The sequence below is a fragment of the Python bivittatus genome, unplaced genomic scaffold (assembly GCF_059951505.1).
Source record: "Python bivittatus isolate LINGU-HERP-01145 unplaced genomic scaffold, Pbiv_v1 ctg000220_np1212, whole genome shotgun sequence".
In the NCBI taxonomy this organism is placed as follows: domain Eukaryota; kingdom Metazoa; phylum Chordata; class Lepidosauria; order Squamata; family Pythonidae; genus Python; species Python bivittatus.
The window spans coordinates 16,952,843-17,074,738 of NW_028277048.1; the positions used below are offsets into that span (position 1 = coordinate 16,952,843).

The window sequence follows — 121,896 nt, forward strand, 5'->3', positions numbered from 1 at the left end:
CTCCCAGAGGCTTCCACCCTAAGTGAGTGTCTCTCCTGTCTTGGAAAATGTCACACTGATTTATATTTCTGTTGCAGAATTTATGCTGCAGGAGTGTTCTGCTGTTGCATATCTTTCTGGAGGCAGGCTCTGAAAGCAGCACCCACAGTTGCAAGTCACTCTGTTTTGGGCAAGGGTTAAACATCAATTTTGACCCTTGCACAACATATTCTAAATGGAAACCTGCAGTGTCAAAATTCCCACAATCTAAGATGGTTTAGAGACCAAAATGTGTTAGCCCAGAACACTTGTGCCATTAATCATGTTGGCAGATCATTTTCACCTCCTGCTTTAGTACCAAGAAAGCTGATGTAATCCAGTTAGGTGCAGCCAGCTTTCTGCACCTCACTTCAAGGAGCCCTCTACTGCCAGTTTCAGGGTTGGATGTTTATGACAATTTGGTTCCACCAAGACTACCTCTTTCCGGTACTGACCGTCACAGAGCTGGAACACCATGGGTCAAATTCAGTCAACATCTGCAGTACTTCCCACCACTTTTCACAGGCATGATTCTTGGTATTTGCTCATCACCAAATTCAGAAGCTTCCAAAGGTTCTGCCTTCATGGTTTCAAAGTGTACTAAAATAGGGACATTCTGTGACACTGACAACCTCAGTCCCTTCTGGATCAGAGTCATTCCAGGCACTATTAGCCACTATATGCCACTATACTTATTATAGTATACTTATAGTATACTTATTTAAGTCCTTAAACTTGTAGTTAAAACTTCTTTCACTAAGGATTGAAGGAAACTCACCCAGTGTTTTCAGATTTGTTGATCCAAAGGTTCCTAATAGCTGAAAAGCAGTTACCAAGCAGTTTCCAAAAGTGATTAGAAAAGAAAGTATGCAAATCCATACTTGCAAAAAGTGTCCTTAAAAGTGTCCTTTTAAAGGCATCAACCGTTGTTTGAGCAAGATGGCTATTCCCTCATCTCCCAGAGCTATAAACTCGCCGGAGACTGCTGTGTTGTGGTCTCCTTGTGAGGAGCAACTGTCTGGAGCACTTGTGGGTGATCTCAAGTCTTCTCCTTGTCCAGAGAGGAATTACAAAGAGCTGGTCTACTGGCCGGCTCTTCATTCCACCATGGTTGTCAGCTCCACTTTTAGCGGAGCCATCTTCAGTTTGCTATTTCTTCCCCAGAAGTCAATTCCAGGGAAGTCAGTTTGCCATTTCTCCCCTGGACATTATCAATGCTTCTTGATATGGAGGGACTTAATTTGAATTCATCTGGGAGATGTTGATATTCTACCTCAGAGTTAGAATTCCATATACCAAAGGATAAGGTGCACATGGCTGCTGTCAATGTTTCTTGTGGCATGAAGTAGCTTTGCTTTGCTTTTTTAGCATTTTTCTGAAAATAGAACATTTAGCCACTGTCTTCCCCACTAAGTTGTGCCATCTTTCAAGCAATAGATCAATGTGTTGATGTGCTTCAGAGAATATTGTTGGGGTGGTCATGCCATGATAGGTTTGGCTGTGCTTTTTGGGCTTTTTAATGGTGCCTGGTCCTATATAGAAGACTATTTTTCAATCTTAAAGACACAATCAGTTGTATGATGATGATGATGATGATGATGATGATGATGATGATGATGATGATGATGATGCATTTTGATAAAGTCCAGAAGCTATAGGAGATGGCCAAGCAAAGGGGAATTACACAGCAGTTTTCTCAGTCATTCACCTAACAATCTTAGAGAGGGATCTGGTTTTAGCCTTATTGTCAGCACTTCCTAGCACATTTTCAGCACAAACCACAGGCTCTTCTCAGTCATACTCTGAAGAAGAATGGTAAACATCTTCAATCTGAGGGTTGTGAATGACTGCATCACTCCTTGAAAATTTTGATTTTGACAAACATCATACTGCTCTTTCAGTATAGTCATGCCTAGACATCATGGATGCTTTCTTTAACACTGTCATCCAGAAGAATATTGCCATTCCCGATTTACTGTTGAGTGTATCCCATATCAGTAGTATACCAGATCCTCTCCTTTGGTATCACAGATAGCACATCTCTGGAGCAGAGAGATCCAATAATAATAATAATAATAATAATAATAATAACCACAACAACAACAATAATAAGTCATCTTTCTGTATTTGGACAACTGACTCATAGTGACATCTTCCCCCTCCTATCTTCTTTCCATCCTGTCGATTTGGGTCTCTGTGTCAATCTTCATTCTACCCAATACAAATAATTAAGTATGTAGGATTCATCACAGGTTCCATTGTTGGGACTCCATTTTTTCAGGGGAAATCTAGTGAATCTTGATGAGGTCCTGGGTCATGTGGGCTGGCAAAATCCAGTGTCATCTTGGTCTCATTGTGGGACATTCCACTGTCCCAGTCCTTTCTTCCTCTCATGTCTCAAGTATCTATTTCTCACACAAAGTGTCTCCAAACATTATTCAGAAGGAGGTTTTCAATTGATTGCAATTATAATGAGTGATTACAAGTGCACTGTAAATCCTAAAAGCTTTGTTAAAAAGGAACAACATCTGTATGTCACTGCATTAGATACATCTGTATGTCACTGCATTAGATACATCTGTATGTCACTGCATTAGATCTCCTGGCATACGGTATACAGAGTTGTTCAGCCCTTGCTGACCTTGCAGAAAGGAGGAGACCTTGATCATCTCACTATTGTCTTGTATATCCACAAGCAAAGTGAGACCTGCTCTGATACCTTGCTTTGTCCAGTACTTGCCATGTGGTATTGATGTATTCTACATAGATTTTTCTAGTCACTGTCCATCTTTCTGGGATGTGCAACATATTGGCAAATTCTCTCAATAGACCTACGTTATTAACTACAATGAAAATGCTCACTGTTTGCCTATAGAAGCCTAGATCTGTTTGCAAACCAGGGCAATACCCGGTGCAACCAATATTACTTTGGTTGCACCAAAGAGACAATCTGTCTCCTCTCTTGATTCAGGACATACTGAGCATCCCCAGTGATCTAATCTTATAGGGCTAAATGGGCATTTTCTTTTTTGTGGTTGCTAGGTATTAAGATCCCATCCCTTTCTGGATTATGGAAGGAGTCCTGCCAACTTTTGCTTATTCTTAAACTATTCCAGCTCATCTTCAAAGGCTTGTTTGAATGCTAATTCAGTGTTTCATATTTTTGTTCCTGATTTGTTCATTTTTTCAGTCAGCGGTTAAGACGTTCACGTCAAGACTTTAGACTGCATTTCCAGCAATTCATGTGGCATTTTCCTGGAATCTTTCAGTGCTGCTAGTCCACTTGCCATCAAACTCCTTGAACCAGTGGCTCCTTGCTCCTTGTATCTTCCCACAATGTAGCCAGTATTTCTAGTTATATTCACCTCCAGCCACCTTCCTTAATCTGGCACAAAGATAAGGGTGACCTACATATCTTTTATACCCAAAGTTGTGTCTACATTCCATATATCCCCAGACATCATTTTACCTGTTTTCTTTTCTAGTTCTACCAGCCAACTGGATTCTACGCTACATTGCCTAGATGTCAGACACAGTCTGGCATTCTAAGTTATGAGAACTACATTTTTTCAATAGGCTGCTTGTTTGTTATTCTGAATGATGAGGTGGCCTTCTTCCCTCCTCCCAATATTTTGTGCAGCGGGCAAGTCATTCGTCTGGTTTACCAGCTCATTGGCTTACAGTATTGGTCCTGGATGATATTAAAGACACCTCTGTTAAAACCATGGCTACTCCCGTGCGTCTCTTGAGGAGTTCCACTTCAGAATATCTGCAGAGTCACAGCATGGACTATCCCACCTACTCAATGTCAGGTCCACAGCAGGTGACTCTTTTAATAAGAGTGTTCTCTTTTCTGTTGTTGTATCAGACTCCCAACCCTTCACCTTATGGTAAGTTTGCTATTTTCCTAAGAGCATTATGCCCAGAGACCATGAAGAATAACAGGAGATTACATATCTATAACTAGATTATTTCAGTGATCGTATTTGCATTCACATGATTCTCCCTCCTTCCCCATTCTGGTATGTCTCATTATTTTATTTCCCAGGCAGCTATATGGCAGAAAGGAACTGAGGGATTTTTGGTTGGCTGGTGCTGAATAGGCAGTTGGAGAAGTGGCTATTGCCAATTTAGCTCACCTAAAAATATTCTGGAATGTAGGTCTGCACAGGCCCAAATTTATCAGCCTGAATGTCCAGATAACCACTGAACAGTCCAAGTTACAATTAAGCAAACTGTTGTATAAATAGCTGGGTTCATACATTGCCCTAAACTATACTTTCGCTTATTTTGTTTCAGCTTAATATGTCCTGTGAATCCAGCCATTACATTTTGTCAACCATGATTTGTTTAAAGTGTGAATGCAGATAATTATGACTTATTCTACAATGAAAGCAAATTCTGGATGAATGAAGCCAGCCAGCATGGAGGTGATGGTTCCATAACATACTAGGATTCATCTCGCTATAAGCCCAAGGGTACTTTGAAACTGATTTAACGATAATGGATTTGTGTCCCAAATACTGTGGGGGCACTGTAGTTCATTAAAGGTGCTGCAATGTCTTTTTGAGAAATTTCAGCTGACTCCACAAATTGCACTAAGTCATAATGTGCTCTGTTCATTTTTGCCTTAATGTGTTCTGTAGACTTGGCCAATTGTGGCTTATTGAACAAACCATAGAGCACAGCATAAACTGCATCCCCTTGTACCTTTTTGGAATTACAGCTACTGCAGTTCTTCATCTGGAAACAAAAAGAATGAAAGTGATTGAAATTTGAGGAGCAGACCTATTGTTTTATATAGCTAGTCACCCATAAAAGCACTGTAGCTATTAGAAAAAGCTAAAGTGGGAAAGGATGACATTTCTGTTCTGATTTCCTATCATGGAATGTCTTCATATTCATAGGCGTTGCTTAGAAATAGGATAATGGACAGAATTCTGTCCACGACTTTAGACTTCTGAGAAGAATAAGCTCACAAATGTGAAGTGTGCTGGGTTATTGTTTCTGTGTATATTTTCCCCTTAACTCTCGCAATTAACTTTGCTCACAGAAACATTGCCATTTATTCCTTTAGCAACAGCAACCGCTATAATACAGCTTTCCCAAACTTGATATCCTTCTGATGCATCGAACTGCAACTCCCACAATTGCCCAACTGGCATGGCTAATGGGATAATGGGAGTTGAAACGGAATACATAGCCAAAGAATACCAAATTGGGGAAGGCTATTGTATAATGCCTATTGTATAATGCCTATTGTAGAAATACATCAGAATATTTAGGGGATAAAACTGTCACTTATTGTAGCAAACTAAGTCTGGGCCAATGTGGGGGAGTATAGAACTTGAGTATTGCTCAGAGATAAAAGTAGATAAAGGTATGCCCTGAGATACGGTTCTGCTATATGTATGTGTATATGTATATGTGTATATAGCATGCTGAATTATCCCCTCCCTGTCCTGGGGCATTTTGATACCTCCCCCCCCCCATTATTTAATGCAGGCGAGGCAGTCCTAGAATCCAAGTAGAGCCCCACCTCTGTCCCCTTGCCGCCCACATCTATATAACATTGCTTGGTTCCCACACCAACACTCACCTCTCCTTGGTGTCCCAGCCCTGCCTCACCTCTCCCCACAACACCTGCAGGCCTGTAAGCACACTACCTCTTGATAGGGCGATGTGAATGCTGCATTGTCACTCCCCCCAAAAAAGGGTGTTGGCTTTGACATTTCTGAATTGGATCCAACAGAACTCCTGATGGATGGTATGAGGAATGTTGTGTGGTTCCAAGCGCTGGCAGCTGAGAGATTCCAGAATGGAGCAAGATCTTATGCAGGTCTCTTGACTAGGATAGCATTTCAGGAAAGGGCAAGTATATGGCAGGGGAGGGGGCGGAAGGGGAGAGGGAGGGGGAGGAGAAAAGCCAGCCAGGTTGGTGAACTGGGCCACGGAAACTGACTTTGGAATCATTGGCAAAACAGTCCCACCTCTCTTGACGTGCCAGGCACCACCCTTCTGGCACTTACAGTCACTGGACTGGCACCTCCTGTTTCTGTACCTTCTTTTGGATACATGCCCAAGGGAAAGGGGATGGTGCTCACCCACATACACTGGGTGAGCCTGCCCCTCTTCATGCTGGGCCAACCCACTCTGTGAAAACCCTCATTTGACCTGATAGAAGTTAGGAACTTACCATACCGGTCTTTTTGGTCTGTGTTCTGGCCTCCTGCCTAATGTGAAGAAAATGCTGATGGAAGTATAGTCTGGGCTTCCATGGAAGTATAGTCTGGGCTTCCATGTTTGCATGACTTTTGCCCTTGTGATGCTTCACCTGGGACAAATGGTGCATCTGTTCCATCTATAGCAAAAGCTGACTTCAAGCTGCGCTGAGTGACCTTCCTTGGCATAATTTATAGCAAAATGCCATGCAAGAGAGGGAGAGAAGATTTCAACTTGATGTTCAACTCAAAGGGCCAAATTCACAAGGTAGATATTTATTAACAGTGGGAGCATCTTTCACATGTGGTAAAAATGAAGATAGATATCCAGAGAGTGGAAAGAATGGGTAGGTGGGTAGGCTGAGGCAAATCTGTACATTTTCCTAATTAGGCAGAAACAATATTGGTAGATGATTTTCATTATGGAAGTCTGTGTGATACAGAAGAGTTTAAAAACCCCTTGTTTTCTCCCTAACATTGCTTTTTTCAAATCTACATTTAATGAGATATGAGATCCAAACATTGTCTATTCCTCAATTATTTTCATGTTTCCAAGCTGTTTCTCCTCCCCCCTCCCTACCCCAGCTACAAATCTATATGTTGCATGGCATGGGGCAAATTATATCAGATTCTGTCTTAGGAAACGAGGAGCAAAAACAAGAGGAGCCAGAAGTTCAGTCGTTTTCATTCACATAGTTAATTTCCTTAACAGGAAACCATTTGGGGATAGGGGTACCTAAAATATGAAAATGTTGTGCGCAGACAAAAGAAGTAGAGTTCTTCACAAGCTACAGTTTCTGTTCTTTTTCTTTCTTGTTGTGATTGAGGTCTCAGAATTGTCCTTTTGAATATCCCACATTGATTCCTGATGATGGATAGTTGATCAAGGTTGTCCAGTTGGTACTTTCTAATGAGGGCAATGGGTTTTCCCCCCCATATATTCCAGGAAACTTTGGAGTAGGAGGCCGATTGCTCAACCTAAAGTGTTCACATCTGTATTAGTCCTGACCACTGACATTCTTGGATGCGGGTGGACCAGATTTCCCACTGTGATATTATATGGGAAGCAACATGACTTCCCATAGGGGCTGGAGAGCAATTTATATTGCGAGAATAATGGAGAGGGCAGTGCTGCATCAATTCCAGTAGGTGTTGCCCCTCCCCCAGGACTTCTACTGAATTTTAGGAAATGAGGGAGATTTTTTTTTTTTAATTTGATCCTTATAATTCTAGTCTTCAGTGCTAATACTTTGAATGTAGCTGTGGAAAGGAATGATCTTCCCATCATCACTGGGCTAGCTCTGAAGATCTGAGAAAAGACCAGTGTGATAAGTAGAGAAGGCAGCAAGATGGAAGAATGAGTGGAGGGTTTAATGGGAACTATGTTTCAGCCTTTGAGCTTGCTTTCAGTACTAGAACTTAGTCCTTGACCACATGACATAAAAATGTCTCTGAACATATATGGAGTGTTAAGACAGGTTAAGACAGCTTGAGCATAGCATAGCACAGCATTTTGTTTTGTTTATCTTATTGGCCTTTTATGCTACTCAGTTGCTGATGACTCTGAGTGGTATAGATACCTGACCTCTCTAAATCAGGTTAAAAAAAAAGATAACAGATTAGTAAAAAACTTGAAAGCACACACATATATATACCCTGGGGACATTAATTATATTAAAAAGTATTCCAGTGCAAGAGGGAACAACTTTAAGACATCTCAACCCCAACCCAAGGCTGGTTGGAACAGCTATGTTTTAATGGTCTTTCTAAAAACCATCAAGTAGGAACCATTCAGATTTCCAGAGGAATTTTACCGCACGAAGAAGAGCAGCAGTTGAGAAAGTTTGCTTCTATGATCCCTGTTGCTGATATCATGGAGAGAAGGTGTAGAGAGGGAGATCTTGTTGTTCCAGAGTTTATTGGACAGGGAGATACAGTTGGGAATAGGCAGTCCTGAAGTTGGGAGTAGGCATTTGGGAGTAGACAGTTCCTTCAAGTCCAGAGCTATGTGATGCTTGAAAGATGACGACCAGCACCTTGGATTGCATCGGAAGTCAGTTGACAACAGGGCAGCTCAAGTAGTGGTGCTATATGAACAAATTGAGATATGCCCATGATTACTCCAGCCACTGCATTCTGGACCAGCTGTTGCTTCTGAATGCTCTTCAAAGGCAGCCTCAGGTAGAGCTTGTAACAATACTCTAAGCCAGTGTTTCTTAAATGTTTTTCTCTCAGGACACCTTCCCACTTTTAAAAATTATGGAGGACCCCCAAAGAACTTTTTGTTTGTATGGGTTATATTTATTGATCTTTATTATATTAAGAATTTAAATTGGCACATTCGCTGCCACTACCACTTCTCACAATTGTGTGATGGGATTTTAATGTATTATTTTTCAACATAGGCTGGCAAATAATTTTGATTTCGTGGACTCCTGAGAGGGTCTTGGGGGACCCCCGGGGTCCTAGGACCAAACTTTAAGAAACACTGGTCTAAGCAAGAGGTGACCAAAGCATGAGTGACCATGAGAAGAACTTCTAGCTGTAGAAGGAGTTTTAATTGGTGTGCAAAGTGGAACTGTGAGATGGGATGAGATGGGATTTTCAGATAAGTTTGAGCTCTAGAACCAAGCATTAATCCTGTGGGCAGGAATGGGGATCCCAGGTCTGAGCAGAAGGGGAACCAGGGTTTTGAAAAGGAAGGTGGAACTGTTGATTTAAATAGGGGTTGGTTGTGATGCAGAAAAAAATGCAGGCTACGGAACTCAAGAATCTTTGTTTTCCAAATGCACCAACAAACCTCTCTCCAAAAGAACTGGCCCCACTATTCATTCATGTGCTCGTCCTGAGTCTCTGGGTGCAATTCCAATTGTGCTCCTGTTTTCCATGTACCTTCAGCTTCCTCTCTTGGCTTGACATTCATTACACCTCACTCTGCTCCAGAGCAGCTGGGGGCTTTTGCTGGTCTCCTGGCACAGCCTTGGCTAGAAGAGGAGAGGAGGAGGTGATTTGGTAAGCTCAGATGCCTGTGCTGAAATTTGCCCTCCCTTCCTAATACGAGGAGTGTGAGGAGGGGAGGACAAGGCTTGCTCAGACTTTCCTGCCTGGCTGTCTGTGAGACAGGCCTCAGCTTGCTAGCCATAAAAAAAAAAGTGAGCTAATTCAGTCATGGAAAAAGGTTTGGGATTCCCCCCCCCCCTGCCTTCTTTCTGGTGCAAATACCTTAAACATAAGTGTGATATTCAGGCAGTAAATGGGGGCTTTGTTTGCAAGTTTGAGCCGGGAGGCCAAGGAGAAGGAGTGCTTAAGCTAAATTCCCCCACCCACCCTACTCCTCGTACTTATTTTTTCCCCCTTCTCAAATAAAATCTCTCAAATGTGAAAGCTCTATAAAAATGTGGCCTGAAAGATGGCAGCTGGGGGGGGTGGGAGGTGGAGAGGCTGTGAAAATAGCACAGTAGGATCCAAATGGCCTTCTTTAGTCCTAACTCCAAGCAGCATTCACAAGTTCCTAGGACTCAGCAAGGTTTGGTTCTGGAACCCAGGGCAAGGTCATGAATCATCAGAGCAAGAAAAGTTCAGAGGGAGTTCCATGTGCTAATTAAAAACCACAATCACCCAGCAGGACGGGAAAGTGGTGAGCTGTTGCCCTGCCTTCATCTTGGACTATTCCCTATAGCAGTGTTTCTCAGCCTTGGCAACTTTAAGAGGTGTGGACTTCAACTCCAAGAATTCCCCAGCCAGCTTCAGTTCTGGGAGTTGAAGTCCACACCTCTTAAAGTTACCAAGGTTGAGAAACACTGTCCTATAGAATAGAACACATGATCTCACTAGTGACAGGCCCATAACTTATGTGGGACTGGGATTTTCAGGAATTCCTGTTTCTTTATGTTGACACTGATGGCGGGTTCGTAATTTACTGTTGAAGCATTTCACAATTAGCCATATTTATCTGTTAATGCTTGCAGATGAGGGAACAAGGTGGCTTGTATTATGTAGAGCAGGAATGATGCAGTGTGGAGGTGCCATTTTAAAACTTCTGTAGATCCAGGATAGGAGCACAGGGTAGATCCCATTCATAGGCAGCTGGTAATATGTTGATAGCTTCTGAAGAGGACTAGGTATACAGAATGCTTGATGCGTATTAGCTGCGAGTGTTAAGCTACTTAAAGGTGGGATAAAGAGAAGATGTGAAGGAATGGATACCTCTGACCCATTTGGCCCTGACCAGTGTTGTGTGTGACCCTTTGCAGAAGATAAGAACTAGAGGGAAAAAAGGACACATCTGTAACAACACAGGTGGAGAAAACTAAGTGCGTACCGCACAAGGAAGAAAACTGTTCCTTCTGTAGTTCTGCAAAGTGCTGAGACTTCTTCAGGCTCAAATGCCTAAGCTTGGCATTTTGATGGGGCATTTCAGGTGCCAAATGCGCCTCAAACCCCTGTTGCCTAGAGCCTTACAGAGCTTTCAGCATGCCTTTTCTCAAGGCTGGCTGAAACTATTTTTATGGCTTAAAACAATAATAAAAAATTCATTTTCTTGACCCCTCTCATCTTGTTGAGTAAAAAGTGGTGGATGATGATAATGAGATGTGGAAATGTATGCTCCTCTCAGTGTTTTTTCTTGCTCGAGATGAGAGAGGAAGAAGACCTCAGTTGGGCGATCTGTAGCGTTGACCAGTACCAATTTTCTCAAGGGTGTGAATTCTGCCCTCTTGAATGGATTTCCTTATTACCCAAATAAGGCAATACATTCAGACACTCCAGACAGTAGGCTATATTGCCTAATGGCTATGGCTTCCCTTCTTAACAGTAAATTAATTGGATAGATGAAACATACAGTGATATGTGCAGATACAAAATCTATTCATAACTACCCATATAGCACTGGAAATTCCATTAGATGCTCCTTATCTTTTTGGCAGGGGACATCTAAGTCTATCCATATTTTCTTTTAAAAAAAAGAGCTTAAAAGGCATAGAAATTAAGTTTTCCTCTGCATCTGGCCACTTGAACTAAGAATCTGATCCTTTTTCAGATTATTGGAGGCAGAACTGAGATGATCCCTGGTGTCTTGTAGTCTAGGCATTCATAACAGTTGAAGTGTACTTCTTGGACTTTAATTTCTTTCTAAATTCAGCTATAATTTGGAAGGAACTCTGGCTCTATGTAGATGATGTAGTACTGATACTATCATTAATCAGAAACTGATGGAACGAAGGGCATTTTGAGCCACATCCATGCTATTTGAATCAATTTTAACAACATTAACAGCTTTCTCCCAAAGGTTATTGAGAATAGTAATTGAGTGGCATTTCTGAGATCTCCCAACTCTCTTCTCACAGACTTACAGTTGCAGAATTTCCTGGAAAAAAAGCAAGGATTGCACTAACATCCATGTTTGAATAATGTTTTCATTAGACCATCGAAAATGTCATAGTGAGCAAAAGTTGATTTCTCTAGAGTTCTTCACTAAATCAGATAAATCACTGCCAGACTGATACCCTCCAAATGCGTTACACTAAAACTCCCAGAATTGCCAACCAGCATGGCCAGTAACCAATTCCTAGCTAGAAAATTTCAGGATTAGTCTAAAAGTTGAAATCTAATTAGTCTAAAAATTGAAATCTAAAAATGTTGAAATCTACATGCCTGGAAGTTGCCAACACCAGGCTATCTGAAGAGTACCAGCTTCGGGAGGGTTAGGCTAGATGTTGAACAAAGCAGTAGCCCACCTTCCCCCAAACTGACTAGTATAATTGTCAGTGTGGCTGTTCCTCCACCCCATTTGCTGTGATGGTTTGGACAAAAGCAGTCATAAGTGAGAACATTTTTGCGCAGCCAAGTAAAACAACTAGCCATACAGCTAGGGATAGCAACAATTCCTCCAATGCTTGCTTATACTAGAAATGACAGGGCTTATGTTCAGATGCAAGCCTTGTGTTGCATTGTGTTGTTGCTTTCCCACTTTTTCCCTGCTTGCAGTATAGGATCCCCACAATTAAAGTATTTTATTGCAAAGAAAATCTCACATCAGGTCCACCCAGTGGGTGGATCATAATAGGATGGATCCAGACTTTTAGGAAAATCTTGCCCAGTTCAGTCTCTGTTCTCTCCTTTGTTCTCTTTCCTCTTCACTATTCAGTCCTCTGAGCAGGCTGGTAATGGTGAACATGCATGCAAGGGGTTAATAACTTGTCTGTGCACTTGTACAAAATAGATAAATGAATGTCAGGATAATCTGAATACGATTCATGAGTTCAACTAAGACAGATTAATGTGTAAGCATATTTTTTATTCAGAGCAATTGGGTTTTCTCTGAAAGATACATAGTCTAATGTACTTCCAGTCCATCTTCAGAAGCTCTTCATGCCCCCAGCTCTCTCAGATGGTCAATATACAGTAGGTGGCTCACGGAAGCTCATGTTTTGGCAAGAGACTCATGTTGATAGATAGGCCCATACCATCAATCATTCAATAGGCTATGATTACATGTCATTTTCCCTAAATATACATGTAGGATATCATCAGTAACAGTAAATGGATGCTCATGTGTAGTACTTATTCATCTCTCTAAGCCTAATTTTTATCTTTTCTACCAAGATGAGCTAGGCGAATTGACATCCAATAGGAACTTTCATTGACATTCTCAAATCCTTCAAATTCCATGCCCCGTGCCCTTTCTTCTGTTCTCCATCATTCTTTCATTACAGTTCGTATTCTATTTGAATTTATACTTTATTGGTATTTGTATTTATTCCTATTTAACCATAAATGAAAAGTTGGATCAACTATGCATTTTCTTTCACATAAATGACGCAGACTTTGACTTCGACATCCTAAGTTTTTATTTTTCTCTCCCTCCCTTTTGTTTTTAGGCACCTTGCCAAATGAAAAGATTTGGAGACCTCTAAACTGGCCAATAGTTTGGTCATATTTCATTGGTCCTAACAAAGGCATTGCTCGATGGTGTATTTTGAAATATCCAGGAGGTAGCTTTGACATTTATACAACTGCATTTTGCCCAGCAATCATACCAGGTAGAGAGGTCTTACGTTTTTCCAAGTATAAACTATTAAGCTTGTCAGTATTTAGAAAGTGAGACCTCCCAACAACTGAAGCATCACTGTGAGAGGAGACAAGCAAGATTAACACAGAAGGAAACCAATACAAAAAAATTCTCAGGTGTGGAAATAACTTATACCTGAATCCAGTTTATACACTGCAAGGTTTCAATCTGTATTGTTCACTGTGTGATTCTCTCCTTCCTTTCTGTGTGCCTGTATTGTTGAGGATTGCCTGCGTCTCCTGCCTGATAGATGCCAGAACAATTGAGCTGTCTCCACTGGATAAATGAAGTGGTGTTTTTTTTTTTAATCATTTCCACTTTCTGTCTTTCTGAAATGGTGCGATCATGCAGCATTTTATTTTATTTAGAGATTAGGACTGGTTAAACTACAATCTTATCTCATGTTGCCTCTAGAATAATCCTGGGTGTAGGTTAATTAAGCTTGGTAGTGAATTTGCCTGGGGCATTTAGTGAACTGAGTGGTGATTTATATATGGCATTGTTGCATACTTACCCAACAGTACATAAGGCACTGCCTCACACCCCAAAAGCAAGAGGTGGGGGGAACTGTGAAGAAATTGCAGTCAGGCTAAAGGGACAGGGTGAACCAAAAAAAAAGTATCAAATGACTTTATTTTTTTTTCCTGAGGGCCGGAGTAGCTGTGAGGTGAATCGTCTACTGATGTTTGTTTAATTTTTCAGCACAGAAAGAGTGCTTAACCCTTCCACTGTGGGCTGCGTCCACTCCACTCCACTCCACTCCACTCCACTCCACTCCACTCCACTCCACTCCACTCCTTTTCTCCTTGCAAGAAAACAAGAGGTAGTTCTGGTATCTTTTTCTTGGTGAACGGGAAAGTAGCTTTGCCAAGCGTCACTGATGGGAAATAGAGTATCAGGCAATGAAGGGTTAACACCCCCCCCCCATGGTCCTCTGGTGGCTGCTCCTGCTGCAGTCCTTTTTGGAGCCTTTGATTGAAATTAAGAAAACAGCAACAGGAGAGGTACACTCTACAGTATCTCCATTTAGGCCCACTGGGTGCTTCTCCACTGGAAAAACCAAACAAACAAACAAACAAACAAACCGTACTATTTAAACGCCATCAACCATTTTTTTGCATGTGTGAATGCTATTAAGTTCTCTCACTCCCCTCCTTTTTTAACACTATGTCTGTCTGACTGTCCATCCATCCATCCATCCCTCCATCCATCCATCCATCCATCCATCCATCCATCCATCCATCCATCCTTACATCTATACTATTATATTTATATTCTATTTAGATTTATGTTCAGAAACACTGTCTTAGTTTGAGGATGTGTAAAGGTAGATAGGTCTTAATGAACAAACACTGTTTGTTTGTTAAGTTTTTCCCTGGTGTTTACTGTTTACTTCATTCATGGGTAGGGAAGCAAGTATAGGATGTGACAAAGCAGGCATTGGCTCAGTGCCCCTGGAGTTGGCCTTAGATGCCAAGATGTCGATCTCATTCCCAGCGCCATGGATAGGCAAGATACAGCCATCCAAATGTTGCTGAACTTCTACATCTATCAGCCAGAGTGGCCAAATGTATGGAGTGTTGGCCAATATTTGGAGACCTGCTGAACATTTATATTGCCTACCTCTGCTGAACAAATAATTCATTGTGTGATCTGTAGCAAATCACTTTCCTTTAGCCTCAGTTTTCTATTTTTATGAGACTTGAGGCTCAACCTCATGCCCTGCTAATCATGGCACAAATGAGCTCCATTTGTATTTTCCCTCTTCTGACATAATTTTGGCTGTAGACCCAGTCTAGCACGTTTCATCAACAATGTGGCTAATGATGCAATTGGAGGCTGGGATCTTCCCAACTCCTATTGATAGGTTGAGGCTGCTGTGGTCGTGCCCCTCCCCTTAAGTTGTGGGACTCTGCCCTCCGTGGTCATTTTGGCTTGAGCTACAGGAGAGACTGAACACCTGGATTCCACAGAAGCATCTGTATGCTTCATTCATAACTGGTGCTTTCCATAATGAATGTCAGGTCTTACCGAGGCTCCTTATAAACACAGGCACAACATTTTTTTAAAAGAGCACTAGATCTGTGTTTAAAAAAACAGAACTCTTTCTTCTGTTTATATATTTATTGCACATTACTTATACTCAATATCCTTTGACAAATTAGGCAGCCTTAAACCAGTGCTAATACTGTGCTAGCAATGTTGATTTAAAGTGGGAAAGAGACTTGGTTCTACCAGTTGTCTGTTGTTGGTCCTAACCCATTAGGTGCATTATAGGTTTTCTGATGCTTCTCCTGAGAATGGATTTCATGGGGCTGAACATTTTATGGCTTTTATTTTTTGAGGGGGCACCATTTTGACTATCCCTACATCATTTTGCCTACTCTGCATGCTACTTCCAGGTGCTGCTGGCCATGAGGTCAGAATTAGACTCCTCAGTCACTCACTCACTGCCAACAGTGCCATTCCATTACGGCACAAGTTAAGGACTGATTGATTGATTGATTGATTGAGTGCCATCAAGTCATTGTCGACTCTTAGCAAGTTGACATAGATAGATTTTCTCCATGAGGATCTGTCCCTAACCTGGTCCTTTAGTTCTTCAACGGCGCCCCCATCGTCATTGTAACTGAGTCCATCCACCTTGCTGCTGGTCATCCTCTTCTCTTTCCTTCCACCTTTCCCTACATTGATGTCCCTGAAGTAGGATAATTTGAGCCTGATCATTTGTGCCTCGAGTGAGAACTCTGGGTTCATTTGCTCAATGATCCATTTGTTTCTTTTCTTGGCTGCCCACAGTATTTTCAGGAATCTTCTCCAACATCAAAGTTCAAAAGTGTCAATACTCTTCCTATCTTGCTTCTTCAAAGTCTACATGTTAAGGATGGGCCTCACATATCATTGATTGCTTCCTCCCACTTTATCTCACACCACTCCTCCATGTCTGTAAACTGTTAGGTGGACAGTTTGACCAGTTCCTAAACCAGCTGTTCTAAGCACCCTCCTACACTTGCTCACCCCTGTCCTACTGCATGTTAAGAAGAGTAGTTGGTGGTTGGTTTTCCCACTAGTATGTGATGCTTGATGGAGGGGAAAATAAGCTAGGGGAATCTACCAGTCCTTAATTTGTCCTACATTAAAACTGCTAGGCTGTATTAAAATGCTGGCTTGATTACTCAGGCAGAACAAGGATTAGCAACGAGTGCAGTGCAATTTATGCCAACATACTTTTCTGCCGGCTCATGGATTAGTGGAAAGCACTTTAATGTGGCCTTCTGGCTGTGTCCTGTGTCTAATGTTGACTTACATCTCAGGGGATGTTTGGAAGGCAAACATGATAATAACTAGAGATCATATTCATGTAGGTCATCACTGTGTGTGGTGCAGGAGGTAACTGGATATTTTCTGGCAATGTCTTCTTGTAACGTTCCATTGTAATTCTTGAGATCAAATTGGAAACAAAGGTCTGATTTCTGCTGTCTATGGACTTAAGATACTTGCTCCCCTATGGATTCATACAAATACAATTAGACATGCTTTCTTAGTGATGCTTTCAAGAAGTGTTGGAGCATGTCTGTAGCAACACACACACACACACATAAAACTATGTGTGCCTAGACACACATACACGCACAAACATTTTCCTGTTTATTTTACAAAGCATTTTTAAGATGGGAATGACGGAGGAATCTAAGGATGAGTTCAAGTGCTGGGAGAGTTTCTGAATTTGGAGGATTGAATTTTCAGCAGCAGCCTGATTGCCTGGAGTAGATGATAAACAAAATGTTGAGTTGTGGCTTTTCCATACACACCCATTTTTTTGTGGCATAAGGGTGTATTTGTTAGCTTGGTTCTTTTCCCAGGATATATCCCTGGAAATGTTGGGTACACCAAATCTTAGCAGGATGAGTAACTGATTAAAAAGAATTCTTGGCTATCTAAGCTATTTTGGACAGTATCTGTAACATGGGAACTTTAGATACATCTGTAGACTAGGGAAATCTGGACAAACACACTTCTGAGTTATATGAGACATTTTCAATATTTTACTGTGCAATTTTAAAAACATAATATAACTGAATGTTGATAGCTGATGCCAAGAGATCATCTTCTTATCTCTGTATGATTTACGGGAATGCAGTTAATAAGGCAAGCAGCATTTAAAAATATGAAGTTTTTAAATATTCAAAATGCTAACATGACTAATTCTAAGTATTAATCTCCAACTCCTCTTTAGATAGGCTTGGCCTTGAATTTGTGCAGTACTGATTGCTGACTGTAATTTTTGCCAAAGGTAACATCCATAAGGGTTTTATTCCTGGGAGATTGACAACTCCTGGGTAGAAAACTGTGGGAGTCTAAGACTGCTAGAGATTGATCAAGATGTGGATCACTGAGGACTTTGCATATCTGTCTGCATGAAAAACTCATCTAAGGGCTTATATCCTCTGCTTGATTGCTCCATTGTTAGAATGGGCTGGCGACCATTCCTGGTGGATGGAAACAGAGGACATTCTTTGCTGTTCTTCTTAGTCTGGAGGTTGAGTCACGGCAACTGGACTTCTTTTCTTTTGGTCTGATACGTTTCGCTGCTTCTCCAAGCAGCGAAACGTATCAGACCAAAAGAAAAGAAGTCCAGTTGCCGTGACTCAACCCCCAGATAATTCCACCTGGATGACTGAGAATCTTCATCAACATGTTCTTCTTAGTGTTTGTCCCACTTGGTTTCAGGGTCTGCTTGTTTTACATTATGCCTCACCTAATTCACACAGTAAAGTTTTCAATGCATGATATGATCAGAGGCTTTTTTTTTCAGCTGGCATGTGGCAGAGTTTGATGCCAATAAGAGGGAGTGACTGGCCCAAAAGCACACAGCTGGCTTCTGGGCCTAAAGGAGGACTCGAATCTGGATCTCCATGCTCCTAATCCAGCACTTTAACCACTATATCATGCTGGCTCTTGTAGAAGCAGAGGATGTCACCCTCTATTAATCTCCCACTCATTGTCAAAGTGACTTCATGGTGCTCTTTTCTGTTCCACTTCCACTTTTCCATGTTATGTCATCTTAGGTACTCCTGTCTGTTTTGGATGGCGTGCTTCAATTTGTTGTAGACTAACATTAGCAGTTTATTCACTACTTTGCAAAGCCAGGAATGTCCCTTCAAGTTAGTCAGTATTTACCATTGATTCTAATACCTTTTAGAGTTAGTTTTATGATGAATGCTGAAATAGCACTATGGTTATAATACTCGCCTTGTAAATAGAAGGTTGATTTTTTTTAATTACTATTTTTCTTTTCCTGAGCTTCCTATTTTTGGTCTAACATTGCATTGTTTCATCATTTTTTCCAGTCACCTAGTTTATTTGGGCTATATGTGAGCAGAAAGAAAAATACTTCCACCTTGAGTAACTGGAAAAATTATGAAATTATGTGCTGCTAGACTCATTTTAAAAAAAAGCACAGAGAAAAGTAGAAAGCTTAAAGAAAGAAATATGGTAATTAAGAAATATTCTGCTAGGTTTCATCCTAGCAATATTGCATTATAACCATTGTGCTACTTAGTGTTTGTGATAAAGGTAACTCTAAAAGAAATTAGAAACCAACAAGGCAGGAATAAAGGATTTTTAAAAGCTGCTTGTTCTTCCCATATAGGTGTGTATTTTGATGCTTTAACTTTTTATATAAATTCAATTTAGCTATGTGTAGGTGTATGTGTGTGTGACTGTGTATATACCTCATATGTATATGTGAGTGTGTGTGTGTGAGAGAGAGACACACACGCAAACTTACATATAAAAATGAATTTTCTGGGAGACCCACTTATAGGAAGAATAATGACTGGCAATTGCTTTCACGGAACAGAAAGTTGGGAGGGCAGAGCAGTGTGGAAATTATCCAGTGAGAGGACATGGTAGCTTGTTGTCTGAACTGAATGCCTTGCAAAAGGTTGCTGAAATATCTCAGTCTGGAGAGGATTTTCTTAAGCCAGTTTAAGCCAGCACAATCACAGGACAGGAGTAGCTTAAATGCTAAGTGCAGATATGCCCTAAATGGTGCTCTAGGCAAAATGTGAAGTACAAGGAGGAAATGGCAGTGGAGTCTAGTGGGTATGTAAAAGATGGGTTAGGCCTGTAAGCCCAGACCTGAAGTTTTTTTTTTCTAGATCTGAGAAGAGAATCAAATTTAGTAGTAGTAATAGTCCAAATTTAGTAGTAGTAGTAGTCGTCAAAATGTATAGCATTCCATTTGACAGAGTTCTAAACTAGGAAAACTTGTTACAGCTTTTGTGTCCATGTACTTACATGTACAGATATAAAACATAGACATTTAAGGGTAAGCTACCCTAGGTATGTCACCAAACAAGACAATGTCCTACAATTTCTATGGAACAGCAAAGCCCAGCAAGGCAAAAGAACATAAGTAACGTGTCCTTTATGCTGTGAGAGAATCCTGTTGCAGTAGTTCCACAATATCCTTGGATCTAAATCAAAAGGTTACAGATTGCCTAAAAACTTAAATCAAAGTTGTATTTTCAGATACGTTAATAATCACTCTGAAATCGTCCTTAGTAATTTGGGGTATGTACTCAGAAAAACAGCACGGTGGAAGGGTTTACCCCATCTTTTACTACTGAATCTGAAAGTCTTCTGTGCCTTTTTCTAGGGTACTGTGGTTAGAGTTGTGGGTGTTCTGGAAAACTTCTAATCAGAAAGTTTTTGGAAGATTTCCTATGTAAATGAGTATGATTTGAATTAGTGTATTAATCTCGACACTATACCCTGCACATGTATTTGGGCTACATTATTTGATGTGACAAAAAGTAAATCTAGCCTGTTTTATGAGGTTTGGGCATTATATTCAAAGAAACAATAAGCTTTAATATTTTTTTTGAATGTTTGAAGTAATATTGGGCAACAGACAATAAATAAAATGCAATTGTAATGTTCTTTTAGCTTTTTGATTTTTTTAGACAATCACCTGAAAAGCAAAGATCATATAACTCTGAAGCTATAAAACTTGCCTGAAGTACAAAATTTTGATTGTAGAAATTTTTTCCAGTCCTATTCCTGACTGAAATCAGCCGTGCTTTTCCTAGGGGACTCAGTTCTCCTACCTTTTTTCCGAATATCCCTTTCCTTCAATAGACGTTCTAATCTGTGATTACTAGGGATTCACAGACTTCAATGTTATTTTAGGCTTTCCTCTCTTTCTCTCTCTTTTTACTACTGCAATGATTTTGTTGAAAATACAGCATTTTCCTACCTTTTCAGAGATATTAAAAATTACTTTAAAATCTTCTTAGACTCAACTGGAGTTGCCACCCATTTGGTATGAAATGTGGGGAGGCTTAGCCTTGTCCCCTTTCTGTTCCCATTTCAAATTCTACCCCCCTCCCTGGCCACGGTATGTATATATAAAAAGTGAAAACCACACTGACAGGTTCCTAGAGCACCCTATTTTCTGGAGCTGTTCTAGGCACCTGTTTTTATGTCCTAAGACCAGAACCAACAGTTAACTTCTTTTGGGTGTGCATTATATGGTCTGACTCTGTTGGAGTAAGAAACCAACAGTTATCCTGGGTACTTTGAGATTATTTAGAGCTGTATCCTGACCTGGAAATGTCTGGGTTTCTGAGTTGATATGACATACAGCACTTTAAATGACCCAGTTAAGCTGTTGAATGAACATAGCCATTGTATGATTAACTCTGGATGCAAACTAGAGATATGCTTATTTTTTTTCAATTGCATTGTCCTTTTTTTCAGAAAAAAATATCTAAGCAGTTCACTTTCTCTTATTTCTTTCTCAGTATCACTTACCTACTTTTGCAGAAATTTTGGAAGGGATATGCTGGCCACTGGGACCAGCTGTTATGTTCCATTCAAATATAACTTTCTTCTACTCCAAAGGTCCTCTAAGTAGAAAGGACTCTTCTGCTGAAAAAGGCAACAGTGGTCAAATGTTCACACTAATCTCCAAGTAGGCCTTGACTGGTCCAGAAGTCTCCTTCTGCCATATATATTGAGAAGTGTCTGTGTTCAATTCTCATTGTGTTAAATTGTCAACTTGAGAGAACTGGGAAAACTTGTCCTTGATTAGGATCCCATCTAATGGCCACATGACCCAGGTACTTCCTTAGAATGATCATTTAAATTTAATAAGAAAAGAGGACAAAAGAGACATAGATGTGCGTGTACATGCATGTTGAGAAGTAATAATATTAATTTATATAGAAATGCAGAATATCCCACCATAAGGGAAAATAGCGACCAAATAATCTATGTGCTTCCTGTATCTGCTATTTAGATTTTATTTATTTATTTGAATTTATTAGCTGCCCAACTCCAATGGACTCTAGACACTATGTGTATCAATGGACCTCTTCAAGGTCTTTGCTGTCTTTTTTAATGGTTCTTGACAGGTATCTTCAAACGTTGGCCTGCCCTCTATAAAGTAAGACATATATCCTCCTGACATCTCTCTTCTCTTTCATTTGGGTAGCTCTGTCAGCTCTGGGGAAGAGATTAAATCCTATTAAGACCCAAAGTCATTTGGCCTTTGCAGCTAGCAAATTTTAGGATAGGAAGGTGTTCATTTGGGTTTTAAAAGTCTGTTCAAAAAAGGGATGCCCCAAAGGGATGAGTATAACGATCTGGAATTTCTTTTTTTTTTTTGTAATAATATTTTATTGAAATTTTAAAATTACAAAGTTAAAAGTTAGAAATGGAAAATAAAATGAGAAATACAAATTATAAGGAAAAGGAAAAGAAAACGTGAGATAAAGTAAAGGAAAAGAAGAAAGGCATGAAAAATAGATAGCTTCCAATCTATCTCTGGTCTTGAGAATAGTAAGAATGTCATAGGTGCTAGTTTTTAATGCATTAAATAGGAATAATTCTTTGTCAAAACATATCCCATTACATTTATAATCTAATCTTCAAATCCCCATGTAAGCTTCGCCCCGCCTGCATTTTGCAAATAGTCCATCAATGGTTTCCATTCCTTAAGGTAATAATTATTTGATTTTTCTTTTAATAAACAAGTCAGTTTATCATTTTCTGCCATTTCCATCAGTTTTAGCAACCATTCTTGTATTGTTGGTAGTATCTGGGTTTTCCAAAATTGTCCATACAGAAGTCTTGCTGTGGTAATCATGTATTGAGACGATCTGGAATTTCAAAACATACTTTGATATGTTAAATGGGTTGGAGAGATAGCTTAGGCAAAGAACTTTGAAGATCCTCCATTGCCACCACGGCGACATATGGGAAAACTCATGGGCCTGTGGTAGAGTGCTTATTTTCCATAATGCAGAAAATTCTGGATTGTTTTGGTATCATCCAGTTCAAAAAGCAACAGGTAATGTGGGTGCTGATGCTGGTCTATGGACATAATAACTTTAACTGGCATGGTAATTTGGGGAGAAAAAGGCACCATCAGTGAGAGAAAACCATATTGGGCCAGAGGGAGTAATAGTTTTAACTTGGTAGAAGGCAACTTAATATGTAGATTATTTTATTCACTAATGTTTTGGGAAAGGATGCATCCTGTGTACATGCATGTGGGTGTGGAGTGAGAGTGCACCTCTTTGATTTTCTGACTCAATTGCCAAAATGTCTTGGGTGGCCTTGAATGCCATCTGTTGGGATGATGCGCATGAAAAATGTCTTAAAACCTTTTACAGCTTTTCCCCCCTAACAAGTCTTTGAGATAGGTCATGGAAACTGAATAAAATATGGAAATATTTTATTGTTTGGGAATCGGGACTGAGAGAAAATGACACAAGATCAACACTTGTGGCTCTCAGATTCTGAAAAATATAGCTCTTAGTCCTCCATTGGGGAAAAGAATGATTTCATCCCTGCATTTTATTTCTTACTGACATCATTATCTTCTGACACAAAGAGCAGGAGAGGGAAAAATAAGCACTATCCCTTTTTTAGCACCACTAGTAAAAACTATACTTAATAATAAATTTGGACACATTGGAAACAGCTTTTGAAGTGAGAGTAGAGTTTCCAAGGAGAAGCATAAAGTATTTTCTGATATTTATTTTTCAGCATTAAAAATGTAATTTGGATCTATTGATGGCTGCAGTGGGACTAATAAAAAAGCAAAGAAATAATTCATACTAATTAGTGGGCAATTTTGGAATACGCTGCATAAAAGGACTTTATTTAAAATCTGGTAATTCCAATAACTAATACATTTTATTTGGTTATTTATTTACTTACAAACAATATTTTTAGCCCAAATTTCACCAGAAGTGGGTTCCTATGGTATTTTTTTTATACAATCAATGAAAAAAAATCACAGGTGTAGAATTTAAAAGATGTAACACAAAAGAAAAAGAAAAAAGAAACAAAAGGGATGAATAAGGAAGATAAAACAACAAGTTCAGGTACCAGTTTCTAAACTTCAGTAGTAATTCTTATGGCTTGATAAAGTTCCATTCCCTTTGGTGTAGTGCTGACGAAGCCCAGCTTATGATCTCACTTGCCTCTGTTGTGTCTGTACGTGCACCTGTGTGCGTGTTTTGAGGAGAAAATGTATAGTACAAGAACTATATCAAGTGTCTGAGGAATGCACATTTTAATCCCTACTTAAAATTACTCAGTTGGCTTACCTTGATGGATGTTGTTGTCCTCCTCCTCTTTTCTTCCATGCTCCTGCTTGCTGATTCTCCTAGGCCATTTCCCATCTAGTGGCTTATTGTGTTATCCAGTCATTGCTGAAGTAATATAAAGGCTATCCTCATTACTCTTACATTAGCACAAAATTGGCTGGATGACTCTAAAGCAGAGTTTCTTAAACTTTTTTCTCTCAGGACCCCTCCCCACTTTTAAAAATTTATGGAGGACCCAAAGAGCTTTTGTTTGTATGGGTTATATTTATTGATATTTACTGTATTAAAAATTAAAATGGATGCATTTGTAGAATATGAGTCATGTGAAAATAGCAATATTAAACCCATTAAATATTAACATAAAATATTTTTCATTAAAAAACCCTATTTTTTTTAACCAATAAAAATAATAATGAGAAGGGCAACACTTAAAGGTTTTAAGTTTTTGCAAATATCTTCAATATCTGGCAAATCATTTTGATTTCACAAACCCCTGAGAAGGTCTTGGGGGATCCCCAGGGGTCCTTGGACCACACTCTAAGAAACACTCCTCTAGAAGATGCTAGAAGTCACTAGTGTGGAAATGACCACTGGGATAACTATTTTCCCTAGTGCTGGGCGCACACATATAAGTTGCATGCTTGATATTGGATTGGATGGTCTTGTGGTCTCTTTTCTTTCTTTTCTTTTATCTTTCATCTTTCTTTGCCAGTCTGGAGGACTTTTCTTTGGGGTTTGATTCTCAAAAATCAGTGTGGTGCCTAATGGCAAAAAAAAACTTGTTCTCACTGATTTCGACCCACATGAAGAGTGTTGTGAGAAGATCCCAGGAGGTAGAGTGTTTGGGCTTTTCTGAAAATCTGTCTAGCCACAATGAAGCTGGTTCATGGTAGCATGCCTGAACTCATCTCCACATGCACTAACAGCATGTAAAAACACTGTTACTACATTTCCCCCTTGAAGTGATCAAATGCAACAGAAACACTTGAATATGTGAGACATTTTTCATATAGATTTTACCTATGTTTACCTTAATATATTTCTAACACAGGTGACAGGCTTAACAGGCTTAACATTATTTAAATATTTCAGCTATCAGTGATTGGTCAGTCATAAATATACATGTATTTAGGTTTGTGTGCATAATGGAAGGATAGATAAATAGATATGTATAATTATAAATGGCATTTGTAATTTGGAACCCCCTTTGATTTCAGTGGTTAGTGATGAAAATAAGTGCAATTGGTACCTACTCAGGAACACTTTCATTTGTTCGTGCTTTCAGTATCTTTCATCTGGGAGTAGTAGTGAGTGCAGCACAAATTATGCTCATCCAGTAATGAAGAGACACTAATTAGGTGACCAGATCTGGTCTGCAAAAATCCAGGTAGCTGCTAGAGGACAGCAAAGAGTTAGAGCTTTCTGTGTTTCTTTGCTGCCATTTAGTGGTCTTCTTGAGTTCTGCAACTGGGTCTGGCAGCAGTAAACTTTACTTCAGATAGGAAAGTCTGGTTCAAGCCCTATTGTTTATTTAGTTTAAAAGATTTAAACCCCACAAAAATGGTTCCTGAGGAACTGCTGCTACTTGGGAGTACTAAATGCTACTTGGTCTGGTGGGCTATAACAAGGCAGCTTGTATGTTCATAATCTGGCTTCAGGCCTGAATGTGTCTCTCTCCATTTGGGCACTCAGGTCAGTGCAAACTGGGCTTCCCATTGCAGAGGGTTCCCTTGCACACAGATAGATGGGTATGTAGACCCCAGAGACCTTCATACTATTATGTATGGGTCAGACTTGATACCCAGATGGGGATTCAGTCTTTCTTACCTGCTTTCCACCACATTTTGCCCCCATTGCATGTTGCATCGTTGACGGGAGAGAGTGATTTTTGGTATGGGAAAGGTTAATAACTGGTGCTGCTGGGCTCAGGAATGTGGCATTGCCAGTCAGGGGTGGTGCCTTTTTCCCAAGAACCTCTTTGGGCATTGTTTTGTTTCTGTTGCTCAAGCTTGTAGGCCTGGTCCCATTTTGGGATAGGTTGGAGAGCCAGTTCCTGCATTTTATTCTCTATGGGCTATAAACTAGCCATACCTATAGTAAGTTACTTCCAGCATTCACCTGTGAGCTTGGAGCTTAAAAACAAAAGGCCAGCACACGTGCAGATGACTCTGGGTGTGCATGCGTGCGCTGATTTCAATCTCCCATTTCACAGCAGGATGCTGGAAGTAGTTCACAAGTACGTATACTGTAATACAGCCTTCTCAACCTGCTGCCCTCCAGACGTGTTGGTCTAGAGCTCCCAAAATTTCCTGCCACACAAAATGTCTCATATCTGCGCCCATGGTCAACATCTATATACCACTGTTCTTGGAGAGGAGCTCATTTAGCATATACAGTGCTTGCCATGTTCATAAGGAGTTGTTTCCCATTCAGTAACTAAATTCCCAGGAATAGAGATATTCTATTTTCTCTTGTTCAGGAGTCCTGTGCCTAGTTTTGTTCTTTTAGCTACTATAGGAACAAAAAAAATTACTTTGGGGTAGGATGTTCAAGGGAACAGTGGTAGTAATAATACACACACATACAAATTGCTGTAATAGTAAATAAAGTGACATTTTTGGTGAGAGGTCACCATTAGTTTTTCAATTACCCTGGCTTTTTCGTCCTAGATAATATTAATAGTGATCTCCTTCACAGCATTATTATGCAGATAACAGGATAAAGTATGAAGTATCCTTCTAAGTCTTTATTGCTTAGTGAAAGTAGCTTATGAATAGGCGTCAACTTTTCTTTTTCAGATCCACCTAAATAGTCTGTTATTTGGACAAAAGAAAAGGTCTTCAATGCTAATAAAATAAAAGCTTTCATATGGACATTTGGGAAATGGGCAGAGTGGATTTTCATCCCTCTCCCCCCACCATTTAAAGGTTATTTAGGGTTCTTAGATGGGAGGGAGGGAGACAGGGCTTTTCCATCTTCTGAAATTGTGAAAACAAAATTAAGTAGTTTCATCAGGTATAGTTAGTTACACACCCGGCAAAACAACCTCTTGTACACAATAAAAAGGCTTTGAAGTCCTGCATTGTTTTATTTTATTTTGCTTTACTGTATTAAAATGAACCTAGTCATTGTGCTTAATTGACCATGGTTTATTTCTTTATATGAGGTATGAATCCATCAGTGGCTTACTTTCTGAAGCTATCTTGATTATGATATCTTACTGTACAAGGGAATTGGAAAGAACTATTTAAAATGATCTCTTATGGTTGCATTTAACTTTAATAACAAAACCCTGTTTGCCGTTAAGCTTATCACATCCCCTCCTTCCTTTTCCTCACCCTTCACAGGAAGAGATGAGAAACTAACTTTCCCTCTTTTTTAATATATAATTTTTATTAAAGATTTTCACAGAAGTAAAAGATAAACATGAAATGATATAAAGTAAAATTAAAGAAAAAAGAAAAGTGTGGAAAGTGTGAAAAGTAGTAGAAATAATAATAAAAAAGATATATAAAGAAGTGATTTCCAATCTTCTTTTCAGCAGTTACAAAAACGTATTATGTCTCCTCCCTCTTTTAATGTTACATCATAATTCCCTTCTTCCCATATTCAACCCTTTTTAATCAGCAAATCCTTAAATCACCAGTTCATTTTTTTTTCCATTTTCAGCAAAAAGTCCATAAGAGGTTTTCAATCTTTAATAAAAGTGAGAAACTAACTTTTCCAAATGCTACAAATGATGGTGTAAACCATGGCTTGCTCCTGGCTTAAGTTTCTGCCTTGCTGTAGTTGGATGAAATGGCCAACTGTGACTTTCATCTTTACTTTGTAACATTCATTGAGCAGCCCATTCTATGTGTAGCTGGAATGAAATAAAGGGAACCAATATTTATTTAAGTATTATACTTAAATTTATTTGTCAAATTTGTACCCCACTGCCACAACTAATGTTAAAATATTAGATCCCTCCTCTCATACACTATGAGTAACATTTGGACTCTGAACTGCATTAGGAGTCAATGCAGTATAGTCTATGCTTATAGAAGTCAGGATCTCGAAATTATTATATTAGTTTTTATGTAGTATAGGGGACTTAAAATTCTAAGGTTTTGAGCAGGAAAAGCTACATTTGAACTTCTGTTGATCAGGGCAGGAATCTTTTCCCCCTGCATCACTGTTCTGTATAACTGAAGTAACTGAGATGAAGTTTATAGGAAGTAGAATGAAAAACAAGAATTGCAGAACATTGCAACTGCAGTTCAGATAGCTATGCTGAATAGCTGATCTTCCATTACAAACAATGCAGCCAGGATAACTTCTTACCGCAAAGTTAGAAAAATAATGCTCCCAGTCATGACCTCTTTATAACCTGATGGCCCAGAAATTATAGTAAAAAAAAAATTCTGTTGTCCTAATATTATGATTTGGGGGACCTGGCTCAGCTTTTGTGGTTGGCAATATATTGTGGCTCATTCTTAAATGGAAGCTAACATATGTTTCTAGGGGGTAGGCCAAAATCTTTTTAAAAATAATTTCTCTTCTTTTAGCATCCAATTTTGAACAAGAAAGAGAGGCTTTTGAGAAGCAAACTGTTACATTTCCTCTTGAAAGCCTTTTGAAAGACCTGTGTTTACAAAGAGGTGGAGTGTTATTTATTTTTTATTTGTTTTGGAGGACAAAATGAAATTTAAAAAAGACACAGAGAACTCATCCCATTATGGGCATTGAAGTCTATGGAACATTCAAACCACGGCAGCTTAGTGCCAAAGGATTTCAGTGCCCTGACCATGAGTAGTCACTGCTTGGTAATATTTGTATATTTCTTATAAACACCTTTTACCGTAACCATTGCCCACTACATGCCAACTCAGTCTTTCGCACATTCCTGTCATTGTGTTATTCCTTTCTCCTCTGGACTACTCTCTCCATCTCTTTTTAAGTAAAATGGAAGAGAGAGAGAGAGAGCGCTTTTCCCCTTTCCCTTGTTGGAATGTTTTTAAAGCCATCACAGCTAATGGGGTGGCTTCTGTCCAAATTCAGATCCAATCTCTCACCTCCATTTCTCCCCTCACTTCTTTACACAACTTATTTTTTCCTCACCTCTCAGACTCTGACCACTCCAGAGACACTACAGACAGCAAAGGAAAGTTTAGGGGCTATTTTTTAAATGGAGGTTAGGAATGTAATGGGCTCAGTGTTCCCTTAGTAGTTGTGACTGCCAGAATGTTTTGGAGAGGAGATCAAATTTTAGTTAGGGATTATTGTTATTATAACTAAAGAAGGACTCATTTTTGCATGAAAGAGTCTCACATTCTTGAATCTGTAATATAGAAATGCAGCAATTAAAAAATTATGAGCCACCAGGTTGAATGTGCATAAGTGAATTATTTTTCTAATGTGTTCAGTTATCCAATCTGGTGTAGTAATGTAATACTTTTATTAGGACCAACTGCAGTATTTGGAGAGTGGAGAGCAGAGTTGTCATGTTTTTGGCAATGATTTGGATTGTGGAAAAGAAGGTGGACATGTTGCTAGACATGATAAACAAACAAGGAATAAGAGAGGCAAACTCCAGCGCTTGGTTTTAATTTGGAACACGGGCCTTTCCCCTACTGAGTTGAATGGCTCTCCACTCCTCCTTAAGTCTGCAGAAAACTATATGGGCATGAAATTTGCTGTCTCCATTGCCAATCCCTATTATGCATCTAATACCTTTGTTTCCAGTCCCTGTGGTCATATGACATCCCTCCAAGGTAATAGGTGACACCTCAAGGCTGCCCTTGGATTGAGTTGGAATAAGGGGAAAAACTATGTTAACAGTGGTACAGATATAGGGATGAGATGAAGGCAACATCAAGGGCAGAAAAAAAGACATTGCAAGTGGGGCCCAGAGTGTCAGTTCAAAAGAGTTTTCTGGTCTGCTAGGGTAGAACTTGTAATAGAAAGTCCAAGCCATGCTGGGTGGAAATGATGGTGCTATGTTCTGCACATCTGGAAGGCACAGATTGATGAAGCCACTTTATACTATTAATTATCAAAAGAAAATTGTGAGCCCAGCATATCTGGAGAAGGCTGGTACAAGATACTGCAATTTTGTTTGAACATATTAAATAGATTCACGTGTAGCAGTCTGCTATATTTGGTAGGATTAGAGACACCATGTTTAAAGTATATTGTGCCGCTCTGCCTCTAAGCTCCTCAGAAACAAGGACTGGACCACCTAAAAATGCTTGCATTTTCTAAAGTCGACTTGACATCTCACAGGAGAGCTGTGGAGCTGTCAAGGAGGGTTTCTTGGAACTCCCCCCCTCCCAAATTCTACTTCCTATTCATCAATTCATGCCAATTAGGAAAATAAATTATCTATGTTTTTGCCTCTGCTCATTTGGGTCTATTGACATTTGAAGCATGTATCAGTTCAGTAGCCTGGAAATTTAAATTTCTGATGATGCTGAAAAACTGTACTACAGATTGTTAGCCAACCCCTTCTTCCTATACCCTTCTCAGAAATAGTGGTACTATCAGGAAAACATCTTAAACTAGTTAAGGTTTGCAGAGTAGCGCTTGAGCCATATTGCAACTTCCTGGGGACTCAAGCCACCCTCAGTGGAGAGCGAAACTGGGTCATTTTCCCTCCAGGAAGATCTTATCTGAAACAGTTTGAAAGCCACTTTTGAGAGCTTGCTGGAAGACAGGTCATGGCAAGCAACCTCTGGGAAGTTAGGCAGTCAAAGATCACAAACACTGCACAAACAGACATATCAATTCTGGTTGGGAAGCAGAGGTGTCTATAAAATTGATTCTCAGGGATCTATGTATGACCAAGTTTTTGCCGTATGCAGTAGTGTTCATTCCCGTTCCCCAACGTGATTGTCTTTTCAGCTGTACTGGCTGGAAATAATGGAAGTAGTAGCTCAAGACATCTTGAGGACACCAGCTTGGGGAAAGTTATATTAGCAGAAGGCATAAATCATGCTGATTTATGATAGAAAAATATGAACTTCACCTCTTAAATTGCCATGGAAGAGATTTTCAAGAAGCAAAAAGATTGCCATGAATCTTGAATATTTTTCTTTGATCCCTTCCCCTTGCATTATAGCTTCTAAGAACCATTCTTTTAGTTTAGACATCCCTAAATTCATTGCGGGGCTTCTTCATGCCCAGAACATGGGATTCTGTGTTGGAATCACCTTTATCTTCTGCCTAACCTGGCTGACCTTGCAAAAAGATGTCCCTTTTAAGTCTTCTGGTCGTACAAATGTCATAATAGGTGCTCCTTTGTATAAAAACTATCTCCAGATCCTTCTTTTGGCTTTTCTCCTCGCAGCCTCGGCCTTCTTCCACCCCAGCAGAAAAGCCAGGTGTCCAATTTGTTTTTGTGTTTGTTTCCATTCTCTGCCTTCTCCTGCTCGGATGTGGTTGATTATTTGGGTTTTCTGCAGAAAGTGTGTGTTGGGAGAATGTGAAGAAAATGGAAATTTGGTTCAGATGAAAGAAAGACCAGAAAGGGGCTGGGAGGGGGACGAGGGGAAGAATTGGTATTTTACCAAAAATAAAGGCTACTAGACAAATGTGCTGGTGCAAGGTGTTATTTTGAGGTTAGCGTGAAATGAATGCCAGAGTTCATGCTGCTGTCCTGCTTAGACTGAACCTGACCTCTGCTTTTTCTCTTCTGCTGAAATAACTGTAAGCTCTTCACAGACAGAGACTGGCTGTCTCCGTGTGCGAGTATGAGACTCTGCCACGGAGAACACAAAAAGACTTTGAAGTGTGATGGCTCCAGGCTGCTCTAAGCTATTATATCAGCTGCTCCCTATGTATTATTAATGTTATGTTTTAATCTTTTAAACAGAACTGATTTCTTAGAAATGTGCTCCCTCTCCACACCACAGAAATACAGAGACATATGCTTCTTGGCCCGTAAGGGCGAGGAAGAACTCGGGAACCCGAAGAACATATGGGTTTCAGCGCCTCCATGCGGGATCTTTTCCAAAGAAGAAGGAACCCCATTAGAGTGACCGCCTGGTGACCCCCACATTCCCACCCACGGATGGGGCAATCAAAGGGCCGAGCTCCCGCTAACGGCAAGGGAGTCCAACGCATGCCTGGAATTAAGCTGGAGTCCGAGATCTGAGGGAGGCAAGAGCCTCGCCTTGGTTTTCTTGATGTTGCTGCCCTTGGAAAACATGCCCTTCCGTAGCCCCCCTCCCCCCGCCGCCCCCACTTCCACTGCGCCCGGAGGCAACTGTGCCCCAAGCTTGCTGGCAGGAGCTCGCGCTGTTTTCTTTCAGTGGGTTTCTTTCCCGGTTTCCGCGCGCTTGGACACCTCAGCCTGACGGCGCGTTTATTTTTGGAACACGAGCTTCAAGAGAGGCCCTCACATATGGAAAAGTTTACGGAAATGAAGCCTTTAAGTTAGCTGCTCGCTTGAAATCTCGTGGCTTTAGCTGCTCGGGGCACTTGGCAGAACCCGCGGCAGCGGGGACGGGGGGCGGCGCGGAGTCAGCCGGAGCCTTTGCAGTTTTAAAGGGGCCGAGCGCAAAGCGGTGCCCCCCATTCCCGTGGGCAGATTTGGCTGGGGTAGCGAAAGGGCTGGAGCCAGGAATGGGTCGGAGCGGCTGGCGGGAGGCTGGCTCTTGGCTAGATGACAGAGCGAGGGACGCTGCTGTGAGGAAACCCCACGGCACCGAAGTCCCACGGCGGCGGAGTCTCTCTCCCCCCGCCCCGCGACAATAGAGAGGAGAGGAGAGGAGATGATCGAGGCAGCGTATGCCTCGCCTCTGGTACCGCGCTGCATAAGCCCCCTCAGCTTGGCCTCACTCTGGGTGGAACTGCATCCGTGTGGGAGAAGAAAAATGAAAGACGGGGGGGAGGGGGAGGATGCGAAGACGGAGCAGGGGCACAAGGCGCGGAGCGGAGGCGAAGGGAGGCAGGCAGGCGCGCGCGCGCACGTGTGTGCTCTGCGCGTGCAAGCGCGTTCCGAGGCAGAGGGTATAGGAGGGGGAGAAGGTGAAGAGTGAGTAATGGGCGGGGGGTGGGGGTGGTAGGGGGTAGCTGGGAAAACCAGCGCCTCCTCGAAGTCGGCAGGAAAAGGCGCTGCCTGGGCTGTTGTAAATTAGGCCTGTGGTGTTGGGTTCCATGTGGAAGATGTGAGCTCACATTCTACCCCCGGGGTGGTACAGCCCCAGCCAAGGGCTGGCAGCAAGAACATAAGCTTCATTTATCTGGGAACCTGAAATGACTCTTGATTTAAATCATATGGTAAAAAGCACCCAAAGAAGAAGAAAGAACAACAACAACAACAAAAAAACTCCTTGCCTGCTTTTGGAAGTGGTTCAAAAGGGAACACACACACACACACACATCTCTCTACCCCTCACTTAAAGGGCCAGCATCCCTGCTTTCTGCTCCAAAAGCTGCTGGAGTCAGGCAGCAAACAGGCCCAGCACTTCAATTCCACATTGTCCTCAATTGCATCTGTGGATTGGGGCTTAATCTGAGAATGTGTCTGGCTCCGAATTTATGAGAAGAGACATTAAGTGGTCTTGGGAAGGAGGGCTTTTAAAGCAAAGAACTAATATTGGCACTATATAAATCTGGTCACTGAGAGGACCTCTATTTGGTGGGTTGGTATTATAGCCAAGAAAACAACCAGGATTTGTCTACGTCGATCTCTGTTTGAGGGAGAGTTTTTTATTAGCATGGTGGGTATTTTGATTCTTTTTCTGGAGGAAAAATCTTGAGATTTGACTTGCTTTTTACCAAAAGGATTATGCTTGCTTGCTTCCTGGTTGCCAAAGTCGTCCTAGGCATTCTCTCCTGGGTGACCTTTGCCTGTTCCTTTTCTAGCAGGCAATCCTGGACTTGAAAAACAGGAAGCAGCGAGTGCCCTTGCTCATGTACTGAGTGCTTTTGCCTTATCGCAGAACAATCCTAACCCGTTTCACAAACATCTTGGGTTTGGGACCGTATTTCCAAAACAGGAATGGGAGGCAAGCTTCAGCACCAGCAATTCTTATTTTGGAAATTAATCACAGCATTGGTGTGTCTAGCTTCTTTCCCTAATACTTTTTAAAAACTGTTTACTGTACTTTTTTTACTGGCCCTTTGCCTATGCCCTTAAGAGCATCTTCCCCATGCAAAGATTAAGCCAGTGAAACTTCAGCTGGTGTGGGAATAAGTGGCATAAAGAGTTTACTCTGCTAAAATTCATTGTGTCTCACGCTGCTGATTACAAATAAGTAGCAAGGCAGATACTCCCCCCTCCCAAATTACTGGCCCTTTGTCTATGCCCTTAAGAGCATCTTCCCCATGCAAAAGATTAAGCCAATGAAACTTCAGCTGGTGTGGGAATAAGTGGCATAAAGAGTTTACTCTGCTAAAATTCATTGTGTCTCACGCTGCTGATTACAAAGAAGTAGCAAGGCAGATATTCCCCCCCCCAAAAAAACTAGAGTGAGCTACCAAAGGCCAGGGTGTTATATATACATATTCTACTAGAGCCTCTTTATGTATACCTACCAAAAATTAGTAGCAATTTCTTGCTAGAAAATGTGTAGCTTAAGTCCTAAAAAAAGGCTTAGCATAATATAAAAAATCTAAACTGCTTCCCAAGAGCAAATCTTGGCCTTGCCTGTGTGTGGTTCATGTCAGTGTGCATCATTGTTTCACTCATTAAAGTCCTTGATTCACTCTCCACATTTGAAGTGTGTCCCTCAGCCACAAAATAGGGGTCCCTCCCTACTGTAAACCTATCTAGTTTTTCTAGACATATAATGCCTGTTGCTTTCTTTTGCCTTGGTAGGCCCTCGCCTAACTGATGTGTTCTCAAAATTTCTTGGGAAGGGAATTTCAAAATTCCAAAATCTCTGGAGCTACTCATCTCTTTAGTGAGGAAAGGGCCCCCAGTTTCACATCAAAAGCATTGGATTCTACTTAAAAGTTCAGGGTCAGATACAGTGATCTGCATCCTGCAACTTTATTCAGCGTGTATAGAAAAAATGCTTTAAACAGAACACACTTGCTCAGGAGAGCTATGTAAAGTGAAAAGACCCTTAGTGGGATAGTTGGTCTAATTTGCCTTCCTGTGTGTCTGTCAATCCATTTTAAAAAATGAAGCATATTCACGGTGGGTTTTCTTTGTCTTACAAAGGCACACAACTTTGGCAGATAGACTCAAAAGCATTTTAAGTGGCATGCCTGATAATCAGTATAAAGAAGGTAACAGTGTCAATGCTTTTCATTATTAAGAACATCTGCATAGTAGGCAGGCAGGGGAAATCAGGAGTGTGTAGGCAACAGCCAGTTCAGATGTTACCCCCTTCCCCCCCATCTTCCTAATATCTTCCTGCTGCTGCCACCAGTTTACCTGCCTCTCTGAAATTCTCAGAATATTCCCACCACCTTCCCACTTTTCTCAAGAGTGGTCAGGCCATCTCTCATCACAACTAGAACTGCTAATCTTCCTGCCAAACCACTCTCCATCTTAAAGAAAGAAACAAACCAGTTCCTGGGAACTGAACTGAACTGGCAAGATAACACCTCTGGAAGAGAGGGAAGATCACAGTATAGCAGCAGTGACTATCTAAGGGAGGATCGTGTGAGTGTCCATGAGTTCTGGATTCTCTAAAACAGTGTTTCTCAATCTTGGCAACTTTAAGATGAGTGGATTCCAACTCCCAGAATTCCCTGGCCAGCATGGCTGGCCAGGGGATTCTGGGAGTTGGAATCCACTCATCTTAAAGTTGCTAAGATTAAGAAACATGCTCTAAAAGATGGCCCATTCACTTTCGGTAACAAGGGACAAGTTTTGCCTCCACCATTACAGAATACTATGAAGTATAGTATTCATTTTTGTATATCAGTATGTGTGGAGAAAAGTTTGATGGAGGAGTATTCTCTACACGTCTGTAGTAGATCTGTGGTTTTCGTACACAAAGTTCAAGAGTCAGTCCTATCCATCTCCATTCCTAGTGAGATGGGCAGTGACCAAATTTGAAATTTAAATAAATAAATAAATAAGTGTGTGTGTGTGTGTGTATATATATGTATATGTGTATGTATGTGTGTGTGTGTGTGTGTATATATATATATATTTGCTGCTAGAAAAGCTTCTATATGAAAGTCTGCAGAGTTTTTCCAAAATAGGTCAGCTTTCTGCAACCTGGTTTCCTTCAAATGTGTTAATTACAACTCCTATCATCCCCAACCAGCATGGCTAATAGCTTGGGGAAATGGAAGCTACAGTACAGCCCATTTGGAAAACACTGTGATCGGGAAGGCTGGGGTAGACAGTATTTAGAAATATTGATTTCTTGAGGGAGGGGAGCTGGTGGAGGGTTTTTTTTTTTTTCTTTTCCATCAATAGTTTTGCTGGCTGCATTCTGTTTCTTTTATCCTGTAGGTCAGTAGGTGCTCCTGGGAAGTGTGTTTTCTCCTTTTGACTAATTTCGCCTTGCTCTGTGAAGCCCTACCCTGAACTGCAGCAGGTGTCAAACATTGTCACCTTTCTCTGCCCATTTCTTTCACTTCCACAATGAAGCATTTTTCTCTGTTCCTGCTTCTTCTCTGTCTCCTGCTTTCTAGCTGCTAAGGACAAGATGTCGTCATCTCTCTGATACGTATTTATTTATTTATTAAATTTGTACGTCTCCCAACCATTCTGGGTGGCTCACAAGTAAAACTATTTAAAAAAAACTACAATAAAAAACAAAAAATAAAAATAAAAGATGGTGACAATGGCAAAAATGATAAAACCCAAATAGGAATGGAGAAAAAAAAGTTCTTTCTCTTCCTCATCTTTTTTTGCAACTCTTTCCCAACTTCCATCTCTTCCTTGTGACCATCCTGGATGGCAATAGAGAAAGTTCCTAGTGAGATGGGCGGTGACCAAATTTGAAATATAAATAAATAAACAGACAAACAGAATGCTGGGAATGGACTGTTTTCTCTACAGCTGAATGATACTAATGTCAATTCTTTCCCTTGCAGGACTGCATCAAAAGGAGACAGAAAAGACATGGACCTTTCCCTCTGAACTGGATATTTGTGAAGGCCACAGTCATGGGACCATCTGCCTGGAGCACTGTCAGCACCAACCAGCTCTTTTAAGAGGAATTTTTGTTTTCTCACACATTGACTTTCCTATTTTCAGTCATGGCTGTAAACAAGGAGAGAGGGTGCTCTGGTGGAACTCCTCTGGCCCACGTGAATGGCTTCCCTCCTGCTGTATACCCCTTCCCTTTCCCTAACCCACATTTTGAGGTGCTGACCAATGGAGGTTACTTCCGGAGCTATCCTACTGACCTGCCCAAGGAAATGGCATCACTGTGTAAGTTACCTGAAAAGAAGAGTTGGCAGGGGCAAGTTTGCCCAGGGCCGGGTAGAATTTGGGTCTTGTACCAGACTCTAAGGACCAGCAGGACTCAAAACCTTGTCCAGCACTGGGGGCAAATTTGGTTTGAGTGCTGTACAAGTGGTGTATAATGCAGTGAGAGAGATGTTGTTGGGTATGGATTAATTTCTGCTTTTGACTCTTGAGTTGTTTCTCTCCACAATGCCAGTTGTAGCAAACAATCAAGCATTAGGTTGCATAGGCTAAATGTTCATGAGCAGCAGTAGGCTGGCTTAATCACTGTAATGAATGAATGCCTTTGGCATCTCCTTCTAGCCTAGCACCTTCCAGCTATTTTGGATTACAACACTGATCATCCACAGCCAGCACATCTCACTGAATTACAATTCAGTGCATCTGTAGCTCATAAAGATAGGGAAGATTGCTGTAAATCAATATTTTGAGCCAGAAACTTGGTTCAGCCTACTCACTTTCTCAAGCTCTTTCTCATGTGTGACATTTTAGTTATGGCAGTACTATATTAGGTGTCATTTATATTTCACCTTCTTCTTGTTTAGAAGATCTGCACTCTGTGCTTCAGAATCTAAAGGAGTGATTCCCACAAGAATAGCAAAATCACTGTACTGTAAACTGATTTGGGGGAGATTTCCACAGGACAGTGTGATCTTTAGGAATAATATGATCCAATACCAGGATGGTAGCTCATCTTATCCTGGAAAATCTTTAGTTAAGCAAAGGAAGATGGTAAGCCTGAGGTTTGAATATGTTAGCTGTATTACTGACTGGGGTTTCATATTTTGTCTGAACAGGCATTCATTGCAGTTCACAAAATCTAGTTACAAGCTGATGGCTTTCTATTCCACTCATTGTCATACACTCTGAACAATCTTCAAGTTCCACTGCAAAAATCAGTGTGTTGCCAAGTCCTGGAAAGCAATCAGGGAGCAGAATTTAAACATGGAGGGGTCTTTCAGTTGAATCACTCTAGAGTTGTGTGTAGTTTTGGCACTGTGTTATACAACAGTGGCTTCAAATTGTAGGATATCATATCGTGGGATCCTATATTCTGTATGTTGTTCATGAACATACCACTTGATGCTTGCAAGGGCTGTTCAAGTAAACAGTCTAAAAAAGGAGAGAAAATAACCTTCCGGCACCCTCTCTATTTCTAAAATGCCTCTGAGTCCCATATACATAGATTTCATGGGCACTCTTAAAAAGCAAAAATGGTGGTGGTGAAAGCATAGTATTTTGTACAGAAGCATGCCTGCCTCCCCAGAAAAAGTTAAATGTAGCTGTGAATAGTATGAAACATCTTGGAGGGCTAGAGGGGATCATTTTCAAAACATGGAAGCTTTCACAGTCCCTGTGAATAGGCCAGACCCATGACAGCATGCTCTCAAAGTGCTATATACGCCCACCAGCCTCCAAAGTTTGTCTGGCTACAGAAATATTCCTGCCCCAAGTCTGCTTTTTGACAGTTAATTAAAAAACCAAATCCTACTCTGTTCCTGGATACACTTTGGCTGTGATTTGACATACCTGTAATGCCAGCCTTGGGTACATAGATTTAAACTGGAATCTGGGCACCAGATGCCTGTGAAGACAAACTGTAGCTACTGAACACTGGACTTTTATCTCAGAACATTTCACGCACCATTTTTAGGTGAACTATTACTACACGTGGCAACGTTCGCAGGGCCCTTTGGTTAACTTAAAAATAAGGGGGAAGTGTCTCCCTACTATCAAATGTATATATGGGTATAGAAAAGAATTCCATTATATGGATATTTAAGAGGAAATTAATTGTGGGTAGACTGAATAAGCTCATGCAGTACCTTTGACTTGAAAGAAGCTCTTTGTGAAAAGACCCTTTGAAAAACATACCTAGCCTTTATTTTGGGATGAATCACTCTTTGGGAATTGCACCACTTTGGGAATTGCTCCATTCTGATTTCCCTGAGAGGGCTACAAGAGAAAACTGTCATTGTGGAAGTGCCCTTCATTTTGTGTATGTGTGTGTTTACTGTGCCTTGTTTGTGCCATAGCACTCTTGACCTGGGATGCAAAGAAATTGTGCCCAGCGCTTGCTGGTTGTGAGTTTAACTGGCTCCTCCTGGTTATTGTACTGCGTCCTCCACGCTTTGGGGCATGTCCTGACTTCTCTGCCCCTATCCACCCCAAGGTGTGCCCAGGCACTGTGCCAGACCTCCAGGCTCTGCTTAGCTCCACGCCTCCCATCTGCCAATGCAGCAACGGGAACCCTTTGTGCTTTCTCGTGTGCGGGTTTCAACACGCCAGAGCAGCGTCCCCACGCTGAAGGGCTGTCAGTCATCCATGCCTCCAGTTCACTGCAGGCCTGTGCGCTTTGTAGTTGTGAGCCTGTCATCCTTCTGTGTGCCTAGGGCTTTCCTGAGTGGGGCTCCCTAGAAAGAAGGAGTGCCCAGTGAACTTTTATAATAGGCCCCCTTCCTTTCCTTTGGAGTCCGCCGCACCATTTTCGTTGGGTCCATTCATGGAATTTTGAAGTTTTGATCTCCTCTATTTCTCTCCCAGCAGCGCTTCTGTCTTTGTTAAACTGGAATCTTTATTGTGTCGGCTCTGCCAACTGCAGCCCATTCTGCTGCCCCCACATTCCTACTGCCAGATTCTCTATGTGTACCTATGCCTGGTTTATCCACCAGGGGGCACCCTCTGAGTTCACGTGACTTGAGCTGGATTCAGATTTCAGCTTGGTTTAGTTATTCAGTACTTAACCGAGGAAGAAAGTACTTCCTCAAATGAGCTTTTCCCAGCATGGCGCATATGGACCATTTTACACAAATAGGCTTGGCTTTCAAATCTGCTCGTTGGCATATGTAGAGCGTAAAGTTTGGTGGAGTGCTACTCCAAAGTTTCTCTTCTAATATCCCCGGTATTCATCTGTGCCCCCACCCCTAGATCTATCTCAAACATACTTTCATAATGCTTTTATTCAATTACTTCCTGCTCCTTTTTTTACATCAGATGGATTCTGAAATAAACACCATTTTATTTTTCAAAATGTTTAAAACCATTTTAAAACCATTGTAAAATTGGACATTAGTATTTCAGCAAGTCCTAAAAGAGGACTTGTTCCCAAGCCCCAAAGAGACTGATTTAGTAGCATCCTACATGGAGAGAGTTCTGTAACAGCAGCACCAACAGGAAAAAAATCCTGAACATTTGGCTTGTAGCTCAAACAGAAGGAGATGCCACAAACCAGCAGGACTTGCTATACCAATCTAAAAGTAGGGAAGGTGTTTCTTTAATCAGATAGAGCATTTTAGGTTTTGAAAAACCCATTATTACTGTTGTGGATATTTTTACTATACTTCAAAATCCATTTTGCACCCCGTACTAATCAGAGCTCCAAAACTTTACAAGAGAATCCCCAGGGAGAGAACGAACGTGCATCTTTCGTAAGCAGCAGTGCAAACCACAAGTTTTCAGTGCATGGATGAAAGGCAGTAGCTTATCATTTAGGAGTGCTAAGCCACAAAAATCTCTGTCGTAGCTGGTAAAATTTAGTCCTGGCCAGCTGTAAATACAAAACACTTGGAAAATACTACTGCCCTTTTTTTCAAGGAAGTATGATCTTATTCTAGTGTGGTAAAATTTAAGTTCTGGGACACAGAAATCAATGGCTTTTCAGTTTTGTCCCTTCTGGGCTTAGTTTCAGTCTTTTACTTTGCATCTGTTCCATAATGCCGTCTAGGCATTTCTTCTGACCTGTTGCCATTGCTTTTAGGTCTGAAGAGAATGATAAACTCAACAGAATGCATGCATGACCATGCATTCCGGACCATCTCATCTGGAAGAGGGAGCAGAGTGTAATGAGATGCCACATAATAATTTCCAAGAGGCAGAGACACTGTACAGTAGTCTTAATATCACTCCTGTGAGGCAGACAAAAATGAGGGTACCAGTAAAATAAAGATAGGCAAAAAGTAGTTTGGGATGTTCTACAGTACATAATTTCTGGATAACCTACAGTAGAATTCCAAGGGCTACCAATTTCAAACAGTTTGACAACTCCAAGGAGAGTTGCAGTTAAAAAACAAATTCTGCCATAGTTAAACTTCTACTAATTGCTAATCTAATTTAGCTTTACAATTCTCACCTGTAAAACATCAGTATCATTAGTGGTTGATTTTGATCAAGTCTTTACTAGCCAGTTTTGGAATTTTGTATCAGGATTCCTGATCTGGAACAGATCAGATCTACATTTATACTTGAATGTATGTATCAAGAAGTGTAGACAACAAATGGGTTTTCACCCAAGCCACTGTTTTACTGAACTGTACATACAGCTTCATCATCGACTCGTTGCTGTTTTCTACCAGACTCCTACATGCCTGAAATTTGTCTACCTCTGCTGAAGAATAAGCTTAAGAGGATGAAAGTATGTAGTGCTGATGGTTTTGTTCCACAGTACATTCATTGATTTGATACTACTTTGCAAAGAACTCAGACTCAGTGATGGTTTCTCACATAGTAGGAATATTGCTCAAAAACAACTTTTAGTAAATTCTGTTTTTACAAAATGAATGAAATGTTCATCTTTACAAATTAGAAGAAAGAAAGGAGAATGTTTGTATATCACAAGGGGCCTCAGAGAGGATATATATATTTATTTTACACACACATGCACACACATACATACACACATGCATATATATGCATATACACACACACACACACATACATTTTATGTGTGTGTTTCTGCCTGAAGAGGCAAAAAAAGTGGGTGTGTGTGACTGTGTGTTTGTGTTTCTGTTTTCTTGCATGTGACTGAGCAGGAGTTAGGAGCGTACAGTAGTTGGGAGTGTGAAAACACGTCCATCTCTCTCCTGTCTCTGTGGATGTGTAGTTAAATAATGCATTTGTTTGGAAACAATTCAGAGTAGTGTTATGAAGATAAATGAGCCTTTAAGAGAGGCTGTTATCGCAAAAGATAAAAATGTTGGCCATTGGCAAATGGATTACAAGAATGCTAGAAACAGAGCAAAACATTTAGAGCTTCTTGTCCATTAGATCAGTGAAGCTCACGCACATACCTCTGTGGCTCACTGCGTTAACAGGTAGTGGACAAAAAGAAGGGTTTTAGAATCCCTAGCTCAGTGTTGTCCAAACTTGGCCACTTTAAGATGAGTGGACTTCAACTCCCAGAATTCCCCAGCCAGCATGGCTGGCTGGGGAATTCTGGGAGTTGAAGTCCACTCAAAGTGGCCAAGTTTGGACAACACTGCCCTAGCTAAACACTCAAGTAGTTTTGTTCAGATGAAAAAAGCAGGTGAGAAGATTTTCCCTCAACATAGTTTTTAAGGTTTCCAGCAGGCGTTTTAGGTCAAGGATCTTTTGTCTTAAGGCAGAGGTAACCATCCTTAGGAAGTGTGCTTAAAGGACACCCTGGTTTCAGGGGCTGGTAGTTGTGGCCTAGCCTATCTGAAGGGCAGCAGGTTGGAGAAAGCTGGCTTGGATGACTCCCTGCATTACTCTCAGACCTACAGTGCTACATTGCATAGATGTGCAATGTTTGGTGCCTATCTGGATGGCACCCAGAATTATAGCAGTGCTCCCTCTAGTGGATGTTAATGGAACAGCCTGTACTGTACAGTATACGCATGTATCATCTGAAGGCTGGTGAGCATCAAGGAGATAGCTGCCGTGTTAAAACAAATAAGCTGCCTGTAACGAAGGCAGCTATAGATTTTCTCATTATGTAAGCCTAGCACATAGGTCTAAACAGTTTTTTTCTGTATACTTGAATAGTTCTTCTGAAAAATTCAGTTCTCTCTTTGCACTGGTGTAAGTACATGAATATTTGCTGCAGTCTTCTCAAAAGTGCTTCTCTAGTTAGCTCCTTCCTCCTGCTTTTTAAACATTTTTTATTCAGGATGCTTTCTCCTGCTCTCATAGGGTTACTCATAGCCTTGCCTGATTATAGCCTAGACTTCAAAGCCAATTAACTCAGCCTGCAAACTGGTCCTGCACTTTTTTCCTGGCTGCCTTGAGAGCTACAGAGAGCTGGTTGCCAGGTTGCATCTCCGCAATCTGTAGTATAGCTTTAGATGAACTCGTCTAGCAGGAATCAGGGAAGCTGTAACTTCTTCTAGTTCTGATCCAGATTTTGTAGCCAGCCCTCTTTTTGTTGTTGTTGGAGCCCAGCTTGTATGGCAGGCAGGGTGAGGGGAGAATATATAAGAAAAGCCTGGTACCTTGTTTCCCAATGCACAAGGGAATAGAAAAGTTAAAGTGAGATCTCTGGGTTGCAATCTGGCATCATCTCTCTCTCTCTTTCAGTCTCTCTGGCACTCTTTTGAGTTTGCCATGAGTCAGAGGACAGGTGTGGGCAGAGTTCTTATTCTTCTCTATTATCCATGCACGCTCCATATGCCGCAGAACAAGACCTTCTTTATGTTTAAGGCCCTGTTGCTGGTGGTATCCAGGAGGTGGCGAAGAAGGAAGTGCATCTTGCCGTTGTGAGTGGCAATGCAAGACAGGAAACAAAAACCATTTTGTAGCTAGCAGTTTGATCAGGACAGCAGCACCAGGAGTAGATGGGCCAAATATTCTCTTACAGCCTCCCCCACCCTGGTATCTCCCAGATTTGCTTAATTATAGCTGCCATCCATTCTAGGTTGCTAAGAATGATGGGAATTGTAAATTAGGAAGTGCCAACTTGGGACAAGCTGATTCAGGGGATGGACTTTGATAAGGTGAGGCTGAGAAAATCTCCCTCCTACCCAGTGTGTATGATTTGATTTGGATTGTAGGTCTCCTTTATCATCAGTGCTCCTTCCGAAAATAAGTGTGCTGACGGTAAAGGAGGTACTTCTGAGCGTGTCCAAAGTGTACATCTGAAGCTGGGGCAACAGCTTTTGGAAACACAGCACTCCCTTCCCACTTCTGAAGTGTCAAAGCCCATTTTGTGGCAGCTCCCCCACCAAATTACAAGCATTGAAGCCTGCTTTGGCCTGCAGTGTTGAAATGAATTGGGACTCCCTCTTGGCCAGCTGAATGAGCTGGCAGGGCAGCTGGAAATAATTATTCCATCTAGAGGGAGAAAGCAGAGCTCAGGCAGAAAAGAGCGGTGCTGGCACTTCCTCCCTCTCTCTCTCTGCTCAGTTCCCTCCCGTCTTTTACTCCTTTTACACCTCTTGCTCTTGGGCCAGACTCCTTGGTCTCTGGAAGGTTTCCAATGGAAGCTGGGCTAAGGTCTGGGGATTCTGCTAATTTTTCTCTCTCTCCCATGCTCTAGCCAGAAGTAGCTCCCGATCCTGAGAACAAAAAACTTGGGGGATGCAGATGTGGAAGGAGGGAAGATTCCATTTCTCTCCTAAATACCTAAATTTGACTTCTGCAGGAATCTATTCCATCTGCTCACTAGATCACATTCCTTTCACATCACAGAAATTAAAACCTTCAAGCCATAGGTTCCAACCCATCGATTCTTAAAAGAGTTAGTACAGATTATCAGTTTTCCTGGAGCAGTGGGGAAAAGTGTGAGTAGGGCTAGACTGCATGCAACTTTAGACTGACAAACGCCTTTCCATGACAAAACACTCGAGGTAATAGTGAGAAGAAACAGATGCTCCACACTTCCCCCCAAAGTGCTGCCCTGATATAGCACCCAGAGCTGGGTTTGCAAGATAAACATGACTCTAGAACTTGGGTGAACTTCTTGGTGGCCAAAGACCATACATGGTCCCTGGGGGGCCTCAAGGACCTCAGGAGATTGAGAATTACACAGAAAAGATGAGGCTGGATTTTCCCCATTTTTCCCCTGTGGGGTATGAATAGATTGGAGTGGTTTTCTTTGCTTTGTAAACTGTTAAACCTGTTTTAAGGATAGCATTATAGTTTTCATGTGTGGCCTACTTCACAATGAAGGGCAACTATGGAGCAGACCCACACTTCCACCTTATTTCAGTGTGAGCATGCACCACTCACCATTTCTAGGGGGCAGAAACATATGACATCAATTGTTCAATTCACCCCCAGACAGCACCTAGCACAATGTCCACCCATGTTTTCTGGCTCTGGGTCAAAAGGAGTGTTTTCTGCCTTGTGCCAGCTCAAGCCGTGCTGTCTGGTTTGCATTCTGTGTTTCAATTCCTTGTAAGCACACCCCACTTGGCTACTGCAGCCTCTCCAGTTCTTGGTCTCTGCTCTCCATAGCCATTTATTTTTATAAGTTCAGCTGGGCCTTTTTCTTCTGTTGGAAGTTCATTGGTGGCCAGCCATGGACATTTCTCTCTCACTTCTCTTTTCTAGCTAGCGAAAATTGACAAGAATTCTGCCACTTGCCCCTACTAGCCCAAGTGACAGGAAAAATGGTAAAACTGAATTCTTGTCTTGCCTTGTCTTCCTGTGCAGAATGGGTAAAGAAGCAGGAGAATCCACCTGTGTCTGTGGCAAACATGCTGGGCAGAAGATCAGGCCATCACTGTGGCCAAAGCGAAGGAAGGGGTTGAAATCTAGAAAAGGATTCCTTAGGCTGGTTTCATTTCCAGCTGGTTTATGCATGGAAGATGAGCAGCTGAAGGCTGTAGGGCAGAAAAACTCTATGGCAGATTTCAGCCATTGTGCTGAATGGCACTTTGGGAGCTGCAGAAAAGAATGAGGTGAAATGAGGATTGTATGGAATTTTGTGGAATGTGTTGGCAACTTCATAGGGAGCTGCAAGGAGGAAATGACAGTGAACAAAGTAGTAAGTTCGAAATAAAAACCACATTTTTCTTAAACTCCCTCCACCTTTTCTCCCCTTATTTCTTCTTCTGCCTATCCTCTCACACTTCATCCAGTCTGAAAACCAGTAAGTTTAATTCTAATTTATTTGAAAAGCAGCACCCAGGTGAAGGGTGCTGCACATGTTTGAAAAGGAATGGGAGTAAGACACTTTTGGCAGAAGAGTTTGAATTAAAAGGTTGAATGGAAGAAGATTAAGTATCTGTATCTTCTGCACAGCATTTTCTTCCTCTTGGAAATTTTGTGATGGGGAGGGGCTCCAAAGTAATGGGTCCTTTAAGTACTGCTAGTTTATTAGTATCACATCTCATGTTGCTGCAAGAGTCAGGAATCTGTACAGATCAGTGTTTCTCAACCTTGAATTCTGGGAGTTGAAGTCCACACGTCTGAAAGTTGCCAAGGTTGAGAAACACTGGTATAGATGGAGCAGAAATGAAAACTATGTCAGTTCACTTTCCTAAAAATAGGAGGGCAAAAATATGCCTGCTTTCATCCTAGAGAGTTAGAGAGTATTTCAACAATAAACCTAAGAAAGACTTGTTCTGAAAAGGGTAAAATATTATGGAGGAGAAGGGATAGACTGTCTTAAAATTACTGAGATTAACATGAGCTCATTTGGTAATATGGGAAAGTGCTCTCTTTGGAAAGAGCTAACCAAAATAAGCATTAAAAGAAAGATAAACTTTAACAAGATGTCATGGGGTGAAAACATGTGTGCCTTAAGCTTAGTGATTGCATAGACACTAGCCAATAAGTATTTGTATCGGTCACAGTAATTTGACACAGAGAAATGTCACTGGCAAAAGTATTGTATTTAATCTGCAGCACCAGATTGCCATCTAAAATACTGGAAAAATGAAACCTCGCCACAATAGAAGCATGATCGAGCGGGAAGGCTTCCTTATCTCCTACAGCAAAACAATTCCAAATGTGACATCCTTTCTTAAAAAGAACAGTTTTCACAAATCCCTTGCACTGTTTGCCCTGGCTCCTTAAATACTGCGTGAAGCCAAATGTGGTCTGCATTGGACCAAGGTTCAGGTTCCAAGAAGGCAATTGAAATATCCACCCAATATAATCTGATATTGCTCACTGAGTGAGCCTTTACTGTGCACGCAGAAGAACCCTGTTCCAACCCTTCGCATCTTTGTTTCCAAGGAGGAGATCAGGAAGTAAGTGAAGAGCAAGATTTTTTCGGTTTGAGATTCTGGAAAATTACTGGAGGCAATGTTAGGTTAGATGGTCAAACAATCTGGTCTGGCTTGGCAAGATCTTAGATTGCAGATGGCTTTTAGCAGTGGGCTGGGGACTATATTTTTAAAAGTAATATATGGGGCTAGGATAAAGATTGCATTTGACTTTAAATGTACTGTAGTTAATGAAATTGCTCTCTAGGCATGTGTTAAGTATTTCTCCCCTTCTCTCACAATAAAATGAATAACAACTTTTGGAAGTCTCTGGAGCTGCACCCAAGGCATTTAGGGGTTGCAGATATTATTTATATTTATATTTCAAATGTGGTCACCACCCATCTCACGAGGAAGTTGCCTTTCTACTATATTTCATATTTTGCTTCAGACAGATTCCAAGCAGACCACAGTGTAAAAATGTGGCAGAGAATTGTGAGTTTGAGAGAAACTAACTTCTGCCTTCTCTATTTACGTATCTGGCATCATGACCTCCAGCTGCCAAGCTGAGCTAGGCTGCAGGTTTTAAACGTTTTCCCCCTGAAGCACAGGAAAGAGTGACCCTTGGATACAGATGGAGGGAAGAAGGGCAGGAGGCAGCAGAAAGAAAGAGTGCAGACAAATTAGTGAATGCAAGCATTCATCCAAAGGGATAGAAAGAAACATGGAATAGGTTGGGGGGTGGGGGCAGGGAGTGCAGAGAAAGAAAAACAAAGCCAATTCAGAAGTGTATTGTACTTAGACCTGCAACTTACCTCTTCAAATTGTGATCCTTTCCCCATTTGCACCTAGCTATGGCATAGCTTGCCAGTTTGGTGTCATGGTTAAGGTACCAGGCTAGAAAATGGGAGACCAGGAGTTCTAGTCCTGCCTAAGGCATGAAGCCAGCTGGGGGACCTTGGGCCAGTCCCTCCCTCTCAGCCCCAGGAAGCAGGCAAGGGCAAACCACTTCCGAAATCTTGCCAAGAAAATTGCAGGGACTGGTCCAGGCAGTCACCAGGAGTCAACACTGACTTGAAGGCACATAAAGGGATAAACATGCTTTCCCCACTTAAACCTAACCATGGTATAAACATGCCCAGAATATTTTCTTCCTTTTGATCCCCTGCCCATGAGAGACAAAGGTTTCAGTCATCCTTAGCTGTGTCGGTGTTAAAGAAATCTTTCCCCCTTATTACCACACTGTTCAGGGGCAAATCTCAAGTCACCAGTTACCTTGGATGGAACTCAGGGGCCTGTGGGGAATGGGATCGGAGGCAGTAGAGCCAGGACAGGGTCTTGTAATGGAGACAGAAAATTTCACGCCAGTATAATTTTCTGCCAGCTTAAGGATGGGTGGATAGCATTTCATCTCAGCAGTGGGGGGAAACCCTGTGACCATTGTTCCATATACTTTCTCACATATTTAGTGGAACATCTGGGCCAATATGTATTCTGATCAGAAGCTGGGCAGAGCACGGTGTGGCATTTTGGCTCAATTGAACCTGGCTGCATGTGTTCCAAGATATCTGTTATCAAATTGCATCTGTTGATAGGTGCCTGGGTTTTCTTTCTGATGTAGGTCACAGTTTTTCCAGCTAGATTTGCCATTGACAGGTTCCGTGTGAGTACAAAATTCTGCAAATAAGCCCTGGGCAAAGTTTTTCTGTACTGTAGACAATCCCCAACTTTGGGATGCATGATTTCCATCTGCCAAACTTCCTTGCATTCCCTTCTCAGCCCACTGTCCCTAGAAGCAAGGAGACCTTTTTCACAGCCGTCCTCTGGAGCTGCTCTTGGTTTCCTTGGCTGGAATACAATTGTGGGGGAGGCCAAGAATCCAACCGCTTCTCAGAGTGCAGCAGGCCTCTTATCTCCATCCCTGTTTAACACGGTTCCTCCACATCAGGCAGCTACTGGTGTTAAAGAGATGAGGGAGCCAGCTGGCTACTCCTCCACAGGATTGCATCCTGCAGCAGATGAGCAGGAAATGAGAAAGGAAGAATTCTCCAAGCCGGGAGTTCTGAAGAGCCTGACTGTACACTTGTAATTTTATGTGACTTCTTATTACCTTTGTAAAAGAAACATGTTTTCTTATTATTCTGGTTTACAGTCCAGAATAAGTCTGCAGTCATATCCAACAGCTGTCAAAAAATGAGAGAAACCAAACTAAGAACCTTTTTCAGCAGACCATGCCAGATCCAGCCCAGTATATTTTGCTCCATGATGAGAATAGCAGTTCCCTCTCTGTACTCAAGCCTGGTCTTGCAAATCAAGATGCCTGGTACCCTAGTATTTATTTTGGCATCGGAGAAATAAATATAAAATATAGTTTTAAAAAATCCCAGAGATATTTCCCATCATTATCAGTGAACTGTAGTATGATTTTCAAAGCAATCCTAGTGTCTGTTTATGTGGAAATACATTTCACTCTCTTTAGTTACTTCCCTGGAAGCAATACTTGCATACATACTTGGAAGTAAGCATCAGTTGTTTAAATCAGTCCTTCCTCACTATTGCACGTTGCTACTCTTAGGAAAATGTGGCATATAAGAACAGAAGATTGTTCCCAAACTGTGGGCTGCTTGCTGAAGACTGCCTTGAAAATGAAGCCATTGTTTGGCAAACCCCACCCTCTCTATACCATGGGGAGGGTCCATAGAACATCTTGCACCCTCCATTCCTTGCCAGTAACATCCTAATGGAGGAAAGCAGCCCAGGGACTCCCTAGTGCAGTCTGTGTTGCAGTCAATAGGCTTGGAGGAATCTCCAAAGCATTGTTCTTAGGCAAAAGCTCAGTGCCACCATAATTAAGGCCAAAGGAAACAACTGTATGAAGATTACACAGCTTGAAGACTGTCTAAGACCTTTTTAAAGAGGAAAAGTTGCTTCCCAAAGGGAGGAATAGAATAGGAGGGAGGAAACCCTCTCCCCCTGCCCCCCCCCACCAAAAGCTCCGTAAAATGAGCTGTAGGGCATATGTTCCTGTCTTCAGAAAGTGGGGAGAAGACCAGGATTACTACACACTGGCAGTTTCATGGCAATACTGGACAAGATTATTAAGCAGTCAATTTATGAGCATTTAGAAAAGAAAGCTTTGACTGGAAGGAGCCAGCATGGACTTATTAAAAATAAATCATGACACATCAACCAGATCTCTTTTTGGGATAGGGTGACCAGTTTAGTTGACTGTGAAAATGCAGTAGACAAAGCATTTGACGAAGTCTTCTATGAGATTCTACAAAAGAAGATGGGCTGGACTATGCTATCCTTGGATGGATACAGAGCTGGTTAACTATCATACCCATCAAATATAACAATGGCTCAACATCACAATGGAAATGCTGAGCAATGTTCTGCAGAGCTCTGTTCTAGGACTTGTGTTGTTCAACATACTTCAAAATGACTTGGACAAGAGGTTAGATAATATGGCTATCAGATTTGTAAGACAACACAGAGGTAAGGGGGAGCAGCAATCCACTGAGAAGACAGTATCAAGATTCAGGAGGATCTTGACAAACTGGACAACGGACAGAAACTGACAAGATGAATTTCAACAGGAACAAATAGAAAGTCCTTCATTTGGATAAGAAAAATCAAAGTCATGAATCTAGGATTGAGGGAGACCATACTGGACAGCAGCATCTGCAGGAAGGACCTGGGTGTCTTGATGGATAATAGTGAACATGAATCAACAGTGTGAGTCAGCTGCAACAAACAACAATGACAACAAATGCGTCAATATATCTGTAGTGTCAACACAAAATAAGTCAGTGTTCCCCACTATTCTATGTTTATCAGACTACATATAGAATATAGCATCCAGTTCTGGGCACCTGCATTTTAGGGAGAGCATTGACATTCTGAAGCAACCTAGATAATAAGGAGACTGGAAAGAAAAACTTGTGAGAAGCAGTTGGCGGCCTTCAGTATGTTTAGCATTTCAGAATTTACTACTCTACCCTTGGCCGTAGAGAGTAAGGAAGCAGCAGATGACAAGTGGGTGCTTAATCCTTTCCCCAACTGCTCCTTCCCTTTTCCGAATGGAGAACACACTGCAGTTACATTTTTAAGCTGGACCATAAGGGATACACTTGTATTTGTTTGCATGAAACAATTTGGCCCTGATTCTCTGCAATGGGAAAAAGAGACATATTAGCTGCATTCATGATCATTGTAAAGGAAGGCTTGAACCTGTTTTTGAAGCTGATTAAGGAGAAGTGTGCCCTTAGTTTTAAGCCAGCAGGGAAGTTGAACAGCCTCTGTCTGCGTCAATTATGGCAGACACGTAGCCATCTTTTTAAAATCTAACTTGATGCCCTCCAGATGTCTTGGCCTATAACTCTCACTACTCAACCCTGAGTGGTGGCTGGGATGATGGCTTGTAGTCCAACACATCTGAAAGGCACCAAGTTCAAGCAGGAGGCCCCCAAGGCTTAGTGTCATGAGTCTAGTTGCATTTATTACCATGAATGTAAATACATTTCCTCTGGATAAATTTCTAGAGTAGAGGAGAAGTGTTTTTGGTCAATTCCTGTTGCAACCAATGGATCAACATTCGGTTGATCTGAAAAAAATGGACCCTGCACCTGCAAGAAAAACTCTAGGAAGAAAAAAAAGAAGGGAAGTCTTACCTGGGAGGGACATGAAGCTGGCTTTCTATGATGCTTGGCAGAAAACAGGACCAGGGAATAAGCAAAAGAACCTTCAGGACCTGTTGTGCTCCTCCCCGTTATATTCTCATTCTTGGATTTCAAATATGTCAGTGTGTTTATGGGATCAATTTAGCTGGAATGCAGGAAAGCGCCTGAGGCTGTGGCTGACTCCTCTGCTGGCTCTAGAAAGAATCAAGCAATACACTTTCCCCTTCCTGCTCTCCTCCCCATATCTCTTTTTTTGACACCCTCAGATTGTATTGAGAGAAGAATTGGGAGCCAGCTGGATATCCCAGAAAGACCTTTGCTCTCTTTTACAGCTTTCCCCCTGTATTGTTTCCTGTTTCTTCTCTAGCACCCATTGGATGATGTTGAAGCCAGCCCGGAAGTCCCCTATGCCCTTGCTGTGTTTTTCAGGCAAACTACACAGCATTAGGGATAACTGTTAACAGTCAGTTGTTATGCCCATGTTCAAGGAGCCTTCATGCCATCTATAGAAGAAGAGAAAGGTTCCCAACTAATATCTGATGAGGCTTATTTATTTTATTTTTTATTTTATTTAATAAATTTATATGGCCACCCATCTCACTGAATGTGACTCTGGGTGGTGTACAAACCAACAATTAAAATAATATCACAACGGTTAAAAAACTTATAAATAAAAGCAAGATTGCAGGAGAATAATATCCATCTAAACACAATACATGTAGAACCATTGCACAGGCTTCCCATGAGATTCCCAAGGCTGCTGGAAAAGCCATGTTTTCAGGGCCTTCTGAAAGGCTAACAGGTATGGGGCTAACCTCAGCCGGGGGGATGATGGTCCAGAGGACAGGGGCCAAAGCAGAAAAGGCACACCGTCTGGGCCCCATCAGATGGAACTCTTTAGCAGACAGGACCTGCAACATACCCCTCCTGCTGGACCTGATGGGACGGGTAGATGTGATGGGGAAGAGGCTGTCCCTCAAGTAGCCAATAACTTACTTTTTCAAGAGATTTGGGGGCAGAAGGGTAGCATTTGCTTCTATCTGATAGGAGAAGGTTGAACCTAAAGCAGAATTTCTTAATTCAGGGTCCTTCAGATGAGTTAGCATACATTTTCCGTTATCCCTAGTAAGTATGGACAGTGCACATTGTGGATGATGTGAGCTACAATCCAATATATTTGGAGAGTGCTACTTTGAGGAATGCTGGCCTAAGGGATCTCATTGTTCATGCCAATTTTTTAATTGGTTGATAATATTTAAAGATGCATCTTCTGTTGTGGCCATAGTTCAAGAAATAATTAGGAAGAGTAATTTTCTATTACCACTGAGTAAACACAATTGCTCCCTCCCTCTTTCCTGGTCTAGTGGGCAGAGTTTCCAAGTCTACCAGGCAAGCAGTCTTGAGCTCAACCCAGGAACACTGACTATGTAATCCTAATTTGGTATGGTCAGGCTTTTCTGCATGGGGACCAATCTGAAGATAAGTGCTAGTCCTGCTATGTATGTTTCATATAGCATAGGAATAGCTTTGCTTGGGAAAAACTGTTAATTACTGATATTTGCCATGTTTCTTCTGGTTTCCTCTACCCCCAATGAAAAATGCTTGCTGAGATTTCATCTCTTTATATTTCTAATATAGATTCCAGCCAATTATAATAAAAAATGAAGGGCTGATGGCCATTTTTGCTTAAATGTTTTTTTTTTTTTGTGAGATGGCCAACTATATAAATGAGATAGATAGATAGATAGATAGATAGATAGATAGATAGATAGATAGATAGATAGATAGATAGATAGACAGACAGACAGACAGACAGACAGACAGACAGACAGCCAGCCATGGATGGATGGATGGATGGATGGATGGATGGATGGATGGCTGGCTGGCTGGCTGGCTGGCTGGCTGGCAGGCAGGCAGGCAGGCAGGCAGGCAGGCAGGCAGGCAGGGCTTCATGTTATGCCATTCATGGTATGAATGAAGCTTATTCAAATAATATATAAGTCTTCACTAAAGCCAGATCAGCCTTAGCTCCAGATTTACACACTCCTGTATTCTAAACAGCAAACAGCAATCCAAGCGGGAAAAGCTGTGTTTAAGGCTTGAAAGAACTCTTCTCCAACCTGGTGCTCTCCAGATATATTAGATTACAAGCCCTATCATCCCCAGCAGTGGCCCTGCTCACTGGGAGGTGTAATGAGAATTGAAATCCAAAGTATTTGAATGGTAGCAGATTGGGGGAGTCTACTTTAAATAGTTTGGGTACAACTGAAGTTTTTAAAAGATTCTCTCCCTCCTGCCTACCTGGCCTTGTTTTGCGATCCAGCTACTGCATTATGCACCAAGGGAGCAATCTTCAGAGGCATCTTGTCAAGGAGAAGTGTTCCCATGTCAATTAATAACTTGCTTGGGAGGAGAAGGGGATGGAGTATCATTTGAGCACACTGCCTAAAAAACACTAACACATTTTGGGCTAGCCCAGGATGGAGAGCCTTTAGCAAAAAAGGGAAAAAATACCTCACAGAATACTTCATAGTCTCTGTTCCTAAGCTTGGGAAAATAACTCTTAGAACTTTTTCCTGCTATTCAGTTGAAGTGCTACCCATCCTTCCATCCTTGAGTTAGCACAAAAATGCAGTGGCATGAAATTTTCTGCCCCCATTGCCCATCCCTACTCTACCTCTATTATATATGTTTCAGTCGGTGCTGTCCTGAGTATGTGTGTGCAGAGTGTGATAGGCAAAGCGATTGGTTATGTTAATCTGGTTTTGCTGTCCTCCCTCTTTAGCGCATCGCCAGCCCCTGAAAAAATAGCAACCGATCACAGCACTGTGGCAGGAACAATTGAATCTCACTCCAAAACTCTATCTTTTGGCTACTTTGTGCGTCCATAATCCACATTTGATGAAACATTTTTTTTTCTTCTAAAGGAATCACTAAGGAAACAGAATTTTGCAATATTTCCTGAGAAATGTTTCCGTCATTTTACTTACGCTTTTGCAATCTTGCGCAAAGCAGGCAAGAGAAAGTGCCTGATTTTGGTTTTGTATCTGTATTTCTTATGATACTATTTTTATTCTGTTTTATTTTATTATATCTGTTCTTAATTATTTTTAGATCCTATTATTGTTTTTCTGTTTTATATATATATATAGAGAGAGAGAAGTATGTAACAGTTTTACTATTAGACATTTTATTGTATCTGGCCTTAGGGGTGTAATAAACTGATTTATTGATTGATATTTCTTATAATGTTTTAACTGTACACCATCTGAGTTTTTTGGTTCTGGTGGCCTTATAAATCCAATAAATACTAATTACAATACTGGCTGGATAGTCCAGCGCTATAGTGCAAATCCACACAATAGTGGCCCCCATGGCTGCCCCAAGTATACACTCAGAAGTAATGTATGCATTAGCCTGAAACAGGTGCCTCCCTAATCATTCTGATTCCTGGTCTCCTGACTGACTCCAGTGCCAGGGACGTCAAAAGATCACAGATTTTAAGCACCTTGAGGCTGCTGCTGCTGGGCAGTGTTAGAATAAGGGGGAAGATACTATAACACTGGTACAGTTAAAGACAATTAAGCCTCTCTTACTGGTAGATTGTGGACAAATTGAAAAGTGTTGTCAAAGAAAGAGGGTGACATGCTGAAAGGCAAGAGGGAACATGGTCCCAAGCAAATATTTCATATTAGGTAGCCATCCTTTTACATTAGAGAATATCAATCCCAGAAAAGGGCCTGTTTCCCCAGCAGTTAATACAAATCTATATTTTTTTCATCCTCTTTTCTTTATCAGTCCTGCAGGAATCAATAGGGCTAGCATACTGTAGAGGTGTTAAATGGATATAGTGTGGCCCACCCATAACTGCTTGCGCACTGCAATCTAGACCATCTGGAGTGGTCTTCAAGAGCAGGCCCATGCAGAGTGCATTACAGTAGTCCACACACGTGGTGACTATGAGAAAGGCCTCCCAATCCAGGAACAGGCACAACTGGCAAATGAGACAAATCTGTGTGAATGCCTTCCTTCTGGATCAGGGTCTGTATTAGTTATATTTAATGTATCTTGCATGCAGCGGCATGGTACTTTGGCCCTATCCATTCTAACCACATTGCCTTGAGAGTGGCCAATTCTTTTCCAGCTCCCTGAACAGGGAGTGACTGAATGCTCTATTCGCCTCCATGTAAAGATGCAGAAATTTGTCCTCAGTGGATTGCGACCCAAAGGAATCAAATATCAGAGCACCAAATCACAGAGATGCAGCAGGCAAACTCATCAGTGGGTAGGTACTTGAGCAAACTTTAATTGTTTAACTTATTTACCTCTTGTAGTACCCTGGCAATTCTCTTGGGGCACCCAGCTTGAGACTTGCTATTCTAGTAGTTGTAAGTCTTTGGCTTCCCTGGGGTGAGAGGCCCAAGGGCATATCTTACAGGTACAAATACTCCTTGGTGCTTCCTTTTCCCTCCGTCTTCTAAGCTGCTTGGCCCCAGTGGAGGGTGAGCGCTGCCATAGAGTTATTTGACTCCCTCACATCACAGTAGTGCTTGTGCTTTGGGGGCTTGTCCAAGGTGAGCTTCCCATCCAACTAATTTGAATGGGAAGCTCACATTGGTTTGTATCATAAACCTAAGTAGGTTCTGCACAATGTGCTACCACCCCTTCCCACTGCTCTGGGTGCAGTTTCCTTTATTAGCCATGCACCCTCTTGGGTTGGATACATCTCAATTTGTGGGAATTGAAGCTAACAATCAGTATCTTTTTTAAGATGCAAGAAAAGCCTGTTCATTAGCTGAAAATTCATTTAAACGTTCTCTCTTGCATCTCTTGCTGTGACCATTTTTTCTTCTATTTGTGAGGCCTGGGGGCAATCCCCCCTCCCTCAAACTTCACAAGGGACTTCCAGTGTATCCCATCGAAACACCTCTTAAGACATTTGTTATAGTGACTGGCTGTTATAAAAAGGAAGAATCACTGAGCTGTTTGTCTCTTTTGCATTTCATTTTCCCCCCAACAAATTCAGGGCAGGGTGCAGTCATGAAGTATTATCACCACCATCCTGTGTAGTGGGCTGAGCAAAAGTTTTATGATTTCCCCAGGATTTCATAGCTTGTTAGAATAATTGTGACTGGTGAAAAAGTACCCAATTGTCCTGCACTTTTTGTGTATCAATTTGCCCATAAACATGGGTGGATCAATGTATGCAAACATCAACAAAAGCTCAGGATGAGGCAATCTGTGGTCAGGAAAACTTGTGCTATTAGGCTGTTCAAGTGTGATCCTTGGCAGGGATCCCTTCCTGTTTGTCTCTTCTCAAGGGATCTAGGAAGCTTGGGAGCAGGAAATGTGGTTGGTAGAGCTCTAAAGGAAGCTACTAAGGACTATGTACTTGCTTGGAGGACCAAAGGAACAAATGTGGAAGATCTGGAGACTGATACCAAGATGGTATGTTTTGAGAGAAACATTGGGGACAAGCAGCAGCTTGAGTGTGGCTGCCGGTGTGATATATTTTGAGGGTGGTTGACTGCCCTTAGCAAAACTTTGGTCTATGCAGTTTCTTTCGGTAAAGAGAAAGGAAAACATTAATAGCTCCGCAAGTGCGTCAGCTGCCACCAGAAGTATGAAACCATGGACTGTACAGTGCCCAGATGCAGTACCCCACTACCCGAACCTGCAGAGGAAATTGTCAACATTGCTGTAACAGGAAACAGTTATCAGCTTCTCCTCTGACGAAAACTGAAGAAGGTTTGTGCCTAGGATCAGTTCCCACAATGGGAACTTCCTGACTTCTCTTAGCAGGGCTCACGCAATCTTTTAGTTAGAAAACTGTGGCAGATTTGGAGGTGGGGCTGCAAGATCAGAACTCTTTCTCCTATCCGCTCCAGGAAACCCAGGGCATAATGAGCTTCTAAGTAAAGTAGAGTCATTTAAATAGCTAAGTGAGATTGCTCAAGTATGAATGACTCTGCTTCACAAGATGTGCTACAGTCTGTAAAGAGTGAGAGGACAGGATACAAATAGGGAGACACAGAAGCAATGGATCGGGAAGATAAAATAAAACAAGCTGCAGAAAAGGTGCTTTGTGAGAGGTTTTCAATACTACTTATATTAGTAAAAATGGCTTGGAACCCAGTTTCTTGAAGCAGTACTCCAAAACAACCTTTGAAATGTCCCTTTACCCCATGTCCTGAATTCTTGGTAAATAGGCATGTTGATTTATAGTATCACCCTGAATCTAAGCCAGATGAAATGCACTTAGTTTATTTAATTCAATGGGATAAAGTGCACCTAATTGTGCGTGGTCCTGGGCCACAAAAGAGCAAAGGGTTTGTGATATGATAAGGAGGCATCTACTTCCATGTAGCCAAATGGGATGAATCATCAAAGAAATGTTGAAATACTGTACCAGCTTCAAAAGAAATACACATTTATTTTCAACCCAAAAGTACACACTTCTGTTGGTTATGCTTTTGCCTCATCGTATTAATGTTTGTGGAATATCGAAATTCATACCAAGGAAGTTTCAAGGTATCCAGAAAGAGTGATGCTACTACTGGTCAGTAGTTAGACATAAATTTAGAACACATCATGCCGCAAAGGATATTGCAGGATATGAGAAGGAGTTTGCTACAGATAGGTAAAAGTTACTCATACAGACAGTAAAACTACCAGCTAAAGAAAGGGAGAATGACCTCTAAAGAAAGCTAGTAATCCCAAGGCTGCCAGTTTTTCCTACAATTGCCAGAGTTGAACTGGTAAAGGCTGACTCCATGGAAAGAAGCTGTTTTCATGAAAAGCCATGCTTTTGTCTGCCACATAGCACTCTGTTGTGGTTTCTTGACAGCCCTTCTAACGTCCAACACTGTAACCATGATGGAACTTTTGCAAAGAGGTAGGAATATTCTGAAGTGGGTCAAACTGCTAGCTTCTGGAGTTTTATATTCAGCAGTGTTGGTTTGTGAATTCCACAGACTGAGCTGTCAGTTTTCCAGGACTTCTGAGACTGCATTTCTCAGCTGAGTATATGTTGAATACTGAGGGGCCTGTGTAATAATACTGCCTCTGATGGTTTTGACTAGGTGGGTGGGGTCCTGACACAGCCATACACACTCTCCAGTTCACAGTTGTGCTAAACAACCATTTACTTAATCATGGTGTGTTGAATAAGCAACAAATCATGGCTTACAAACTACTGTGACTGGGTTCATACATCATGCTAAATCCTCATTTTTAGCTATAGTTTGTTGGATAAGTCACAAGTGGCTGGGTTCACATTAAGCCATAAGCACTTCTTTACAGATCATAGTGGCTGGATTTAGGTGACTTGCTAAGCAACTAACAACATACATTATGTGTAAACCCATTAAAAACACAGTTACTATATCAAGTGGATAAATATGCAGTGTTGGGAAGTATGCATTGTCTTGAGACAATTCAAAGATCAGCTTTTCTGAACTGTTAAAGAGTTGGTTCTTCAGGGCATTGCTACAGATGACAGGCATAAATTGGAATAAAGAAAAAACCTAGTAAGGGGTTTTGTGCACTAGAGTTGGAAATGATTGTATAACAACTTAATTGTGAAAGTATTTATTTCTTATTTAGTTTTTCCTATTTCTATGTCAACCCAATCATATGACACTGGGTGGCTTACGATCATTAAACACCACTAAAGCCATAAAACAATTACAATAAAAGAATAAGATTAAATTAATACATCCAACTGGTAAAATATAATAGCAGCTCCAATAAATTAAGATCCAAAAGTCTGGCAAAAGAGAATAATTTTAAGCTCCCTCCTAAATGTCAATGAAGGAAGACTCATAGTTACCTGGGGGGTAGCAGGAGAGAGAGTATTCAACAATATTCTACATATTTCCTTGTACCCTTCTACCTTCTTAAAGAACATCTTTCTGACTCAGACATGTAAGACAGGCAAATGCTACCAGGAGCAGACAGTCCCTAAGCTAACACGGACCTGAGCTATGATTGGCTTTATAGGGGATAACCAGCACTTTGAATTGCACTCAGAACTGTATAGATCATCAGTGCAGTGACCAGACTAGGAGTGTTGCCCTGCTGAACTAGTTTTTACCAGTCAGCACACTGACTACTGCATCCTGCACCAACTGAAGTTTCTGAATTTCAAAGGCAACTCCAAGTAGAGCACATCACAGTAGTCAAGGCCTGAGGTGATGAATGCATATATGTCTGTAAGCTAGGATATCTTGCTTCAAAAATGTCCTATTTGGGATACTAGCTGGAGCCAGAGAAATGTTCTCCTGGCCTCAGCTTTGACCTGCTGTTCCAGTAGAAAGTGTGAGAACCTCCAGACTGGACCTGCTGATTTGGGAAGAGCATAGCCCCAGCTAGAGCCAAGGATAGAAAATTGCAAGGAGCCAGCAGCCCCTCTACCTTGCAGAGATTCAGCCTGAGACAATGTTGACATTAGTATTGTTAAACAGAATTCCTATTTTAACTTGAAACGCTAGCCTCAGCAAATCCCGGTTCTCTGGATATAGTAAAGTTCTTATATTTTTATCCCCTTTTGTCCAGGTTGTCTCACAAATTTCTGGTTCACAAATTATAGAAATTGTGCAATTTTTTAAAGTCACATTATTCTTTCTCTATCCCACTTCCATGGCTTCATGGAAGAAAGTAGATGTTTTCCATCCCCGCTTTCCTTCCTCCTCAGCCAAATCATAGACATGCTTTGTATCTACTGCAAGAATTCCTGCTCCAGTTCCACTCTGGTCCCAAAAGTAAGGAGAGGGCTCAGCCTCTCTCTGCAGTAGATTGCTAGGTAGCCAACAATCTCAGAAAAATTCACAGAATCATTGGACATGCAACTGTTACATCAGAAATATCTGGCTTCCAGCCCAGGGTCACTCAGTTGTGTTCATACACAGCATGCATTCAACTTCAAGCATTCGTTGCATCTGCTATTTTTTTGCTATTTATGATGGTAACCAAAAACCGTATTCTGCTTGTGGCAGCATAGTCACCCGGTCAGCTGACCCATGAACTAGCGGACCATATTAAGATCTCCTTATTGTACCAAGTGGCTAAGTAGTTGTATGAATATTTCTCCAGAGGTCTCACTTTTAAAACTATGGTTTTCGTTATTGTTTTTGTTATTGTTGTTTTGGGGAAAAGATTGCTGATTATTTTTGCATTTCTGTCTTGGTTTAGTCTCTCCTTTATTTCAGTGCATGTATGCCCACCGTCATCATTAGAGATAGTTAGGGGAGAGCCAGCTACAGTATAATGTTCACGTATGAGCTGTAAATGCATATAGAGCTTGGTTTGATCTGAGATATCTCTACGGAGTGTCCCTCTTTCTCAACCTGGCACCCTTCACATTTATTAGACAACAGCCCCAAGAATTCCTAGACAGGACACAAGGAAAGTCTGGCTGGGGATACAGGATCTGCAATCCAACACATCTGGAAGGTGTCAGATTGGGGAAGCTGTGTTAAAAGATGTCAGCAGGGCCAAGAAGCATTCTTGCCTAAGAATGTGGACATCTATAACTAGTCACAGTAGGCTGCACTGAATTAGATGGAAGTTGGATTGCCTCAGGATAAGTCAGCTTTATAAGTCATTAGATCAGTTTGCAGATCTAATGAAGTGGACTGCTGACACATTCACTAACACACACTGTATTCAATGCTCATTTATCTGAAGATTGGTCCCCTCGAATCATCACTTTGGAAAAAACAAATCTGGACCTCAGAGGTTGCTGAACTATAATTCTCAATGTCTTTTACCCCTGGTCAAGCTGGCTGGAGCTTTTTGGAGTTGTACTACAGCAACATACGAAGAATCCCAAGTTCCTTACTCCTGGTGTATTGAATAATGGTGGTCTTCTAAATACCTTAACACTTTTTGCTCTAAAAAGCATTTTTTTCCTGGACCTTTTGATTCTGGGTCACTGCAACTTTACAATAACGTCTCCTGGTTCATCCAATTTCTGAATGTTTCAAGATGAGTTGCTGTCTTCCAATGGAATTAAGTCACGTTTAATTTTTTCTTCTGACCATTTTTCTCTTTTATTATTTGCCATGGCTGTGTGTTCACATCCATATACTTCTTATCAGGATGGTATTCCATGCATCTGATGGATTGTAGTCTACAATAAGACTTCAAAATAAAAAGACTTGTATTTATTATCTCTTTTGATATAACTCTGCTTCCTTTCTCTATCAGATAACAATAATATCCTTTTATGCATGTTTGATTTTGGCCTAGTGAGTGGTTCTTATGTAATCAGAAGCCATGGTTATGCTTCCCATACTTGAAAAGATACTACTTTATCTATTATTCTATTTATTTATTTATATTTCAAATTTGGATACCGCCTATCTCACGAGGAAGTGACTCTGGGCAACAAGGAAGTGACTCTATTTTGTGGTTCAGGGTTGGATGTATAATTCCATTCCCTTTATTAATTTACGTAGATGGGGGGGAGGGGAAATAATGTACGGGACTGACCCAAAAGATAAGCCTAACCTGGGAAGATTTGGTTTTTTTGATTGAGCTGAAAATTGTAGGTGAATGCAAAAAAACACAGGAGTTCTTAAAACCAAGAAAAAAGAAAGCATTGTAAAGTTAAGGAGGACATTTCAAAGTAGACACTGGAGAGAGATACTTTCACCGCGCCCTCCTTTTCCCTTCCCCTCTGGAGATAGTCATACAACTGTTTGGATATGGGGGCAATGGGGAGGGGAGAGGGAGCAAGTGAGGGAATGCCTTTATGGAGGGGACTCCAGCACAGCCCAGCTCAGCCACAGAGCAGAGCCCATGCAAAGCAACTTCTGGTTTGAATTAGCGGGCAGGCGGGTCAGGCTAATTGGAGCCTTTCTGATCTCTCCAGTGCAGGCTAGAGGGACGCAAGGAAGAAACTCTTGCTGGCTGGAGTCTCTACTCAGCTAGGAAAAGCCACAAGGCAGAGAAAGGGGGAGCAGCTGCAGGGCAGAGTCTTGTGTCAGTACAGGCTGGAGACATTTTTAGGGAGGGTGGAGGGAGGACAAGATGCTCCTGCGTGTTCAGGAAAAGTTCCCCGGGTTCGTATTTACTAAGTCAGTCGAACCGACTAATAGCCTTTAAATCTAAAGTCCCCTTTTATCTAGACTTCCACACCTTGGTTATTAAGGGTCAGTGTTGATTCTTACATGGAGGGAGCTGTCTTTTTTACGCCCCTTTAAATATTGGGAGGAGATGATTGAATCTGCAGTTTAAAACTATCTGTTATGAATGCTGGCATGCAGTACTGTATTCGTTTTGGGGGAAAGCCTAAATGGGGTGCAGACCAGGGCTTCATTGTATGCGAAAGGGGATCGCAATTCAGTGGGACGCGTTCCTCACAATTGGGAAAGATAGTCACGGGAGTCTTATGGGGCAAAGCACATGGAGCAGGGTTTCCTTCCCACCGCCCTTGCAAAGAGACCTCCAATTGATCTTATTCATAGATAGAAAGAATCTCAAACTGTCTTGTGGCAGATCCAGAGGATTCTCTGTCTGGCCACTGTGCAGTCTGCAAATTAAATCTGTGTTTGTGTCTTACTGATACCTTTAGATTTGTGCTGTTCAAGTCTTCATAGCGCTTTAACTCCTCTTTCCCCACTAGCCCCCCCCCCGCCACCTTCACGGACTGCGGTACACTCCGTGTACAGAGCTTAGGTGGAATGAGAGCGGCGGGAGAGGAGAGATACTTGAGGCTATGTCCTGCTGTGTCTGTGAATACCTGGCATGCAAATCTGAAGCCTTTTGCTAAGAAGGCTAAGTGCAACGTCGGCTGCTTTTAAGTTAAGTTTAGAAAGAAGGGCTCATACTGGTCGAAAACTGACTTGTTGCCAAAGTGATGGCGAGTGGATGAGTGGCAAAAGATGGGCATCAATGGGAGCACTGTGAACCCGGTTCTGAAGGCTACAGGACAGAAGGAGGCTGTGGAAAAACTGAGCCAAAGGAAAAAGCAAGGGCCTGCAGAGAAGAGAAGGAAAGGGAAGGGCTGCCATGGAGCTGGGTCATGTAGAGGTTACTGCACCCAAAGGGGGTTCTTGCAGAGTTCATACCGCTGGCTCGGCTGACGCTCATTCGGCCTTTGAGCTGGAAGGAAAGGGAGAGGCTGCGGGAGAGGGAGGTGGAACAGCCGAGCCTGGTCTGGCCAGCCACTGGCACGGAGCCTAGCCCAACCAACGGAGGGAGAGTCAAGCTTACCTAGAGGGGGGAAGCCCAGTTTAGCCAGTGGGGAAAGCTGATGTTGGTTTGCCCACACTCAGCAAGGGATAAAGGAATGAAGTTTGGCATAGGGGCTGGGGGAGGCGGGGAGCAGGGCCAGCTCAGCCAAGACGGAGGGAGGTACAGTTGTAGGCCTTCTCCAGCACAACTAGCAAGTGTGTATATATTGGCCCATTTAGTGGAAACAAGACAGAAACAGAGAGGAGGGTGAAAAAGGCCTAGCAGCCTTGAGTGTGCGTGTGCATGTGTGCGTGTCTGTGCACATGTGAGGCAACTTATTCTAGCCTCTGGGGAGGGGGCAGGCTCCACCATGATGGGGCTGTTCAGCCATTCAAGAGGAGAAATCAACCTTGGCACATTTTTCTGAACAACCTCAGAGAGTTACCCCGTTGAAAAGCAGATAGCCAACTAACTGGATGGGGTCAGAGCCTATTGTGAGACATAGTCTGTGAATGCCATCCCAATTGGGAGTTCTGAGAGCAAGTGCCACATTGGCCATGGCAATTAACTAAAGTGGCTGAAGACATATATCTCAAAGAAGGGGAACATTTAAGTGCCTGGAGCTGCACCAGATTGAGAGTTGAACTGCCTTGCTGTGCTCAGACTTAATGGTTGGATCGGTTCACTGCACAACTGGTAAATTCCAGAGAAGGAGGTGTGATTGACTGACTGCTGACTGACTGATTGATTATGTGCCATTAAGTCAGTGTCGACTCCTAGCGACCACATAGATAGAATTTCTCCAGGAAGATCTGTCCCTAACCTGATCTTTCAGGTCTTCCAGTGCACCCATCGCCACTGTAACTGACTCCATCCACTTTGCTACTGGTCATCTTCTTCTCTTTTCTTCCACCTTTTTAGCATCAGAGCCTTCTCCAGAGAGCTAGGTCTTTGCATAATGTGTCCAAAGAAGAATAACTGAGGGAGATGTATTAATGAATAACCTAGCAAAGAGGTTCATTGCAGCTTAAAGACAAAACAGAGTCATTATTCAGAAGCTTCTGTGGTCAAGAATCAACTGTTGTAACTTGTCTCTCTCTCTCTCTCTCTTTTTTCCTTCACTGTTCTTATTCTGCTCTTGGGGCTCTGGGAACAGAGTCAACTTTTTGATCCAATAATAGATGACAAGTGACTCAGGTTGGCCTTATGGACAATTTGACCTAGCCCCATTTCTTACTCACAGTTTGCAACAGCATTAGAACACCTTGGTAATCCCAGTGTTCCCCTGATCTTACAACATGGGATTGATCTCATCAAGATTTAAACAACCTTACATCAATCTTTCACATTCCAGAAAAATCTCCAGTTTTTCTGTTTAAATGGCCACAAAGCCATGGTGTGTAAACTTTACTGTATTGTGCTTTCCCCTCTCCCTTTTTGGGGAGGTGTGTTCATGTGACCAGATCAGTCTTGATCAGATTCTAGGGGACGTGCCAGTGTTTTATAAGGGAGAATGGGAAATATGTGCCCATGGTTATTTATCAGCAAATCAATACCCTCAGAATATTTCCCACTCTGTTCCCAGTAAAGATAATCTAGCTACCATGACAGCAAAGAAGTTAGGGCTGCATATTTCTATCTTTATAAGCTTTTATTTTGATACAGTGAGATTGAGTTTTGTTCAGGATTTTTGATGAGGAAAGTTCCCAGATCCATTGAGAGCTCATGCATCTTATTTAGCTGCTCAGATGAACTTTCTAAGTTCTTATTCTAAATGGTTCTGTTGTCACATCACTTACTTGATTGAGACTGGCTTGGGGTTTGGAGTGAGATTTGCAGAAAAAGCAAGAGTCAAAGTGTTTGTCTATTGAGGGTCGTAATTGTGGACTCAGGGCTGAAAAAGGCTTGGGAAGAAACAAGGAAGGAAGGAAGGAAGGAAGGAAGGAAGGAAGGAAGGAAGGAAGGAAGGAAGGAAGGAAGGAAGGAAGGAAGGAAGGAGGGTACATATGTGTGAGAACGGAGGTACTCTGCACATCACGGTTTAGCTACTTGTGCTAATTTATATGAAAATGTTTCGATGTATTTGTGAAACAGATGAGTATGTCTATATGTGTGTTTGTATATGTATTTTTGTTAGTTTTGTTGGATTATTTATTATTCCATTTTACTTCAGAAAGGCCACAATTTTGACTAATATATGTGATTAATATAAAGTAACCTTGGATTAATTTGCTCCCTTTTATCTGATGAAAGTCCTTTCAAGAGTATGCATGCCAAATATAATAATATTTAGCTCAACAGTATTTAGTACCTACTTTTGCAGGTGTTGGAGAGAAAGAGACAGAGATTATGCACTAAGCCATAATGTGGGTTTTTGGTTTTGGCTTTTGTGTAAACCAGCTATTGTAGTTTGTAAAGCATGGTTTATGGCTTAATATGTTATATGAACCTAGCCAATTGTGTCATGGCTAACCAAACCATTTGTTTGTTTATTGTTAGGACATAAGCCAACCAACTGTACAAGGAAGCCTGCTAGTTTCCCAGCAGATGGCTTTCAGAGGTTGTCACGCCGCCATCAAGGCTAACAGCCGTCGATCCCCTAAAAATTAGTCCAACACTTTTTTGAAGCCAGCCAAGCTGGTAGTCAGTACCACATCTCATGGTAGCAAATTCCGAAGTCTGAATACACACTGTGTAAAAAAATACTTCCTTTTGTCTGTCCTGATTCTTCCTGGATTCGGTTTCATTGGGTAACCTCTGGTCCTATATTTTGGGAAGGGGAAAACAGCTTGTTGTCCACTTTATCTGCACCATACATAATTTTATATACCTCAGTCATATCCCCTCTTGTTCACCCCCTTTCTAGGCTAAAAAGCCCCAAATGTGGCAAGCTTTCCTCATAGCGAAGCTGCTCCAGCCCCTTGATCATCTTAGTTGCCCTCCTCTGAACTATATCCCTTTTGAGGAACAGTGACCAGAAGTGCACACAGTATTCCAGATGTGGTTGCATCACTGATTCATATAAGGGCATTATAATATTGGCATTCCTATTTTCAATACTGGTTCTTATTATCCCTAATAGGCTGTTGGCCTTTTCTGCGGTTGGACGTACATGTTGTCGGCACCTTCACTCAATTGTTTACCCTTATTCCAACGTCTCTTTCCTCATCAGTCACTGCTAGCAATGATCCCATTGCTTTGTATGAGTAGTTAGGATTTTGGGCACCAATGTGCATCACTTTACCCTTGCTCACGTTGAATGACATCTGCCATTTTGACATCCATTCCCCTAGTCACACCCAATTCCAGATCATTTATAAATGTGTTGAAAAGTGCTGGTCCTAGGAGGACCCCACTCGTTCCACCTCTCCTCTGTGAGAAATGTCCAGGCACTCCTACTCGTGTTCTGTTCTTTAGCCAGTAGCTTGTCCACAAGAGGACCTGCCCTTTTTTCCATGGCTGTTAGGCTTACTGAGAAATCTTGGATGGGGGACTTTATCAAAGGTTTTTTGAAAGGCTTTTCATACCTCATTACCTCACCTCTCTTCCAGCAGCCGGAAGCAGCGTACATAGCGTTCAGTTTTTCTCATAAGAGTCCTGTATGGTGCATTGGGCTGAGAGATTAATTGGCTTGATGGACTGCTGAGGATGGACTTAAATCTGAGCCTCCTTAGTCCTAGTCCAACATCTTATCCATTGCACCACTCTGTCTATAACCATGTTGTGTGTAATGTATGAACCAGGTCTGAAAGAGCTGAATGGTTTTATTGAGGATAACATTGTTACCTGTGACAAGGCAGGAATGATCTATCTATAGGTAGCCGCTAGAGTCACCAACTTTTGAATCCCTATATTTTAGACTAATGGATTAAATAGGTTTAATTTGCTATTGCCACACTGAAAAGTTTCATTCCTTGATTTCTGCATATCAAGCTCTGGCCCCATTCACAGGGCCAAATCAGATCCAGAAGGGATTTTGCATGTGAAAAAGTGATTGCTCCAGTTGGTTCACTTGCCACATGGCCAACTTATAGTTCTATGAATATATATTGCTCCATTACAAAATTGCTTGAAGTGACATGAGAGACTGGCTGGGAGAGAAAATGAGAGACTGTACATCTGAATGTGGTAAATAATGAATTTGCTTTGTGCTATGACATGGGAATGTAGTATTCACATAAATCAGTATCACACTGTTTTAGTTCCATTAATTAAATTCAGATTCCACTGCTGTGCCCAGATACTGTACTTGCCATGTTTTTTTAAGGGAATAAAACATGCATTTACAATATGGAATTATTTATCTCTTTAACTACCCTGATTATATGCACAAAAGCAGCAAGATATGTTTTGAGTTCAGGGTTGGTTTATTTTTTTATAGGCACAAAAGAATAATTATTTGGGTAGCTTTCCAAAATCCCATCCCTTGATTTTGGATTAAGTGCTGGATTTCAGAAATAAATTCCTGTTCCACATAACTACGTGGACATGGGAAGAGGAGAATCTGCTTTCTATGCTGTGAATTGGCCATGAGGAATTTATCTGCTGGGGATCTCTCTGACGATCATTAAGAATATACATCCATTTCAAGTACTCTGCTGAATGCTTTGTATCACTTGCAATACTCCTACTTAAAGTCGATTCCAGCCATGCATGGCATGGATCCAAAGCCCCTTCCTACACTAAAGACGCTCCAGGATGATTACTACCCATCCCCAACCTTGAGTTGCTGATGTGTTACTGTACTTTGTGAGTATTTATTCTATGTGGGTTCCAGTCCACGTCCCTGCATTAGCTCTCTGCTCACAACTTTTGCCAAGCTTCTTACAGGATTATAAAGGAAAGGTACCTATTTTCCCTCCCACCTTTCAGGGTAAGCTTAGGTCTTCTCTTCAGTCATTTCTCCCACTGTGAAAACAGAAGGGTGAGCCCTATTTTCAGTTAATTCATTTTGCTGGCAGAGGCAGGCGTACAAGAACCGGCTATGTACTTGTAGCAGGGTGAAAACTTCCCTGGGATCAACTTTCATAGTTATTCAGCCTCCATCACGGGACAGCACCTTCCAGCACAACTGAAACAGGGAGCTAACTTGCCAGGCCAGGCTGTGTCATGCCACCCTTAATCCCTGCTCCCTGCCTTACCCCCACATCGGTTTCTTTTATAGGCTTACTGAACTCAAGCCTAATGACAGGGCCGGCTTCTCTTGGATTATAAAGGGGCGTTCCCTAGGTGGGCATTCTGTCAGCCTTGCCTCCCGGTCGCACGCGTCTTTACTGAGCTCTCAATTCCGTGGAACTCTCTTCCGAGTAAACATGCCTATCAGCTGGTACGCTTGCTAAACTTCGCCGTCTTCTGCTTGCTATATTCGGAGTGCCATCGTGGGTGCGGCTTGGGAAAGAGAAGCAGCCACAGAAAGGGGGGGGGGAAACAAACCAAACTCACACACACAGCAGCCAACACAGCCCTGCCTACGTGTGCGCGCGCGTGTTTGCCTATTGTTTCCTCGTTGCGCGCTTGCCAAATCAGTGTTTGGGCGCGTTTCCTAGGTCCTCCTCGGCGTGTTATGCCCCCGTCCGCGACTGCTGCGCGTAGTCAGATTTTGTGTATCCGTCCCATCTGGGCCGGCCCCTTTCGCTCCCAAGCCACTCCCACAAATTGGGGAGTCCTTAGCCGCTTTCGCGGTAAGGTAATAGCTTCTTCAGCGGGCAGGCTGCAGCGATCGAAAAGCCGGGACTTCACAGCTCCCAACTTCACGCGGGACGTGTGTGACACGCGGGAAGCAGAGAGGGCGGCCTGTGCGCGCGAGGGGACCCGAGTTATTCCTCCTCTCCCCCCCTCCCGCTGCCTCTCCGGGAGGGCGGCGAACATTTCCTTTTCTTCCTGGATCACCACCACAAGCTCGCTAGTAGCATCACCAGCATCGCCATCCTTATTTTAGCCACCGTATCCTCCTCCTTCGCCTATTTCCACTGAAAGCGGATTCCGGAGGGGAAGATGTACGACTGCATGGAGGCGTTCGCCGTCACGCCGCGACAGCTCTACGATGTTACTAACCGGAGCGCTTGCATGCTGCGGAAGTCGAGCATCAGTCCGTTTTCCTTGGGTTTGGATCCCTTCGGATGGCCCCAGCCGGCCAGCCTACAATGTAGGTGGACTGTCGCCGATCGGCGCTTGTGCCGGTCGATACGGGGGGCGGGGAGCACTAATGGAGGTAATGGGTTCGGTTTCCTAAGAGAGTTGACGTGGGTGGGGTTGTGGGTGTATAGCAACGCACAGAATAAATCGCGCGTGGGCCTTGAGCACGAGTGGGTCTGAGGGGCATCGTGCTAGAGGGCGCTGTTTGCTGCGTAGGCGGACCGCTTGGTGGATTCGAATCTGATTTTCCAACTTTTGGTTTCCTGCTTCGGAACTCCAGAGTTGCAAAAGAGGGGATTCGGCACAGGGGAAGAGGGATGCGACCAACTAAGCGATTCCCTCGCTGCTCCCACCCCGCTGTCTTTTGATGGGAGGAGGACATGCGTGATTGTATCTCGGGAACATTTGCGGCCGCCTCCCTCGCTTCTGATCTCGGGAGGGAGTTCACTTTCTCGGGAACTGGGGAATACCTCCAGTTTGTGGCTCTTTGTCTTGGCTTGGAAGCTCATTATGAGCACCAGATGAGGGGGAAACTTTGAAGTTCCTTCTCGTTCTTTTTTTTAAGGATCAGAATATATAGAGGAGCGAACCAGAAACTATAGAAGGATATCTGGGGGGATTGTGCTGAATTTGGAAGTGGGAGAGGAGGAGGAGATGGCGTTCATCCCTCAAAAGCCAGACAGCTGAGGACTGATTTTAACCTTCATTCCCGTTTTTTGGGAGGGGGGGCTGCTATAAAATACGCGCGCCAGCGAAGTTTGCCGTCCACCAATAGATGCAAGTAGATCCAGAAGCGGGGCAGACCAGTCAGGCTGGCGCGGGGGGAAGGACGAGGCGATGTCTTTATTTTCAGACGCCCTGGAGTATGTGGAAGTGGAGGCGGCGGTGGCGGAGAGATCTGTCAAACACCTAAGGGTGTCCCCAGCGGATCCTCCTGCGTTCTCCTTTCTCATTCAGGAGCTGCCAAATCGCTTCCCTCCTTCCCCGTTTTTTTCTCTTTTTTTTTTCTTGGCACCCATCGCGGGTGTTTACAACTTGGAAAAGAAGTCTTGGATGTATATTTATCCACCCGCGCCCGGCGGGCGGGGGCTCACGTTCGCATCGCCGGGGAATACCTGGGCACGGAGTCTCGAGCCCCTTCTTCCTTCTCTCCCTCCCCCGCGCCCGGTGGGAGCTCGCGCTCAAAGCGGCTTCTTTTGGAGCGGCCCCACCCCGCCCGGGCTGCTCAAGCGCTCGCTGGTAATGTGGCGCTTTAACTCTTTCTCTGGCTGCTGGAAATCAAAACGCTTCCTGGATCATCTCGCCTCTTCCCGGGGCGTTTGTATAAGCTGCGGAGGAGCAAGAACACGCATCCCCGTAGGAGGACAGGGAAATAGTAATAATAAGTCCAACCGACCTTGCAAGGGAGCAGCAGTTTCATTAGAAGGGCTTGAATGGGAGGAAGGCCTGTCTGGGATCATGCAAAAACACTAGGACTGTTTCTTCTCCTTCTCCTCCTCCTCTTCCGACTGACCAGAAATTAGTAGTAGGGAGTACCTTTGGGTGGGTGCATTTTTATAGGAAAGGAATTTAAGCTTCCTGGGCCTAGTTTTGAGGTAAACTTTATTGGAGTACCTCCTTATGTTATAAATGAGAGCCAGACATGCTGCTTTACTTTCCAGTCATGCTACAGGTGGCCTGTATGAGCTGTATTTAAATTCCACCTTTTCAAGCTGTGCCCTCCAAGTAAATGGGGACTACAGCTCCCCTAATCCTTAGCCTTTAGCCATGGATTCTGTGCTTTGTCCCAATGCATCAAGAGAATGGTGGGCTGAGGAAAGTTGATTTATGTACTTGGCACCCGCCTGCACTTCACACCACTTTTCAGAATATAGAGCTGAGTGGGGGTTTTCCCCCGAAAGACTCATAATTCCTCTATAGGGTGAAAGAGTGCACATGATCAGAAGAACTAACAATAGCGATAACATGGTGATGGAAATGCAATATAGAAAAAGGGCTTCCTGATGATTTTATGTCAGCTGAAACTGTATGACACAATGCTGTTCCTATGACATGTACACATACATATACATCAGTGCATTTGATGTCACCATCAGTGTCTTTGTTAACCAGTACTGTAACTTAGACTTTTTTTTTTTTTTTTTTTGCAAAAGTGCACCTCTGCCTTAAGTCTTATGTTTTTGTGAAAACATTTCTAGTATGATGTTCTATCTATCTGTCATTTATTTATTTTCATTTATTTATCAGATTTATATAGTGTTGGCATTTGTGATACCCCTATTTTGCAATGAAGTGGGAATTCAGGGAGCAATCAGGAGAAAGGTGTAGCTGCTTTAGTGAATGTCAGCAATTACAAATGAACCCATCATACATGCATTACGTACACTTGCAAATAAGAATTGCCTCTGGGCAGAAAATCTTTAACATACCGAAGAGAGTTGATTCTGTATATCCCTTCTGGGTTGATGACACGGTCTGATTTAAATATGAATGGTAAAGCAAATGAATAAAATCAAATGTGTAATGAGGGCTAGTAGCTTCACTGAACTTAACTTTATAGGATCATTTTATATGAGCGCCTACAGTGAAGCATGGTGTTTTACAGTGTTGCTTGAAACATTAGAACTTGATTGCAGAAAATAAGGTCAAATGAGTTTATGTATTCACAGCTTGGCTTCCTCTGATCACATAAACTGCTACACAAAGTAACAGTGCCTGTTCTGATAGGTCATTTTAGTTTTGCCTAACTTTGTCTAATCAAGATACACAGATTTGACCAGTTATATCTGTCGTTGGAACACTAGTCTGGCCTTTATGATATGGCCCTTAGCGATAGCGGGAAACTGTATGATTGGTTAGATGATGGTGCTTTACTAAAATTTCTTAGTAAATCTCCTTTTTTTCAACAGTCTTGAGAGGTAGATTAGCTTTAAAAAGTATTATGTACCAAAATTACTCTTCAGCTGAAATAAGAAATAACTGTCTTATTTATATTGTTGTAAGAAAAAATGAGGATAGCAGCAATGAAGCTTCGTTCACCAATCTGTTCTGTTCCTATGCAGGAAGATGTTACAAGTTTTAGACACAGTGGAACCTAAAGTAGACTAGGATATGTATTTTTCATTTAGGTACCATGAAGTTGTAGAAAACATTGATTGACCATGTCAATGGGCCATGCAATTTTTTTCTGACAGCACCGATGGCTAAAATAGTAAAAGGAGGTTTTTAAATATCGCATGATTATGTTTTCCACTGCACCAGCCCCAACATTTCTAATAGACGAGAAACTTCATAACTTGAGAATCTCATTTGTTTATTTTCATCTATATGTACGGTGCAATATGTATGTAAGAATATAATATGCCCACGCCCTGGGTGCAAAATATTGGAATGTATATTGCTGTCTCTTGCGGCTGTACGTGTGTAAATATAAGGAGCATGTCGTGTATCTGTGACATGCGGGATGGTGGCTAATCTGTGAGGAGAGTATATAAGTACTGTGGGATGTGATTGTGTATAGAATTGGATGGGTGGTCACTTGGAAATCGCAGAATTGTCGACTAAAAACAAAAAATCCCGTAAGGTGGCAGTGGCAAATCGTTTCCATACTGTCACCAAGAAAACCATATAGATGTTCTCCATAATCACCAAGGGTTAGTTTGACCCCAGGGAAGCTAAGGCTAAGGAGGGGAGAGCCCTAGCCAACCCTGGCTGATCCCAAAAAGCTATGCAGAGTTGGATCTGGATAGTAGTTGGATGGGAGACCACCAGGAAATTCCTGGCCTGTAGACTAGAGTGAAAAATCAAAAAACATTTCTGAAGAAAGCCATAGCAAACAAATTCATACTGATTTTAAGAAAACTGCAGGGATGTGCCCATGTTGCCTGCCTGAGGGAATCTTTACTAGAATCAACCCTTGTAACTGAGTCCCCCTCACTTCTGTGAGTGATAGCTTGCTCTGGAGGCATAAAGGGGGCTTCTTTATCCAATTCAGGAGGAGTGCCCCCTTGTTTTCTCCCTTTACCTAACAGGGGAGTCAGTCCTCTGTGTGGGTGTGGCTATTTCTGGGGGAACATATATTTCCACGTGTGGGACATACTCCGTAGCGTCAGGAATGCCGTTGCCGAGACAAATGGCTTATATAGCATCCCAGCTGCAAACATTTTACGGCTGGTTATAAATGGCTTGTTTGAAGCTCCAGCGAAGCAGGGGTAGGAATTTCCTCAATTTCAGTAATTTATTCTTTTAAAGCTCTCCAACGACCCTCTTCCTCAAACTGAGCAAGACGGCGTTTGTGGAGGGACAGGAGCCGGGGCCCTGAGTTGGAGAGAGCAGATGGCCCCTGGCTGGGGCGGTGCTGGGCAAAGTCTGGGGCTGAAAGCGCTGAGCAGCTGCCGCTGATGCCCGCGAGAGACTACTTTGTGGAGGCGTCTGACCTTTTCATTGGCCTGTCTCCTTATTGGTGGGTCAGGGGCAAGAGGGGCATCACCAGATAAAAACCCAAAGCTGCATGTTCAGGATTGCAAAGATACTGTGTGAATGGAGGGCCCTGCTCTGGCGTTGGCCACTCTTAACCTTTGGCTTGTTTTAGCCCAAAACAGAGTGTATGTGTTTACCCCTCTGAAATGCATGTTCTCCAAGACCATCCATTTAAGAGTTTGCATGCCTATACAGATGTCTTTTGAGGGAGATCCTATCCAGATTAGGTAGGCCTATGCTCTGCCCTGCAGACTGGAGCCCAGTAAGAGATGAAGCGGAGTAAACATTTCTTAATCCAATATCATTTCTTAATTCAGAATCAAGCACACGTGGGTAGATATATTGCTGTTCTTCTCAGTGTATAGGCCTCACATATATAAGCAGCGCTCTGAAAATGGCACCAGTTACATTTTTAACATTGGCTATGTATGTGAAGATATTTTTCAGAACAATAGCTTGGAGGGTTTTAAAATCGTATTTAATAATGTCTTGCCTGTAATATGGTATAAACTCATAGGTACACATCATATGAAACACATGAGTTGGGGGAAAAAACCTATCAGCTTAAAAATACAAGCGTAGAGATTTAAAATCTTAACTCTAGCAACTGAAATCAGCTCAGGTTTCAAGATTTCTTAAGTAGGAATATTATAGCAGAACTAGGGACACACAGAACCTGTAAGGAACCTAGCAAACATTATATAAGATTAGATCACTTTGAAGGAGCAAGACAAATGGAGGAGAATCATGATTTCTTTTGTTATCATACAAGAGGGCCTTGTTGCAACATCCCAGAGTTGTTTGTATATTTTATTCTCTATATTCAGAGGAGTTTTGCATCCTATAAATTTCTTCTTCTTTAATTAAAGAGTATTTTTAGCAAGAGAACCGATCCTTAACAACCTAGTTTTCACAACTGATTTGAAAAATTTGAATATTTCAAAGCCACAATGAAAATCCAGGATACTAAAGGAAATTCAGCTGAAAGCTGGGAGTTGTTGGGAGTCAAGTGGCATACAAGTTTAATAAATGATGATGATGATGACGATGATGATGGTTGGTTGCACAGTCAGCCAGATGTTTAGGCTGGATGTGGCATTTTTATGCACCTATCGAGTCCTCCCCCCCTCCTCCTTATTATTATTATTATTTGATTTTGTCATAAATCTCAGAGTTGCAGCCTCCAGTGCCTCTTCATCTGAGACAAAAATACTGATAAAATATAGACTGCTTTGAGTCCGACTGGTAGCTGTGTAAGTCTAATAAATAAATAAATTGACAATTTATTTCATAGAAACTTGTGCTTGAAGTCTATATGTCCCATCAGTCACTGTTCTGCATAGACCCCATTTATGGTGTAACTTTCCATGTTCTCCAGTCCTGGTTAGAAAGCATCAACATTGTTATGCAGTGCAAGTTCATTAGAAAAGTATTGTGTGTGCTACTTCAAATGCATCATGACCTAAAAACTTAAATTAATTCACCTACTCATCAGTATTAAAAGTATAAGAATTGCTTTGCAGTGCAAATCCATCTCATCAAGCATCCAGTTATCCTGCAGATAAACCTTTCTGTCTTCATCCATTTTACAAATCAGGCCTTTAAAAGTATGCTGCCATTTACCTATCCTGACTAAAAATGGTTGTCAGAATCTGTCCAGACCATTTTTTGCCAGCTATGTGTACAGCACCTAGCTGACTTTCTCAAAAAACTAACCAAGAACTCCCAGAGCTATAGGCTAGGCAACTAAGTTAAAAAAAAACAACTTTCTGGAATAAGATAGTGGTGAAATGCATCTCCGTTGTTTGAAAAAACACCTACATGGACATATTGCCTGGACACCAGAGTTGAGTTTACTCGGAGCGTAAACTCTTTAGTCCAGGGATTCTCAAACTTTGTGGTACCATGATACATGAATTTATGTGACATCTCCCCTATGAATAAAATGAGTGATTTCATTGGGGTTAGGGTGGGGCAGGAAATAAACATATCACTTACTTTAAAAAAATACATTTTAATCTGTGGATCATTTATCTCAGACTTTGTAGCGCTGCAACTGCATACTAAGATTTGTGCAGGCAAAGTAAGGAGCAAAGGTGAGAGCAGGTTTTGACAGTGCTCCTCCTCTGCCTATGCAAGGCTGATCAGGTTTCTTAGACAAATCACTAAGTTGCTTATGACCTCTGGGGCATCCAGTCCCTCACTTTGAGAACCCTTGACTTAATCCTTTGGGGAAAAAAAGGTTTGTAGACCTTCCTGCAATTATTATATTATTATTATTCCTTTTTATAGCATTGGGGAACTGAATGGAGAAATAAGAATCATGTCTTTTTTTACATGTGGAGTTGTACAGTTTGGATAATGTATTTTAAGAACTTATCCTGGAACGTCCTTTGTGTAGAGATGGGAAGATTTGGCCTCCATGGGTGGTACAATCCAGAAGGTTTCTCCCCCTTGTTTCTTCTGGGAATTGCTGAACATCTCCTGCCTCTCCTTCTGGGTGATACTTTTATTTTGAGGACACCAAATAGCTGTGCATGATTGGCTTCCATACTGTTTGTTCCTCTGTTATTGGTTGTTATAGGATGGGAGGGGTGAAACACCATACTAAGGAAGGTTGTGTTTTTAAAAATAAATCCCAACATATTTACTGACAATATTGTCCTATTACCCATCTGCAAAGTTATTTTTACAGACATACAAATCAATATTCACATAATTCTAGTAATATCAGAACAGATATTCAAAAACTATGACTAGAGAAAACAAAAAACCAGCAGTGGAAGATCAGAACAAAATGAGTCTAAATTGGTTTGAGTACTACAGCCTGCAATCAGCTATCCAGACCATTCAAGATCATACCAAAATTTTGGCCATATCAAAAACACATAAGTAGAGATCCTGGGGAAATTCTAATTAGCATAGCTAAATGCTATGAGCCAGAGAGTTTCAACCCTCAGTTTGAATGCTCTATTTATCTTTTCGTTGATCTGAAGTAGAGTCTCTCCAGAGGGGTTGTCTATGGACCTTAGGAGAAGAGACCAATAACGAATGGTTTGAGAGCTCAAAGTCACAGGTGAAATTGTTATAGTTTTTACTGAAATGATGCTGCCTCTGGAAAGGCAAAATCTTCCAGGGGCCCACATTCTCTGGACCCTGCTGGTTGGTATCATTCTCCAGATGTATTTTCTTCCTACACCATCAAGGCATTTGTTGCTCCCTATGTCCCATGGGGGATTCTGGATAGCTTATAAACAAAGAGGGACAGATAGATTGGGCACAGAGTTCTCTCTCTCTCTCTCTCTGTTTCTCTCTATCTCTTTTTCTGCTGTCCCTGCCTGGTTCCTCCAGGCCGTTACAATGGGTGTGTACAGAAGCTATTTAGAGAGGATTAAGTTAGGGCTAAAATGTGGTGCTGTCCAGGAAATAACAGGCCTGATAAGAGCTTGGCCTGACAACAGCTTGAGGGAGCCTCATATAAGCTTGAATGTGGTTTCTGATACTTCGATAAACAAGGCCTTCTCTCTTCTTCCCGATTCCTCTGGGCGGATGGCAGAGAATTGGGAGTTTGAGTGACACTGTTATAGATGAGGAATCCTGGTCAGGCATGAATGATGGCTGAGCGAAAGGGATTCATGGTGCAATCTAGTGGTTGGGGGGCTCTGAAATCTCAGAGAGAAATTAAAGGGGCTAAGTATGCAGCGGGGGGGGGGGGGGAGAGAACAATAAGCCGCTGGCAGGGAAGATACTTAGCATGCAAATGCTCCAGCTGAAGACCCATCCTGTGTCTATGAGAGTCAGCTAAAACTCTTGGGTCCCATTTCCCACTGAAGGATTGTAGTAAGATTCAGAGATGAGGTTCTTTAACTGGGCTTTCGTCAAGAAATACATCTAGTGGGAGAGGCCTACATTCCCACTATTTCAGTTGTTTTACTGGGTCGGGTTACTAAGGCTGAGCGAGCTGTACAGTCCCCCGACTGTTCCCATTGTAGTGGAGGGAGGATTTTTTCCTGATTTTTCTGTATGTATTTTCAACATGTATTCCTCTTTCTTCCTTTGCTTATGGACCCCAAAGCATACTGCCAGCATGTGGGCTTGTAGAGCTGTCGTTGATTTTGGAGTCTGCAATTGTCCAAGGCCTTGGGTGAGAATACAGCTCAGTAGCCTAAGACAGTTTTTATAATCCTTGGGGAGAGAGGTTCAAGCAGGGGGCTTGAGAAGGAGTCAAAGTTGTTTAGCCTTTGTCCTAGCTCTGCTATCATTTTCTGTGGCAGCCATGGGCAGCTAATTTTGTGGGCTGCATAGTTTCCATTCCATAAGATGCCGGCTTGGATAAGTTGTGATTAATGATTAGATGTAACATATGCACATGAAAAATTTTGGCTGAAGCCTTTCTCAAATGATTGTGTGTTTTCATTTAGGCTTTCTGCCAAGCATCCATCTATCTGTAATTCACCTGTTTTCTGAATTTTTTTGTTGATTTCTTCAGTCAGATAGGTTCCACTAGCAATCCACACAAGGAGAAAATTCCCAGAGGGCACTCATGTTTGAGGATGTCTTGATGGCTTGCATTTAAGACCAGATGCCAGAATCAGTTCTTGGACTGAAAGACAGATTAGTTGACATTAGTAAGATCCCTGGCCTTAGCAGACATTAAAGCAGTACATAGCCTTTTCCAATTCTTCTCCAAATGTCTTGCACCTCACATCCAATCATTGCTGCTCACCAATCATACTGGCTAGCTAAAGCTAATGACAGCCTAGTGCCAATGACATCTGGAAGGAACCTGGTTGAAGATCATTTTGCTAGGGGGACAGAGATTGACTGGGTTCATACATCACATTAAGCCTTGCTATGATTTTTTTTTTTGGTTAGTTTTGGGTTAACGTGTTGTGGGGACCAAGAGTTTATTTCTGAGGTAGAAAAGTAGGATGCGACTTGAAATCATCGTCATAATTGTTGCAATAGCAGCAGCAGCAGCAATAACTACAACCACCATCACCAGCAGCCAGTCATTACAGCTTGTAAACCATGAATTATGGCTTTGCATGTAGTGTGATTTATACAATAAACAATTGTTAATGCATGGCTCAGTGTGATTTGTGGAACCAGCCATGTATGAACCCTGTCTGGAATGGACAATAAAAGTGGTAACAACATTTTACCAAGGTTTCTGGAAGAATCTTACAATTCCCTTTCTGTTCTTGAAATTTCTAGCAGTCTTCTACTAGGATACTTTATTCTGCCATCTCATTTGCCAAGATATTTTAAGTCAGAGCCCATTTTCAGTGGATTATTTGGTAGCCAGTTTCCCAAATTCAAGGTCCATGACTGTAGCCATGCAAGTCTTCATTCATGGGCCTTTATAAGGAGTTCAGACAATGTTCTCTATTTATAACTCTCTTGATATCTTTCTACCACTTCTGCCATCATTCTTGGCCAAAGCAGTCAAACTCTGTTAAGGACGTAACAAGGGTGCCTGCCTTTTGATTGGTAACGGCACAATCTTTTCAATTAGAAGCAATTTAGCAACCCCAGTTTCAGCCTGTTTCCAATGGGATGGCTCCTATTTTTTCACTTCCAGTCAACTACAAGTGGAATTGCCATTGATTTTCCATTTTATCCTGAAAAGCACATACCTTCTTTATTTTCATTCTGTTATGTTCCATCTACACCAAGATGGAGACCTACCACTGGGGGTGAGAAGGGTAACAGTCTGCTAAGCAGTCATTTAAAAAAAAAAAGAATATTTCTTTAAAAACCACAAGTACTTAGCTAGTTTTAAGCTGTTCATTAATTTAAACATGATGGGCTGTGACTACCCATGAAATGTCAAGAAACAAAATACAGACTTGGAATGTTAAAAGTAACAATGACCAGAAAAGGTTTTTTTTCCTATATAGTTTTGAAAAGTAAGGTTCAAGTACTATAGCAGTATAACAAAGGTGTGCTTACATAATATGTTAATGGCATGTTTTGTTTTTTTTTAAAGCTGATAAATACAAGATCAAGGAAATCGTGCTATTCAAAAGCTCGAAGTGGAGAGTGATAAAATAATGTCTACCACAATGGTTTATAGGTATTGAGCTGTGCATTAAATGCATTGTTCAACATGTAACTGTCCTTGGCAACTCCCCTCAAGAAGACAGAAGAGTGTGCTATGGACACCTACCCCAGAGGAATTTAGATAGTTTCTCCCCCCCCCCCAAACTAGCCAGTTGCCTCCTAATATTGGGAATGCCCAATACTATTATTGGAAAACTGTTATGAAGCTGGTAGGTATTTTAGCAGAGGGACTGAGGTAGATGGATGTACAGACCAATGTAAGATCAGAAGTAAATAAAAAAGAAATGTAGTCTTCTTGTGGTTGTTAAACACACATAGAACTAACATATCCAGTAGACATGCCATCCATGAATATAAAAGTTGATTTTTACCATGGCCTTCCCCCACCCAGTATTCTTCAGAAGTGATGGATTATGGTTTCCATCCTTCCCAAATAGCACTGCCATTTCTTGTGGTTCGAGACGTCTGGTGGGCACCCGATTAAAGAATGCTGCCTTACCAGTTGTCGTTGCAACCTGACTGCATGTTAATAAGATGCTGTCCAAGCCAGACCTTTGCCTCTCTACCTTGGTACGGAGAGTTCCGACTAACGAACGCTGTCCGGGATTTCAGACAGGTATTTTTCCCAACCCTACCTGGCAATGCTGAAAACCTGTGAAGGTAATGTGTAAACGAAGGCTTTAATTTCCAGTGCTTTCCAGCCAGGGATGTTCAGGTGCAAAGGTAAGGCATACAACTGGGCTTTGATTTCTGCCCTAACTCCTTTTTCAGGTTTTATGGCTATAGACTATGGCTGCCTTCTTGCTATTTTTAAACTATTTTAATGAGTTTTACATGTGTTGACATTTGTTTTAATTGGATGCCCGTGTTTATTATTGTGTACCTACTCTGTGTGGAAAGCATTTACCAATGCTTTAAATAAATCATCAGACCAGAATGCCTACCTTTGGGGATTTTTATACTAGTAAATCTTGTTAAACTGGTGTCCAGATCCTAGACATGTATGAGAATATCATCAGTTTATCTATCAGGGCCTCTCCCTCTGCAAACAGCAGCTACAAATAAGATGGTATAAGAATCCAAACCCAGTTTGCAAAGAAAAACAGAGTGTAACTCTGTGCAGAGTAAGAGAGTTTGCATGTTTTAATGAATCCCAGAAGGAGTGACTCAACTGTAGCTTCTATCCAGCGAAAGCTATTTTGGGGTAAAGAGATTTTTTGTTTGTTTCCCTCTGACTTGGACTGAATGAGTACATTGTGCAGAAAAACATTTGTGGTTTGAAAAAAAATGCAGTGGTACAGAACCGTTCTTTAATGCCCTTCAGCCCAGGACATGGTAGCTTAACATGTATTCCCAATCTACATAGTACTGAATGAAACTGCCATGTTCAGAGACAGTATACCTGAGTCTCATACGTGGAGGACAGATAGTGAGATGTTTCGTTGTCTTCCTGCTCTCTTGCTGGCTTTCTACAAAAATCTGGGCAGCTTAGCTGGAATAAATTTTGCACTGGGAAATTCTAGACAAATAATAAAATCCAGCCTTTGCTGTTTAGTGTTACAGCACTGCTGTTGCATGGTTGATCAGCTCATGGTTGTTTTCTCGTATCTTCAATGGAACAGGATCAGGTTATGGTGTAATAAGAACAGAAGCTATGAAGATAAGTAAATCAGATATATGGCAATTTCCTATATATGCAGATCTCCCTATCTGGAATGGATGATCCAGCTGACATCTTCCAGTTCACGTTCTATCTATATGCATCTTATACTGTAGAATGGTTGTTATGTTTTGGGGTTTTTAATATCTGATTTTGTGTGGGGGTGTGCGCCTTCGAGTCATTCTTGGCTCCTGGCAACTGCCTGGACCAGTCCCTGCAGTTTTCTTGGCAAGGTTTTTCAGAAGTGGTTTGCCCTTGCCTGCTTCCCAGGGCTGAGAGAGAGCGACTGGCCCAAGGTCCCCCAGCTGGCTTCGTGCCTCTGGCGGGACTGGAACTCACGGCCTCCCGGTTTCTAGCCTGGTGCCTTCAGCACTGCGCAAAGCTGGGTCTCCAATATCTGATAATACACACTTGGAAGAAGCTGCTGCATGTGTAGCTTCAGGAAGGAAAACAGGCTACCGAGATAGCTCTTAATTCCCATATCACACATGCCCACGTATGCAAGTGTAGTGTGCACGAATAATAATAATAATAATAATGAAGTCTGGATTCCTTATCTGTCAAACAAGAGTTTTTAAATTGTACAACCCGAGATGGCAGAAACTCCAGACTGTTCCACTTGTAGCTATGGATGCAGAGGAGGATAATGTTTATGAATGTACACGTTCCCACTTAACAAAAATCAAACAAGCCTGCTTGTAATGAAAACCGCATAGCAGTCGAAGAGCTACGCTAAACTCCTTTGCCTGGCGCTCTAATTAACTGTGCCAAGTGAGGGGATCTGTCAATCTCCACAGGAAGGATTTGAAAAAGATGGCCCTCCCTTGCAGGCTGACATGAGAACAGGTGAAATTTGGCCCCCTTGTTTCACAGAATCAAAGGGGAAAAAAGAGACAAGGCTTCAAGGTTCTGACGTACCTAATGCCTTCTGTTGGCTATTGAAAGGTTAGAAATCCTACCATGTGTGATAGCCCAACAGCAAAAAATGAGGCTACCTATTAGTATTTCTTGCCTTTAAAACAGTGTTGTCCAAACTTGGCCACTTTAAGATGAGTGGACTTCAACTCCCAGAATTCCCCAGCCAGCCATGCTGGCTGGGGAATTCTGGGAGTTGAAGTCCACTCATCTTAAAGTGGCCAAGTTTGGACAACACTGCTTTAAAACCTGTCCTCCAAGGGCCAGGCTCGGCTGGAGAGAAGAGTCCTGTGGGGCTGCCAGCCATATTTCATGCCGCCTGTCCTGTTCCAGTGAAGGTGCGGTGGCCTCCTGCCCCCTGGGAACGTGCCTGGGATTGTTCCTTCTGCTGGAGCATCAGATCACTGTCAGCGCAGGGGAATTTATGGCCCGGCCAGCTCTTCCCCTCTGCCCAAGGAGGCGGGAGAGCCCTGTCCTGCTGTGGAATTTATTTCCTGCCCTCTGCTCCCACCTGTTGCAGAATGCGCTCTTGATCTCCTTTAAGGATGCCTCGGAAGCCCGGCAGCCTGGCTTCTTCCAGCAGCCATGCGAGGAACGTTGGGTGGCCTTGGCATTCGTCCTTTGGCTACGGAGCGATCGTTTCATGGTGTGTGGCTTTGGGCAGCAAGCTGGGAGCTGTCTAATGCGAAAGGGGAGGCCAGGAAAACAAATTTGTGCCGGGACTCAAAGAAATCAGCAGTCTGTCCCAGGCGGCCTGGGAGGGGGGGCTTTGCTCATTCCCGGTGGAAGGGGGCTCTCCAACTTGGTTTTCCCAGCCTGTGAGAAATTTGTGCAGAGAAAGGGGCAGAAATGGAACATGAACGCCCTTTCTGTCACATACAAAATGGCCAGATACAAATAAATAAAATATGGCGCTTGCCATTGTTACTTCTCATGTCTTCCGTGTTCCGTGTTACAGTTTATTGCACTGAACAGCAAAGGGTTAAGAGCATTTTCCCCCCAATACTGAAATTGAACTCTACCAGGGAAATTGTTATGTCTGCAGAGTTATTTCTCCTACTTTGTGAAGTCCCACAACTTTGATTGTTTTATTTCATTGTTACAGTTTATCCTTCTCTTTCTTTAGAAAACACAAAGCAACTAACATGGATCTCCTTATGATTTCCCATCTGTGTCCTCATCTGGACTTCATTTCTGTGTTTGCTGGCCAATATTCTGTTTCTTTCTTAGCCAATCTTTCATAACACAAGTAAGGAACTCTTCCACTTCTGAAGGAACTTGAAGGAGCAGCCTCATTGAAACGGGCAGGCCCATGTTGGATGAGCTTTTTGCTCAAGACAGAAAGGGGGCAGGATGTAAATGAGTTTATAAAGAAAAATAGGTCATAAATCAAAGCGTACAGCATTGTTATATGTGTGGATTTAAGTAGTCGCGGTATGCTAGATTGTCTTAAGTGCAGGCAGAAGATCCAACAGGATACAGTTTATCTGATTTTGTTTCTGTGAAAATATTTGGGTCTGCTCACACCAGCTGTTTTTTCCTGCAGTCGGCTAATGTGCTTTTTATATTCTGTTCTGGGAAGTGTTTTTATTTAGGGGCCTTCACAGAATTTTGTGCTGAGGACACTAGACCGTAATTAAAAGACGCTAATGTTTTCTGAATACCTGGGACCGATACGTCAAAGAACACGGTTTCTGCAAGTGTGTTGACAGGAAATGATAGGGTGGCATTCCTCACCATAATGAGATCTATTCACAAATATGCCCTTCAATTTGTCTTATAGGACACTCGTCTGCAGTTCTTATTTGTGAGTAACTTTTGATTATGTGTTGCAGGGCTACAAATGCCCAACAAGCAACATAGAAAGTTTGACGGCAGAGGGATGCGTTGTGCTGGACCTCAATTCCTCTTTTGCCTCTTAGACATCATTTGCAAGACTGATTCACGTAGGGGAGAATTGGTTATTTAGTACTGTTTCTACTAGGGAAAATGAAAAGAAGCAAAGTTTTTAATACAGTTTCTGCTCCCCTTCCACAGTTTGGTTGGAATCAACCCCAGAAGCAGGTGTGATCAGCTGCAATTGGTTCCTGTTCTTTAGTTCCCAATTTTTCATTGCTGTACACATGTGCAATTTACTTAAATCATAAAAAGCCAGAGAGAAAGAGAGAGAACTGAAAAGGAAACTGGAGAAGGAATCAGATGTTTAACTGGTAATATCCCAGTTGCCTCCCAGTTGCTGAACTGCATGTTGAAACCAATGACAATTCTGTTATTGGCCATTCTTCCTGATTGGTATGAGACCCTGCCAAAACTGGACACATATCATTTGACACAGTACTATACAAAGGTAAAACACAGCAGTACGTGAAGGAGATGTGGGAAAAAAATACTGTACACCATCATCTCTTCTGCACGCATTATATGTTGGTTTTTATCTGCCATGTGTGGATTACATATATCTTTAGGTAGGACTTTTTGTTCACGAAAGCCATACTCTGTGGGTATTTCAATGGTCTTTTTTATGAGCCATGAGGTGGATATTAACACTCAGTTTAACGTTTGTGAAAATGCTTGTGCTTCAATGTATTATGATGTGATTTTTCAGATCCTGTTCCAGGGCAGGTAACTTTCCCCAAAAAAGAGCTTGCTAATCTGGAAAGGTACTAATTCAAAGATCTTTGAGGACAAGGAACTTTTGCCCATGAAGCTCTATAAAGTGCTATGTACTGTACAGAGATTGCTGTTTTAATAAAAGTATATGCAGAGGTCAGTTTCTTCATTTTCCCAACTATTTGCCTTCATTGAAAAAGAATGAAAAAGATAGAATATTATCTTAATGGGGTTCTTCATTATGAATAGGATTTAGTAATCCAGATCAATATTTCTTCCATACAGATCTTTATTTTTTTATATTGAATATCTGCTTTGAACACATAAGCTGGAAGGAGAGATCAGCAGAGCACAAAAGCTCACTTTAACAGTTGACTCAATACAGAATGACTTCACTTTAAGGCTACTCCAATATTTAATAGTTTCTCTGATCCCTAAGGGCCAATCCACATGGTGGTAATGTTTATCTTCTTGAAGCAGAAATCTTCATTTTCTGCTAAAGGCAGAATGGGGACCATAAAACAGGGTATCAGTCCTGTTTCTGTTAGGTGTTCTGTTGAAATTGTGACTGCAAAAACTGCAGACGAATGTTATCTTTTTCAGACATTTACAACATGATGGATGTTATTTCTGTACCGTAGATCTACCCATCTTTCCATGCTGATTATTCCTATGTAGCATAAATGTTTGTCTACTGGTACACCTATATTACCTATTTTATATCTCCTTAATGATATTAGGAAAGAACCCTTGATGTCTGGTTTAAAGAACTTGAGGAGTTAGGGCTGCAGATTATCCTGAGTGATGACAGGGAAAGCCTACTGGGTATGTGTGTGATCTTGCATTCCTTCTCCCTTATTCATCTTTTTAAAATTCTCACCAGCTTTTCCACATACATCCCTGTCTTCATGGGCTGCTTTCAGGTAAATAAAGGCTTCCACTGAGATCTAATCACCTGGCTGGGCCCCCTTTTGTCTGCCTCTATCTTCACTGGCCCTGGGGAGTCAGTCATGCACTGCTGGAGCCAGGGGAACAGCCTCCCCACCCCTATTGTCTTATCTAAAAGAAGAGGATAATGCAGAGGGTTAAAAATCATGAGCTTTTAATTGTCCCTTCTTCTCTGATGCTGATGAGGACTCCATGGGGAGGCTGAGATTTCCAGTGGAGAGAGCTTAGAAGGCAGAATTGCTAAGTAGGAATTCAGCAGAGGGAAAACCTGAAACATTTCTCCTGCAGGAAGGTGTTTTGGGGAGGAGAGGGATGATGTTGGAGTATAGATCAAAGCTGGGAGAATACCTAGAGAGAGAATCCTCACTGACTTCTAGAAGATTAGGTAGTGCCATTTCTGTCGCACTATCCAAATGCCTGAACTTATTTTTATTTCATTGGCTCTCAAAATTTTGTGAGGTAGGCTGGGGCTGAATCAAGCCACCTGAAGGCATAGGGTCCCAATTTACACGCCTGAAGCTGGGGCTTTCAGAGGTCAGGCTTTGATGCCAGCCCTTTCTCATGTCTAGTAGACTGTGTTCCAGGCATCCAGGCTGATCTCTCAAAGCTAATCTTCATAGATGAAGCAAGTGTTTGCTTTTCAGCCTGAGAAAGGTATTGCTAATGTAAGGACTTTGCTGGCTACCCAATCAAGACAGACACACACACACACAGACACACACACACACACACACACACACACACCGTCTTGCTCTCTGCAAACCTTTATCATGGCCTTAGACAGCAGGTCCAAGCTATTTGGATTAATTATGCTTTTGCTGATACTCCGTCAAATCTCTGCCTCCTCTTGAATTGTTGCATCCTAACGCAGGAGTTTCCAGAGTGGCACCGATGAATGTTAATGCTTCTTAGCGGTCCTCTCTCTTGGCACATCTCTGCCTTTCTGTCCCACCTATTTCAATGTTTAATCATTTCTTTAAAAAAGAAAAAGAAGTGAGCATTTGGAAAGGAAAGCACCAGTCTGTAGTATCTTTATTACAAGAAAGCTTCAGGTGCCACAGACATTCTTAGAAAATAAAAATGGCGGGTAACTGCCACCCAATTCTTTGGTTACAAAGGTGCCAATCTGTTCAGAAACAAAACAAAAAGTTAAGTTGGGATTGATAGGGAGAGTCCTGGAAGGTTGGAATGAGTAGCAAGGAACATCCTACAAGTTTGCCTTCTGGTGTTTTGTGACTTGCCGTGCCCATCATGCCATCTTGGGAATAATCCTCCAGTGGGAGCCATTTTGGGGTGCTCTCAAAACCCCAAATGTGCTCACTGATTGAATACCCCTTGCCAAACATAAGAGCCCTTTGGATTTATAGAAAGGAGAATAAATACCACTTCCCAGGAATTACTCTTGGGGGGGGGGGCACCACCATAAAATAAATGTAGGGCTATCACTGAGGTAGCTTCCTTTCTTCCATCATTCTTATCACCCTTCCCACTCTTTCTGCATTGCTGCCTATGAACTAGATGAAGGCCAGAAGTTTGTATGCTTAGTGGCTTGGAGCCAACCACTTTTAAAGATAAGTCAACATTTCTTACAAATCCTAGTTAAATGCCCTCATCAAAGTTGAGAGTAAGCCAACTGCTCTCAACTTTGATGAGGGCATTTAATTAGGATTTGGCTCTATAAACCACTTTCAGGCCTGTCCTGGGGAATCTCTGGCCCTTCAGAAGTTGGTCTCCATCTTTCCTTAGCTCTAGCTAGCATCAACAATGGTTGGGCATGATGGGAACCAGAGCGTAGCAATTTCTGGAGAGACACTGGTTTCCCAGCACCCTTCCAGCAGCTTGGCAATACTTTAGTCAATTCTCCAAAGCTGAGGGAGTTGTTTCTGCAGATCTACCACAAGCTGATGTGGCACTGGAGCGAAGGGCAAGGAACGAATCTGTGGGACCCAGTATTGTCAGATCCAGCAGAGTGGACTTCTGCCCCTGTTTGAATCCAAGAGCTCCCTGAAGAGATATCACTTGGAAACAGTTGCTTAGAGAATATACTTAGCTAAGGCTTCTAGCATCATTCACAATCTGAGTCACTGCATGAGAGGCTCTTAGTTTTCTCATGGGGAAAAGCAGACGCATAATAAAAGGGCTTTTTGGAAGAAGTGGGGAAGCTCTGGGGGCCAGATTCAGTACTTTCCTTCCCTCTGTGCAAGATGACTGTCCTTTGCTTTGGGCTATGAGGATTAAGATAGTTGTTCCTGGAACTCTCCCCAGTGGCAGCCTGCAATTGCACAGCTGAATTGTGGACTGGCAGGTGTGTGTGACGTTGTCACCCATGGCACAGTTTTTAAATGGATAGACTATTCACCCATAAGGAAATGGAAGAAATCACAAAGCTGCTTTTAAGTGCTGTCTTAATACCGCCATCACCACCCCAAATATGATCAGGCATTGAACGCTAACTTATACTTTGTCCTGCCATCTTGTTTGAAGTGATTTTATTTGAGGTTTTCCTGCAGCAAACGCATTAATGTTATCAACAGCTGTGCCTTCTCAAATATCTGTGTAGCTCAGCTGTGGCTCTTGAACATGTACATGAAGTTTCCATATTTTAGGGCGGTGACTGCCCTTGCCCATGATTGATTTAACAATGGTTTGTTCAGTTAACCCAATTGCTCAGTTCTACACAACTCATTAAACCATAAACTCACCACATGGGCTGGGTTTGCACAACACACTAGGCTAAAAGAGGGCTGGCCAGTTGTGGTTGAACATATGTTGTAAACTGGCTTTTCTTTGCTGTGGGAAGCTGTCATGATAGTAGCACATCAATGGCATACAATGAAGAGCTGCTTTAATTTGGCTTTACGCGCTGGACTGGAAAATGCTAACTTTTGTGAAAGGAAAATTTGCACATCATAGAAAATGCAACTGATGTGCAAGGAGTCCCATACAAGTCATTGCCTATATGCAAATGATGTGGCCAGAATTACCATCTGTGTCCTATATCAACCTAGCATATGCCTGAAACAAGTCTGTGCAATTAATGTACAGAACTGAATCTGACCATGGACTCATTTAGCTCAGTCTTGTTTCATAGCAGTTCTTCTCCAAGATCCTGGTAAGATCCTAGGTTAAGAGTACAAAGATTTAACCTGGAGCCTACAACATGCATCGCATATATTCTCCTGTAATTGTGTATGGGCCTTCCTCTGCTTCCAGTTTTGGAGAGAAAGTATCTATTAATATTACAGGTAGCCCTCGCTTAACAACCGTAATTGGGATCAGCAACTCAGTCGCTAAGTTCTGTGGTCGCTAAGCAGAAAATCACGTTACTGCAACACATGACGTTACTTCCCATTTGGTCTTTAAGCAAGTCACTGCTGTTGTTAAGCAAAACTTCATATGACTGCAATTTGCGATTTTACTTCCACATTCTCCATTAACTCTGCTTGTCTCAAGCTGGTTGGGAAGCACACAAGTTGCGATCACATGACCGCAGGATGCTGTGACGGTCATAAATGCAAGGACTGGTTGTAAAGCTGTTTTGTTTTGTTTTTACATCGCCGTAACTTCAAATGGTTGCTAAATGACACAGTCAGTAAACGAGGACTACATGTAATGTATTTAGTCATGGCGGGTAAACTTTAAATGCCTAAAATCTATCTGTAATATAAGCATGTGTTTAATTCTGTACTGTGGTTTACTTGTTACTTGCATTGCAATATAGAAGGAACTTGTTTATCTAGCTGACTAAATAAAGCTGTTGGTTGAAAGAAGCATTATTTAATCAGGAGCTACTGCCACTCTTGATCAGCTGTTAGGAGTTAACAGCAAGCAGCTGGTTGGTGCAGTCCCCTATCATCACCAAAAAGCTGATCAGGGCAAGTGCTGACAAGTACTAAAATGTGTAACATCCTTGGAAAATAACAGTCCTGAAATGCATCAACAAGAGGTTATGCAAGATAGGAGAATGTGTCAAACTCCGACACATATTTAGGTGTTTTCCAAAACCTGTTGAATTAGGAATCCTGGTTTGCAAGCTGCTATGGTGAAGCACAAACTAAACAAATCATAGTCTTGTCATGTTATGGGAACTAGTAAGTGAAAATGTGCTTTTTGTTTTGAATTAGCATTAATTGAATGCAGCAATTATGATTGGTTAAACCTGGTTATGGCTTAAAGTGTTGTCCAAACACAGCTTTAGGCTGAAATTTCAGATGTCTCTGGGGCGAGACTACACCCCTCTCCCATTACCAGCAAAATGTAACCTGTGGTAAGCTTTCAACATGGAATATATCCAGTTCTACCGATGGGGTCATGCATTTAACCTGATTCTGTACCACTGGTAGCAAGGTCTTAATGGAAGAAGGTGTGTGAGTACATGTGCAAAGCATGGATATATAATTCTACTCTGTGTAGGAATAGGTGACAGGAGGGTATAGTATAGTTGTGTGCTTTCTCCTCCTCCTTTTTCACCGGGCTGTTTTGGCATAATGAGGAAAGAGAAGCACCATCAGTTTATATTCACGCTAAGCCATAATGCAGTTTCTTTGAGTTTAGCATAGCTTGTTATCTAAACTCATCCAGTATGGCTTGCAGATCATTGTTTGTAGCCAATTGTGGCTTATTCAATACATTATAACTTAATATTACATTATATTCAGCCCAGTCACCACGTATGAAAAAGAAAGCTGTTTTAGGTTTTACAGAGGAGTAGGGAGGTATGAGAATTGCAGTGTTCATTGCTAGTAAAATACACCGTTATTCTATTCCAGGGTTAACATTGTGGAAAGAAGATTATATCACATTTTATGTCAGAATAGGCCTGCGGTCAAAAAATAAATATTTTGAAAATAAATAAGTATTTTCTCCCTTTGCTTGTATAGATGTGTAAATTGCACATAAAGAAAGTCCAGTTCTCAGCAACTCTGGCTCAAAGAATCTCAGCAAATTGAAAAACTGTAGAAAGCCCTGGATTACAAGTGTGGGGGCAGTTGCTGGTTGGAACAGACAGTGTAGGGTTAAATAAATGAAAGGGGCAAACTGAGTAAGAGTGACATGTGGGGAATTTTAAAAAATCAAAACTTTTGTTTCTATGAAAATATATTCTTTTTAATTCGGTAAAAGTCATTGATGTCCTTACTGATTACTCAGGAAGTTTGTTAATCAGGCACCCTTTTCTGAGTTTCTGAGATTGTACTGGGTATTATCTAGCATCTTCATCGCTGGAAGAGCTAAAAATTGGTTTTCTTAAGAGGAGTGCTGTGTTCAGTACCATGTTGCATGTTTTGTTTTCTGCAGAAATCTAGGTCTGCAAAGCATCTTCAGCACATCAGGTTCGATGGAAGACTTCTTGCAGAGCTTTTATCTGGCTACAGGTTGCATGACTCGGATGGTTTACTGGACATTTATGAAGTTGAAAGAGAAATACACCTATTTTTGTGTGCTGAATATTGATTGAATGGTTATTTGGCAAAAGCTGGATTTGTTTATCATAGAGTCACTGTGAGCCAAAGAGATATAGTGGTTACTTGGACTTTGTATATGCTGGTTATCTATTGTAGTGGAGTGTCTGTGAAGTGCTGTTTTCCTTTTGCAAATATTGTTTGTGCTGGAGCCAGGATTGGGAGATATTGCTGATAGCAGGAAGGTAAAACTGGAGACGAAGGAGGATTTGGGTTTCCATTCATTCTTGCCCTGTTTTTAACAGTCTGCTCATTTTGTAAGGGCATTCCCTACACAATCCTGTCCTCCTCAGATCACTTTGACAGCTCCTAGGTTGATTTTTAAAAAAGGCACATGTTTTGGTGCTGTATTTCCTGACACAGACAGATAGGATGGATCTCTGGTTTTCAAACACGCCATCTCTTTTCAAAACTGAATAGAGGTGAATCTTCTGAAACAAGGTGCCTTTGCCTGACTGATCAGATGGACAAACATCAGTCCGTCTTTCCCCAACCAGGCGCTGTGCCTATGGCTCCCAGAGGTCTCAGCTGGAAATTCAGGAACCCTGACATATCTCGGGCCTATGAGGTTGGGGAAGACTGGTATATTTCAGTAGAAGCACTGAAATGATCAAGAAGCTAAAAACCAGTGCATTGCAGAGTTATGCAAAATTGCAGCTAGAAGAGGAGGATGTAGTTAATGTTTAACTGAGAATTGGATTAATGAAATGCTTGTAATTGTGGAAGTATGTTTTATTTTTATAAATACAATGGTCCAATATCACCCTTAATTCATATTTGGCAGAAGGAGAGGGCACCACCATCCTGAAGGTGGGAACCCTTTTTTTTTTTGCAGGACTTTGAAAGGAAATGGACAAGCTGGGGTTTTTTAAACCCAGCCAAACCAGATACCCTTCAAATGAACTGGACTACAGCTTCCATCATTCCAGCTCTGGAGGGTCCCAGGCTGAGAAAGGCTGTTCCTCCTCTGTCTCTTTTGGGGCAGGCTGATTCTTTTCTTCCCTCCCCCAAGGAAAGGGATTAGGTTACAAGGCTCTGGTAACAATTCCAACCTGTTTGTCCTGGAATGTGGCATTTAGGGCCTTGACACAGGAAATTCAGTCTCTGTTGAAAGCTAGAATTGCAAACACTTTTATGCTTTGCCTGGGTTGGGGGTGGTGGTAGAAAATGCAGGTGGAAAAATGCAGCTTGGGCTGAAAGAGCTCTGCCCAGGCACTGTGGGTCATGACGAGGGCAAGAGGCATGGACTTTAGGGCTAAAAATCTTTGAACATTTGCTTCTTCCCAGGGAACTTCATCATACAGAAGTAATGTTGAGTTAGGGTTTTCATTATAATAAGGATTACCCGAACTCCAGCCAGCTCATTGCTTCTGCTATCCCAACTCATTCTAAGTCTGGACAAGCCATGTATCCCCAGTATTGGTTGATTTCTCCCTGAAATATGTTTGTGCTCTCCTGCCCTAAAATGCTGAATGTGGACCAGGAACATGGAAATTCCAGACTGTCTTCAGCCTTGATGAGGCCTTTAGCAAGTGACTTTTTCTTCTTTTTTAATTTTCTTATCTGTACATTGAAATGAGAACAGCGTGAACTCCAAAAGAACAGTGACTCCACTGAAGTTGGGTTCCTGTATCAAGCAAAGCCATCGCGTGGTTGGATTGATGTTGGTTTAGTGTAATGTATGAACCCAGCCATTTAGTTTGAAATCCATGGTTTATGGCTTGGGAGGCAGGAGCAAACCCTTTTCAGTACTTTTTCCTGTCAATGATTACAGGAAACGTGGCAAGGATATCACTAGAGGGGATAAAGCTGGAATTTGGAGGATCTGTTTTGTGAGTTCTTGAGGTTTGGTGTTTTTATTTCTTTTGTTTTACTAAAATAGCTATATTAAACTTAACGAGAGGGCTGAGCAGCCTACTTTGGATTACAGATCATACCAATGTAATTCCTTTGGCCATTTGAAGACTCTGGGGGAGCTCTATGTGACTCCATGTTCACGCTGTTTCCATGCTGAAATGTAGACTATCCAAGCAGGCAGGTTTCGTATGGCTGGCTAGTTTGTGGCTCAGAGAATGAGCATACCCATATGGCATCGCCAGAGCTAAATAACTGTGGTTACTTTGCTGGTTAAAGGCCGTAATAAAATTGATCTTGAGTAACTATGGTGTGAAGGACTAGAGCATAATTAATTAGATGAGTGAAAGTGTATCTCCGTGGCATCATTTTTTGTTGATGTGTTATTAAGCAAATTACTCATGTACCTGTTGATAAAGCGGGCTCTAGCTCTCTCATATCCATCCTGCAACTAATCTATTAGTTTTTTAGGTGCCAGAAAATGTTTTTTAGAGTTATGGCTTTTGTGCTATGTCTAGAAATAGAACAAAACATTTAAAGCGTATTATAAATGAAAACTATATATTTTTTATTTGCCATGGGTATACCTCTGTCCATCTGATTGGTCTGCTGTTCAGGTTTGAGTTGTCTCCCTCGCATTTTTGTGACTTCTTTCTGCTTTCCAAATTTTCTTTTTCTTCTGCCTCCCCACCAAGTCAGCACCAGTCATTTCTTTCATGGATTGGGGCAGATTTTCTCATTCAGTTGCAGCACAGCACAGGATAATCTCTGTGGGGTTGGGTCCTGTACAAGTGCCAACGAAGATCAAACCTGGGGTGGCTGATGATAATTGAAGTAGCAGCTTTTGCTGAACATGCTTCTTCCCAAATCAGTTGAAGAGCTGGCATGTTATAGTGATTTTGTTGGACTGAAGATACCCAACATGGTTCAACCCACTATGAAGCCATGAAGTTTTATTGAGGGATTTTGGACTAGGCATGATTTCTCCACCTAACTTCCCTCACAAGAGAAAATTGAAGAGAGTACTAAGAATGTTGCCTTGAGTTCTTGAAAATAGAATGGCAGAGATGAAGCTTTCTATATAATTGTGGGGTCTTAATGATGGAGTCACACACATACACACAAACACCCAATCCATGATCCCCTGCCAGGAGGAATATATAACAGTGTGAGAAGAGTCCTGCTAGATCAGGCCATAGAACCATCTAGTTTAGCCTTCTGTGTTATGCAATAGCCAATTGGATGCATTTGGGACGCTCACAAGGTTAGACTCCCCATTGCTTCACAGCAACCAGGGGACCTGCCTATTGTTCAAGAGTAATTAGCAGCCATCACTCTTAGTAGCCATTGGTATCTTGATCTTCCATGAACTTGTCCAGTTCCCTCTAAAAATGGACCAAATTGGCTGCTATTGCTACAGCTGCTGGTAGGCAGATTCCATTATTTAACTAGGTGTTATGTAAAAAGTATATATTTATTTCTGCTGATCCTGAATCCTCTTGCATTTAGTTTTACTGATGACACTGTATTTGAACTTTATGAGAAAAACTTCTCTCTACCCATGTTATCTATGCCATACTTTATTTGAGTTCACTTTATTATATACCTGCCCCTAACCCTTCTTTATTTCAAACAGAAGAGCCCCACCTACTGTCATTTTTCCTCGTAGTGGAGCTATTGCAGCCCCCTAATCATTTTGGTTGCCCTGTTTCATACCTTTTTTCTTAATTCTGTAATAGCCTTCTTAAGGTGTAGTGATCAAAACTACATAATCCTCAAAGTATGGTGTCTCCATAGATTTGTATAAGAGCATTATTATACCAGAAGTTCTATTTTCAGTTTACTTCCAATTATTCAAGCATCAGATTGGACTATTTGACAGTAGCTAAGCACCAGGTTGACATTTCATTGAGGAATTCACTGTGACTCCAAGATTCCTTTCCTGCTAGCTCAGATGCCACTAATGTTTAGCCCCAAAGCAGAAGGAGTCTGATAACATGTATAGGTAAATGTTGGCTTTTTTTGTACCAACATGCATCATTCAATGCATCCAGGTGGATTTGAGAAGAAAATCCCATTTGTCACAGGATCCTATTGTCACTCACCTTTTCTTAGTTGTCCAGTGCCTTCTGGCCAAGTAGAAACAGATGCAATTCCATGCTCTGTGCTAAAAGGAAGAGAAGAGACAGAGCCATGTCTGTAACAACAACTTCTTCCAAGTTGTAATTGTTCTATTCTCTTTGATTGTCCTGTTCTGTTCCCCTTAAGTTTTGGACTAGGAGTTTTGATTTTTATCCGTTTTTCTAATTAGGATTTTTTTTTAAAAATTATAAAAATCCTGTTTTGCCACTACTTGCACTCTCTTTCTGACCCACGCCTTGTAAAAAATCAAAATCTCTCTCTCATGTGTTCTTCTTTCCCTCTACAGCGGTGGAGACCCAGAGTACAAGTTCTGAGGAGATGGTGCCCAGCTCCCCTTCTCCACCCCCACCCCCACGTGTCTACAAGCCTTGTTTTGTCTGCAATGACAAGTCCTCTGGCTACCATTATGGGGTCAGCTCCTGCGAGGGCTGCAAGGTAAGCGAAGGGAACGTCCTGGACTGCCATCTGCTTTCCAATTTCTGAGGCTGGGGGTTGCGTTTCCCAACCGCCTGCCCCCATAGCCTCCACAGTACACAGCCTGAGCTCAGGCAGGCATCATCACTCCGGCCTCTGTTCAGCTAGGAGGGTGTGGTTGGCTACTTCACCCAGACCTCCTTCCTCTGCCAAAGAATGTTACAGCAGGGAATTCCAAGTTGCTGCATGCCAACACCCAAAGCAGATTATGCAAGCAAGACGAAATGTGCAAAACAAGCAAATGTACGTTAACGTGCATCCTTCACTCCAGTGGTGGAACCTAGAGTTGCTGGCTGCAGAAATTCCACCTATATTTTTAGTACAGAAATCCACAAGGCCTTTGAATAATATTAAAGAGTTGAGCCAGAGCCGTTGAAGGCCACCCAGATTTTCTGACCAGCCAAGGGCTTCTGAGGTCAGTGGCTGGATTGTAAGGGTACACTTAACATATCTGCATGATTCCAGGCAGAAACTGGATGTCCTCCCAGATGTGCTGGATTTCAGTTTTCAGCCAGCAGGAGTATTGGCACTTTTTTTTGTTTTTTTGTGCCTTCGAGTCAGTGTTGACTTCTGGTGACTGCCTGGACTAGTCCCTGCGGTTTTTTTGGCAAGATTTCAGAAGTGGTTTGCCCTTGCCTGCTTCCCAGGGCTGAGAGAGAGCGACTGGCCCAAGGTCCCCCAGCTGGTTTCCTGCCTAAGGCAGGACTGGAACTCACGGCCTCCCGGATTCTAGCCTGGTGCCTTAACCATTACACCAGACTGGCTCTCCAATACTGGCACTGGAACTGGCTAATTATATTTGTCCTTTTTTGTTGGAACTATTTGCATCGATCAGTTCCCAGGCATGGTCTCTAGGATCCTAATAATTAGCAACTGTATTATTCTCTAGTGTTATCTCAGTAATAAATATTTGGCACTGCTTCTCTAAAATAGGTTAGAATGACCATCCCTATACCGCAGATTGATCCAAGGGAAAGTAGCTTGCCTAAAGTCATCCAATTATGTAACATAGCTAAGGAGATACTTGGACTCAGAACTTCCTGGATTCATGCCTTTTAGCTCCTACATCAGTCTTCTCCAACCTAGTACCCTTCAGAAGCTTTGGACTACCATTCTCATGAACTCCAATACTTCTTCATGCTGGCTGGGACCAATGGGAGTTGTATTCTGAGGCATATGAAAGGGTCTGAATCAAGGAAAACCGCTTTCTTATAAAAGAACACTGTAGCACTAGGAGAAGTTTCTCCCACCTGAGCACCTTGGGGAGGTGATGGAAGAATGGCTAATAATCTGGCCTACCATAAGACAGCTGGTTGCATTGTTATATATCATAATGCATGGGCATCCCAAGGTTTTAATCAAATAGTGGGCCATAAGGCTTGTGCTGGTAAGAAACAAGATGTTCCTTCCAAGTGTTGCTGAATCACAACACCCACAAGTTTCAACCAGCCAGGCCAAAGAAAAGGCATTGGGAATTGTAGTTCAAAACATCCAGAGGGTATCAGGTAGCCTTTACCCTATACTAAATAAACTTCTTTAAACAGCAGTCCCAAGAGAAACAGTGACTGGTTGCTCTTGTTGGGCTAAGCCTGAATGTGTTTGATTTTGGGAGACTGTTCTGTGTGTTTGCAACCATTGTGGTTGGTGAACCATGTTTACACTTTAATGCATTGTAAGGATCCAGTCAATTACTGTAGTCAGTTCATTCAGCTGAACTTGGTTGAAGCAAGCCATAGTTTAGGATTGTGTGAGAACACAGCCAATGTGAACACAGTGCCAGCTTGAGAAGCTTGCTTGAAACTATCTCCATGCCATCCTTCCACCTCAATCCTCCTGGTCACTTGTAACTCTTCTCTCTATGATTTTTAGGGTTTCTTTCGCCGAAGTATTCAGAAAAACATGGTCTACACCTGCCACCGGGACAAGAACTGTCAGATTAACAAGGTTACTCGCAACCGCTGCCAGTATTGTCGCTTACAGAAGTGCTTTGAGGTTGGCATGTCCAAAGAAGGTGAGTCCTTCCATCAGCATTTGAATGGCCGATCCCTTTTAAAGGATCTTGGGACCTCCATATCTGTAGAATGGTCAAATCCCAGAATTTGCAGACACCACAGGGAACCAGCCAGACTGGGGAAGGCTGGTTTATATCTTCTGGGGGCTGGTAGAAAGCTAATGTCAAAGGGGTGACCCCTGTTAAATATTGCTGGGGTGCACATCACATAGGTGTGAGCTGGAAAAAGCCTGAGAAGGAGACCCAGCAAGGCTAACTGCAAGCAACAGCCCTGAAAATATGAGGCTACTGTATGTTCATAGTTGTGAAACAAATAGCTTTTGAGAAGGGGGTCTAAAAGTGTAAAGGGAAGCAGCACCATCACGTCTGTTCTTGGAGCCAAACAGTGCACATAAGAGACAAAAAAGGAAAGTTAAAAGTATACAAAGTGCCCTGTTGCTGCTCATCAGACCAACGGCTTCTCCAGTCCAACATCCTTTTTCCTGCCATGGCTATCCAGATGCCAGTTGGAAACCTGCAGATCGGAAGCCCATAAATGATAGCAAAGGAGACTGGGATGGATCAAGAAAGAAAAGAAAGTGGGGAGGATATGGGCCTTTAGAGGAATCGCTATGCATTACTTGATAATGATCTGGCCACAGGGCACGTCTGCTTTGAAAGCCTATATACAGGGACTGTACTTAATTGCTTTATATGCCCCTGTTGTCGACATTTCATAAATATGTCTTTAAATATGTACTGATAGGACCTAAACAGATTTTTCATGTTCCCTCAGGACACGGACATAAACTGTTTAACTCTGTATGACGGATACAAGTGTGTCCAATGGCAAACCGTATCTGTATGCACACACAGACAGACACAACTGGAAGTGCACATTTATTCCATATATTCCACAGCCTAAAACCACATTACTTTAAAGAACAGCTTGTGCATATGATTCTCCTGCAGTTCCCTCCACTAGCCCGCATTGCTTTACACCCTATGAAAAGGATACCCAATTTTTATGCCTATTACCAAAGCCTGTGTTGCTGTGATACGGTCATAGATGCACCTAGGAGAATTCACACAAATCTTACCCAGGGATCTTTGGTTTCTGCAGACCCCTGGGTAGCCATCTGCTTTTTGTATCTGGTTTCTCTGTAACATTTTTCTTCTGTGGCCTTGCTTTCAAATGGATTTTCCCTTGGACGAACATGCTCCAAACTGAAAAGACACATGTGGATTTTCAGAAACAATAGCGATGATGGCAATTCCCCCCACACCCCCTGTCCTGGATGGGGTGGGAGGAACAACGAAGGCAACAGCCCGTGTTCGTATTCTGTAATGGAGAGGGAGCAGGGGCTGGGGGGAAGTAATGCCCGAAGAGTCCTGTCTTGGAGGAGCCACAAACCAACCGGCGTCCCTTGGAGGTCAAATCTGAGTTCCCTGCTGCCCCTTTAAGAGGGCTGTCAAACGCCCAGCCCTTTCAGAGACAGAGTGCCTCTCAGCGGCTGTTGCTTTTACTCCCAACTGCTTAGGCATGTCTTTGCCCTGGCCTTAGCCAGGACCCACATTAATCACCGCCTCTTTAAGAGCCCCTAATTAGGAACGTCTAGGTCTCAAAACCTGGCGATTTATTTCCGAGGGCCTGTCACTTTAAAGGGAGAGGCGGGGGGAGAGGATGGGGCCAGGGGAGCGTGGTGTCAAGGGTGGGGGGAACTACGAAGAAGAATGTTATCCCGATGGGTTGTCACTGCAGAGACAGGAAACGGATGGCCGAAGGGATCTGAGCCAGCCCAGGCTTTTCCCCTTTCCCTCCGTATCCCATCTAGGCTCCGATGGGGCTTGAGACCACGGACAGGGAAACGGCTGTCAGCTAGATGCATTCTCTGAAACCGTGTAGCCTCCACACCTTTCGCTGTAAAAAAAAGAGAGAGAGAGAGAATAAAAAAGCACAGCTAGTTGGGGGGAGAGCGCCCCTGAGGCCGTGGCGTGGTGTTGTCTGCATGCAAAGCCCCCTCCAGAGAGCGGTATGCCTGGGCTGGCAGCCCCCCGCTCCACTCCCCCCAGCATTGTGCTGACTGCGGCTATAAGTGTATATCCTGCCGATTGGCGTATCCTGTTCCCAGATCCCTGGCGCTTTATCCAGGGGTGAACAGGAAGGGCAGCCTGAGAAGGCTCAGGCGGAGGAGAGTGCACACGCAACCCAGGACTCTCAGCGAGGACCCAGGGTTCAGCAGAGGGGGAAGGAGGGTACCCTGGCTGAGAAGAATCAGGGAGAGAGGGTAAAGCGTCCCTATGCGCCAGCGCAGGAGAAGCCCCTTTGGGGGCCACCTCGGATGCCTCGCCCAGAGGGCGCTAGATCCAGGCTGCTTCTTCCGAGACATCTGGAGCTAGCTAGCGGGGATAGCAATATAGAAACTTTCCCCATTTTGGCACCCTGCAGTTCAGTTGATCTGTGAAGCAGTGGATAGCCTTGGGTGCGGGCCAGACAGATGGCCACTTTGTCGCCTTCCCTGACAAGGAAAGTATCCGTATGACCACTGTGCCTTTAAATGCCCTTTTAAAACCGCCTTTGTCACTGCAGAAAGTGGATTAAAATCCCTGCTCTTTCCACCACCATGCCCCGAAGAAAAGCAAAAGAGTGGCTAAGAACATATTCCCATGTCTTTTTACTCAGATGCAAGTCCTGTTCATTCCTAGGGCATTGTGCATAGGATGGTCCTGTACAATGCTCTTTAATAATTCTGATTTGTATTTTAAAAAGTAGCATGAAGAGTAGATTAGTTACAGATCTTGCTCTGTCAGTGACAAGTTGAGGTTGCAATAGAAATCTCCGCCATTCTCAATTCTCTCTCTAAAAAAACCTATCTGATTAGAATATAATAGGATAAGTAATATTTCCAAGTAGTTAACTCTGAACTGCTTTGGAAAAATGCCTGTAGAACCTAAGCTTGAAGTATTGTAATGCTGTTATGCCATTTGGGAACCTTTACGCTTGCTATGTTTTCTGACATGGGAAGGTGCAGAAAGGCAAATTACTATCAGTTTCCCAATTGCAGGTTTCACTTAATTCATATTTGTTGTTCTCTTTCTCTCCTCTCCAGCAGTGTGGGAGAGGTGAGTTTAAAATTATCATCAGAGACTGTTTATTTTAGGTATCCTCCACTATTTTTGCATGATGGAACCTGAGGCACTTCCTAAGCAAACACTCATCAGTTGTGTTCACATGGCATGCTTAACCAGAGCTCTTACATATCTAAACGCTGTATTCCTAAAACATCCTCAGCATGGTTAATTTTAACCTTGGTTAGATTTTGTGTGGTGTGAACCCAGTCCTTTTGGTTAGTTAATGGTTTGTTATAGGGTGCAAATCCAAAAAACTGGTTGATTAAGTAACCAGATTAAGCAAATTGTATTAACACAGCCATCCAGATACAGATCCACATCTGTTTAATGGGCTGAAATGATAGCTATAGCTAACTACGCTCAATCAACAAAAGGATGGTTTCCAAATCATGAGAATACTTCCACTTGATTCTGCAGTAGTCAAATTCTACCTTGAGTATTGTGGCTAGGAACAGGTTCAAAAAAATCTGACTCAGTGCGTGGAGAGGTCAAAACAAGCTCAGATGAAATACTTGTAAGATGGAGCGCTGCTTCCCAGTAATAGGTGGGATCAACCCCCACCCCCCACCCAAAGGAGTAGATCCATCATTTGGGTTCCTCCTAGACTTCTGATTTCTATTAGAGACAGTGTCTGGGGAGACTTTGCCCAGCTTTGGCTGGTGATTCAATTGCTGATTGGTTGGATTTATTTATTTGTGTGACATATATCCTGTCTTTTGTATGGGAGCTCAAAACAGTGTACATAGTGCACCTTTCTCCTATTTGGATCATAGGATGTCAGCCCTTCAAGGTAGATCAGACTAGGAAACCAAAGTTATGAATGCTAATACTACCTTTATCACAGTATAAGGTTACAGTAACAGAATCTTGCAAGACTAAATGTGCTTATCCTCACCCTTCCTTTATCTCTGTGAAAACTAGGGAGGGTCTTCCCTGAGACAATTTCTCAAATTACATTTCTGCTGCAGACTCAGATTTTTTTTATCTGACTGTTGTCTTAGTTGCAGCTCTTCCTCCTGTTCCTCAAGGTTATTTTTTCTTCCCATTGTGTACATCGGGCTACCTCTGAAAACAAATCATAAGCTTTAGTTGACCCTAAGTGCAGTGGCTTATCTGCTAGCCTTTGATAGCAGATACAGTTAGGTAAGGCTGGTGCTATAGTTGCTGTACTGGTTACTGTACTGAATTGTTTCTGGGTCCAGTTTAAAGTGCTGGTTATTACCTTTAACACCCCACATGACTTGGGGTACAAGCACCTGAAGGATCATCTCTGCTATTTGATTTGGCCTGTCCCACACATTCTTCTAGGGAGGGTTTGTTGAGGCTCCCCAACGCATTTGAGCTCAACAACACTCCTCAATATTGCCATCACACAGTGTAACATCTTGCCATGCAGAGTACAGAATGCCTTGAACCTCCTAGCTGTAGGAAGCTACTTAAGGTTGGATTGTCTTGCTTGAGCCTGCAAACATGGAATATGCTATGTCTAGGGTGGGGAGAAATCAAGAACCTCACAGGTTACTTTTAATGAGCTTTGTTCAGTCAGTGGATCCACACTATGAAATACGGGTTTTGTCCTGCTATTGGAGAAGCTCTGACCTTGGTTACTGTTCTACACTACAGAAAGTACAGCTCTGTTCGTTGGGTGAAGTGGGCTACAGCAGTTCTACCCATCCTCCTTTCCCGCCCTCTCCAACCTGTCTGTGGCTGTCTATCCAGGCCTTTGATTGGTCCTTCTGGTTTATTTCTGACTGAGCACCATTCTCAGAACAATTCTGTGATAGCCTCTTTGGGGTTGAAGAATTTACTGCATGGCTTAGAGGTTAGGGAGATGGCACAGGTGTAGAATCTGGAATCCTAAGCAGGTGATTATGCTGAAAAAGAGAAATAAAAGAGCATGGCATGGGAGAGTTGACAAAGGGTTGAATGGTTTTTCTGTTCTCCAAGGTGTAGCAATGGGAAAAGCTACACTTGCTAAAATTCTCCCTGAGGAGCACTGTTTAGAGTAGCCTCAAGGGTCAAGCAACACTAGAAGGATGGCAAAGTGACTAGGAGTCTGACATGAGAGACTGCTGCTTTTGGGCTGAGCTCTTTGCATGCAGACAATCCCAGTTTAAATTCCTAAGCTCTCCAGTTTCAAAAAAGGATCAGAGAGGTCATGGGAAAGATTATCTGGTTGAAATCCTGGAGAATTGCTGCTTGTTGGACAAATAGTCTGAGGTGGTCTAGAGTACAGTAATACTTTTAGGAGGAGAACAGAACACACCTTTGCTCACTCTCATACCACCCTACCCATGGCATGAACATATGCCAGTAACTGGTTTTTTAGGCCATGTCCTCATCAAGTTGTTTTTGTCTCATTCCCAGCCCAGCTGTTCCAGTTTTAAAGTAGTGTTTTCCCTCTTCTCCTGACACAATTTTTGTGATGGATATGCTCTGGCATGCTTCCTCAATGAAAGAATTGCTGATGGAGTGGGATATGTTCAGCCTCCATTGGCCCATTTAGGCTGCTGCGTTAGTTGGATAGAGCAAGCTAGGGCAGTCCTTCCACAGCCTGTCCTTTTCGGGCCCTTTCTCATCTAGTTGATGGAAACTGACCTACATGGCCATTTTGGCCAGGGCTACGAAAGAGATAAGAAATTTGACATCTGGAGAGGCACCTGCCCACAAAGTGCCTGACCGGCTCATGTCAAAGTGCCTTTCGGGTCTTACATGTTCTTTAAAAAACAAGGCCAACGCTGCACTAGTTCTGTGCTGCACAGAAGGTCAGTTCAAACTGGGAGAAGAACCAGGTTCTGCAGTTCTGTGCTGCTGGTTCTGTCATCATCATCAGGCACATTGCAGGTTCTCCGCTGCTTCTGGGAATAAGCGATTTTTTTTTTGTGGCTGTGCTTTTTACTGTTTTTATTAGTGGGGGTGGGAGTGGGGAGATGGGCACCACTTTACTTATTGCATTCTGGCTCCGAGCTCATCCGCAGCCTATATTGAGGTTCTGTTTGCCACAAGGGCAGAACTGAACTCATTGCCAACACTGCCATTTCCCTGCAGCTCATTGAGGATGGAGCTCGCTAGCTCATTATCAGTCACTCCCTCCTGCTTCATCCCATAACCCTTCTCTATGCCAGTTTCTGAGCACTGTCTAGGACTTTTTCCCCCCAGAAGTAGCCCGACAGACCACTTCTGTACCTGTTAGTTGGGCAACTTGACAGGTGGCTAAGCCTACCATTCCAGGCACCCACCCACACTTGCCCAAATCCACTCTTTCCCATATTAGGAAAAGCGATTAATGGTTGTTTTCATGCTGGCAGTGGGAAGGGAAAGTTGTCCCATTGGTACAATAAGGGCATCCCCAGTTGCCACCCTTGTTGCCACAGCAGATTCAGCCTCAGCAATCAGAGGAACCAATTTTATGCTGGTGTCATCAGAAAGACAGGCAGATTGCACATCAGCACAGCTGTCCGGCTGTTCCCTTAGAGCTTAACTACTATTGAAACTACCAACTGCTTTCATTGTCTAACTCTTTGTTGCTAGTTAGTGGTCACCCAGATTTTTACAGCCCAGATAGTCCTAAACAATGCAGTACAGCAGTTGAGGCTTAAGAGAGAAAGATAGCCTGCAGAAAAAAAGAGTTGGCAAACGGTCTGAAGATATTTTGTAGGAGGAACAGGCCACCTCGTGCCCTCCAGATGTTTTGGATTACAGCTCCCACAAGCCTTGCCAATCGCTGTGCTGGCTGGATCTGGTGGGAATTGAAGTTCAAAAGCATCCGCAGAATACTGGGTTGCCTTTCTTCTGCTTTTTCCATGCGTTTGCTTCAAAGATGTGAAAGATCTGGATGGTAGGCACTCCTCTGTCTCCTGGGGAAGAGAGAACTTAGAGGCTATCCAGCATTCCCATTTCTTCTGTTTGGCCTGAGAATGTCATGGCAACATTTCAGCCTTTAACCCTCCATGGTCTTTTCTGGAGATATGAATTAAAGCCTTACTTTTAAGGAATTGATATGGTCAGTTAAAAATATCCTTTGCCATCACTTTTGCGTTCTCTCCCCTTTCAGCTGTGAGGAATGACCGCAATAAGAAGAAAAAGGATGTGAAAGAGGAAGTGGTGGTGGACAGCTATGAAATGACACCTGAACTGGAAGAGCTCATCCAGAAGGTCAGCAAAGCGCATCAGGAAACCTTCCCATCTCTTTGCCAGTTGGGCAAATATACCACGGTAATGACTGTAACCTACTCCTTTGAGAATATAATGACTCTAAAGAGCAGGACACATTAGAAAGCACTGGGCCTTTCTAGCTTTGACTGAATCCACAGAATCGTATCTGAGTTGTGAGACTAAATGTTTTGTTTCATAGCATATTATGCTGGTGAGCTAAACCACAAATTAAAATCTCTGGGCTTGTGTGCGCCCCCTGCCCCCCATCCTTTGCTAAGCCACAAGGAGGAATTTAGAAGCTTTACTTCTGTCTTACACTACCACAACGTGCTTTGTCATCAGAAATCCGAACAAATCTGTTAATTTTAACTCTAGTTAGTTTGGAGCTTGATAAAGGTAGCCATGGAGATAGGACAATGAGCAGAGGAGCAGTTCAAAAGAAAAAAGAAAACCATATCCAAAGATCAAGCACTATTTCTTATCTGTCCAAGATTAGTCACTAATCTATACATGTGCATACATCCCATCATGCTGTTCCCTTTCAGGATAAGCAATGTTATGCAGAGCATACAAAAAGAGTAAGGAATAGTAAGTCAAATAAATTAAAAGCATATCCATACAGTGCTTCATACATAGTCCTTTGTTGTGTAAACTTCTCATCGTTTTCTTTCGGTGGATCTCAACAGTTCCATCCAACCAACTTTCTCAGTCTTCCTTTTTCTCTCACTACATTTTGCTCCCTTTATAAACTTGTTTTTGCAATTCCATCCATAATGTCGAAGGCTTTCACGGCCGGCATATGATGGCTGGTGTGGGTCTTCTGGGCTGTGTGGCCGTGTTCTGGAAGTTTTGTTTCCTAACGTTTCACCAGCACCTGTGACCGGCATCTTCAGAGTGCAGGAGCACAGACAGGAGCAGTTCTCTCTGTGCCCAGGGTGATGTGACCCTTTTGTGGGTATTTATAGAGATCTGAGGGGGGGGAAGGGGGGGATTGGGTGTGTGTGTGGGGGGGGTTGGGTTACTGAGTGGTGGACAACACCAACAGCCACTATACCTGGCTATACCAGGAAGCCATTGAGATTCACAAACACCAGCACAGCTTCAATAAAAAAGAGGAGAATCTAAAAATCAACAAAACCTGGCTACCAATCCTGAAAAATACAGCCTGCAAAAGGTCAACGAACTCAGCTCAACCACCAGGACATGTGAACAGTTCACACAATGAACTTGCTAATCACCCCCAGCAGCCCCTCGTTAACAATTCAATAGAAGAAAAAACCCTGCCTAATCTCCAGGAAGATACACACAGATGCTGACACCAAAACAAGCAGCCACTCAGTAACCCAACCCCCACACCCCCCCCCAATCCCCCCTTCCCCCCTCAGATCTCTATAAATACCCACAAAAGGGTCACATCACCCTGTGCACAGAGAGAACTGCTCCGGTCTGTGCTCCTGCACTCTGAAGATGCCGGTCACAGGTGCTGGCGAAACGTTAGGAAACAAAACTTCCAGAACACGGCCACACAGCCCGGAAGACCCACACCATCCATCCATCCATATTGTTCTCTTTTTATTACCAAACCACCTCAAGGTACTTCTTTCACATTGGTCCCTCACTTTTATATTCAACTTACGTTCATTTAGTATCCGTTTATTCTTGACTCATTGTTTCTTGTTTTACCACACACACTTCTTAGAGTCCTCACTTCCTTCTTATTTTCTCCTGACGTAGCCTAATCTCACTTCCATATAACAAAGTAGGCAAAGCATAGCCTTATACAATCAAATCTCAGTCAAATAGACCATTTAGGGAGAAATGGTGTCCATTAAATTTGAATGTCTGTTAAATCCAAATGTATGTAATTGATGCATTTGACATAATGTGTAATTACACAACTGATGTAAATTGATGCAAATGACATAAAATATCAATTACCCAGACAGACCACAGAAATAATGGACTTATGCATTATTTCGGTGGTGAAATCCAAATGCAAAATTGATCCTTTGGATCTTAAGTGCATTAAATGGAGGTCGGTTAAATCACTGTACACAGCCATTCTCATAACAAACATTTATTTCCCAGAGCAGGTCACATGCTACCTGCTATTTTTCCTCCAGTGTTTACACAACTTAAAATTTCTCCATCCATTTTCCTGTCTTTACTAAAAACTTTACTAAGGTACATGAATTCATCTGCTTGTTCTAGGTTTTGTCATGGATATATAACTGGCAATCATTCACTTTTCTGTCAGGCACAAATACCTTCATCTTTGATAGATTAATTTTCAGATCCATACTTCTCATAACATCATACAAACTGTCCAAAGTTCACAACAAATCATTAGGGTTCTCACCAACAACATGGTATCATCTGCATAAAAAAATACAGTCATATTCCCAATCAGCTCTCATTTAAGGTCGCCACAATTCCTTATACATTTATCCATAACATCATTAAACAAGAAAGGAGACACCACACAGTCCTGTCTTACTCTCTGCTCAGTGTTGAACCAATTGCTAAATATTCCATTTATTTTCATGAATTCTTTATTTCCTTTATATATATTCATAGCTTTTTCAGTAACCAACCTTTAACTCCATGCAAAACCATCCTTAATTCAAGCCTCTTCCCTTTAACATATAAAACTTATACTTCAAGCAATCTGGTAAGAGAATACAGGACACAACAGAACATAGTATTTAGTCCAATTCTCTCAGGATATTAATGGTGCATATTACAATTAAGTGAAAATATACTGATCCAGGGATGGGGCAGCTGTGACCCTCTAGGTGATTAAGATGCCAACTCCCATTAGTCCAGCCAGCAATGAAAAGCAGCGCTGGAGTTGTAATCCAACATCTGGAGGATCACAGGGTCCCCATCCCTCATGTGGGAATTCCTAAATCTTCACATGAGTTAGGCTTAGATGCACAGTTTGCTATGTGCTCTGACATGAAGTTAGCAGCAAACGTAATATTAACACTTTTCTTCAATGCTGTTATTGTTATGGGTTGTTTAGAGCTGTTATTATTTTTAAGAAGAAGAGAGAATGGGGGGAAAAACCACAGCATTTTCCAGCACAGTGCCCAACCTGTTGGCTGCATCTTGGGACTGCAACTCCCATAATTCTTAGCCACAATAGAAATCCTGGGAATTGCAGTCCCAAGCTACTTGTGGCTGCTAAGCTGGAAGGGATAGATCAGGAATGCTGACTCTAGGAGACATCCTTCTATGTATATACGCAGACAGAAAAGTGAGGGATGGAGAAAAAGAAAGCAGCTGTAATGCCTGACTTCTCCTTTCTTCCAGAACTCCAGTGCTGATCACAGAGTACAGCTGGACCTGGGGCTATGGGACAAATTCAGCGAACTGGCTACCAAATGCATCATCAAGATAGTAGAGTTTGCCAAACGCCTGCCAGGCTTCACCACCCTCAGCATTGCTGACCAAATTACTTTGCTCAAGGCAGCGTGCTTGGACATCCTGGTGAGGGACAGGGCTAGAGCACTTGGTGGGAGCTGGAGGGATGGCCTGCATGGACGGAGGGTGGGTATACATTTGGCTTTAAACAGAGGCAAGAGGATTTTTTTAAAGACTTCTCTTCCAAGGGGATCCCCAATGTAGCAGTGTGTCTAAGTCAGTGTTTCTCAACTTGGCAATTTTAAGATGTGTGAACTTCAACTCCCAGAATTCCCCAGCCAGCATGCTGGCAGAAGCATGAGAAGCTCTACCCCTCCACACTTTTTTTTTGGCAAGAATTTTTGCTCAGCTTCGAGTCTGGTTACTGAGGTTTTGCTGGGCATTTTCCAAGCATATAATTGTAGGATGAAAGGCCAAAATTTATTGGAAAGGCTGACGTTCTCAGGAAACTGCATTTTGCATGGTGAAAATGTTCAAAATACGTATGCAGCCCAGAGAGCTTCTTTATTGGATGTTATAAGAGTACAAGAAATAAACAAGAAAAAAAAAGACTTCTCTCCCTAGAATATGTTTCTCCAATGACTTTATTTCTGTCCCCTCCACGCAGATGCTCCGTATTTGTATCCGCTACACCCCAGAGCAGGACACAATGACTTTCTCAGATGGGCTGACCTTGAACCGTACCCAGATGCATAATGCTGGCTTTGGGCCCCTCACTGATTTGGTTTTTGCCTTTGCTGGGCAATTGCTTCCTCTCGAAATGGATGACACTGAGACAGGCCTGCTCAGCGCGATCTGCCTTATCTGTGGAGGTAATAGCCTGACTGCAGCCCCCGTAGCCCTTGTCTTTTCCATATGGGCTGAGGGTGAATGGAAACTTCGTTTTGGAGAAGAATGCTCTGAACTTCCCCTGGGGAACTTCAGAAGAGGGGCAGGGGCCTCAGCTGTGGTCAGCTCCTTTTCTTCATAGGCGGGGGAACGGCAGTGCAAGTACAAGAGACTTAAAATAAGGTGGCAAAGAATGATCTCCTACTCTTGCAACCAGGGAGACCAGGAACTTTGGGTATTTGTGCGTGCGCGCGCACACATACACCCCTTATCTTTTAAGTGCATTTGCTGAGGAGACAAGTCTGCTTTTCAATTCATCTCTCATAACTATCGGCCAGTAAAAGGGATAACTCACAATATCAAATTCTAAAGAAGAGAAAATTAAATCACACAGCACAAAAAAATCCTAGAGCATCGCTGTACATCTGTAGGGATGTAGGAGGAAAAAGAAGAAAGGGTGTTAGTTGTCCCTGGAACTATGAAAGGGACGTGGTCTAAAAGACCCCAAAGTCTAAAAACTGGTAGTAATAAAATGAAATGACTTCTAAATTGAAAGTAGGAGGTACAGTTATATGCCCCAGACAGACCAATCTGTATGCATGGTCACACAAAGAGAGCCGTGTTCTTTTGTATTTTTTCTATCAGATCTCATTCATTTTGATGACAGAGAATGTGCTTTAGAAATTCTTTCATGGGAGATGGTAATTGATTATGAGCAGATACAAGGTTTTTAAATATTTAGCGTTGAAATGGGGTGTGTGCAGATGTGTGAATATGCTGCCTTTCATTATACAGTCATTTCTACCTTAGATTCAGTGCAGTTCAACCCAGTCTCTGGGGAAGGCATTGCAAGGGAGTCTTCCCATAAGGTGTTTTCGGTGGCAGTGCTACAATTCATCTGCAGAGAGAGGTCTACCTTTGAAAATTTGTTGGAGAATTTCTCCTTCCCCTGGAGAAATCATCCACCCAATTTCTCTCCTCATGGATTAGGTGGAGAATTTTTGAAAAGCCAGCTCTCGTTTGTTTTTTTCCTGACCTGGTACTGGAATCCCAGTCCCTCTTATGAAAGGCTCATGGAGAAATAGGGAGGGGAAAGAGGAAAAGGTAAGTGTGTCATGACAGAAAGTAACAGGCTGTGAAGTGTGTGGTCCGGAGCTTGTGTCAAGCAGAAACCCCATCAAAGATGCTTCCTACTGCCCTAAATTTTTCAGCTTGTTTGCCCTGAAACCAATAAAGATTAGAATTGTTCATCTGGAGATGAAAACTGAAAATTCCATATATTCTGTAAAACAGTCAAGGCATCCTAGAATGGCCAAAGCAACAGAACAAACAAATCACCGTCTTCCTTCTCCCCACAGATCGAATGGACCTGGAAGAGCCAGAAAAGGTGGATAAATTGCAGGAACCGTTGCTGGAAGCATTGAAGATCTACGCACGCCGACGTCGGCCCAACAAGCCTTACATGTTCCCCCGCATGCTGATGAAAATTACTGACCTGCGGGGGATCAGTACTAAAGGTGAACAGAATATTCTCATTTGGGAGTGTAAGATCCTTGGCTGTGAGCTCCGGGTGTGGGTATTTGGAGTTTTTGTCACGGGGCGCTTCTGAGATGCCTGAAGCAATCTCTGAATAGCGTCACTCTAGGAACCAAAGACTTAGGTACAGGAGATGTAAATGGGTTCTGTTTTTAACTGCTGTCTTTATTTTGCTCACTGCATTGTGGAGGAACCATACTGATCTGGTTGACTCCTCCTTTTGCCCCTTTTGCCTTGCTGGCTGGGGAATTCTGGGAGTTGAAGTCCATATATCTTAAAGTTGCTAAGATTGAGAAATGCTGCTCTAGTTGATGGTGGATGGGTGGACTCTTCCAAAAGCAATGGAAAGAAGAGGAATTGTCATGCAGCACTTCCTAGAGGGCTTTGACACACCTCCTTCACTGAAAGTTTCTGATTCCTCCCAGGAAGGCTACAAAGAGTCTTGGGTGTAGAAATGTATCCACAGGCAGCCAGTGTGCAAATTGAAGTGCTAAAATACATTGGTAGCTGTCCTGAGTTGGCAGTAGTATCAATGAGAAGCTTATGGCAAGTGTTCTTGGTGAAAAATAATGCAGCTTCTCTTATTACCAGGTCTGCTGATGGGAAAATTCCCATCAACCTATTCTACCCATTTCCCTCTTCTTCAACAGGTGCTGAACGGGCCATCACCTTGAAGATGGAGATCCCTGGTCCCATGCCACCACTCATCCGAGAGATGCTGGAAAACCCTGAAATGTTTGAAGATGAGCTGTCACAACCTCCAACTTCAGCAGAAGCCCCGAGCACTGAGGAGAGCCCTGCTGACACCAAAAGCCAAGAGGAGGCCCCCTAGCACCTCAAGAAAGCCAGGATCTAGGCTGAGAAAGGCTGGGAGAAGACTCTTTTCCGTGTCTCGCCTCTGCCTTCCCACGGCCCATTTCCTCCAGGACACAGTGGTAGGCTTGCCTTTCCTGCTCTTGGCTCATCCGCCAGAGTCAGGCATCAGGACAGCGCTCAAGATCAGCTAGGAGGCAGCCGCGGCCCATTCCCCTCTCCTCCTCTGTGTTTGGTGACGTGGGCTGGATGCCTCTTGCCTTAATCTTTTCCTTTGGGGCCTTGGATGTTTGTTCAGAAGCCTTTTCTCCCAACCCCAGAGCTTTGCCAAAGTCCCCAGGTTGCCTGTCCAGTTGAGTCAAGCAGCTTCAAGCCAAATGTTCAGAACCTGGGAAACCCCAAAGGGGCTTCGACTTGGAGACTCTCCTTTTCAAAATGGGATGAGCTCCAGATGTGCAATTTCCCTCCTCATAAACTGGCCTCTGAGAAAAGGGGCACCCCGAGAGCCAACAGAGACTCCGTAACGAGTGGTTCTCGGTTCCTCCCTTTAACCCGGTCTGAAATCCACTTCACCCTTCTGCCTTGCAAGCCAGGAACCCAGGCACCTGGGATGCTATTTATTCAAGAAATCTGAAGACCAGCAGAAGGACATACAGCCCTTCCTCTCCCCATTGCACACCAGAGACCTTGGACCAATAATGTTGGGGAATGGAGAAGACAAAGGCAGGACTTCTACGCACTCATCCCTAGACGCGTCGTCTTTAGGGTGTGCTTGTATTAATATCCATCTCTGGTGGATTCCGGCAGGCTATGCGAATTCTTGGGGAGGGAGGGGCTTCTTTTGGTTAGCTTTATAAAGTGCTAATGTGTTATTATCGCAGGGCAGAGAGCCGATCCCATAGTGGGATTAAGGGAGGGGCAGTGGTCCTTCCTACTGCCTTCCCCATCCCCGGTCAGAGGTATAGCAGGGTTGGGGTGGGGGTGGGGGTTGTACCTGTTGCTTGGGACGCTTATGACCCCGGTGCTAAGAATTCTGGGAAACAGACCCCAAAGGACACTAGATACCAAAGATATCACGAAAACGGGGGCGGTGTGGGGTGCAGAGTTACAGACTTGAACCTGTTTGCTGTCCCTCAGGGCCCCCTTCCGCCCCTGCCAAGGAGAAGTCAGTCGCCCTCTAGGGAAAGCAAGCCCTGAGGATGGTCACGGCTTGCCGTAACTTGCCTTTACTTCTCTTTCTGCAGCACTTTGATGGAGCAGGGGGACCACTTCTGCTCCAGGAAGCTTGATTCCCCTCCCCCAGGCCTAGAGGAGCCATTTTTGCTCCCCTCACACAATTCCAGGGACAGAACACAAGCCCAGCAAATGCTCTTCCTTATCGCTAGAGGGCAAAAGTCTCCCAAAAGACTCCCCCACCCCCCTGCCCCAGCAATAGAAATTTGTAAAAACCCAAACACTACAAAGGTGGGGGGGGCAGGAGTTGTTACGTCATGTTACTGCCCTTTGCTTAACGTTTTGCCATGACCAGCTGCTCTTCTGTCTCGGCCTACTCCTCTGCGAAGCCTTCATTGCAGAGAAGAGGGGAGGGGGCTTTGCCTGTGGGAGAGGGTGCAGGGCGGAATCGGTTGGCCTTCCTTCGTTGCTCCCTCCGCAGCCAAAGATGCTGCTTTTCCTTACTGGCCATGAGCAGGGCAACACTTTAGGAAGTTTTATTTATTTACTTATGTTTACACCAGGGAATGGGTAATAAAGGGAGTTAGATCTTGGCCCTTCCCCCTGCAGAGCAAGTGATGACAGACTACAGTGCACCAAGGAACAGAGCCTCTGCTGAATGGTCTTGGTTTTTCCTCGAAAATAAGCTGTCAAAATAAATACCCCGGGCCTTAAAATGGGGTCTGTTTGTGGTGGGGTGGGATAGAGAAAAAGAAAAGGGTGAGGCCCTTCTTTGATGTTTACATAACCAGCTTTCCATGGTATTTTAGAGGACTCTCTCCTGCCCCTGCACTCCCAGCTGTGCCGCAGAAGGGGGACTTTTCTATTTTTACAAAATAAAGTGATGGAAAGTCAAAGACCTCCTTTGAATTGGTTTCTTTCTCACCAGGTCCACGTATTTCTCTTTGCAACGCTGACAAAGTAAGTCACACGGGTGTGCGTTTGGGGGATGCGGTAGAGCAGGACTTTTTGACAGGCGCTTTCAGATTCCGATTCTGCCCCCATTTCGGTAGCAGTTGGATCACATCTCTCTCTTTTTAAAAAAAATCTTTCTGGATTTGATTACTGGGGGGTTCTTTTGGCTATGACTGGACAGACAGCAGGGTGGATGAAAGCTTTACAAACACTTTATTGCATGTCACGCTTTCCCCAGTACGAGATCTTTGAGGTGGCTGGTCAGGGTTAACTTCTAATGAGCACCTTGCAAGGTCTTCGGCCTTTGATTCACTCAGCCCTTTTCCATGGCTTCGTGCCCACGGTGGGGACTTGGGGCAGCCTCAGCTCGATTGCTGCTTACGTTTCTCAAACCACAGTGCAAAGTTGCTGCCAAGCTGGGTTTTAAGCAGGAGTGCTGCTGAGGGTCAAGCTGAGCTCCCAAGGTGAGCAACAGGGAGGGATCAAGCAGAATTGTGGCCTCCTAATCTGGCTTGTGGCCCTGGCAGTTGGATGCAAGAGCCCTGCTTGCTGCAAAAGGTGCCTAGTTTCCTCTTTCAGCAGCCCATTTTTCTTCTTCTCTCACCCTTCCAGTCAGCCACACAATTTCTGGGTTAGCTTTCCCTCTGAGCGAGACAAGGTGGCCTAACCTAGCTGGCTACAGACATGGGTGCATCCTTGAAAAAGCCGGGGTGTGGCTCAGCTAACCCGCTGTTATGCCCATGAAGGTGGTTGGTGTGGCCAACCAACTGGTTGGAAGGCCATCGTGGAGGCAGGTGAGGTGGGTCTGTGCCGCTCAGTCTGGGAGAGTTAGAGCGGCCCTTTGGGTTTTCTGGAAGAGGCAGGACAGTAGTAACTCTGTCCCTTTTGTGGGGGGTGGGTTGGGCTAAGCTGAGCTTGGGAAGGGTGGGGATGGGGCTGTTTCTGCCTAGCAGCAGCCGTGCCAGTTGGGCAGTTTCAGCACAGCTTCTTCTGGATCCAGAGAGGTGCTTTCAACCATCTTCTTCTTCTCCCTCACATTTACAGAAGCCACCTTACATTGAAAAGTATATTGAAATACAATAGAGAAATATTTGGAGAAAAAGTGGCTCCCTCTGGGGCCATTTGAAAGCATTTTTATTTACAAATTGATCCTTAACCATTCCATTACTTCTATAGAGCAGTGTTTCTCAACCTTGGCAACTTTTAAGAGGTGTGCGTGCTGGCTGGGGAATTCTGGGAGTTGAAGTCCATGCCCCTTAAACTTGCCAAGGTTGAGAAATACTGCTCTAGAGTAATCACAGAGAGTAGGGATATTCCACAAATAACCTGGTGACTTTAGCATCACCAGATGCAATAATGGTTACCAATGTAGATACCATCATTAAAAAAAAAAGAAAGAAACTAGAAAAAAATAGAAGCTGTTAATCATGAAATCTAAATAAAGTCCCTGCAATTCATAGAACTTGCCCTGAATAGCAGATGCTGTGGTGAAATGATTAGGAATGGCTAAGAATGAAGCCTGAAGTAAAAGCATTATGGCTGTTCATTGTTAGAGCTCAAAGGATATGCTAAGTACACATCTTCACCTATCTTGGTTAGCAGGCTGGGGAGAGACAAGCCCCTGCCCACCTTGGCCACCAAGCTTACTGGATAACCTGAGTTATAATCCACCTCACAGGATTGTTGTGAGGATAGAATAAAGTTGGGGGTGTGTGGAGAACATCCATGTTGCCTTACGCTCTCCATGGAGGAGAGGCAGACGTGTTTGTGCATTCTCACAGAAAAAAGGCCAGCAGGTTACTGCTGCTTGTAACCATTGTGCAAAAGTGGAATTGTAGCAGAAATAGTCTTCGGGGCAAGCTGTACCCCTTTGTACGTGACTATGAACAAAATTAAGGTGGCAATTCTCCTTAGCATTTGAACAACTTCTACATCTGATAGAAAGTCTCAGTAGCTGTTCTGCCCCTTTCTCACCTCACCGGCCATTCAGGGAATACCTCAGTGTTGTTGCTGTTTTTTTAAAATATATATTTAGTTATAGTTTGGTTGTGATTACTTGGCACTACACCAAACAACATTGATCGCAGGGCTGTCTGTCTTGCTTATAGCAGCCTTCTCCAGCGCTGCAGCTTCCAAATGAATTGCGCTACAATGCCTGTTGTCCTCATGCAGCAAACGCCTCCAGGAGAAGTGAAAAGATTGTACTTGTTATGCTTCCCCGTGTTCTCTGGGTGTTTTGGACGAGTGCCAGGCTAGGTGCAAATTTTTCTCCTGCTTAAGCTTATGAGCCTCGCTCAGGTGGCAACATCTAGCCAGTCATAGCTGATCTCAAAATGCCAAACAAATTGAATCTGGTTAATGGTGGGATGGGAGACCACTAGGAAATCCCTTGGTGGTAGACTGGACTGGGAAGTCAAAAAGCATTCCTGAAGGATGCAGTGAAAAACCTGTTTCATACAGGTGCCAACAGAATTATGTAGCCATGTCTAACAAATCACCAGCTGTTGAGGTCAACTTGAGAGTTTTTGTTGTTGTTGTTGTTGTGTTTTACTCAGCGTGTTAGGGAAGGGCATGAAAGAAATAAAGCATTTCCCAATAAAGCATTTTGCGTAGATCACCCTATTATCTTTTAATGTTCACAACGTGCTTGAAAGGGAGGCCAGTACTGGGGCCAGCAATGTGCATGCTGCATTGAGGAACTGAAACCGAAAACAGGACTCGCCAACAGATGGTGAGGTAATTCAAAGTGCAAAAGAGATTTACACTGGATTCAGCTAGCGTCCCCAACCGCTTGGCAGATTTCCACTTGCATATGCCATTAAAAAATAGCTGGATTTCCCCCGCCCCCTTAAATTCCTGGACTATGGGCTTTTGCCCTACCTGTGTCCCGTAATAAACACAAGATGCAAGGGCTGGATTCAAGTGACTCAAATAAGGCTTGTAACGTTGCACATTGTCCACCAGATGGCGCTAGTGCTTTTGTGATGGAAAAGAAGCTCAAATTCCCGCTCAGTCATAGCCAATTAGCCTCTTCTTTACAGAGTCAGTTTGAAGGACTCGTGTGTGCATGTTCATACACAGTTCCTGTAATCCAGTTCTATACCAATTGACCTGTCAGTCTTCTTACTCCATCCCTCTTTCCACAGCCCAGGCTCTTTGAAGAACCAGAAGTACAAATTTAGCCGTTTGGCCCCATTCACACTTCAGGGGCCATTCGGGGGCACCTCAGTGGCTTTCTTTATGTACTTTAGGTTCAGTTTGGGCATGAGCATTTTGCACTAAACCACAGCCATGTTGATTGCAGGGCAGCATGTCCTGCCACAGAGCAGCCTTCCCCAACATCGCACCTTCACATTTAGGCTGGAGTGGATCGGTCGATACAGAAAGGATTAAACGGCACTGCCTAGGACCAGCTCTAGCGTTCGACAAAGGGTGGGACTGTAGTTGCCCCAAACCACCCAGCAGGTGATGGGAAACTGCAGCCAGATGTTGGACAACCGACTGAGGGCTGTGTGACCTTGGGCCTTGAAGCTTGCCTGTTGCTTTCAGGGGCAGGAGAAAGGCACCCTTGGGCCAGGCTGAGAAACCAAGAACTCTCGAGGCGTCCGTGAGGGGCCTTTCGTACTGGGCCTGGGCTAAATACAGAATGCTAGAAACTGCACGAGGGATTTCCAGTTCTGACTTAAGTGAGTTCATAGAGGCCAAGTCTATGAATGAGTAGTTTTTTTGTAGGAATATGACAAAAGTTCACGGTTCCAGTCAGGAAAAGCAGCAAGTTTACCTTGCTTCTTTTCTTGATTCCTAGTGATTTTAGGACATGTCTGTATAGTTCTTCCTGGCAACACCAAGGAAATAGTTTTGCCATTTCCACCTTCTGTGATTTTTTTTTTTCCAATTGCCCAATTTAACCTAATGCCTTGGGAATTTCCTGATGGCCTCCCATCCAAGTATTAATCAGGTCTAGCCCTGCTGATTTGGCACACCAATGCTTGACTGCAGTTTGAACTCAGTGAAATAACATGAAGAGAACAGAGTAAGAGAAGTAACAGAAGAATAAAAATGCATGCACAAGAGGGAATGGGTTAGATCAGGTTTTCCTCTGGTCTGTTTCCTTGAACTCATAGTCCATGCATTAGAGCTTTGAAGAGGGAGGAGAAAGATACAGGAGCATGGCACTTACCGGGCCTTTTCAGCCGGGTCAAAGAATGGAGACAGAGAGGCTGAGTCGAAGGAAAAAGCTCTTTTAGTGGTAGGTATATTCTCACCTAACTGGGCAGCTCCCCTCCCAGATTCCTCCTTCAGATAGACCTTGCTTGCAAGATGCTCTTTTTTTTTCCATCCGGTCCTCATAGCTGTGCCTTCACGGGCAGTTCTCTCTGCCTGTCCATAGGAAACTTCTCCGAAAAGCCCAACCTATAGCCAAACCTTTCTCAAGCTACTCAGTAGCCAAGGTAGATCCTGGGAAAAATGGATTGAAGTTTGGAATGTACTATGTGTTGTTTTTTTTTTTTTTTAAGTCTTTTCTATCAGGAAGCGGGCTTCATCGGAGGCACTGCTTCTCTGGATTCAGGCAAGGATAAAGTCGGGGAGGCAGCGCTCTTCGTCCTCAGGGTGACATTAGAAGGAGCCTTGAAAAGGGCACAGGAGCCCCAGAGTAATTTTTAAAATAACCCAGACTTTCCAGCAGTTCTCATATATGAAATCTGTGGTTCAGTGACTAAACTCCAGTTGCCTGTGGGTTCCCATAATTATTCAGTGGAAAACCATGATTTACAAATCAAAACAGCTGGGTGCCTACCATATGGTAAACCATAACCAAGCGAACTGCTTTAAGGCTGAATATGTTGTGTGAATGCAAGTGCAAAATCTCCCTGGTTTCTCCCCAGTCTGTAAGTCTGTGCGATGCAACAGTGCTAGGAGCTGGATTCATACAACATGCTAACGGATTAGCAGCTGATACGGCATTAACATGGGGGAATAAACCCAGCTACTTGTTTTACTCAGTAAAACATGGCTAATCTTAGAATGATGGGAGACATCTGTCAGCAGCTCAAGGATTTTCCCAGGGCCAGCCTTACCATTAGCCAGAATGAAGACGGTTGTCTCAGGCAGCAGGATTTGGGTGCTGTGAATGGGTTACTTATCTGCTTTATTATTCTTGTATGTTTATCCCCAGGTAGAGGGGCAAATGCCTGTAGGATTTTCTGTTTCATGTGGTAATGGTTACTACGCAATTTGAGATGGGGAAGGGAGGATGGGGGAGAAGCTGTATTTACCATTCTGACTCTGGCAACAACTGAGGTCTGTATTTTCCCCACCACATCCTCAGGCAAGCATTTCCTCCCACTCGCACACTACTGTCATGTGCTATCATGTATGCGCCTGGTGCTCACACTCACTCTCATGAATTTCATTCCTCACACACACGCAAGTGTTTCCCTTCAGCCTTCGACGGATGTATACATAATTATTTGCCGGAGACAGCATGCCCGTTCGTGCTGCATCACGACAGATTTTGCAGTTCTATCCCATCCAGGGTACAGTAATTTAAAGAACTGCCGATCAATTGAAATGCAGCTTGAACTGTTCTTGGAACCTGTAATTGCTACCTAATAAGCAGAAATAAATCATCCTTTATTGCTGATGTCGTAATATCTGCATAGCAATTTAAAAAATAAGCTATTGTGACCTTGGTAATTCCCAAATAAGGTGGTGTACTCACAATCACCAATGAATTCAATCTTTATGTCAAACATAAAAGAATGTGCTGTGCTGTGGCCAAAAGAGTATAGGAAAATGCATTAATATAACCTGGCCATAAATAATCAGTTGTCATGTGAGATCCTAGAATACCTTCAGCTCAGAAGGAGGATTGGTTCTACTTTTTCCAAGGAAAGAATAAAAGATGGGAAAAAATTATGGGAAAGCACAGGAAGGTTACAATGGGATGGAGGACCTGTGGGGCCGCATAAAATTACCTTCGGTTAACTGAAGCTAGAGTGCCAAGGCAGCTTTAGTGGAAGTTCCAGAGCACTACACCCAACTCCAACAAGCCACATTGTCTGGGATCACACTTTCCACCATACTACAGTTGGCTTAATTATGGTTTGTTGAATAAGTCATAATTTGTGCAATACATCAAGCCATACATTCCCATTTTGCTATTCAGAATGAAAGTTTTGCCTAGGTGCACCTCATGTTCCAGTTAAGTGAGTTGCAGCACTGCATTTCCATGCACTTAGTCCTCTCTCTTCATTTGCACATTTGGAGCTGGGGTGCATGGCCATAATTTGATGCATTCCCAAAACAAGACATTGCTTGCTTTGAGTGTGCTGTGTGACTATTATGGCATGTAGACCATGGTATATGGATTACTGTGTGTGAACCCTGCCAACTGTGGCTTATTGACAAACTATACTTAAGTAAATCTATAGCTCATAGCAATTTGTTTTATGTGGAGTCTTTGGGGTTCTCTGAGCTTGGTTGTCTTCTTGCAAATGTTTCGTTACCCAGCTAGGTAACATCTTCAGTGCTAGAATGGAGTGGGGTTTGCTCTCTGGGCACAGGGCACAATGGCATGCCCTGACAGTGTTGGTGGGGTGTGTGGTTGCCAGGGACCCCAACATACAACATAGCAAAAGAACTGACCAAAAAGCTTGGACACCTCACAGAGAGGACCAAATATTCTATCAATTCCTCACTACAGTGCCTCCAGAAAATCAAAGATGTACACATAGATGAAGATGAAATTATGGTCTCATTTGATGTCACAGCAACCTTTACATCCATAAACCCAGAACTAGTGAAAGAATCCATATCAGCAGTACTACACAACACACCCGACCCAACCAAATACACTAAGATCGAAGTACATGGAATCATGAACCTCATCAACCTCTGCCTCGCTACCTACTTTCAGTCTGATGGACAAATATACCCACAAATCAGAGGCACACCCATGGGATCACCACTGTCAGACTCACAGCAGAGATTGTAATGGAACACCTAGAAACTATAGCACTTCCACACACAACCTAAAGTATGGATTGATTCGGCATGTAAATGTAAGGAACAACTAGAGAAGACACATCGACAA

At 42.6% G+C, this 121,896-nt stretch overlaps 1 protein-coding gene and 1 long non-coding RNA gene across 3 annotated transcripts; one reads left to right on the plus strand and one right to left on the minus strand.

Annotated features, from left to right (window-relative positions):
• The first annotated feature begins 36,924 nt into the window (after nucleotides 1–36,924).
• On the plus strand, nucleotides 36,925–114,743 carry RARG (retinoic acid receptor gamma). Of its 2 annotated transcripts, none has more exons than XM_088137990.1 (8): nucleotides 36,925–37,266; nucleotides 96,606–96,754; nucleotides 98,663–98,804; nucleotides 105,970–106,130; nucleotides 109,386–109,562; nucleotides 110,104–110,308; nucleotides 111,683–111,841; nucleotides 112,511–114,743. In XM_088137990.1, the coding sequence occupies exons 1-8, from the start codon at nucleotides 37,092–37,094 to the stop codon at nucleotides 112,690–112,692; spliced, it is 1,350 nt and encodes a 449-aa protein (XP_087994116.1). In that variant the 5' UTR covers nucleotides 36,925–37,091; the 3' UTR covers nucleotides 112,693–114,743. The 2 variants fall into 2 exon arrangements, with proteins under 2 accessions (XP_087994116.1, XP_087994117.1); XM_088137991.1 differs by lacking the exon at nucleotides 36,925–37,266 and adding an exon at nucleotides 69,700–70,196.
• LOC148216286 (uncharacterized) lies at nucleotides 87,916–96,880 on the minus strand. The gene is made up of 3 exons (XR_015795669.1): nucleotides 96,722–96,880; nucleotides 96,283–96,344; nucleotides 87,916–87,990 (listed from the first exon to the last, which is right to left on the minus strand). It is a non-coding gene; the product is annotated as an uncharacterized LOC148216286 (long non-coding RNA).
• Nucleotides 114,744–121,896: the final 7,153 nt, after the last annotated feature.

Coding starts and splice junctions, on each gene's coding strand:
- RARG (XM_088137990.1), top strand. CDS start 37,092: ATGGCTGTAAACAAGGAGAGAGGGTGCTCTGGTGGAACTCCTCTGGCC. Junction 37,267..96,605: donor CAAGGAAATGGCATCACTGT/GTAAGTTACCTG, acceptor TTCCCTCTACAG/CGGTGGAGACCCAGAGTACA. Junction 110,309..111,682: donor GATCTGCCTTATCTGTGGAG/GTAATAGCCTGA, acceptor TTCTCCCCACAG/ATCGAATGGACCTGGAAGAG.